We start from the raw sequence: 144,179 nt of genomic DNA on the forward strand, positions 1-144,179 counted from the left end.
TGTTGGTCATTTTATTTAGATAATCTATCTTAGACATCACCACCACACCACCACCCTTATCTGGTTTCATGACTCTGTATTTGTCAGTACTTGTCAACTCTTTTAAACAAAATATTTCAGCTGTTGTTAAATTATCTTCCATTAAAGTTGATTTTATAAGAACTCTTCGAATTTGTGTCTCACATAGCATTTTAAATAAATGAATCATAGGGTTCTGAGGGGGATTTAGGTTATATCTATGATATATTTATTATATTTATTATTACTATGATTATACAAATGACTTCAATTATCAATTTATTTATTTATTGATTTTAACTATTAGATGAATTTTTTTTTTAAGTTCATTACCTTTGTACAGAATTAAAATGTAAATTTAAATTCACATTCTGAATTAGTTTTAGGTTGAATTAAGTATAATAAGTGTACCCCCATACACTGCTAATTTGAGATGAACAGCTTGATTATTATTATTTTTACTGCTTGTTTAATTGTTTTATTAGAGGCATTGTGTAATTAGCTAAAAAGTAATTAGTTTACTTGATTAACAAGCATATTTAATTGAATTGTATCTGAGTGTAGCCTTCAGTACTCTGAGGATGCCCATAATCTAGATGGGTGAAAGCGCTTAGTACTTATGTGTTCTGCTCCGTTTATTTTATTACTATTTTGTTTTTTGATTGTGGAATTTTTTTAATAAACATAGTCCTGCATGGCAACTGTACAGCCTTTTTGTTTTACCAGTTGCTGTTACTTTTCATTTTTGGTATAACTAAGAATAAGTTGCCAATTATTTTGATATGAAAGGGAAGGTAGTGTACATGATTTGTAGGCCATTTTGGGACATACACAATACAGTTTAGAGCTTTGTTAATCTGTGTGACACAATGGTTCATCCTAAAGTCTAACCAATAGTCCATAGCTATCTGTCACTTGTTTTATTCACTGCGGATGAAGCTAATCTGCACTGCTGAGATGCCCAAGGCTGCAGCACTGGTATGCTTTGGTACATGGCAACTCCATCGGGACATTGGCACATATACTTATATTGTTGTGTACTAGGCAGCACAGTCATGTATGGAGGAAGTAAACATTTTGTAGTTATTAGGCTGAATACTAGAGTGCACTGCATTTTTAATGTGTACTGCCTCTGGTAGAAAGTTTCTGTGTCATGACAGGTCATATAAATGTGCATGACTACTGACACAACATGCTATTTTATGTAGCTTTATGTTGTTTCCAATCTAAATCAGCAAATTCTATCTCTCATCAATATAAACTGTGGTATAAATTCAGAGTAGGGCTGACACATCCAACATGTAGACTTCAAAACGGACAAGTTACAGTGGGAAGTGTATATCATCTTCTAGTCTGTATGTGATGTTCAGGAGTAGAAACAGGCACTGGAAAGATGTCAGATGACCTTGATGCATGAGACAATGACACTAAATGATATTAAATTCAACTTGGGATAAATGTTGGGTGCCGTTGACCAGTGGAAGGAGATAATTAGTAGGAAATCTGGCACTTTGAGAAGGGATACCAGCTCTAAGCAAACATCCTCATAACTATCAACTGCACAGATTTTCACAGAAAGTCTAACATTTCTGCCTCATATTTTGGTTCTATTACTCGTAAATTTTGAGGTTTAAAGTCATGATGCATATTTAAGTTTCAGACTACATATCCTTCAGAAAACGCATGCTGATGTGAAAGCTGTTATTCTAACAACTGTCTAGGTTTACTTTAGCAATATTTAAAATCTGTCCCTCATTTTTGGGTCTTTGCCCCCCCCCCCCTACACCACTCTTTTTGGCTTTGTCCAGATTTCTTGTACTTAGAGGATGAGTGGTAGGTACATCCTCCATATGATGATTTCTACTTTTGCAGAGGAATCAGTGAGGAAGCTGATGCAGTGGCCACAATGTTTGCGAGCACAACTACCACCATTTCTAGCTCTGTAAATTCTATTGTAAACTCACATGACCACATAACAGGACAACCACCAGGGATTTGGACATGACTAGAAATGATAGATATGTTGTCATTATTTGCATCCAGACAGTACTTTCCTTGCAAAGTTCATGGTTGTCACTGCTAGTATATCTGCCTGCCAACAATGGTATCGCAGACATCCAAACATCCAACAACCCTTTCACACTGATACTGGTGGTTTCATTTATGGTTGTGAACCATTTAGTACAACTAGACTTCATATCATGGATGGTTCAACTACAATTGACCAATCAAAGCTGCACTTAGATACAACAAATCTACCAAACATTCACTCAAAGTAAAAAAAAAAAAAATATATATATATATATATATATATATATATATATATTTTTTTTTTTTTTTTTCTTGTGCAGAAAAGGATGCACATATTCCCCTATATGAGGGACTCTGTACTCTGTGACCCTGTGTGTGTGTGTGTGTGTGTGTGTGTGTGTGTGTGTGTGTGTGTGTGTGTGTGTGTGTGTGTGTGTGTGTGTGTGTGTGTGCGTGTGTGTGATTATACATAGACATAGTCACTCAGCTATTACCCAGCTACAGACATAATGAAAATCCCACAAGCTTTGGCACTACAACTGCTCTACCTTTGATTCCCAGTACAGAACAGCAATTTTTCAGATGCAGTTCTAAGAAGTTTACTAGGTAAGTTGAAACATTGTCTAGGTTAATCTCAATATATTGTAAGGAAGCCATTGTGACTCTATTACCTGCAGCTGTTTGTGTCCACATGCCAGTCTTAGCTACTGTCACACTCTTTGCACAATGCTACAGACTTTGTGCATCAAACATCCATCTAGCACTGCTGGCACAACTGTACCATGACAACTCTGAGCAGTAACATTTGGCTTTCTTCCACAGCACTCAACAAATGAGGGTTAAATCTCAAAATAATCAATGACAACTGGTGACACATATTAGTACTATTAACTTGGGATATTGACAATATAAGGTAATGTGAAGTAATGTACTTATTCTGAAGTAAAAAAGGTGTATAACTCTATATTTATTGCCATTATTAAATGTAACCCACCACTGTTTTCTCCAAAAGCCTCCAGTTTCATTTAGGATTAAAGGGACAGAGATAACATTTCAGTTAAAATAAGGGACAGATGAGAGGTATGCCTTTTTCACATGCACATTTGGCATACGCTTACTGTGTAATACTTGCATAATTACATTGGACCTATTCCATGCTGCATTCAGATGTACTATTTATATATATTTTATATCATTTTTACACTCTATCTTTACTAATATAGTATTTCACTATAAGTTCCCTATACATACTATCTTGTTTACCACTGTATTTTTATTGTATTTCATGTATTTCATACTGTTTGTAATGCTGTTTGATTTGTATAATTTTATTTTATGTTTCTATGTACTATGTTTGCAGAATCTCTCCATGGGCCTTCACTGAAAATGGGCAATCTTGCCCAGTTGGACTTATCCTGGTGAACAAATGCAAAATAAATAAGTAAATAAATAAATATTTTCAGTCCCACATGTGCTTGTTTCTTTATTCTGTAAGCTGGCACAAAATACCTGTGACACTTGTGGCCTGCCACTTATATCTACCTGGAGGTAAAAGGATTACTTGAATATATGCCCACAGAACAGACACTGCTGCCACTTGTCTTTGACAGCTCACGTAGCTTGCATCTTCTAACATGAATGCCACTGTCAGTGATATTTTATACATCTTGTGCATTCTCAGCCTGTACTATCAAGGGGATACATTTTCCTGCATCACACATTTGTTACACTGTACATCCCAGGTACAGTATGTACAAACTGTGCTTTGTGCTGTGATTTCTATCAGACACATAATCTGAATCAGATGGCTGACTGTACACATCTGATTAACATTGGGAATTACTTCTGCTACAGTATATGATGTGATTCAGTAAAATGTATCCCTTTTCATAGCAAAACTCACTGATTGCATAACAAAGAGTGGGAGTAGTGTCTAGGTTGTGTTTACTGTGTTTCCACCTTTTCTTCAAAACACTTCCTTGAATTTTATCTTGCTAATTTATGATACTCTATGCATTTTTCAGTTTCTGTTCCATATGGAAACTTCCTTAGTCACAAGGCTAACATGAAGGAGCATTTGTTTTCAGTATCTGTACAATATGTGCTCTTATTTTGGATGAAGTTGATTCACAGAGTAGAAGACAAACTGGGTTTCTATGAAATATTAACTAATAAAGTTATCAAATGATTATGAATTTTCCTGAAGATTAGTTTAAAAGAAGCAAGTCCAAGTGCAACTAGTCCTGGGCAAAACTGCAATCCACATTGTAGCTTGCTACAGATTCCCCATCATGCCCCAGGATTTCCACTCCTCTTTTCTTGATATACTGGAAAATATTAGGGTTCAACCAAACACCCTAATAATGGGTGATTTCAACTACCCCACCATTAACTGGGAAAACGACTTGTACCAACTCCTTCACACACCGCTTTCTGGAATTCATAAATTCCAATGCCCAGGATCAACTTATCCATACCCGCACCAAGGGCAGCAATATCCTAGACCTAGTCATTACCAACATGAGTGAGCTGTGTTCCATACCTGAAGTCAACTCCTCGTTGATCAGATCCGACCATAAGCTAATCACCCTATATATCCACATCCTGCCCTCACCCCACATTAAGGAAACCATGGTAAAAAATTTCTCCAAAGCCAACTTCATGCTTCTTAAGACAGAAGTGGTGAACTTCATGACACCCATGCAAATGGACAATACAGTTACGACTGCTGAAGCCTACACAAATGCACTCTGTAAGCACTTACACAAGTCCATGGATCGTGCTTTCCCAAAAAGAACCAAGATGCTATCCTCCAAAAAAAGGAAGCCAATCTGGTGGTCCCCTGCCATAAACAAACTCTACAACAGAAGAAAGAAACTGTTGCAAAAGAGAGTAAAATCCATGAGTGAAGGATCTCCCTGGTCAGACTCAGTAAGAAGCTGAGATCCCTTATAAGATCCTCCAAAGCTAGCTATGAAAACAAAATAGTCACTGATTCTAGGGACAAACAAAAAGCATTCTATAGCTATGTCAAGAATCTCAATGGCAACACCCAGATCTGCTCTGAGTTACAGCACAATGGCACAAAAATTGCAGAACCAACTGATATTGCCAACATCCTGGCAGACAGGTTCAATGCTAAGTTTACCCTCCTCTCATACAGGAAGAGTGCAGAGTCCCTGTAATCACAACTATACGGGTCAAAATTCTACTGTAAAGCCAAAAACCCAGCATCTGTGGGACCAGACAACATCCCAGTCTGCATTTTACATGAACTTCAGAATGAACTGGCTTCCCACCTAAGCACCATGTTCAGTCATAGCCTCATGTCAGGCTTTGTGCCCACTGAATGGCGCACAGCAACAGTTATTCCACTCCACAAAAGGGGAGCCATCACTGATCCCAGGAACTATCGCCCTATTAGCCTGACGAACCTGGTCTGTAAGGCCATGGAATGTGTCATCATGGAACTCATAAATAAAGACATTGGTAACCTCCAAACTCTGGACCCCACCCAGTCCGGGTGTGTGAAAGGCAGATCATGCCTCCTGAACCTGATTGACTTGTTTGAGACAGTCACAAAAGCTGTAGACTAGGGTAAGGTGGTTCACACAGCCTATCTTGACCTCACCATCCCCCATTCTGGAATTATAGCTAAACTCACTAAACTAGGTATAAATCCCTACATCACAAGATGGGTTGCCAACTGGCTCACTGACAGAACCCACACTGTAAAAGTTGCCGACTCCAAATCTGACTTCAAACCAGTGACAAGTGGAGTACCACAGGATTCAATCCTGGGACCTCTCCTGTTTGGTATCTACTTCTCTGAAGTACAGGCTAACACAGAAGCCCTTTGGCTAATGAAGTTCACAGATGACTGCAAACTAGGAGCCATAGTTGAGTCCCCAAATGATTTGAACATCCTACAGAAGGGCCTCACTGAGACAGATGCCTGGTGTCAGAGCCATGTCCTCAAGCTCAATGCCAAAAAGTACTTTGTCATCCCCTTTGGTAAAAACTCTGTACCCATGAACTACCACATAGGTGGTAGTCTAGTTAACGCTGAATGTGTGATAAGAAACTTTGGGACCCAGGTGGACACTGATCTCTCCTTTGATAATCACATCACCACAGTAGTCAGGAAATCCTTCTATGTGGAACACCTCATCACAAAAGGTTTCTCATCCAGGAAAAAAAGAGGTAATTGTTCCCCTCTACTCGACACTCATTAGACCCATTATAGAGTACAAAGCGTCTTTTGGAATGTACCTCACAAGACATCTCCAGCAGTGGGAAAGGCCACAGAAGTACCTCACAAAGAGGATTACTGGCCACAAACAGATGCCCTACACTGACTGTCTCAAAAATCTCCAGCTTTACTCCATAGCATATTGCCTACTCTGAAGTGATCTCTGCTTAACATATAAAGTTATGTCAAACCCAGAGCTGTTGGACATGCTACACCTAAAGAAATCCCAATCCCTCCGAGCTACATGCTCTAGGGACCTAAACCTTGTCACCACAATAAACAGGACATGCTGGAGGGATAGATTCCTGTTCCAGAGACTTCCCATACTCTGGGACAAGCTACCCATCTATGTCAAGCAAAGTTCCTCATTAACACTCATTAAGAAGAATCTTGATGAGTGGATGGGAAATAGGAAGTACACCCCGGGGATCACTTCTGTGGCTCTGCTCAACAGGGGCACAGGAAAATAACTTTCTTGGGTGGCATAAGCCAGGAAACCTTGTTGGCTAGACTTACTTAGGCCCTTGGGCCGATAGCCTAGGACCTACCTATGAACCTATGAACCTATAAGTCTTGAACAATTAAGTGTTCTGGTGAAGTTTGAAACAATATGTACACTGAGGTGATGGATTCCACTGCAAATTGTTAAAATAGACTGAATTCATCAGACACAAATATATATATAAATATATCAGTTTACTATCAAAATGTCACAGTGTAAAATATATACATAACATCTAAGAGAAGAGTGAAAGGGAAAATATATGTAAAGTCACAATGTCAAATCTGATGAAGTGAAAATATACGTAAGGTCACAATGTCGAATCTGCTGAACAAATTCATTAGATTCGACATTGTTGCCAAACAAACCACTTGATGTCCATATAGGAGCTCAGGTAAGTAAAACTCCAACCCCTCACATCATGTCTTTGCAGGGGGGGCAAGCCACACTGCAACATCCCCCCTGATAACTATTCCAACTCTGAGATCGCACTACAGTGAGGAAAAGGTTGACTGTCCCAAACTGCAATGTACCACAGTCTCTATGCAGTACTTTGAGTTCAAAGCGAATGCACAGTTCATTTGCTGATATGAATTTTGAACATGGAATGTTCAGCAACATGGAAAATGAAACATTCTTCTTTCGTATTTCCATCTGCAGAGCATCTTCATTTGGCATTTTGATAGTAAACCAAATATATCAATATAAATGTGTATATATATATATATATATATATATATATATATATATATATATATATATATATATATATATATATATATATATATACTAGACACACTCGCACGCACACACACACACACACACACACACACACACACACACACACACACACACACACACACACACACACATATATTCACATGCATGAATATTACAGTGATTTGATTTGCATAATTTCTACTGACTATGTGATTCAGTGAATGTTCAAATGTATAATGTTTCATTTAATTAAAATTATTCAGTATATTTTTACTTGTGTTTTTCTTGTATGAATGTGAAGATTGTATACACAATTAAAGGAGTAAAGGGGCATAACACCTCACATAAAAAATTGTCTTGCATTATGTTTGCTTTGGTTAGGAAGCAGGAATGGGCACATGGTTTGTGTATTATAAAAAAGTATCTGGTTAGACACTTTAGCAACCATTATCAGGATGCATAAAATAATTAGTGTGAAATCCAGCTTTAAAGATTTCAAAACCTAGATTTATTTAAAAGGACAAAATAAAATATGCTTTTCTTCAGCTTAAGGGAATACATAAATCAGCATACACATAGCTTATGAGCAATTCTTCCAGGAAGCAGACAGTTCAAGGAACTTTCACACTTGGCTAGAAATACCTTCCATTTAACATGATTCCTTCTCAGTTAACTGCAGTGCCTTTTACCCCCCCCCCCCCGCCACTTCTATCTCTCTCAGAAAGCTCTCATTTCACAAGCAGCAATGACCATTTTATATGCTGGATTTAGTTAGCTGCACCATGTTTTCCATGGAGCCTTCACTGCCTGCTTAAGTTTAAATCCTATAATTTCCCTCACAGAAGTGCTTCTCTTGAAAGTAACTCCAGATTTAGTGTAAAACCCTTCTGTATATGCCCCAGACACAAGCAATATATTACACAACCTCCCAGTATATAACTATGGGTTAATTAAGGGTTCTGCCTTCAGAAAAAGGGTTTTAGGTCCAGGAAAACCATTTATGTTAAGGTAGCTTTTGCCTGGATGATGGAGAAACCTACAAATGAAAGGGTTGATGGGACAATGTCCATTGAGACAGTTTAGATTTGCTGTCCCACTGCCTGTACAACATTTATAGCATGGAGTTGTCTGCAATCATTACAAGTTTTCTGCCCAAAGATAATATTACAATGTATTGCCGTCCCACTTCATCATTAAACATTCTCTTTCAGTTGCTAACAAATCCCATTCAGTGTTACTGAGTATACTGTTAATGTTGCAAAAGGGTGTTCACCCCCTTCGCCATATACACACACACACAGACACATATATGCTTATATATCTATATATAGTTATCTGTATATATGTATATATATATATATAGAGAGAGAGAGAGAGAGAGAGAATGAGAGAGAAAAAAAAATATATATATATATATATATATATATATATATATATATATATATATAGTCTGTCAATAAACAACAGGTAGCACTATCATCTTTAGTGCTTTAGTGCAAGTCTATGGGTTCTAGTCTCACATGGGGCAGCTTGACTGTTGACACGGCGGCGTGTAGCATAAGGGGGATACTGTACTCCTGAATGTGTTATCCTTCAAATGAGACATTAAATTGAGGTCCTATCTACTTGATGATAGTTCAGGTGGCTGTAAAAGATCCCATGGAACTTATTGAAAAGAGTAGGGGTCCTTTATTTATATACAAAAACAACCCTCTTTTTTATAAAAAAATTACATATTTACAAGTATACAAATATATAGATATACAAATCTGTTTACACATGTTCATAATTTCCTTTATAATCATAACAAAATTTTAACCCTATTAGACCTCCACTCCTTTTTTCCATAGCCACCATCTGAATTTACTTAATATTGCTGCTAAAGTCCATTTACTATTAAACATAATTTAATTTATATTTTCATTCCATACAACCCATATAACATAAATAACTTTTTTGCTATTCTTTTAACATATTCTTTACTTCTATTCTTATAATGTACCTATTCAAGCATACCCATATTTATTTTATCCACTTCTTTTATATATTAAAAATATTCTTCAAATAGTTTTCCCCATAATCTTTTTATTCTTTTACATTTCCAAAACACATGTTCTGTAGTTTCTTCTTTTTGACAGTGTAAACATATTCTATCACTTTTTTATATGGCATATTTTCTTTTTACTAGCAAATTATGCTTGTGTATCTTTACATCCTACTTTCTGATTATACCATTTGTTTCTTATTTTTATAGCATTATTTTTCTCAGGTTAGGTTTTCCCATGGTTTTACATAGTAATATTTTATTATATTTGTATACCATGCTTTTCTATCTTTCTCTACATCTTCAATGTTTATTTTCAACAAAAATATTTTTTCTGAGTAATATTTTATTTCTACATTTGTACACTCATTTTCTCTTGTTTACCATACCCCAACATTTATCATACTTATATTTATACAATTTTATTACTAATATCTCATCTTTTTTTATTTATCCACGTTAACACTATGTACAAATTTAATGAAGAAGCATATCCATCCATTCATCTATTATTCCCATGACAATCAGTGACCTTCAGCACTCTAATTTTCCATAGTGGTTACAGTTTTTACGAGTTCAGGTTGCTATCCAGGCACCCAACCCTCCTCCAATGTATGCACAAAAAGTCTGGCAAACGACACTCATACCTATGGTAAATTTAGAGTGTCCAATCCACCTACTGCATGTCTTTGGAATGTGGGAGGAAACCAGAGCACCTGGAGGAAACTTATGCCAGTACAGGGAGGACATGCAGACTCCACACAGAAGGAACCCCAGTTGAGAATCAAGCCAGTGAACCTCTTCCTGCAAGGTGACAATGCTAACTGCTGCACCACTGTATCACTGCGCCACTTGGAGAAGCATATAACACTGGGTTAATTAACTCTTAACCTCCTTTATTTTCATAGAAAGGTCCTCTTTTTACTCGGTTTAATCTAGAACCCCATATAAATGAAAAAAAAAATATCTGTAATAATTCCATTTCAAATATTGTTGGCAACATAAATACACCTGTAAGTATGCTATTATTACCATCAGTACTGAATGTATCAAATAAGCCTTTTTTCTGAGTGATAATTTATATGTTTTCCAGAAAAGACAGATTTGTTTTATTTTTTTCTACTTTTTTACTGTTGGATTCTACTTACATCTTTATTCCCCAATATTATACCGAACACAGAAACTTCATTCATTGTAAAATATATACCCTCTATCTCTAATACATCAACTAAACCTTTATTTTCTCTTTATCTAAAGCCACCCTTATCACCCGTAGACATTGATTTGTGCAAAGTTTTACTTCTTTTATCTAAACTTATTTTTTTGCAGTTATTATACTGTCATCTGCATATGTTAACAATGCTGGAATTCTTAACTCTTCAGATATTATATACCCTGCTTATTTAATTTTCTAATTTATTTCACATACTATTACATTCATAGCTAATGCAAAGAGTATACAGTTCATTGGACTTCCCTGTCTTACAAAACTCTTCATATGTACTTATTGGCTTAACCAGCCATTTTTAAGTATTTTTACTTTATTATTATTATATGCTGACATACATGATTTCCTAACTTATTCACGTATATTATATTATTTTATTATTACCAATAAGATTTCATGTCCAGTGGTGTTAAATGCCTTATTAAGGTCTCTTATCATGATTTTTGCATATTCTTTTCTATTCATAATATCATCTACAATTTATCTATCATTATTAATTTTTGACAACCCATCCCCTTTATACTATATATACTGTCTTCCATAATATTTTCCATTTTATTTTCAAATCTCATTTGTATTATTTTCATAAAGATCATATAATCCTTATTATTCAATACTATTGGTCTCAAGTGTTTTTAATTGTCTTCTGTCTTCCTTCTTCCGTATCAACATACTTATTTCACTACATAATTATTTACACATAAAACCTTCATTTAACTATTTTTTCATAACATTTAAAAATATTTTTGCCAATCTCTTCAATTTTTATACATTTCATATCCTATTCTGTCTAGTCCTGTAGTAGTCTTTATGTACTTGTCCTAACATTTTATCTAGTTATTTTAATGAAATCTCCTTTTAGCTCCTTATTCTCATTTTCTGTTAACTTTTTTACTTTCTATGTTTTTATTCACTAACTTCTTTTTTCTTTAAACTTTTCCTGAACATACTGTGCTACATTATTTTTAATCTGTTCCTGACTTCTTTCTGTATCTCCTTTGACCTTTTTATTTCTTTCATATACTACCATCTTCCTTTACTAATCTGCTTAAGTAGCTCAATACTTCTTATCTTTTTCCTTTCTAAAAATATATCTTTGCTTATATATAACAATTCAAATTTTTCTTGATTACTTTCATATAATTCTTTTTGTCAAAGTACTTTCTAACCTGTTATAAATCTTCAAATGTGTCATTATATGTTCTTTTATATTTTCTCTCTCTACTTTTCTCACAACATATTGCCCCTGTAAAAAACATATTTTATATTTTCCCTTAAATATCAAACAACATTCAGACCAACTTTTATAAAATGCTCTCATAGTAATATGAACCTTCTGTCTCTATATTACTAATGTCGTTCCTTTTTCATTCTGTGCTTTCTCGTGTATCCATTTTATTCCTTTGCCTATTTTTATATGTTCCTTGTTTTTCTTTATCTCTAACCATATTGCAAGATGATCAAAAAATCCTGTTTCAGCTTCCTCCCCTTTTCCTATAACTAAACTTTCTAGTACTGTACAATAACCTGTTTCAGTTCTTTATATACCCCTTTTGTCAGTCCATGTATTTTTGTGCCAACGTTTTAACTTACCATATCTTATAACTTCTAACATGTTTCTTATATCATTTCCTTTCTTTTTACACTTACATTTTAAATCACATCTAAAATTGTCTGTTATTATAATATTGATATTTAGCATGAGCTAGTCTAAAATCTGATGAAATAAGCTTTCCCTTTCTTTACAATTAGTATAAGCATATAATGTTATAATTACATATACTTGTTCTTTCCATTCTAAATCTGTTTTGGTTAATTTTCCCATTTTGCTAAAGTTACATTTAATATCTTTACTATATTTCTACAGGATGCAGCTATTCCAGAATATCACTCATTTCCCAAACTCCAGATTATCTTTCCTCCGCATAGTTTCTCTGTTTGTAATCTTTCTTCATTTTTTTTTTAATATCGTGTCTTCTAATATAATTACATTTGCATCACATGTATTATACCACTCCAAAATCCCTATTCTTCTTACTGTATTCTTAATACTATTTTTTACAGAAGGTATTCTAATTTTTTTTCATTTTCCTTAGATTCATGGTTTCATAAGTTCATAGCTAGTTACTAGACTAGTTTCCATAAAAGGCTACTCTAAGTCAAGCCAATTTCCCTTCCAAAGGTAAGAATCAAACACTGTACCTTATATCTGTGAGTCAAACATCTTAACCATATTACCAACCCCCAGTCATTAGCTGTATATGTTTTTTAACCCATTTCCTTTCATTTTGTTTTGTACTTACACCTTTAAATTTGCTTCTGTTGTCTTTTACCCTTTTACCAATAGAATTATTTTTCTTTTACTACCTCCCAATTTATGCATTCATCACTTACTTCAGAAAGTTGTTCTATGTCCTCTTTATTATTTTTTCTCATCTATTGTTGCTTCTATTTCTACTACTTCTAAACTTTCTTCTCTTTGTTTACTTCCTTCTATTTTTTCTTTATCCTTAATCTTATTTTCATTTTTGCAATTCAACCATAAATGTCCATTTTTTTACATTATAAAATTTTTACACTATAACATTTCAAGTCACATTTTTATACTATGTCTCATTCACCACAACTATTTTTTTCACAATTATTTATCAAATTTTCTTCTTTTGCAAAAAAAAAAAAACATGCTTTCTGTTGTATGTAATATTTTATGACATCCCTATTCCCCACAGCATTTGTCAGGCTTGGTATAAGTATATTTTTTTCTCTTTTAATTTGTAACACAATATTATAATCCCACCCATGAGTCCATAAATCCCTTTTGTCATAAACGTTTGCAATGCCCAGTACTTTTGTACATACATTTTTCAAATGTATTTTCAAAGTCTCTCTCCCTGTGTTCAAAATTGTATATGAATTTTCTTTTTGTTTCCCTGTTAAATGCTTGTATCACATAGAAACTCAATAGGTTACAGTCTTTTATCATATACTCCAAGAAACTTTTAATTGAAAAAACAGTCTCAACTATAATATCATAAAAAAATCTCTTTGTTAATAGGAATAAATGCTTTTACCATATGTGCTTTTACACCCAAAGGAGCTATTAAATTTCCCACACTTCATACTTGCCCATTTATTTATCTTCTTTACTTTGCATTCTTACTGTGTACTTTGTTCTTCCTTTTTTTCTGCCTTCTTTCTGCTACTCCACTTTTGCCTTCTTTTACTTTCTCTGCATATGTTTTCTTTTCCATCTCACCAATATTTTTCAGGATTATCTCTGCATTCTAATTTTATATTTTCTCCAAAATGTCCCCCCAGGAAACAACTCTTTCATTTTCTGACTCAGCCAACACTTCCTTAAATAAATCATCCCACAACCCTCCTGACTGGAGGTTTGTAATTATACATCCATTATTTGCTGACTCATCTCCATTAAACAGATTTATTATTTATTTTATTTATTTTACATTTGTTGACTGGGATAGCCTGACTGGATACATGTCCATTTTCAGGGGAGGCCCGGGGAGAAAAGCTCCACACAATAATGTGATATATACAATACAACAGACAGCCAGTTTATAGAATACAAGAGTCACACTATTTATACATATTTTTAAATCAGAAAATAACACTGTACAAGTGTAGGACAGAAGACAGAAGAAATAATTAAAAAATTCTTACTGTTAAGAGTTAGGTAGGAAAGAGCAGGTCATGAGGTAAAATGTAAGTGGTGGCAGGAAGATGTGAGGGGAAGAGGGGGTTTGATAGGAAAATAGGGAGGGAAGAAGAGATAAATAGTAAGCTGATAAAGGGATGGTGAGAGAGGTGTGAAGAGACAAAGATGAGTACTAGGTTAAGGGGGAGGTTACAGGGGCAAGTAGTTAGGTGGGTAAGGTAGTGTTTAAGAGAGGTTTTGAAATTAGGAGTCTGGGATAGGCTTCTTAGAGTCAAGGGAAGCCTGTTCCAGAGGATGGCTGGAGAGTAGCTATATAAGTTTTGTCCTACACTTTTCTTAGGTTTGTAAATTTGTAAAAGATGTTGATCAGAGCTCCTTAAACATCAATTGGGAGTGTAATAGGAGACTAGTGAAGAGAGACTAGGACAGGAAAGTGGTTTGTTAAGAATGATGTGAATGGTAAGAAGTTGGATATATTTGAGATGGTTTGGTAAGTCAAGCCAGTGTAGTGACTTGAGGGCAAGACAGTGTTAAGATTTGTAAGACAAGTTTGCAGCAAATCTAGCCACTTTGTTGTAGGTAGATTCAAGTTTAGAGAGAAGTGTAGACTGAAGATTAGTAAAGATTTGTGTGCTATAAAAGATATTAGGGAGGAGATAGGCATTGACAAGGGTTATTCTAGTTTCAGGAGTAAGACATTTTTTATTTCTATAAAGAAGACCAAGCCTTTGATTGGTTCTCTTTATAAAGTAATGTATCTGAAGGGCAAATTTGAGTTGGTCATCAATAATTACTCCAAAGAGCTAAGTATGGGTTTCTGGAGCTATTATAGTGTTGTTGAGTGAAGAGATGGTGAAGGAGGATTTAAGAGAGAGATGAGATTTTGGGATAAAAAGTAATAACTTTGCTTTTCTGGGGTTAAGTATAAGAAGTTGAGTTAGCCAAGTTTTGGTAAGGTTAAAAGATGTTTGTGTGAGGGTTTGTAGATCAGTAGGATTGTCAGCTATAGAAATAATAGTAGAGTCATCTGCGTACTGTATGAGAGATGACTGGGGACAAGATTTGTGAAGATCATTAGTAAAGATATTAAAAAGAGGGGTCCAAGGATGGAGCCCTGAGGAACACCTGTGTTAATAGGGAGAAAAGGAGAGAGAACAGAGAGTCATTTGACAGATTGCTACTGGTCTGAGAGGTAGCTGCTAAACTGAGAAATAGTTGTTGGGGAAAGGTTAAGTTGAGAAAGTTTTGAAAGAAGGATAGAATAAGAAACTGTGTCGAAAGCTTTGGACAGATCTAGGAATAGACAAGAAATGAGTTTATTATTGTCTCTGGCTTGGGAGATAGTATTGGTGAAAGAGATAAGTGCAGTGGAGGTGCTATGTTGAGGACGAAAGCCATGTTGGGTAGGGGTGATCAGATTGTATTGTAGTAGGTGGGCCAAGATTTGTTTGTGTATACAATGTTCAAGGACTTTGGAGGGGGGAGAAAGTATAGCAAATGGTCGAAAGTTTGAGAGTTCTAAAGAGATGCCACCCTTTTGTATAGGAATAGTATAATTTTTTTTCCAAAGGGTTGGAACAGTTGATTCAGTGATAGAATGGTAAATTAGGATGTAAACTGGGTATGCTATGGATAGTGCAGTATGTTTTACGAAGATATATGGAAGGTTGTCTGCTGATGAGGAACAGGGTTTTAGCTTGAGGAGGAGTTTTCTAGTGTAGCTAGTAGGGGCTGTTTTTAGGGAGAGGAGGTAGTTAACCTAAGGTGTTGTTCTTGTAGTGTGTGGGGGGTGGGGTAGGGACGAATTTTGCATAAGTTGACTTATAGTGTTGATAAAATATGAGTTAAAGGAGGAGGCAGTTTTGCGGGGTGAGTTATTGGGACAAGAGTTGGGTGGTGATGGGTTACCTGGGTGGAGAATTTGGTTAACAGTGCTCCAGAACTTTTTAGGGTTACTGGATTGTGATGATTGAGGCTGGTGATAGAAATTCTTTGTATCTTGATTAATCTGCTTTCTAGTGAGATTACGGAGTTCCCTGTAGGTTTGGAAATGGCTTGGAGATTTAGTTTTGGACCAGAGTTTCCATGCAGAGTCTCTTTTCTGCATGACAGTATGAGTTGTGTGTGATAGCCAGGGAGAGTTATGGGATTTGACTCTGACAGTACATAAAGGGGCAAGAGAGCATGTTAAGAAAAGTGGAGTTAAAGAAAGAGATAGCATCATCTAGGGGTAATGTAAAGAGTGAGGTCCAGTTAATTTGAGAGAGGATGTGATTCAATGTGTCAGGGTTAAAAGTAGATAATTTTCAGATTTATTTGTATTTGTGAGGTTTGTGGATATGGGGGAGATTCTGATGGTTTGCATGGGGCAGTGATCACTGATGGAGTCAGGTAACGTATCAGTATAAGAGTAGAGGTTGGGACTGGTAACAAGGATCCAGTCAATGATAGAGCTATAGTTGAGGATTTGTTAAGAAATGTAGGAGAGGAGATGAGATGGATGAAACCATATAGGTTTATGCTAGCAGAAGGTGAGTTACTGGTAAGGGTAAGCCAATTGATGTTAACATCATGCAATATAATGGTTTCATTGGGGATATGGTCAGATAACCAGTTAAGAATCTGTTCAAGTATGGGTATATTGTCACCAGATGGTATATAGATGGCAGCAACTGTTATGGTCTTGTGGGGATTAAGTTTAAATTTGGCTATTAGAAGCTCAGCAGGGAAGAAGGAGGGAGGTGGGTTAGAAAGGGGAGTTAGGGTGAGAAAGTTGGAATACAGAATAGCAACACCACCTCCTTTCTTATGGGTTCTGTCTATATGAAGAATGTTGTATCCAGGGGGAGGAATTTTTTGTCAGAAATATGAGGTTTAAGCCAGGTCTCTGAGAGAGTGACTATGTTGGGAGAGTACTGAATTATCAAAGTGTGAAATTCTGTAATTTTGCTCAGGATACTGTGGATATTGATAGAGAGGAAAGAGAGATGGTTAGGAAGATACTTGCCAATATTTGCAGGAGTGTGTGAGGTTTTGGAAGGAGCAGTCTGCTTAGCTTGAAGGCCAAGGTTTGGTGAATGTCACCAGAGAGTACGAGAGTGTAAGATGAGTGAGAGAGATAGGATATAAGTGAGTATGGGTTGATTAATTTCAGTTTTACATGGTTAGTTGTGGGAGTTGTGGGAGGTAGTTTAATTTTAGGTAAGTGGAATTCAGATAAGGAAAAGAGTGAGAGTGATATAGTGAAGAAGTGGTGTGTATTTGATTGAGTAGTGTAGTAAGAGGAAGTAGGGGAATTAGGATGGAGAGTGAGATGTATGGGGAAAGAAGTAAAAGAAGAACAGTGAAAAGAGGGAAAATAAGGGGAGGAGAGAGAGGGAGAGGACAGAAGAGGTCATAATAGTGTGAAAAGTAGTAAGGTGTGAGTAGAAGTAATAGGGTTACAAAGATGGAGTGAAGAGAGGAGTGTAAGTTAGGGAGAGAAAGTGAAGGTGGAGGTAGTACAAGTGGAAGTGATAATGTAAGTATAAGAGGTTGGAGAGGTGGAAGGAGGGAGAGGGTAAAGAGAAGTTAGAATTATAAGAAGAAAACAGTGTATGAGGGGTAAGGGTAATGCTGAGTAGGAGGAGTGTGTTTAGACTGGATAAAGATCAGGAAGAAATGCAATGTTAGTATATTGTAAGGGATGGGTTCTAGTGGGAGGAGTATGTCTCAACTGGAGAAACAGAGCAGGAAGTGATAGAGGGAGGATAAGTGGGTGTGGTGTGTAGCTATAAAGGATATTGATATGGGGTGGGTGGGAATGGGGACAGGGTAGGGGAGTGAAGTGAGCTCGAGCATAGCGAGGGCAAACAGAGTGGAGTAGGCCCAAATACAGCAGAGAGCCAGATTAAAAAAAACAATGTGTAATGAAGCAGAAAGAGCAGGGTGAGCTGTCGTAATGTTCTAAAGAGGAGAGTAAAAAGGTTCAGTGAGAGAGCAGGCTAACAGAGTACAGCAGGGCAGGTATAAAGGGTAAGACTAGGTGTGTAGGACAGAGGAGACTGACTGAGAGTCTGAAAGGTTGAGGGGAGGAGATAGTGGGGATAACAAGGAAAAATCAGAGAAATAATAAGTGCAGAGTAGACAAGTAAGGTCAGTGAGGAGGATAAGTAAAGTGATGAGAAACTGTGAGAGAGGCTAGTTGAGTTTCAGGAATATCAGGGATGGGGGGAGGCTGAGGTTTGGTTCAGGGGTGTGCAGGTAGCCTGACAAACACCAAAAATAAATACAGTAGAAAATAATTATCTACTGCACATACTCCACTGAGGTGGAAGAGTGTAGAGTTGAGTCATGTAAACCTTCAAGTTGAACCTCTTTTCGAGTGGGAGATGGGGAGTGATAACTTGCTTTACCAATAATGAGCAGGAAAAGCTTCCAACCTAAAAAAGAGAGAGGCAAGATAGGCAAAAATAAGTATATGGGGAATAAAAATGGAAAAGAGGAGAAGGGGAAAATAGTCAGGAATGGAGGTAGAGGTAGGTCAGGAGAACAGGGTGGAAGAAGAGTGGGTTAGTCAGAAACTAGATGGAGATAGAGATTAGTAGGAAGAAATGGGGAAAAGCAAGATTGGACAGAGTTTAGCTGGAGTAAGTAGACAATGCACAGTATTCTTTAAATGCAGTACAGATAAACTACAAAATCCATTTTAAAAATTGCTACTATCAAATATAGAACATTTCCAACCACAGCAAGTATAGGGAAAATACCATACAGGAAATATAGCCACTGCTGTGAGATGCAAACTTACAAGGAAAGTACAATACATGCAGCTAGCTTAAATAAGAGATAAGGTGTCTGTCATAAAAGGATGAGAAATCCACAATACAGCTTTGTATAGAAATGCAGACTCTATCTTGGTTGTTATAAAGTTGGCATTCATATGATAGAAGAAAAATACAAGCTTTAGGGACTGTTTAAAATGTTAGTCAGTAAAAAGTTGCATGATAAAATAATAATATATGTATTAAAAGAGCAGCTGCAGAAAATGAGAATGTGGTAATCACTTTATAATAATTGACTCACACTCAGCCAAAAGTTTAAAGCTTATGAAAGAAGCACCGTACCATCAAAGTTGAATTAGAAACACTAACACATTGGTCCGATAACTGCTATATGCAAACAAATGCTACTGCTAATGTAGAAGCCAATATCAGCTAAAAGGCAGTAGGCAAGTGTAAAAAGCTCATTGAGCAAGAATCGCAATCCAGGCAATGTATTTACACTAACATTCAGTAAACATTCCGTTAATGCATGATTGCAGAAAGACTAGCAATGCTACAAGAGTGATAATGCCTCTAACAGCCAGACACTCACAGTCTTCAAATAACCAGATAAGTACACATCTAGGTGCAAAGCAGTAGGACACAGGTGGCAGGTGAGTTAAATGCAGGAAAATAGCAGGCACTGGAATAAATGAACAGTTTAATAAAGCATATTGACCAATAATCACAATCCAGGCAATGTATTTACACTACCATTTGGTAAACATTCAGTTAATGCCATGAATTGCATAAAGACTAGCAATGCTACATGAGTGAATAATGCCTCGAATGGGCAAACACTCCTAGGCTTCAAATAACCAGATGAGTACACATCTAGGTGCAAAGCAGTAGGACAAAGGTGTCAAGTGAGTTAAATGGAAGAAAATAGCAGGCATTAGAATAAATGAAAAGTTTAATGACAAGTTAAAGTGGCAAACCTTCGTTAGGATAAAACCTAACAAAAGCCGCTAACTACTGATTTATAAAGCAGGTTGTCGTCCAAGTCTGATCATCAGTAACACAGTACATTACAGTTTACAGATAAAAAAATCATGTATAACAATCCCTATCTACAGACTATAACAGCACTTTATTGAATCGTTTGTGGCTGTTGTACACCACCGGGAACCAAACCAGACCTCGAGGAAGGCTAGTAGTGGTGAAAGATGGCACAGGATGCCACAGTAAGGGATTTGTATCCCACAAGGAATTATGGGTAAGGATGGATAGTGTAAAGCATGAATTACATTGTGAATGAGTACCACAAGGAAAGGATGTACGACTGTTAGGCCTGAATACAGCAGAGAGCCAGATTAGAAAAACAATGTATAATGAAGCAGAAAGAGCAGGGTGAGCTGTCATAATGTTCTAAAGAGGAGAGTAAAAAGGTTCAGTGAGAGAGAGCAGGCTAGCAAAGTACAGCGGGGTAGGTATAAAGGGTAAGACTAGGTGTGTAGGACAGAGGAGACGGATTGAAAGGTTGAGGGGATAAGATAATGGGGATAGCAAGGAAAAAATCAGAGAAATAATAAGTGCAGAGTAGAAAAGTAAGGTCAGTGAGGAGGATAATTAAAGTGATGTGAAACTGTGAGGGAGGCTAGTTGAGTTTCAGGAGTATCAGGGATGGGGGGAGGCTGAGGTCTGGTTCAGGGGTGTGCAGGTAGCCTTACAAACACCAAAAATAAATACAGCAGAAAATAATTATCTACTGCACATACTCCACTGAGGTGGAAGAGTGTAGAGTTGAGTCCTGTAAACTCAAGTTGAACTTCATTTCGAGTGGGAGATGGGGAGTGATAACTTGCTTTACCGATAATGAGCAGGAAGGGCTTCCAACTCCACTGAGGTGGAAGAGTGCAGAGTTGAGTCCTGTAAACCTTTAAGTTCAACTTCTTTTCAAGTGGGAGATGAGGAGTGATAACTTGCTTTACCAATAATGAGGAGGAAAGGCTTCCAACTGTTATTAGAAAAAAAAAATCCTGTATAACAATCCCTATCTACAGACTATAACAGCACTTTATTGAATCATTTGTGGCTGTTGCACACCACCAGGAACCACACCAGACCACGAGGAGGGATAGTAGAAACATTTATTGAAACACTCATCAGAATCCTACACACATTCTCCTGTTTAGATATTTGCTTTCTCCTCCATTTCTTTCACTACTCTATCATCTCTCTCTCTAACTCTCTCTCTCCATCTGCCTATCTATTTTGCCAGTCTGCCTCTGCACCAGGAATAAAAACAGTCCCACTCGCAACAATGTCAAGTAGCTTTTTTAAATCTGTATATATATCATACAATTCATATTTTTACTTATTTACAATATTTACATATATTAACATCATTCAATACATTGATATTTCCATTTTAAGTATTCCCTCCACTATTTTACCCACAACCAAAACCACTTTTTTCCAGTATTTTTGTCACTGTCATTTTCCATTGCATCTGATTTCATTAAGTCTTTCATTCTATATAGTTCATGTATGTTACATAGAATATGATTCTGTCCATTTTCTTAGCCTCATTCTGGGATCTTGTCCTATGAAACCCATACTCATCTCTATGTTTAACATTTTAAAATTTAAATAACTTTTAATCAAATCATGTTTACATACTTCCTTCCCAGTTTTTGAATTCTTTCACATTAAAAAAAAATGTAGTTTCCAATTCTTTACATTTATTACATATTCAATCCTGTTTTGTCTTGTATTGCATATTTGCCCACACTAGTAATGTTCCTATGGGCAACCTCCACAAAAAATTATTGCATTATTCATATATATATATATATATATATATATATATATATATATATATATATATATATATATAATTTCGGTATCTTATCAGTATTGCTTTCTTCTTACCTATTTGTAATTCTTTCCATGGATCCACTGAATAAAAGTATATCATAATGTTAACATGCCATTCTTTTCTGTTCTTTTCTATCACATTCTTTTTTAATTTCCAGATTACAATTTTACTGTAAAATGCTTTCATTTCTTCATTAATAACACATTTACTTCTTATTTTTAATGTCTATTTCTTACAAAATGTATGTATATTTTCAATACATTATTGTTTCTGACAAATCTTTATTATTTTTCATTATTTCTTTTAGCATTTTACACATAATTAAAGAGTCTGCATGCACAATAGGATTTATCAGCCCCAGTTCCCTTGTTCATCTTTCATATACAAAATTCCTCTCCTGAGTTCAATCTTGACCCCCAAATAAATGAAAAAAAATAGTCTACATGATTTCTTTTTCATATTTCATTGGTATCATATAAATATTGGCAACATAAGCCATTGTACCTGATATTATGGCATTTATTAAATATACTCTGTTTTTGTATGAAAACCTATATGTTTTCCAGAATGTAATCATGTCTCTGATTGCTTTAATAACATTATCCAAATGTTCATGTCTGTATTCTGTCCTTCCAAATACTATTCCTAAACTATCTATACTCTTTTGATTATATTCCACACTTGCTATAATACATTCATACCTAAATCCCTTGTTTTTCTCTTTATTTATGCTTAAACCAATTTTTTTCAACCATGAACTCAATTTTTCATTATTTTCCATCTAGATATTATTTTTTGCTATTACTACAATATCATCAGTGTACGTATACATTATTGGTAACTATATATTCTCTATCATTCTATATCCTTCCTTACTTGACATTTTATTTATTTCCATTACCACTGTATTCATAATTATAGCAAAAATCATTGTGCTTGCAGGATATCCTTGCTTTATACCACCCTTTATTTTCAAATTTTCCCCAACTCAACTGTTTATGTTCAGTTTCACATAATTCTTTTCATATACTGATTTAATTACTTGTAATATTTTTCACTTATGTTATATGCTTGTAAAATTTCCAATAATGCTTTATACTGAATATTATCATATGCCTTACTGATATCACGTATCATTATTTTTGTTTAGTTGTTTTTAATAATAATGCCATAAATTACTTCCCTTATTATCAAAAATGGGTCTTGACTCCCCTTTTCTTTTCTCACAAACAAATTCTGATCATATCATCTTTCTATTTTACATTGTAGTCTTTTAGTAACTATGCTTATAAAAATTTTATAGTCTGTGTTATTCAGTGTAATTGTTCTCCACCTTTTATTTTATCTTTATCTCCTTCCTTTAATATAAATTTTATCACACCTGTTCAAATTTCTTTATATTTAATACTCTTTCTAGCCACTTATTCATTTCTTTTAGAAGCACCATTTTTTGCAAGTCATACATTTCTTTATGTATACTATATTCATTTCCATCAAAACCTATAGCTGAAGTAATGTTAATATATTTCATGATCTCATTCAACTCGTGTGTATATATATATATATATATATATATATATATATATATATATATATATGTGTGTGTGTGTGTGTGTGTGTGTGTTTCTGTCTAAATATTCATTATTTTCCTTATTTAATTTGCCATTATAAATATATTCTATGTTAATTTCTTTTTTACTGTATAAATATTTAATACATATTCTTTAATTATGTCATATGTTTCTCCTTTTTTAACTTATGTCCTTTCTTTATTTTTAATTCTCTTATTATCTTTCCTTCTTTTACTATCTTGCATAAGTATGGTGCTAATTTTTTTTTTCTTATAAGCAATATTTTTGCTTATATAACAATTTATTAACCTTATCCTGATTTCTTCTATATAATTCTTTTTCTTTTTCATAAAATGACTTTTTCTTCTTTATCATGTCTTAAAATATTTCTTGACTAAATATTTTGTATTCTATTTTTTCTTTTTTTCTTTTCTTTTCTATACATTCTAACAATACTTTTTTTTATTTCATTTTGAATTGAATCCACCATATTGTCTAATTTTTGTAATAATCTCTCATACTTATATGTCATTGCCATACTTCTGTAATTTCTCTTCTTTCTCCTGAATCTCTTTTTCATTTACTTTTTTTTATACCTCTTCCTATTTTAATATATTCCTCATTTTCATTAAATCCTATCCAAATGCCACATGATCAGATAACCCATTATAGTTAATTACTTTTTGCATAATTGTGGGCCTTCTGATATGAAAAAATAATTTCTGTCTTAATTTCATTTTTTTTTGTAAGCCCAATGTTTATTCTTCCATATTTTATTTTTTGACTTTTCATAATTTCTGTAACCATTTCAACATCACAACTATTTTTTTTTCTCAAATTACAATTAAAGTCATCTCTCATTATCATGTCCACATTAACACAGACATAATTAGGTATGATTTTAAACATTGTTTCTCTTTCTTTTTTGTCACATGTGCATATAAAACAATTAGTCTATATACATATTTTTCCATCTTATATCCACTACTATTATTCGGCCCAGTTATATTACTGTAATATCTAATAGTTTTATATTTTCTTGACAAAGTATATATATATATATATATATATATATATATATATATATATATATATGTATGTATATATATATATATATATATATATATATATATATATGTGTGTATGTATATATATATATATATATATATATATATGTATGTATATATATATATATATATATATATATATATATATATATATATATATATATATATATATATATATATATATATATATATATATATATATATATATATATATATATATATATATATATATATATATATATATATATATATATATATATTTATTCACTTTATAATCCCAGAATACTGAAATATCGAATTTCAGTATCTCGAGACTATAAGCCAAAACTTACAAACCTGAAACCGCAAAACTGTGAAATTCAAAACTGTGACTGTCAAAAAAAAAATCTACACCACACAAACACAAATACACCTACCTACATACATGATCCAAAAATCTGGCATACTTAATTTCTTTTCTATAACTTTTAAACTATTAGATATTAAAAAAATAGTATATTTCTGTCCTAATTGCATTCCTTTTCTAGGTCCAGGGGTTATTCTCCCATACAATTTAACTTTTCAATTCTCATAAATTCTTTAACCATTTTAACATCACATACAATTAAAATCATCCACCACTATAATGTCCATATTTATACAGACATATTCAAGAATAGTTTCAAACATAATTTCTCATTTCTGTCTTTTTTGTTATGTATGCATATAACACTATAATTCTGTACACATATTTTTTTCTATCTCAAATCTCAAGTTATTACCATAATTCGTTCTCGTTCTACTATGGTTACAGATAGTATTTTAATGCTTTCCTGACATAATATATATATGCCCAAGCATGTTTCTTTCCCCATATTCTAAACTGTCCCACCATTCCATAGTTTTTCAGTTTGTGTTCTTTCTTCCTCTGTTAAGAATCTGACATCTTCTAAAACAATAATATGTGGGTCTACTGCAGCACACCATTGCAATATACCAATTCTCCTCTTAAGATTTTTCATACTGTTCACATTTAAAGCTAATTTCAGCTTTTAAGAACAGTTAATACAATGACATTTTTATCCCTTCCCTTTCTTATTTTCTCTAAGCATTATATTTTAAAATGTTCTTTTCCTTTCTTTAACTCTTTCTCCTATTGAATTATTTTTATTTCTTACTATGCACCAGTTAACTTCTTCCTCACTTGTCTCCTCAGTTTCTTTTTCCTTGTTACTTTCTTCAATTTTATGTACAGCTTCATTATTAGTCACATCTGTTTGTATGTTTTCTTGTATAGCACATTCTCTTTCTCTTCTATAACTTTATTTTCATTTTCATTTTCTTGCACATTTATTCTGTATTCTAGGCATGGATGGCCAGTATCACCAAATTTTTTCTGCACTTTAAATCACATTTTTTTGCATTATGCCCTGTTTTACCACATATATAACATCTTTTTATCATATCCAGTGATTAAATGTTCATGCCTCCACAGAAATAAAAAGTCCTTGTTTGACCCCTGTATTTCACAAAACTCCTATTACCATGAACATTAATAATACTAGGTACATGCATAACATTATAATTTTCCATTTTCAGTATTACCCCACATTCTCATCCCCACAGTCCACTTTCGTCATATATTTTTGTAGTGTCCATTACTTCACTGTATACAGTTAACAAATGTTCTTTCAGTTCTCTTGCTTCAACTTCAGTTCTAAACTGGATCATTATTTATTTTTTGTTTGTCTGTAAAAAGCTTGCACCACATATTCTGACCATGGATAAATATTTTTCTTTTGCTCATATGCACTCATTTTCCATGGCCTGTCCAGTCTCAAATATCAAGTCACAAAAAGTCTCTTTATTAATTAAAATAAATGCTCTTACCCTTTTGCTTTGACACCCAGAGGTTCTAGGAATGAATCCCAAACCTCATTCCTGTCCAAACTTTCTTCTTTTTTACTGTCCACATGTACTATATACTTCTTCTTTGTTTCTTTCATTTCTTCTTTCTTCTTTGTTTTTTCTCCAACAGTTTGTGCATAAGTTTTTATCTCTGGAACTTTTTCTGGCACAGTCTCTTATTCTCCTTTTTCTTCCTCTATTTTCCATGATGTCACTCCATGAAATTACTGCTCCATTTTCTGGCTCACTTTGGTTTACCATTTCATCCAAATAATCATTCCACAACCCCCCCCCCCCCCCCGATGGGAGGGTTGTAATTATGCATTGTTGAGCTGTAACTGTCTCTCCTTCAAACAATCTCCACTGAAAGTTTTCCTCTGAATCCATCTCTGTTTCAGCTACAATCTCCTTTTCCTTCAATATCACTTTTTTTTTCTGCACCTACTTTATCACAATAAAAACTTCTGGTAGAGATTCTACTATTTCAGCTACATTTTCAGCAACTTTCACTCCAGTTTCAGCAAAAACTAAATGAACCTTCTTTTCTCCCTGTTCCTCCTGGTGCCTCCATGCCTGAACAGGAAACAGGAAGTCAGGTTGTGTAACACACAAACTCTGCCATGGCCAAATTTCCCCTAGTAGTATAAATATCACCTTAGGTCTCCCCTGAAAAGAGACTACTAGCCTAGCAGAAATATCCCTGTGTGTGTGTGTGTCTGTGTGTGTGTGTGTTTATATATAAAGAGAGAGATAGATAATAGACAGGTTAAGTATATATAGATATATACACACATATACGTATAGATATATGTATGTATATATATATATATATATATATATATATATATGTGTGTGTGTGTGTGTGTGTGTGTGTGTGTCTGTGTGTGTGTGTGTATGTGTATATATATCTATATATATTTATTTCTCTCTTTCTGTATATATATATATATATATATATATATATATATATATATATATATATGGTTTACCATTGAAGGTCGAATGTGACACCATCGAATGATGGTATCATCAACCCCTTTCCACGAAACCGACAATGTCAAATTCCGACATTGTCGAAATACAAATCAGCATAAACCACGGAATGGGCTTTAACATGGTTCAAGATGGGGGTGACATTTGTATTTCGACAATGTCAGGTTCGACATTGTCACCATTCAACCTCCTGACATCAACTAAAGTGGGTTCAACCAAACTGACCAAGACCTTCTAAGTGCAAACCATACACATGCACACACACACACACACACACACACACACACACACACACACACACACACACACACACACACACACACACACACATACACATGTATATATGCATATAAACACTGACACAAACTTTAAAATTAATTAGATTTATTCAGCTCACAATTGAATCAAGATAAAATGTAGTCAGAAAAGGAACAAGGCAGCATAGGATCATAGGATCAAAGGACTTTACTAGGTTATTGGTCCAGAGACCCTTACAAGCCTAGCCAAGAATTTAGGCCATGTTCCGACAAGTCAGCACCTGATGTCCCTGTTCAGCAGGGACACAGGTGGAAGTCCATATTTATACAGACATATTCAAGAATAGTTTCAAACATAATTTCTCATTTCTGTCTTTTTTGTTATGTATGCATATAACACTATAATTCTGTACACATATTTTTTTCTATCTCAAATCTCAAGTTATTACCATAATTCGTTCTCGTTCTACTATGGTTACAGATAGTATTTTAATGCTTTCCTGACATAATATATATATGCCCAAGCATGTTTCTTTCCCCATATTCTAAACTGTCCCACCATTCCATAGTTTTTCAGTTTGTGTTCTTTCTTCCTCTGTTAAGAATCTGACATCTTCTAAAACAATAATATGTGGGTCTACTGCAGCACACCATTGCAATATACCAATTCTCCTCTTAAGATTTTTCATACTGTTCACATTTAAAGCTAATTTCAGCTTTTAAGAACAGTTAATACAATGACATTTTTATCCCTTCCCTTTCTTATTTTCTCTAAGCATTATATTTTAAAATGTTCTTTTCCTTTCTTTAACTCTTTCTCCTATTGAATTATTTTTATTTCTTACTATGCACCAGTTAACTTCTTCCTCACTTGTCTCCTCAGTTTCTTTTTCCTTGTTACTTTCTTCAATTTTATGTACAGCTTCATTATTAGTCACATCTGTTTGTATGTTTTCTTGTATAGCACATTCTCTTTCTCTTCTATAACTTTATTTTCATTTTCATTTTCTTGCACATTTATTCTGTATTCTAGGCATGGATGGCCAGTATCACCAAATTTTTCTGCACTTTAAATCACATTTTTTGCATTATGCCCTGTTTTACCACATATATAACATCTTTTTATCATATCCAGTGATTAAATGTTCATGCCTCCACAGAAATAAAAAGTCCTTGTTTGACCCCTGTATTTCACAAAACTCCTATTACCATGAACATTAATAATACTAGGTACATGCATAACATTATAATTTTCCATTTTCAGTATTACCCCACATTCTCATCCCCACAGTCCACAGTCCACTTTCGTCATATATTTTTGTAGTGTCCATTACTTCACTGTATACAGTTAACAAATGTTCTTTCAGTTCTCTTGCTTCAACTTCAGTTCTAAACTGGATCATTATTTATTTTTTGTTTGTCTGTAAAAAGCTTGCACCACATATTCTGACCATGGATAAATATTTTTCTTTTGCTCATATGCACTCATTTTCCATGGCCTGTCCAGTCTCAAATATCAAGTCACAAAAAGTCTCTTTATTAATTAAAATAAATGCTCTTACCCTTTTGCTTTGACACCCAGAGGTTCTAGGAATGAATCCCAAACCTCATTCCTGTCCAAACTTTCTTCTTTTTTACTGTCCACATGTACTATATACTTCTTCTTTGTTTCTTTCATTTCTTCTTTCTTCTTTGTTTTTTCTCCAACAGTTTGTGCATAAGTTTTTATCTCTGGAACTTTTTCTGGCACAGTCTCTTATTCTCCTTTTTCTTCCTCTATTTTCCATGATGTCACTCCATGAAATTACTGCTCCATTTTCTGGCTCACTTTGGTTTACCATTTCATCCAAATAATCATTCCACAACCCCCCCCCCCCGATGGGAGGGTTGTAATTATGCATTGTTGAGCTGTAACTGTCTCTCCTTCAAACAATCTCCACTGAAAGTTTTCCTCTGAATCCATCTCTGTTTCAGCTACAATCTCCTTTTCCTTCAATATCACTTTTTTTTTCTGCACCTACTTTATCACAATAAAAACTTCTGGTAGAGATTCTACTATTTCAGCTACATTTTCAGTAACTTTCACTCCAGTTTCAGCAAAAACTAAATGAACCTTCTTTTCTCCCTGTTCCTCCTGGTGCCTCCATGCCTGAACAGGAAACAGGAAGTCAGGTTGTGTAACACACAAACTCTGCCATGGCCAAATTTCCCCTAGTAGTATAAATATCACCTTAGGTCTCCCCTGAAAAGAGACTACTAGCCTAGCAGAAATATCCCTGTGTGTGTGTGTGTCTGTGTGTGTGTGTGTTTATATATAAAGAGAGAGAGATAGATAATAGACAGGTTAAGTATATATAGATATATACACACATATACGTATAGATATATGTATGTATATATATATATATATATATATATATATATATATATATATGTGTGTGTGTGTGTGTGTGTGTGTGTCTGTGTGTGTGTGTGTATGTGTATATATATCTATATATATTTATTTCTCTCTTTCTGTATATATATATATATATATATATATATATATATATATATATATATATGGTTTACCATTGGAAGGTCGAATGTGACACCATCGAATGATGGTATCATCAACCCCTTTCCACGAAACCGACAATGTCAAATTCCGACATTGTCAAAATACAAATCAGCATAAACCACGGAATGGGCTTTAACATGGTTCAAGATGGGGGTGACATTTGTATTTCGACAATGTCAGGTTCGACATTGTCACCATTCAACCTCCTGACATCAACTAAAGTGGGTTCAACCAAACTGACCAAGACCTTCTAAGTGCAAACCATACACATGCACACACACACACACACACACACACACACACACACACACACACACACACGCACACACACACACACACACACACACATACACATGTATATATGCATATAAACACTGACACAAACTTTAAAATTAATTAGATTTATTCAGCTCACAATTGAATCAAGATAAAATGTAGTCAGAAAAGGAACAAGGCAGCATAGGATCATAGGATCAAAGGACTTTACTAGGTTATTGGTCCAGAGACCCTTACAAGCCTAGCCAAGAATTTAGGCCATGTTCCGACAAGTCAGCACCTGATGTCCCTGTTCAGCAGGGACACAGGTGGAATCTGAGTGGTGTATATTCTGTTCCCCATCCAGTTATCCAGGTTGCACTTAAAATGGTTAATGAGGTACTCAGCTTGACATGGAAAGGGAGTCTATTCCACAGAAGGGGGATTCTCTGGGACACAAATTTGTCCCACAAGCAAGTCCTACTGATGTCACAGACCAAGGTGAGGTCAAGCATGTGGGTTATTCGAGTGGAGCTTGACTTGCAGATATGCAGCATTCCCATCAAGGCGGGGTCTGACATTGCCTTGTATGCCAGACAGAGGTCACCTCTGAGGAGTCTGTATGAGACTAAGTAGAGTGACAGGGCTTTTAGCCTATCTGTGTAGAGCAGATGTTTGAGACTTTGGATTCTTCTGGTGAGGATCCTCTGTGGTCTCTCCAGCTGCTGCATGTGCTTTGTGAAGTACATGCTGAAAGGGGGATTGAACTCAATAATGGCTGTTATAAGAGAATACAGGGATGCTTGACCTTCTTGTCTCTTGATGAGATACCCTTACTAACGAAGTGGGCCATGTAAAAAGCTTTGCATACAACAGAGGCAATATGGTAGTCAAACGTCAGTTTGCTATCAACCTATGTGCCCAAGTCCCTCATGATTGATTGCGTGTGTATCTCTCACAATGGAGTCTCCTATGACTAATATGTTGGGTTTATGTTTAGTCCTTAGTGGCTGTGAGACCCAGATATGTGGACTATGTGTGGTGTATGGTGTGGTGGGCAGTGGAGTTTGCATGTGTTTTTGCCTCAGAGGTCTCTTTTGTTTGGGTATGTTTTTGTTTAGGACTTAGACATATATGCGTAAGAGTTATGTAGGTGTGGGTGGTGTTAGCAGTGTGGTGTTTGTGTTGACAACCTTCTCAGTGCCAGATATACTGGTTTGTGAGGAAGAGGCCTTAGACTCTAGACTATTAATGTAACTGTGGTAGTAGTAGAGAGTTGTTCATGTACATGAGGCAGTTACTACTCTGTCTCAGGATGCCCAAACTAGCTCAAACGTGGGGTTTAAATGCCAGAAAAAAAATAGAAGTTTCTAGTAACACAGAAATTTAGCCTCTTTGCCTGGAAATGTGCTAAAGATGAGGAACTACACTGTTGGGATACAGCTGTATCAAAGGGAAAAATTGTTGAAATTAGTGGTCTGGCTGTAGCACAAAATTGGGCAGCAGTTTGTGGTGCTGGGCAATGAGCAAACAAGCAGAAACCTACTCAAGGGTTGGGGATTAAATACCAGAAAGTTAAAACCTAAAATAACTTTTACAAAAGCTCAGAAAAAATGATGAGGTGCATACTTCAAACTCTAGCCCAGTGAATCTTTACCAGCCAGGGACCAATCAGCACAATCCTCTACTAGAGTGCAGAAGGGCCCTTTCTAATCCAAGATTGCCAGGAAAATGTGCTCAGAACAAACAACCACTACAAAGAAACAACCAGGTCCAGAAACAGCAACCCTGAGTCTGGACCATGCTACAGCTACTAGCTACACCATTTTAGCAGAAAACACTACAGAAATGTTTACCACAGCAGAAAAACAGCAGTGAGACACTAAATAAAAGTTTTAAACAAAAAAAGAGCAAGGAGAATCTAGAGAATTTTTTTTAACTACAAACAAATCAGTTGTATGATATACTTCCTGGGAGGAAAATCAGAACAAACAAACAGATGCTTAACAAATGAAGAAAATTCCCAGTTAATACCTTTCAAATACTAAAATTGGCTAAAAAAGCTTTATAAACAGTCAAAACAGTAACTAAAGTGATTTAACAGGCAGACAGTTGCAGTACAACAGTGCAGTTTGTTTATAGTAATAAAATACAGTAAAGAAGTTGGCAGCAAACAATAAAAAGTGCAATAAATGGTAAGAATAAGCAATAAATAGAAAAATAAGCAAAGACAACAGGCACCTTATGTTTTTTTAGGAAGCTCAGAAGCCTCTAGTCATCTGAAATCTCAGCAGAGATTTGTGGCTTTGCCCCTCTTCCATTTAGCTCAGTATAAACAAGCAGAAAACCACTCAAGGGTATTGGGTTAAATACCAGAAGATTAGAACCTAAAACAACTTTTAAAAAGCTCAAAAGAACCAATGAGGTGCTTACTCCAAGCCATGGACCAGTCAACCCTTACCAGCCAGGGATCAATCAGCACAACTGTCTCACTTGACTGTAGAAGGGCCCTTTCTAATTCAAGATGGCCTGGACAATGTGCTCAGAACAAACAGCCACTGTAAACAATCAAACAGGCCTAGAAACAGCAACCCTGAGTCTGGACTATGCTACAGCTACTAGCTACACTATTTTAGGCAGAATACACTATGAAAATATTTACCACAGCAGAAAAACAGCAGTGAGACACTAACTAAGAGTTTTAAACAAAAAAGGTCAAAGAGACACTAGAGAATGCTTTGAACTACAAACAAATCAGGTGTATGATACACTTCTTGGCAGGAAAATCAGAACAAATAAACAGATTTTAAAAGGCTTTACAAACAGTAAAAAACAGTTACTACAGTGACTTACTTGATAGGCTCAGTAAGGCAAACAGTTGCAGTACAACAGTGCAGTTTGTTTATAGTAATAAAATACAGTAAAGAATTTGGCAGCAGACAATAAAAGGTGTAATAAATGGTAAGAATAAGCAATAAATAGAAAAAATAAAGAAGAAAACATGCAACTTATGTTTTTTTAGGAAGCTCAGAAGCCTCTAGTCATCTGAAATCTCAGCACAGAGTTGTAGCTGTGCCCCCTCCTCCATTGAGCTCAGTGTGAACAAGCATAGTATTGCGTCATTATATAAAATAATGGCTCTAGTAGGTACTGCTCATTATTTGCTATAATTTACAAGCATACATGTCTGTTAAACATCCTGTGTTGTTAAGCCTCAAACTATAGAAACCTTACAGTAACATCAAATCATTCTACTCTCTTGACTCTTAGGCCTTACCAGCCACTGTCAATAAATATAGGTTTGGATTTTCTCTCTGAGATACTTAGTCTCATAAAATGCATTAAGTGATGTTAAGGGACACATTTTTCCATGTCAAGACTGGTAGGTAGGTATAGCTTTGTGGTTAGCATTTTTGCAGAAGTTCTGTTATCTTACCCTATTAGGAGAGACTGTGTTGCAGTTTTTACATTAATGTTGTCCTAACTTAGTGAAGACAGACAGACAGACTACAGTTTAACTTTTTTGTTCAGCAGCAAAACACTATTTAACATTTACACCTGAAATCCTTTCTGAAGGGATGGCACAATCTGTGACTGAAGAACCAGTAAAGCACTACAGATTGTTCAACCAGGCAGAGGGGCCCATTTCATTATGGAGTCAGAGTGTCACATGTCTAAACAAGCTATAAATTAATTTGAACAATATATATATTGTTCACTCTTAATCACACTCTGTACTCTCCTTTTGTGCCTTATTCTGGTTTGCACTGGTCACTTTATCTAATCCTATGTCTTCATACATTTATCCACCCTTCAAATGGTATACCTCAATTGTTGTTCAATTACTACTCTTGGCAAAAGATCGTATTTATTTATGTATGCATGTATATATATATATATATATATATATATATATATATATATATATATATGGATATATGTATGCATGCATGTAACTGTCTAATTATCAGATACATGGGATTGTCATCAGACTCCTTTCAGACACTGAACAGCACAAATAGAAGAGTACAATAAATCAGTTACAAAAGTGCACACCTTGTTTACATAACATAGTAGATGGCATTGGAATAGTTTTACATAATTTACAACAAAAGTTTGAAAATAATCATATAAATTAAAGTGATTAGATTTATTATTTTCTGGGGGAAAGTGTGTGTGTGTGTGTGTGTGTGTGTGTGTGTGTGTGTGTGTGTGTGTGTGTGTGTGTGTGTGATGTACCTCTCAACTGTCCAGAATTTTGCAGAATGTCCACACATTTGCCTCTTATGTTTGGTATGGCCCTCAGAAAATGTGTGGTTTTCTGGCAAATTATTGAGAATTGATGTAACTAAATAACAAACATCTGAATTTTAACATTCAGGAAGAATGCATTGTAATGCAAAACATTTTAGTATACCAACTTTTTAAGAGCAATATTTAAAAACTGTCCCTCTTTTAGATCCTTTGTTCCCTCGTTACTTTTGGATATGTCCAAATTTGTTGTGTGTGTGTGTGTGTGTGTGTGTGTGTGTGTGTGTGTGTGTGTGTGTGTGTGTGTGTGTGTGTGTAAAACAAGCAAAGGGGTAAAAGTTCACACAGACAAACTGTTCAGTAAAGACTGCAAGAAAGACCCAGACAAGTTAATGTTTGATGTGTAATACCTTAAACCTCCTGTTGTATATGGCACTGGGATATATGGAAATGACTCCTTAAAGCCATAACAGCCTTTCAGCCACATGACTTCTGAATGCCCATGACTTTTTACATTTTAGGTCTTTATGGGTTCATTCAGACCAATAAAACCAATGCCACTAGCTGTAGACATGGATCTTTTGCCCTTGTTTTAGCTTATCATAAGAAGATTACTTGACTATACTTTAAAAAATCCGAGCTTAAAAAATAACTTGTGTCACCTGAAATAAGTTTCTGTAAGACAATGCCAAATGCTCTGCACCTGTACATCTACAATTTTCATTTCTGCTTCCAGTCTAATGAAGTTACAAAGCCTTACAGAATTTCTATCAGCTGAAATAAGACATGCAATGCTGAAAGATTTACATATCTTTTTGTATATGTGTTCTTAGTTTATACATCCTTTAAAAGCACTACTCAGTAAGGTCACAGCTGTAGTTCAGTGTTTTCACTTTGTAGTTATCATGGCTGCTGCTAACAGAGACAATAAACTAATCATTTCCAGTTGTGGTCAAAATCCCTGCTTCCCTGAGTTTCTTATACCTTTATTTACATTTGCTAGAGGTAGTCAATCTCCTTCTCTACCATACTTCCCATATGAATTTTTATTTTAATTGAACATTCTTGGATATTATTATTAATTGCCCTGGTATATCTGTTTAGTTTAAGTTATCCTTGTCTTTAGCTGAAAAAACCCAGACATAATTAAATATATAAATAAATAAATATGTTTACTATTACCTGCTACTCCTTCTTAGGGGCAAATCTAACAGGTCTACTGAGCAACTGCAGATTGACCAATGCTTAAGTGGGTCAGTGGCCTGATTCCCTTTTCTTCCACCCCTATTTCCCAGCCACCCCCAAGAATCTTCAGATTTAACCTTTATGTAGCACACCCTCAAATCTCATTATTGGCAACCACTTAAAGTCACACAACACATTCAAATAAACATATGCCCTTAGCTCAGACATTCTACTAAATGTTGCACTCTACTCAGGACACACAAACTCAAGTCAATTCACATCCTCACACCTCTAAATACTACCCATTAACCCACTGCAAGTCCACCATACTGAGTCCGACCCATCCCATATTCATACAACAAACACATTAGAGGCTCCTACATGGTTCACATAAAATATTTCAAGCCTGTAACACAACAACATTCTCTCCATTAAGCTTACTCCTCACAAAAACATTCCCACTCAACACATCCACTCTCTCTTCATTCATGATGTATTCACTAGTACCCACTACCCACTGTCTTCTACCTCCTAATCCTTACTCATCTAACTTCTTGTCTCTTATGCACTCTGTCACACCTTTCAATCCCCTCATCCTGTACCTCTCTAACAAAGCCATTAAACTCCCACATGACCTTGACAGACATAGTTTCCACTTTATTCCCTCTCAAAACTGGAGACTTTCTAACCATAACATAAACCTTCTAAATACCATATCCAACAAGCTCACCTGAAATGAAAAGCCAAATTAAAATGGCAGACAATCCATCACTTACAGCACAGTAGTGACATACATCCTAACCCTGGCCTCTCACTCATCTCACCCTACTACCTCTATTCATCCCATCTCTCCCATACAATACTCCACAAACTGTTTGCTACTTATCATCTATATTAACAATAGAAGCATCTATAACAAGCTACCAGAATTCCATACATGGTTTGGATTGCATTCATATGACATTTCAGTAATGACAGAGACATGGTAAAAAATTAAACAAAAGATAATGAGATGCTCCTACCAGATTACAACATCCCCGGGGCAGAAAGAAAATATAAGAGAGCTGGTGAAATTGCAATACTCTATAAAACCACCATACAGCTCACCCTATTACCTCTAACACCCCTCCCTAATTTGACAAAACTGAAATCCTCAAATCTATTCTCAAACTAAATCAGCACAAATCTGTATGCATATTAGGAGCTTATATCCCACTAGGAATCAATCTCAGCACAGCAGAGGATCTCTGCTACTGGGTAGCATCCAACATCCCCCACAAAAAAAATTATTGAATTCAATACTGACTATCTCTCTCTCTCTCTTTCTACTATCAGCCACTCCCCATACCATAAAGCTGTATGGCCTAACACAAGTGGTCACCACATTCACTTGCTTCAACAATAAAACTAACAAGTGTACTACAATAGACTGGATAAACACTTCTATGCCAGGTAAAATCACTACTTTGTGACCCTCACAGTCTCTTTAAGTAAATACCTACCTACCTATATTTGGCATAAGAAAGTAAACACAAGTCCAGAAACAATACCACTTTAGTGTGACTCATAACCTCTCAAATTTTAGCACATTTGCTCATACCTAAAATAATATAACTGGAATAGGCTAAAGCACCTACCACTGGATGACACAGTTTCTCACCTCAATAATATATTCTTAAAAATCCTAAATGAACTGGCCCCACTTAGAAAAAAAATGACTTAAGACAGTCAAATGACTGTACATATCTAGCCAACCAAAAGCTTGCTCTCTTCTGAGAAAGACCTTCTACATATTTAAAACCGAATAACTCTGCAGGCTGTTCCTCCTAATATCATCAAGGGTCATGAATCTGGAACTTCATCCCCTAGCAGTAAAATAGGACTGCTTGCTATAGTCATTCAAACTACATCTAAGTCTCACTAACTCAACTCCTGGCTATGTAGACATGCTGCACCAGATTAGCACATCATTCCTCTTCATCTTCATCCTTGTCAGGTCCCCCCATATCGTCCTCCTGCCTGTACTGTGACTCACCCTCATACCCCCTTTGGCTATATGCCCTCAACAACCTTTATCTTCTATTTCTCAACTCCAGCTCTCTCTGTAGTATACATCTTAGAATACATATTGCTTTCTGTTGAAAATAGCAAAAATATGCTAGCCTGTATACTTTATCAAATTTGAAATGCAATTCATCCTCTTTCAAAAAATTATGCTAAGGCAATTTTACATTATTGCCTTTCAAATGGTAATGTCACTCTGTTATTTATGCATTAGAGACTTTCTCCCCGAGCCTCTCGTAAAAATGGGTCCTTTATCCTGCTGCACTTTCCCAATACAAAAGCAATAAAAATAATAAATTTAAAAAAATCTTGTCTGATGTCCATAAACAATTAGGGTGGCTGCAAAATATTCCAAATAGCATCCAAACCAAGTGGTAAAATAAACAAACCATTCCATTAAAACTTCAAGAAAGATTGAGCTAAGCTAGAATCTTCACTTTATAGTATCTTAAACATCATGTAGCAGATGCCCATATATATATATATATATATATATATATATATATACATACATATATATATATATGTATATATATATATATATATATATATATATATGTGTGTGTGTGTGTATATATATATATATATATATATATATATATATATATATATATATAAAATATTAACTTAATGAGTGAATGAATAGTGCAGTGTTAGTGGATCAGTTAGTTAATTGATTTACATTTGTGATTGGTCAGTGATTCTTATTTAATGAAGCAGTTTTTGTAATGTAATGTATTCTGATGAAGGCTATGCTGTGCATAGCTGAAAGCACTTAATAACCTTGTTTAATGAAATGAAACAACCCATTTTGGATTACAGCCTGGTTACATCTGTTTAACAAGTTAGTTTTTTTTTGGGTGTATTAGATTTTAGTTACGTTCTCTTACACCCTATCTCTGGGCTGGCTAGATATGGAGACGCAGAAAGAACAGAACGGGAAGACTCAAGGGCAAGTCAATGATGTGACAAGCCCTGAGGAGAATTCTGAGTTGAGTACCTTGAAACGCGAGGTCTCCCAACTAAAGGGTGAACTACAGCAGCTGGTGAGTGCTTTCTCCAGCTTTACAAGTAGTTTAAAATCAACCGCTAAGGATTCTATACATTTAGAATCCAATGAGGGGCCACGTGGATTGATGGCAGTCGAATCGACCAATGGTGAGGCAGGATTCCATAATGTAAGCGGAACTGACGTGGATTACATACAAGAAAAAGAAGGCGAACGATATGGAGCCATACCGAAGAGAAGACACCTTTCCAACAGAATTGACTGTTCTCAAAATCAACAACAGATGCAGGAAAGCATTCCATTTACAAGGAATGAAAGTGCAACGTTGAATCCAGGAACTGTTAATTCAAATATTCATAATGTCTCGGGTAAACTGGGAATGAGTCAAGTAGATTTTGGGGGACATAACGACTCCAGAAGAGCTATGCAGCCCTTTAACAGTTCGTTTAGACTTTCTGAGAAGAGACTGGGAACCAGTGGGCAATTGCTTGACAGTATTGAGAACACAAACTTCACGGACAATCATGGTAATAATGTGAATGGTTTTTCTAGTAACGGACAAAGGGATCCTTCATTGAGAAGGGTTCAAAATGTTTCAAGGAAGGAACATTACATCTCACTTATTAATAGGAGATATGAGTTTTCAGAAGCTGGGCAAGCTGGTGTGGAACACCATAAGGCTTTGTAGTTAAATGGTGAAAAAACTAAAAGTTTTGCTTCCCTGAAAGCCATGATATATTTTTTTGAAAAAAGACTGTTTAAATTAAAATCTTGTGAAGTTGATATTGCTTATTTGAACAAATGTTTAAGGTTACAGATTATTCCACAGGGGTTGCGTATATACAAGTTTCCTTTTGCGATTAAATACAATGAGTCAATTTTGGATGAATTTTTATACTATTTTTGAAGAAGCTGGTATGAATATTGTTAGAAAAACTGTATTTTTTGAGCAACAAAGAGACAGCATTTTTAAAGAGGTAGAACAACTTGACCAGAATATTTCAAATGATTTGTTATTTCCACAGTTCATAGAATTGCATTTTGAAGTGTTTGATAGGGTTGATAGAAGAATTAACAACCTATTTTCTAAGAAAAAAAAGAAAATTAGAGAGAGATAGTCAACAATATAAAGAAAAGAGGGTTTACCCAACAGAAAACATAATACATTCAGCAAATTCTCACTATAAAAGTAACAAAAATGTGACAACTAGAGAAATACAGGGATATGAGGAAGAATACACACAGGGAAGAGACAATGGAAGCACTTGGGATCAGGATTTTCCAGTATTCCACCACTCAGGAAGAACAGCACAGAGACAGATGAAAGTAGGGGGGCATTACCAGTACTGACATATAATCTTGAGAAACAACAAAGAATAGAGAATGGTTCAATATCAACAGTGGATGGACAGCCAATAGTCAATACATTGGATGGTTTCACTATCTATAATTATACAGAGCACATTATCATGGAAACCCATTTCAAACTTTTCTCTAAAGGTATTAAATGTGTGCCTCAAACTAGAGCTAATATGGTGGACAACATTACAGAATTAAAGTTGTATACAAGGAAATTGAACTATGACATTTTATTTTCAGATGATATATAAAATGTAATGAACAACAGGGATATTCCTCACAAGGGGAGTGTATTTAATCCACCCCTTCACCCATTAATAGATACCTTTGAAAAAATAGTATTGGAAGAAATATACGAGGCCCAAGAGAGAAATAAAACAAAGAAAATAAACTGGAATTTAAGTAAAGAAAAATTTAACTTGCTAATGGATTTGAGAAAAGATGAAACCATCAGGATAATGACTCCTGATAAGGGAGGGTGTGTGGTTTTGTTTAGGTCAACAGATTATTCAGATGAAATGCAAAACTTATTGTTTGATGAAGAAACATATGTTTTAGTTTCTCCCAATCAGATTAACATCTCTTATACATGAATTAATTCCTATTTAGAGGAGTATTTAATAAACAATAGAATAAAACACGAATTATATGATTTCCTGTATGTAAGGGACCTAAAAATCCCTCTTTTTTTGGAATCCCTAAAATACATAAAAATATTGACAAACCACCTTTCAGACTCATTGTAGCAGCAAATAATTCTAAAACTTATCCATTAGAAGTATTGGTTGATTTTTGGGTGAAACATGTAGTCAATGAGAGTGAACACTTGGTCAAAGACTCCTGGGAATTTCTAGGTAATATAAAAAAAGTAAAATAGCAAGAAAACTTGATACTTCTTACTATAGACGTGAAAGATTTATTCACGGTGATACCCACGAAGGAAGGTTTGGAATTTTTCGAAGAAGTTTTATTTAATTTTTCCAAGTTAGACCATAACTCTCCAAAGCCAAGAACACAGCATCCATGGGACCAGACAACATCCCAGGCTGCGTTCTTAATGAACTACAGAATGAACTGGCACCCCACCTAAGTACCATGTTCAATCATAGCCTCACCTCAGGCTTTTTGCCTGCTGAATGGCACACAGCAACGGTAATCCCACTCCACAAGGGGGGAGCCACCACGGACCCCGGGAACTACCGCCCCATTAGCCTGATGAGCCTGGTCTGCAAGGCCATGGAACGTATCATCATGGAACTTATAAAGAAAGACATTGGTAATCTCCAAACTCTGGACCCCACCCAGTTTGGGTTTGTAAAAGGCAGATCATGTCTCCTAAACCTGATAGACTTATTTGAAGCAGTCACCAAAGCCGTACACAAGGGTAAGGTGATTCAAACAGCCTATCTAGATCTTGCCAAGGCTTTCGACACCATGCCCCACTCTGGAATTATAGATAAACTCACTAAACTAGGTATAAATCCCTATGTCACAAGATGGGTTGCCAACTGGCTCACTAACAGAAACCACACTGTGAAAGTAGCAGACTCCAAATCCAACTTCAGACCAGTGACAAGTGGAGTACCACAGGGTTCAGTACTGGGTCCTCTCCTGTTTGGTATCTACTTTTCTGAAGTACAGGCTAACACAGAAGTTCTTTGGCTAAAGAAGTTCACAGATGACTGCAAACTAGGAGTCATAATCGAAACTCCTAACGATGTGGACAACCTACAAAAGGGCCTCACTGAGACAGATGCCTGGTGTCAAAGATATGGCCTGAAGCTCAATGCCAAAAAGTGCATTGTCATCCCCTTTGGTAAAAACTCTCTACCCATGAACTACAACATAGGCGGTAGTATACTTAACACCGAAAGTGTGATAAGAGACCTTGGGACACAGGTGGACAGTAGACTCTCCTTTGATAATCACATCGCCACAGTAGTCAGAAAATCCTTCTACGTGGCACACCTCATCACAAAATGTTTCTCATCCAGAAAAAAGAGGTCATTGTTCCCCTCTACTCATCACTCATTAGACCCATTCTAGAGTACAATGCCCCTTTTGGTATGTACCTCACAAGACATTTACAACAACTGGAAAGGCCGCAGAAATACCTCACAAAGAGGATTACCAGCCTCAAACAGATGCCATACGCAGACCGTCTCAAAAAACTCCAGCTTTACTCCATCGCATATCACTTACTCAGAGGTGATCTCTGCCTAACATACAAAGCTATGTCAAACCCAGAGCTGTTGGACATGCTCCACTTAAAAAAATCCCAATCCCTCCGAGCTACACGCTCTAGGGACCTAAACCTTGTCACCACAATAAACAGAACATGCCGGAGGGATAGATTCCTGTCCCAAAGACTTCCCATACTCTGGAATAAACTACCTATCTATATCAAACAAAGCTCCTCATTAGCACTCTTCAAAAACAATCTTGATGATCGGATGGGAAATAGGAACTTCACCCCAGGGATCACCTCTGTGGCTCTGCTCGACAGTGGCACAGGAAAATAATTTTTTTGGGTGGCAAAAGCCAGGGTACCTTTTTGGCTGGGCACGTATAGGTCCCAGGGCCGATAGCCTAGTACCTACCTATGAACTTATGAACCTATAAGATTATTTTAATTTGTGAAATTATGGGTTTAATTTTAGATAACAACTTTTGCAGGAGAATACTATCAGCAGATATGAGGTCTAGCAATGGGGGCAGTATGTGCCCTCCCTTGTACGCAAATATAGTACTCTTGGGATGGGAATCTAATTACATATTTAATGGCCCTTACTGGGATAAAATACAACTATATGCCAGATTTTTGGATGACATATTTGTTTTATGGAAGGGTACGGAAGATGAAATTGCCGAATTTATGATGTATTTTAGTGGAACAACTGATTTCTTTGAGTTTACTTTCAACCATGACTTTACCAGTATCAATTATTTGGAAGTACAAATTATTAAGGACGTGGATGGTTTTAGATCATGTATATACAGGAAAGCAACATTCTGTAACACTTATTTACACTTTGGGAGCAACCACCCTCCAGCACAAAAAAGAAGTATAGTGAAGGGACAGGCAGTGAGGGTTGCAAGAATGACCTCCCACTATAATGATTTAGAAGATGAATTAAGTAAAATACAGAAAATGTTTGAAGAGAGAGGATATCCCAAACAGTTAGTCAAGGAAATTATTTCAGAAGTACATAATAAGTGGGATACAGACTACCTCCCATGATTAGGGGTAGGACTACAAAAAAAATAATTTGGAAATTAGTAAGGAAAATGATAAATATAAAAGAGCATGTGTACTGGAATATAACTCTTCCACTAAGGAATTCAGGGAGATAAAAAATAATTGGACCATTTTTAAAACTAACCAAGAAATATACAAAAAGTTGGGAGAGGGTCCTAAATTTGTGAATAAAACAGGGTATAAAATCAAGAGACTCCTAGAACATAAGTTAGGACCTAGAATAGTAAGAAGTATGGGTACAAGACCCTGTTGAATGTGTAAACAATGTTGTTTCATACACAAAGAGAACTCAGTAGTCTTAGACAATAGGATTAATATCAGAGTAGTATTTGTAAAAGGGAACTGCATGAGCAAAGGGGTTGTGTACTTGGCTGTGTGCAACTCCTGTGCAGCATTCTGTTTGGGAAAGACAGAGTGAGCACTCAAGAACAGGTTGTATGAACACATTAATGACATCAAAAATAGAAAAACAACAAGTGCATTATATAAACATTCTGAAGTATGTCACTCCTATATTAAATTTACATTTGGAATTGTAGAGCAGGTGAAATCAAATCCTGGGGGGGGGGACTGGAAGAATTTGTTAAAGAAAAAAGAAACACAATGGCAATTTAGAACAGCAGCAATGTTTCCCCCTGGTTTAAATAAAAGCATTTCCATTGGCCCAGTTTTGCAGGAGAGGGCAAACAAAAAATAAATAATATACTGAAAACAAGTGATGAAATCTGAATGTACATATTAGATTTTTTTTAAATATGTTTGAGTGAATATATGTTTTAAGTTGAAAGTGTGGAAAATAGACTAATAATATTAACTTTATGAGGGAATGAATAGTGCAGTGTTAGTAGATCAGTTAGTTAATTGATTTACGTTTGTGGTTGGTCAGTGATTCTTATTTAATGAAGCAGTTTTTGTAATGTAATGTATTCTGATGAAGCTTACGCTGTGCATAGCCGAAAGCACTTAATAACCTTGTTTAATGAAATAAAACAACCCATTTTGGATTACAGCCTGGTTACACCTGTTTAACAAGTCAATTCCTGACTGTGTAGACATGCTGCACCAGATTAGCACATCATTCCTCTTCATCCTCATCCTTGTCAGGTCCCCCCATATTGTCCTCCTACCTGTACTGTGACTCACCCTCATACCACCTTTTGCTATATGCCCTCAACAACCATTATCTTCTATTTGTCAACTCCGGCTCTCTCTATAGTATACATCTTAGAAGACATATTGCTTTCCGTTGAAAATAGCAAAAATATGCCAAACTGTATACTTTATCAAATTTGAAATGCAATTCATCCTCTTTCAAAAAATGATGCTAAGGCAATTTTACATTATTGCCTTTCAAATGGTAATGTCACTCTGTTATTTATGCATTAGAGACTTTCTCCCCGAGCCTCTCGTAAAAATGGGTCCTTTATCCTGCTGCACTTTCCCAATAAAAAAGCAATAAAAATAATAAATTAAAAAAAATCTTGCTTGATGTCCATAAACAATTAGGATGGCTGCAAAACATCCCAAATAGCATCCAAACCAAGTGGTAAAATAGACAAACCATTCCATTAAAACTTCAAGAAAGATTGAGCTAAGCTAGAATCTTCACTTTATAGTATCTTAAACATCATGTAGCGATGCCTATATATATATATATATATATATATATATATATATATATATACATATATAGATATGGATGTATAGATGCTGTGCATGTCTATTTTATATATATATATATATATATATATATAGAGAGAGAGAGAGAGAGTTAGATATGTATGTATATACGTGTATATACTGTACATATATATATATATATATATATATATATATATATATATATATATAGTTATATAGATTGATATAGATAGGTAGATTTAGATATATCAATGAATGTCTGTGTGTGTGTGTAAAATACATGGTAAGAAATTACCCATTTTCCATAAACACTTGCACTTGTGTGTGTGTGTGTGTGTGTGTGTGTGTGTGTGTATATATATATATATATATATATATATATATATATATATATATATATATATATATATATATATATATATATATATATATATACCATAAAAGCTCATCCACACTCTGCTACACTTTGCTGTGAAGGAAAGGTTAGTTTGCTTTTATTTTTTGTATTTTGTATTACTTTATTGCCTTTTTATATTTTGAATACTGTGGTTTGTTTTCTTTACCTTGTGTTTTACTTGCATTCTGCTTTAACTGCATATTAAAACTTCAAAAGAGACCACAGCTCTGTCTCTTCTGAGTCGGGCAGAATTTTTTCCCCACTCAGTTACAGTTGTCCTGTTAAATACCACTGTCTTTCTAGTTGCCTGCCTCTTATGTTAATTTGACCATATATCTCATTTCCTCTCTGCTTTCACTGGCTTGTGTGAGTAATCACAAAATTATCAGTTTGTGAAATCACTCCCCTTCAACTATTTAAATTTATTGGCCATCCTACTGTATTCTATAGTACCAGAATACAAAAGTGACCACCCCTTTCAATCCATCTCGCTGTTTTAAAAATTGTAACTCTCCACTAAACCTTAACTTTTTAAACAGGTAAAACTTAAGTTACCTACTTTCACATCTAACTTCTCTAGTGCACACTGCAGTGTGCATTTTTTTTCATCTTACCTTTAAGCATCCCTGTGACTAGCACTTGCTCTAATACCTGCTGAAAAGCATCAGGAAGCCTTAAACTGATACAAGCATTCAACTCTCCTTGTTAATAAGGAAAAATTAATTGTTGGCACTAAACAGCCTATAATTGCAAAGTACCTTGCTAAGGTAAGAGAAAACAGCTTCTGTACTTTACAAAAACAAAAAAGAAAAAGTACAAAACCAGGCATGTCCAAGAGTCAGCTTCCTGTGATTTCTCCTGTCCACCTGGTGAATCTGTGCATACTGGTGCAATGCAGCAATTGCCTCATGTACACAGACAACCCTCTCCTCCTACTACCCAACAAAACATAAATCCACATATGTGGAGGCCCTTAACTGTAACCTGCACAACCAATGTGTCACATAGTTCACAACACCAGTGTGCCACCCAGCAACAGCCCCTAAGGCAAGACAATGTACCTAACACTTTAGTCACAGGTGACTCTATAGTCCGGCACACTGATGTCCCTCTCACCAGGTTGAATAAGGAGAAAATTACAGTCAGCTGCCTGTCGGGTGCCAGGATCCGTCACATAACGCATGCACTCAAGTCACTCCACAACAAGTACAAATATGACTCTGTCATTGTCCATGTTGGAGTGAATGACTTGAGACGTACCGCCCTGGACTACATGAAAAGAGACATGGAAGAGCTCTCGGATAATGTGGCCCAGGCAGGTATGACCCTAGCCCTGAGTAGCATTCTGCCTTCGCCCAGAATGATACCACAATATAACGATAAAATGATTGACTTCAACAATTGGCTAAGCTTATGGTGTCATTCAAAGGGGATCCAGTATCTGTCTGCCTGGGATGACATGACTGACAGACCACGATGCTTTGCCAGAGATGGTCTACACCTGTCGCCCCTGGGATTCAGGTTACTGGCTAAGGCTCTTGCCACCCCTATAGTGCCTTTTTTAGGCAAAGTTCAAAGGACAAAACCACCACCGTAACAGGTACAAGCATGCAAAATCTGAAGGTAATGCTACTCAATGCTAGAAGTCTAAACCTCAAAATGCACTCTCTCAAGGCACTCCTAAAAATTTAGAACATCGATATCTGTGCAGTAACTGAGACCTGGTTCAAGGCTCCAGAGAGCACCCCTGCAATACCAGGCTACAACTCTTACCACACTTTTCGGCCACCAAACCAGGACCGAAACACTAAAGGTGGAGGAGTGTCAATATTCACCAAGGATATTCACATCACCAGGCTAGTTGGCCAACACAATGTGTCTGAAATTCTCCAAGTGCAACTAACACTAGGTAAGTCTGCAATCCAAATTGTAGCTTGCTACAGATCCCCCACCATACCCCAAGATTCTCACTACACCTTTCTAAACATACTGGAAAATATTAAGATAGAAGCAAACACCCTAATACTGGGTGATTTTAACTACCCTGCCATTAACTGGGAAAACCACTCATGTCCCAACACCTTTGCGCAACGGTTCTTGGAATTCATAAATTCCAACGCCCTGGATCAACAAATCCATAGTCCCACCAGGGGCTCCAATATCCTAGACCTGGTCATTACCAACATGGGAAATCAATGCTCCATACCTATGGTCACCCCCTCGTTAGTCAGGTCTGACCATAAGCTAATCACCCTTAACATCCACATCCCACCCCCACCCCCCAGTAAAGAAACCACCATAAAAAATTTCTCCAAAGCCAACTTCATGCTACTCAAGTCAGAAGTGACAAACTTCATGACACCCATGCAGATGGGAACTGAAAGTTCAACTGCTGAATCCTACACTAAGGCACTGTATGAGCACATCCACTCATGCATGAATCGTGCCATCCCAAATAGAATCAAAATGCTCTCATCCAAAAAAAGGAAGCCAATCTGGTGGTCCACTGCCATAAACAAACTTTACAACAAAAGGAAGAAACTTTTGCAGAAAAGAGGAAAATCCCAGGATGCAAAAAACTCCCTTACTAGCCTCAGTAAGAAACTGAGATGCCTCATAAAATCCTCCAAAGCTAGTTACGAAAATAAAATTGCCAAAGATTCCAAAGACAACCACAAAGCATTCTATAACTATGTCAAGAATCCAAATGGCAATGCTCAGATCTGCTCTGAGCTAAAACAGAATGGAATTAAATATACTGATCCGAAGAATATTGCCAATATCCTGGCAGATCGATTCAGTGCCAACTTCACCCCCCTCTCACCCCCTAAATGGCCCATCTCAATACCGGAAGATTGCCAAATTCCAGTAATAACGGCCACACAGGTACAAAACGCACTCTCTAAAGCCAAGAATACAGCATCCATGGGACCAGATGACATCCCGGGCTGTGTACTACATGAACTACAATATGAACTGGCACCTCACCTAAGTGTCATGTTTAATCATAGCCTCACCTCAGGTTTCGTGCCCACTGAGTGGCGCAGAGCTACAGTTATCCCAATCCACAAGGGGGGATCCACCTTGGATCCCGGAAACTACCGTCCCATCAGTCTGACAAGCCTTATCTGCAAGGCCATGGAGCGTATTATCATGGAACTTATAAACAAAGACATTGGCAACCTTCCAACACTGGACCCCACCCAGTTTGGGTTTGTGAAGGGCCGATCTTGTCTCCTGAACCTGATTGACTTCTTTGAATCAGTCTCCAGAGCCATGGACAAGGGTAAGGTGGTCCACACAGCCTATCTAGACCTTGCCAATGCCTTTGACACCATCCCCCACTCTGGAATCACAGATAAACTAACTAAGTTGGGCATTAATTCCTATGTCACCCAATGGGTTGCTAAATGGCTTACTGATAGAACCCACACTGTAAAAGTAGCCGACTCCAAATCCAGCTCCAGACAAGTGACAAGTGGAGTACCTCAGGGTTCAGTCCTGGGGCCGCTCTTGTTTGGCATCTACTTCTCTGAAGTACAGGTCAACACTAAGGGACTCTGGCTAACAAAGTTTGCAGATGACTGCAAACTGGGAGCCATTATTGAATCCCCAAATGATGTGGATACTCTACAAAAGGGCCTTACAGAAACAGATGCTTGGTGCCAGAGCCATGGGCTCAAGCTCAATGCCAAGAAATGTATTGTCATCCCCTTTGGGAAAAACATGTATCCATGAATTACCATATAGGTGGCAGTACACTAAACACAGAAAGTGTGATAAGAGACTTAGGGACACAGGTGGACAGTGGTCTCATCTTCGATAACCACATCGCCACAACAGTCAGGAAATCCTTCTATGTGGCACACCTCATCATGAAGGGCTTTTCATCCAGAAAAAAGGAGGTCATTGTCCCACTGTACTCATCCCTCATTAGACCCATTATAGAATACAATGCCCCATTTGGTATGTACCTCTCAAGCATCTGCAACAACTGGAAAGGCCTCAGAAATACCTCACTAAAAGAATCACAGGCCTAAAGCAGATGCCCTACGCTGACCGCCTTAAAAACCTCCAGCTATACTCTGTCGCATATCGTCTACTCAGAGACGATCTCTGCTTAACATACAAGTCCATGTCAAACCCAGAGCTGTTGGACATGCTACACTTAAAGAAATCCCAATCCCTCAGAGCTACACACTCCAGAGATCTAAACCTTGTCATCACAATAAACAAAACATGCTGGAGGGATAGGTTCCTGACCCAGAGACTCCCCAGACTCTGGAATAGATTGCCCATACATGTCAAGCAGAGTGCCTCTTTGGACCTCTTCAAGAGGAACCTTGACGATTGGATGGGAGAAAGGAAATTCACCCCAGGGATCACATCAGTCGCCCTGCTAGACAGGGGTCCAGGAAAGTAAATAATGTGGGAAGAAATAGCCAGGGAATTGTTATGGCTAGGCTTGTATAGGCCCTAGGGCTGATAGCCTAGTACCAACCTATGAACCTATGAACCTATGAACCTCTGAAGCTGAAACGCAAACAAACACCAATCACAACCAAAGTATCCCACATAGCTCACAATACCAGTGTGCCACCCAGCAACAGCCCCTAATGCAAGACAATGTACATAACACTTTAGTCATAGGTGACTCTATAGTCCAGCACACTGATGTCCCACTCACCAGGTTGAACAAGGAGAAAATTACAGTCAGCTGCCTGTCGGGTGCCAGGATCTGCCACATAACTCATGCACTCAAGTCACTCCACAACAAGTACAAATATGCCTCTGTCATTGTCCATGTTGGAGTGAATGACTTGAGACATACCTCCTTGGACTACATGAAAAGAGACATGGAAGAGCTCTCAGATCATGTGGCCCAGGCAGGTATGACCCTAGCCCCAAGTAGCATCCTGCCTTCACCCAGAATGATACCACAATATAAGGACAAAATGATTGACTTCAGCAATTGGCTAAGCTTCTGGTGTCATTCAAAGGGGATCCAGTATCTGTCTGCCTGGGAAGACATGATCGACAAACCACAATGCTTTGCCAGAGATGGTCTGCAACTTTTGCCCCTGTACCTACTAACCAACAAATCCCAAGACCAGAAACACTCAAAAAGAAAGGTCAGGGAATTGTTTGGAAACTAGGAATCACTTTATTGCCAATTGTAACAGCAGTTAAGCACTTTTGTCTTCACCATAAAGACTTCTTCAGACCTGGGCTGAAGAAAGATGTGCCTTCACCAAATGGTGATCTAGGAAATGTTACCAACTGGTGCCTTCCCCAATCCAATGTGCAGACAAAAAAGATGTATAATAAATAAGGAACTTATATATATCTAAATACCAGTGTTTGACTGTATTGGACCCCCCCCCCACATATGCAAAGAGCTACTGTGTAACTTCTTGATATGCTTGTTATGCTTCCATTCTAACACAGGCACTACTGAGTGACGTTTAAGCAGCCTAGATTACAATCATGGATGGTTAAATGATTTCTGATACTACTGCAATCTTGTAAGCCAAGGACTGACAGACAACTATTCTACAGTACTAATCAGGCCTCCTTGTAGCAATAGCACCATTCACTGAATGCTGTTTAATCAACTGTGATTGCAGTTGCAGCTGCTTAAGTTTATACATTAACTCCTTTAAGGGACTGATCAGTAGGTCTTCTTCAGTGCTGAACATACCCCCAAATAGCTTTTACTTAGAGCAGCTGCCACACCCCCTTGCCCCACTCTTGTTATTGCTCTGGTACTAAAGCCTGAAAAAGGACATCATTTTTAATACTGTTTTTAATAATTATTGGCAAGGTTTCCCTCTGCTTAACTTACCTACAGTGGATTGAAGCTGGTGTCCCCCCTCTTTGAAAAATTGGCCACTGGGAATCCAGCAAGGCTCCAAACCATCAGGACTGCTTTGCAAGGTTTCCTTCTGCTTAACTTACCTGCAGTGGCTTAAAGGCAATGTCTCCCCCTCTTTGAACAATTGGCCACTGGGAATCTAGCAAGGCTCCAAAGCATCTGGACTGCCTTGCAAGATTTCCTTTTGTGCAACGTACATCTTTGATCATCGAAGTAAGCCTTCACTGTATTGTGATTCATTCAGCTAACTAGGTTTGTAGCGAGCACACCTACTTGATGGACCTATTATTTTTTGTTAATTCCCCTCTTCTTTTCATCTCCCACATTGAAATAGCTCATAGCTTACATAGTTCTACTTCTTCATGTCTCTTTTTTTACACAATATTAGTCTGTAATCAGCTGCACTGAACGTCCATGCACTGGCCTCTTCTCTTACCTTATTTTCCTCTCTCTCCTCCTGTTCTTTTAGCTCAGATTTTACTATGTTTTTTCTTGTCTTGTAACTTCTATAGTTCTCACCATAATTAATGCTTGTACATTCCTTCCAACTGATTGTTTTTTTCTGAAACAGTCTGCCTCTCTCAGCTTGGTTCTCCCCACTCCATTCGCCCTCGCTATGCCTGGGCTCACACCACTCCCTTACCCTATCCCCATTCACAGCCACCCCTGCATCAATTACATTTATTCTTAACAACACTCCTCCCCCTCACTTCTCAACCAATTACACACTATTATTGAATATATTCTTTTTCAAAAACTCTTATTCTTAGCCCAAATCCTCCATCTTCTTACTATTCATCCAATCACACACAACCGCCATTCAGTCTCCACTTGATGTCTTACCATCTCTGACTTCAACTAACTTAATACACCCCTAAGTAGGAACCTCCTACTACTTCCACTTTTCTCAACTTCAGCTTCACTACTGTCTTAAGTACATACCCTTTGTACTAGCTTATTCCAATACTTTTGCCATTAGGTTATTTCACAGTCAAACTAAATCCAATACCCATCATGTCCCTCACCTCTTAGCAACTCTCCTATCTTTCACTATAAGTTTCTATCCATAAATGAACTTTACTACTATCCAGCCAGCATTAAAATTTAAAAGCAACTACCACTACATCCACAGAAATTTCACTATTAGCGAGCTACTCTGACATAAACCATAGCCTACATGCACTAAATAAATTCCTATTGACCAAAAGAAAAATCCTACCCTTACAAAACAATACCATCAACCTCTATTTGTTAAACTACCAAACCAACTTACAAAGAAAACAACTACCTACTATTTAGAAAAGCACATATTCTGTATAAAGAACTAGCCATCCAAGCAAATAAAATGACAAACAGAACTTTAATAAATAGAAGTTAAGCATTTTCATCTCTGCCACAAACTTGGGACTTCATCAGAACAATTTCATACCCAGAATCACTTGCTTAAATACTTAAACATTACTTAATCAATTAAAATGAATCTTGTTGTTACCTTCATATTTTCTTAAAGGCCAAAGTACCCCATTTACCTTTACACACAGAAACATATTGTTTTACAATATCAAATACAAACTTAGATTTACATAAAAAATGTATATAAATACATATTATATAAAATGTATTATGTAGCAAGTTATACAAGATAAGAATTCCAAATAAATAATGCAGCTAAAAAATGCAGTTAAATAATTAAAAAAATCAAAGCCTTCTTCTTTAAAACCAGGTAAGATAGAAACCAAGTCATTAATACCAGGCGGTAAGTGGGATTTTAACTTAATTATCCAGTAAAATTCCTAAATTCAAAAAAAAAATTTCCCACCACCCTCTTCTTGAATTCAAAGGTACCAGTTATAAAATACCAAATCTAAACTTGGCAAAACCTGGACATTTTAAAGAATGCTTGAATAGAGAGTTATTGATGTTCTTTTTTGAAATTGCATACACATGTTTGTAAATCCTAGTTTTAAGTCTCCTTTCTGTTTTCCATACATAACTACCACATTGGTCAAAACAGCAATATAAACCAGTCCTTTACTATTACAGTTCCCTTTAGTCATTTTAACTGTGCAACCTACATCTTTTAAAACCATAGTATCCTTGTGCAAAATGTATGGACATTGTCTACAAGTCCCACATTTTATTGTGCCCTTAATACTTAAAGTGTGGGGCATCTTGATGTTCTCAAATAAATATTTAATGTTCTTTCCGGTTTTATATACAAAATGAGGTTCAACACCTAAGCTCTTCAATGCATTGGGATTACTTTTAAAAACTAACCAATTTCTCAAAATAATGTTTCTAATCTCCCTCTCCTCTTGACCAGAAGGAATAGCCATGTTGTTGGTATGACCGGGGGCATCTGTTGCTGTTTGTGCACGAGTCCCAATACTCAATATCACCTAATAATGGTTTAAATTTCATTCCTCATCCCTCTAATATTTCTACTTTTATGTTACTAAGCAAATCAATAGGATAGCCCCTATTTAAAAACATGTTAGTAATGCTCTCCATCTACAAATTCAAGGTTGTGAGTTCTGAACACATTCTCACCACTCTAACCAATTGCCCTTTAAAAATATTCCTTTTGGTGTGCTTAGGACGAAAGCTCTTAAAATCTAAGATTGGTTTATATTGCTGTTTGTGACCAATGTGGTAGTTGATATGTAGGGAAAACAAAAAGGAGACTTAAAACTAGGATTTATGAGCATGTGTATGCAATTTCTAAAAAGAACATCAATAACTCTCCATTCAAGCATTCTTTACAATGTCTGGGTTTTACCAAGTTTAGATTTGGTATTTTAGAATTGGTACCTTTGAATTCAAGAGGAGGGTAGGGGGAACTTTTTCATGAACTTAGGGAATTTTACTGTCTAATTAAGTTAAAATCCTACTTACCACCAGATATTAATGACTTGGTTTCTATCTCACCTGTTTTAAAAAGGAGGGCTTTGAATTTTTTAATTACTTAACTGCATTTTTTAGCAGCATTATTTAGTTGGAATTCTTATATTGCATAACTTGGTACATAATATGTGTTTATATATTTTTGTATGTATATCTAAGTTTGCATTTGATATTGTGCAAAAGAATATTTTTCTGTATGTAAAGGTAAATGGGGTACTTTGGCCTTTAAGAAAATATAAAGGTAACAACAAGATTCATTTTAACTGCCATCTTAAACTGCTTTACTTAATAGCTGATTAAGTCATTTTTAAGTATTTAAGCTAGTGATTCTGGGTATGACATTGTTCTCATGAAGTCCCAAGTTTGTGGTAGGGACAAAAGTACTTAACTTGTATTTATTAAAGTTTTGTTTGTTATTTTATTTGCTTGGATGCCCTTTTTATAGAGAATATGTGCTTTTCTAGGAGTATAGAGCTTATGGTGTGAAACTACCAAAGAGCCAATTTTGTTCATTTTTGTTTATTGTTGGCACTTTTCCAACATTAATTTGTTATTTACTACTATTTACCCAAACTACCATTCAAAATTACCCCAGTGTGGAGACATTCATCCTAACCCTGGCCCCACCTCCTCCCCTCCTCACTCCCCTAACTCCTCCTAGTCTCTAAATTTAACTACACTGAACCTTCAAAGCATCAGATACAAAAGCCCAGAATTTCACACTTGGATACCTCACAAGCCAGATATAATAGCAGCCACCAAAACATAGTTAAAACCCTACATTAAAGACACCAAATTCCTCCCCCCAAGCTATGCCTGCCTAAGATCAGATAGACCCCATAAAAGAGGTGGATGTGTAGCTATAGTCTACCCTAACAACTTTACTTTTGTTGCATACTCTAAATCAATTCCAAAATTTTCTGCAGCTGAAATGACCATTTCTTTCTTGAAAATTAACAACCACAAAAATCTCTGCATTATTGCCCTTTACATCCCCCCAGGCAATAACATTCCTCTACTAGAAGAAATTATTGCCTGGATATCAAATAATATAGAAAATGAAATAATCATCCTGGGTGACATTAACATCAGTTGGCTTGACTTCTCCCACCATACTCCTTCCTTGAACATTAACTTTACCCAATTAATTTACAATATAACCAGATCAAACAATACCTATGACAATGGCTGCATTCTGGACTGGATCCTAGTCTCTGATCCAAATAATATCAATTTTGCTGGCACACTATCCAACAGTATTAGTGACCATCACCCCACCTATATAATACATAAAGCTACTCCAGCACCAAGTAATCACCAATACAAGTTAACAAGAAACTTATCTCACTTTAACTAAGCCATCTTGAATGAAACTTTATCAAAACTCAGCTGGGAAGCCCTAAAAACCCTTTCCCTCAATGAAGCTGTTGAGTTATTCAAATGAACATTTCTCCATATCTTAAACAATCTGGCTCCAATCCAACAGAAAAGAGTAAAAACTAAACATGCCACCTGGCTGACCAGACCCACTAAGTAATTCATGACTGCTAGGGACAAAGTTTGGAAACTATGGCCCAAAAATAAAACCCTTCTGACCTACTACAATTCAAACATCTATGCAAACAGGTAAAATGTCTAGTTAATAAAGATAAAAAAGCACAATATCTACATGTGCAAAGTAAGCATAGGTACAACTCCAGACTATTCTGGGACTCCATTAATTCCCTACTAAACCCAGGCCCCAAAATAATCCTGGTCTGAATCCAGATAAAACACCTACTGAGTTAGCCATGCTCTTTAATGAGTATTTCATAAAAACTATATCCAGTCTTACTGCTAGTTTCCCACTTAATCAACTTAAATACTACACCCACATCTCCATGGCAATCCTGTCAAAACACCAACTCTCCCTCTCCACTAAGCTTTTCTTTTTCCCCTATACCTACCAATGAAATAAAAAAAAATCCCTCCTTAAACTAAAACCCTGTACCAATGACCCTGACAACCTACCCCCAAATTCCTACAAATGGCAACAAGCTCAATCACCTACCCTATAGGCATGCTTTTTAAGAGATCTTTCAAAGAGTCCTGTGTACCTAACATCTGGAAAAAGGCATATATTCTCCCTTTGCATAAAGGTGGAAACAACATAGATTTTTCCAACTTTCGACCTATTGCAATCCTTTCACCAATCTCTAAAATTCTGGAAAAATGCATCCATATTCAACTTTTTAACCATCTACTTGACAATCAAATCCTATCTCCAACTCAGGCCAGGCCATAGTTCCACAACTGCTCTCATCTCCTTCCTGGATACAGTTAACCGGGATAGAGATGCTGGTAAAATCTTCACTATTGCTATATCTCTTTGGCCTTTGATGTGGCTTCTCACCCTCTTTTCCTCTGGAAAACTATCTGATTTAGACTTCTCACCCCCCCCCCCCAAACATAACCTGGTTCACAAACTAACTCACAAACAAGCAACAATCAACTAAATGACAGCATTGTCTCTCTCCAGTCCTTAATACAACCTCTGGTGTCCCCCAGGGATCCATATGAGGGCCCCTTCATTTTAGCATCTTTATCAGTGACTTTCATAACACCCATACTCAAGTCCATAATCCAATATGCAGATGACTCAACCATTATCTGCAGTAATAATTCATCTGAGCTGCAACAATTTACCCAAAGTGACCTCACAACCACCAAATCCTGGATGCCCAATAACCATCTTGCCCTAAACCCCAACAAAACTAAACTTGTTCTTTTCATCACTATCAAAAGTACTACTCTAAATAAAAATGAATTCTCCATTCTGGCCCCAAATAAATCCACCATAGAGGTTGTCCCCCCACACAAAACTACTATGCATAATCATAGATGAAAACCTAACATTCAACCTGCATATAGTATTAAAAAAACACACCAAAAACTTGGCATGCTCTATAGACACAAACATTTCCTTAAACACTCCACCAAAAAAAAAAACCTTGCATCTCCCTTTCTACTTCCCTTTCTATTATATGGTGCCCCTCTTCTTGCCAACATTCAGTCCTCTTTGAAATAAAAACTGGATACATGCTACAATAAAATTGCTAAATTCATAACCAATGCAAAATACTCTTCCCACCACTGTTCCTCACTACACCTTCTAGACTGGCTTGAACTTCCTGTCTGCCTGTCATTCCTACAATTAATCACAGCACACAAAATCATATTCAAACCATCAGACTGCGATGCCCTTACCAATCTACTTACCCACTATTTCCCAAACAGACATCTCAGATCTGCAAACCAGCTTCTCTTGAAAGTGGAGAAACCAATCTTATCTGCTGGCCAGATGCTATACTGTTTTACTATTGTCAAACTGTGGAACACTCTACCACCATCAATCAGGGCCATTAGCAATCCAATTACTTTCAAAAAGCTCTGAAACAATATTTTTCCTACTTATGGCTATGTTCATGCACCAGTACTACACCTCTTAAAAACTGACTCCATCTTCCTCCACTCTTTTCAGCTTTAACTACTTCTCTGTCTGTCACTACTTTCTACCTGCAACTTACTATCATAATTGTTTAGTTTCACTACGACTTCCTTAAGCCATCCTTTATAGAATGCCTACTGAACACAATATTGAAGTAACAAGATTAGATATCTGAACTTATATCCTAATTATATGCATATTTATGTTGAGTACTAAGCTACTGCCATGCTAATTTATTTTTTTAGCTAATACATAGCCCTATGATTAATTGCCATATGTGTTACTCCTGTAATCCTATATAGTACTGTAAATGCTCCATTGTATCTAAATGCTACAAGTAATTGTGTGCTTCTGTCACTGTACTGCTGTATTTTACTAGTGTTATTGTGGAGCTTTTCTCCCCCGGCCTCGACTGAAAATGGACTCATCTCAGCCCAGTGAACCTTCCCTGTAAACAAATGCAAATTCTTCTTCTTCTTTCAGCTTTTCCCAGTTAGGGGTTGCCACAGCAAATCATCTCTCAGCTCATGATTGGCAGTGGAGTTTTACGGTGCCGAGTTGCCAGCCCGACACCCAACCTTACACAGAAGGCACACACACACACCCACAATCAATCTAATCAATCTAGAGTACCCAATCCACCTACTGCATGTCTTTGGGATGTGGGAGGAAACCGGAGCACCTGGAGGAAACCCACGTGACCACAGGGAGGACATGCAGACTCCACACAGAAGGAACCCCTGCCGTGAATCAAACCGGAGAACCTCTTGCTGTGAGGCGGCAATGTTAACCGCTGCACCACTGTGGCCGCCCTGTAAACAAATACAAATAAAGAAAATAAATAAATAAATAATGTGCATCTTACAGAAAGCTGTATTTTACATAGTCAAATATATGGGTGTAGAATAGCCTTTCTAAATAGTTTAATGATGAAGCAAAGGTTGGCTATGGTTTAAAGTCTTGTGGGGATATGGATAGGGCAACATTACCTTAAGGAATAATAACAGTGTCTTTAAATGGAGAAGGTACAATTTCTGAAGAGAGGAAAGAATTAAAGAGATAGACTAAGGCTGTCATATTAGTGTAGCAGCCATTTTTTATGAAAATAGGAAGAACTGTACGAAATTTAGCTCTAGTCATTTCCTCTAGCATCTTTGGCAGTTTTGGAACTTTCTGGACATATTTCTCAGACACTAAGCTTGGGATGAGTTTGGCTTTGGCTTTGGTGAGGGAATTTGATAGGTCACTAGTGTTAATGTCAGCATGATGTCAAGGACAGCAATTTGGCATTATTTCTTGATTATACACAGACACATAGCTTGTTGTTGTGATGTGAACTTGAACACCAACTACATTTGTGTTTTGTTAATCATTTTACTGCTAATGTATGTATAATATATTCTTCAATTTCTTTTCTGAATACAGATTCTGTCATCACTCCCACATCAAATTTAAGCTACAAATGAACTATCTGTTGGGTTGTTCTGAACTGTGAAAACATTATCCACGGACTTATTTGAAGTTCAACTTGGACCTTCAAATATAATGAGCACATTCCAAATAACCCGTTTAAACTCTGTCTATAACTTTCAAGTTGCACTTTATGATTTTACATACTCTAAGGGTTGCTAGTTCTAAATACCTACCTTTTTGTTTTTAACTCAGTATGCTTTCTTAAGTTTTCCAGTGTAACACATAGTAATAACTAGCAAATAATGAGAGATGTCAGTATATTACTTTTTTGTACAGCTGTCCCCCTTTGGTTTGTAATGTAAATAGCACAGAAAGACTTGAATTAAAATAAAAGAAAAAAAGTGCACTTGTCCAGTCACATGTCAGTTAAACAGCACACAGCTATATAAGCTTCATAAACACAACTTCTTCTTTTGGCTTTTTCATGATTAGGGGTCGCCACAGCGGATCACCTGTCTGCTCATGATTGGCAGAGGAGTTTTTACAATGTCAAATTGCCAGCCTGGCGCCCAACCATCTACAGAAGCCACACACACACACATGCACGCACACCTAGGGCCAATTTGGAGTGTCCAATCCACCTACAGCATGTCTTTGGGATGTGGGAGGAAACTGGAGCACCCAGAGGTAACCTACGCGACCACAGGGAGGACATGCAGACTCCACACAGAAGGTACCCCAGCCGAGGATAAAACCAGAGAACCTCTTGCTGTGAGGTGACAATGCTAACCGCTGTACCACCATGGCTGCCCAAGCTTCATAAACACAACACTGCTTAGAAAAGAATAAGAAGCTTAATAACAGGTTTATTTTATAATAGGAATAATGCCCTGGCAAAGCAGGAGTTAAGGTAGAGACATACTTTCAGGTGGTATGAGTGTTTCTTCATGAAGGTATCACCCTTGGGACCAAGGCTGACCATTGAGGAGTATATCCCACCATATATCCCACAACTCCAGGGTATTTTCCTAGAGTAACAAGTAAAGACAGTAGGACAGGTACATCTTATGTTGTAGTTTTGCATTGAAGTAGTCCAGCAGTTACGATACAGCAAAAGGAAGGCATAGTACAGTAAAATCTAAGGTTACAAATACCTAAATATACAAGACTTGACATGATCATAATTCTTTCTACTACATGGAGCTTTAGCTGATCCACATACTATCAGTTACAGAAAATAAAAAAATTAAGTAAATAAATAAAATCTTTAGGAGCAGAAAGTGTTTTACTGGTTATCAAAGCCTTTGAGACAGCATGTAGAAATTAAGTTTTCTGAAGAACGAGCTTTAATGCTGTTAGATACTTCATTCTGACACACTGTTTCTATATATGTGGAAGAGTGCTATTCTAACAGCTTATAAAAGCTGTTTTATCTTCTGCCACTGTTATTTGCTAGCTAGCAATGTCCCTAACATGAGACCTGATATGAACAGCGCTTAGGGGTGCTTAAGAAACTTTTGTTAAGCATCCCATTAAGTACTGTTAAGATCAGGTCTGGCACTAGAGAAGCACTTAATTTTATCTTTTTCCCAATATTTGAGTGCAATCTCAGTGTTTCCTGCACTGTAACATTGTTAAGTACCTTTCTAACAAAGGAAAGGTGCATAACAAAGCTGTATCGAGCACTTCCCAGCACTGCTAAGCTCTAGTGTCATGCTAGAGCTCAATAGTAGCTTGGCCAGCCACCGCATAACAGATGCAAGAAGCAAAGACTCAGAAGCAAAGTGAGAAGTCAATGGTGTAGTTCTTAAGATTTGCAGAATATAATTAAAATAATATTATCACTAATTAATTCTTGATTTCAAATTAGGCTGTAAATATTTAATTTGTGTTTTTTTCTTTTTTAACAGCAATATTAAATCAGTCATGGGATTTGGACTCAATAGAATAGCTGAATGTGATGCTAAACAATGGCAAATTATTGATAATTGAACGTAATCACCACCTGTCTGCCATAAGGCTACATTTTCAGTATTAAATAAATGTATAATTATAAAGTGGTTGAAACAGCAATCAGTGCTGAAATAATAAATTATCATGTATGGGGATTACACAGTATGTTGCATTGAAAAAAGTTTTAATAAAGTATTTACATTCCTCAAAAAATAATGGAGGCAAGAGGCTAAGACAACTTTAAAAGTTGTTCGACGCATACACACAAAGGTATGACAAAGCAAAGTGCCTAACAGCTTTTAAAGCCATTCCTTTATCAGAAGCACACATGGCTTATGCTTGTTGTTGTTTGGGTGAAATTGTTAAATATTTTGCAGCTGAAAAAGTTGTAAAGCATGTTACACACCTATATATTTTTTCTGTCACTTGTAATATTTGGAGCACATAAAGTTCCATGCACTAACAAGAACTGTGCTCACGTGTCTCCTGTCATAACCAAATTATTATATGATCTTGGCAATGGATGCTGATATTCATCCCTTGAACTTTATTTCACTCTGATTTCAAAGTGAATTTATTGACATCCATGCCTCAAATGCAAATACGTTGGTCGTAATAAGAGACCTAATCATAATTCCCTATATTGCCCCATTTTCCTTTCCAGTTGCTACCCGCAAACATTTGAATTTTTTTTAATTTATTTTTGTATAGATAGTGGGTTGTCAGTTCTTCAGGAATGTTCCTTCTTGCATAGCACAAACTTTAATGTGATCATCACTTTTGGCAATTAATGTTCTTGAATGTGCTGTGCATTTGGTTTGGCTGTGCGTCTTATGCATTCAAGTTTACTGTACTATATGTGTGCAGACTGAGCTTTTCTTCACTGTGCCTCTCCTTTAAATGGGCTTTGCTCCTTGGGGTATTCCTGGACTAAAAATACTAAATGAAGAAGTTGTGTGGACCAATTAACTTAGAAAAATGGGGTCTCCTGGAAGGAAATAAATTATCCATCATGGGGTTACAGTATGACAGTTACCATACCGTGCCTAAATAATATTGCAGCATGGTTCAAATTTCTTGCTCCATACCTGCAGTAATCACCTTCCAGTGGCCATTTATGTATAAATGTTTACACTTCTACTCTATACCTAAGAAGAGGTAACAAAAATGCTATGAGTCATTTAAAATTGTCAATGCAGCATGGGAAATGAATGCCTTGAGGAGGGCCAGAAAAAAGTATTGTTTTTTAATAAATATATGTCATAAAAGGACAGCCATATTCATAGGTGACTAACATGTAACAAATTAATGTCAACAGACAGAATCCTGTGGTTATTAGTATTCATCCAATGTATTACATAGTTATGCACACAGCATCTTTCATCCAATGTATTACATAGTTATGCACACAGCATCTTTCATCCAATGTATTACATAGGTATATGCACAGCATACTTCAATGTATTACATAGGTATACTCACCGCATCTTTCATCAAATGTATTACATAGATATATGCACAGCATCCTTCATCCAATGTATTACATAGGTATACTCACATCATCCTTCATCTAATGTATTACATAGATATATGCACAGCATCCTTCATCCAATGTATTACATAAATATATGCACAGCATCCTTCATCCAATGTATTACATAGGTATATGCACAGCATCCTTCACCAATGTATTACATAGGTATACACACAGCATCCTTCATTCAATGTATTACACAGGTATACATACAGCATCCTTCATTCAATGTATTACACAGGTATACATACAGCATCCTTCATCCAATGTATTACATAGGTATACCATCCTTCATCCAATGTATTACATAGGTATATGCACAACATCCTTCATCCAATGTATTACATAGGTATATGCACAGCATCCTTCACCAATGTATTACATAGGTATACACACAGCATCCTTCATTCAATGTATTACACAGGTATACATACAGCATCCTTCATCCAATGTATTACATAGGTATACCATCCTTCATCCAATGTATTACATAGGGATATGCACAACATCCTTCATCCAATGTATTACATAGGTATATGCACAGCATTCTTCATCCAATGTGTTACATAGGAATATGCACAATATCCTTCATCCAATGTATTACATAGGTGTATGCACAACATCCTTCATCCAATGTATTACATAGGTCTATACACAGCATCCTTTATACAGTGTATTACATAGGAATATGCACAGCATCCTTCATCCAATGTATTACATAGGTCTACGCACAGCATCTTTCATCCAATGTATTACATAGGTATATGCATAGTGTACTTCATCCAGTGTATTACATAGGTATATGCAGAGCATCCTAGTGTCACTATGGGGGATAAGATGGCTTGAATTGAATTCTAAAATAGGGTACACAGCACAGGGGTGTGGTGACCGTCCATTCAAAGTATGCACATCATTCGAAGTTGTGCAGTATCTAGATGTATGTCTCAGACTTTGTCCACATTGTCATACAGTATTTAAAAGGTACATAACAGCAGCCTTTTCTTCCTGTAATACCACAGCTATGAGCACTTGCAACAGTACAACAAAGGTGCATGGTGGATCAGATATTCTTCCTTGTCAATTAGGGAGTTCAGGCACTGCAGTAATTTATTAGTTTATGAATGGGAGCTCCCATACCTCTCAAAACCAGAATTACAAACAGTGCTCCAGAGAATGATATGGCCTGGACATTATGCATTATTGTGGTCTGCAATTAGCAAACATTCTTAGGAGCAGCCACATAATCACCTATTCATGCATATGAGGCCCATATCATATTATTCAGTGAGTAGACTCTGGCAGCACAAGCTTGGTTCTGTAGCTCAGGATAAACACACACACACACACACACACACACACACACACACACACACACACACACACACACACACACACACACACACACAAACACACACATACAACCAGAAATGTTTGTTTTATGTATGTGTATGTTCTGTACGTGCATGTCTGTATGTCCCTTCCTAGATACTGTTTATGTGCTATGTAAATTTTGCTTTCTTTGGGTAGACTACACACCCTAGTATATTTGGGAGTGAGTGGCAGACCATAGAAGTACTACATCACAGGTACCTTGCCAGATTCCAGTAAGAGCAGTCAGGCATCTGCTAACACTGGTCTCTTTTATCTGCATATTTACTGGATGCATCTAATGCATGTAACTTGCACAGATAGTTTTACATAGGTTCATAGGTTCTTAGGTAGGTACTAGGCTGTTAGCCCTGGGGCCTAAATAAGCCTAGCCAAAAATGTACCATGGCTTTCGCCACCCAAGAAAATTATTTTCCTGTGTCCCTGTCAAGCAGAGCCACAGAAGTGATCCCTGGGGTGAATTTCCTATTTCCCATCCAATCATCAAGATTTTTCTTGAAGAGTGCTAATGAGGACCTCTGTTTGACATAGATAGATAGTCTGTTCCAGAGTATGGGAAGTCTCTGGGACAGGAATCTATCCCTCCAGCATGTTCTGTTTATTGTGGTGACAAGGTTTAGGTCCCTAGAGCGTGTAGCTCGGAGGGATTGGGATTTCTTTAAGTGGAGCATGTCCAACAGCTCTGGGTTTGACATAGCTTTGTATGTTAGGCAGAGATCGCCTCTGAGTATGTGATATGCGATGGAGTAAAGCTGTCGTTTTGTGAGACGGTCTGCGTAGGGCATCTGTTTGAGACCAGTAATCCTCTTTGTGAGGTATTTCTGTGGCCTTTTCATTTGTTGTAGATGTCTTGTGAGGTACATACCAAAAGGGGTGTTGTACTCTATAATGGGTCTAATGAGTGATGAGTAGAGGGGAATAATAACCTCTTTTTTTTCTGGATGAGAAACCTTTTGTGATGAGGTGAGCCACGTAGAAGGATTTCCTGACCACTGTGGCAATGTGATTATCAAAGGAGAGACTACTGTCCACCTGTGTCCCAAGGTCTCTTATCACATTTTCGGCATTAAGTAGACTACTAGCTATGTGGTAGTTCATGGGTACAGAGTTTTTACCAAAGGGGTTGACAATATACTTTTTGGCATTGAGCTTCAGGCCATGGTTTTGACACCAGGCATCTGTCTCAGTGAGGCCCTTTTGTAGTATGTCCACATCATTAGGAGTTTTGTTTATGGCTCCTAGTTTGCAGTCATCTGCAAACTTTGTTAGCCAAGGACCTTCTGTGTTAGCCTGTACTTCAGAGAAGTAGATACCAAACAGGAGAGGACCCAGAACTGAACCTTGTGGTACTCCACTTGTCACTGGTCTGAAGTCAGATTTGAAGTCTGCTACTTTCACAGTGTGGGTTCTGTCTGTGAGCCAGTTGACAACCCATCTTGTGACATAGGGATTTATACCTAGTTTAGTGAGCTTATCTATAATTCCAGAGTGGGGGATGGTGTTTAAAGCCTTGGCGAGATCTCGATAAGCTGTGTGAACCACCTTACCCTCATCTATGGCTTTGGTGACTGCTTCAAAGAAGTCAATCAGGTTTAGGAGACATGATCTGTCTTTTACAAATCTGAACTGGGTAGGGTCCAGAGTTTAGAGATTACCAATGTCTTTGTTTATGAGTTCCATGATGATATGTTCCATGGCCTTGCAGACCAGGCTCGTCAGGCTAATGGGATGGTAGTTCCCGGGGTCTGTCATGGCTCCCCCTTTGTGGAGTGGGATAACCGTCATGGTACTTCAGTGGGCACAAAGCCTGAGGTGAGGCTATGATTGAATATGGTACTTAGGTAGGGTGCCAGTTCATTTTGTAGTTCATGTAGAACGCAGCCTGGGATATTGTCAGGTCCCATGGATGTTGTGTTCTTGGCTTTGGAGAGTGTGTTTTTTACCTGTGCAGCCATGATTACAGGAACTTTGCATTCTTCCAGCATAGAGATGGGCCCTCTAGGGGGTGAGAGGGGGTAAAGTCAGCGCTGCACATGTCCACCCATCCTTTGTATTTCTGCACACTAGGCCAGCATATTGTTGGGTACAATGTCTGCAAATCTTGAAGCAAGTCAAACTATGCTTAATATGTAAAATGTGTTTCTTCTGAGAGGTAGTGATCTCGGAACTGATTGCACTAAGTAGGAATGTTTTAAACTGGTGAACATGCCACATCTAAAACAAAAAAATAGTTTACTTTGCTTTGCCACTTACTGTTTACAAGAATGGCAGTGCTTTTATTGTAGTATGTGTAACTAAGGTCATTAATTAAATATCACAAGTATCTGTTCCATATCTTTATAGTTTACATGCATTTCCCCTTATTTACATATTGGTATTTATCCCTGAAGTTTAGTCTAGTGACTTGGCCTGTCATTACAGCATTTTGAATGTCTGTTCCCTAGCAACCAGTACAATATGCCAGCTACTCTGGCTTTTTCTGCCTTCTCTCAACCCTAGTTTGCATTAGCATCAATTCATCTGTGTTTACTTTCAACTGTGCTTTCCTTTTATTACATTTTATAGTTGGTTATAACTTTGGTTTGCACTCTCAAAATCCAGTCTGTAATTTCTTTCTGTTTCTGCCTGTGTTACAGAAACCTATTTCCAAGCACAGCTTTCCCGTAACAAATTGTCTTGTAATAAAAGAAGATTATAGAACCATTTTAGGAACATCATATTCCTTGAATATAGTACAGTTCAAGGGCGAATGATAAAATAAACTGTCTGGTTCTGTTTTGTAATGTATTGTTTCAAAACCCAGAATGTCCATATTTACATATTAATTATTGATACACTTGCCTGTATATACCTGTACATGAAAAAATAAGCAAGATCTTATGTTTGCTGAGTTTATTTCAATAGCGAAATCTGTATGCAAAAAAGAAATGCAAACTATTTATCAGAGATCATCAAATGTAACACACAAAAGACTAGCTTGGCAAAAACTGGAAAGATTGTTAGATAAATATTGATTACCTTTCTTGGATAAAACCAATGTTTATCATGGAGGTTTGTATATAGTGCAAATAGTTATGTTTTATATTGTTTATTTCTAATACTTTATGTCCATGTTTATTAACAAAATTAATAAAAACGTTTCTGGGAAAAAAAAAGTACAAAGTATAGTGCATTTCTTGAGGACTGCTTTGATACTTGTATCGGTCAATACTTGTCATTTATTTTTTCAAATACAAATGCATTTTTGTATCCCCAAAACATGGTGTAGTTTTTTTTGCATGAAGCTAAGCACTTCTGTAAAAGAGTTCTTGGCCTAAACTTTGAAAACCAGAAATCTTTAATTATTTTTTTAAACAGAACAATTAATTTTGTAAATCACATCCACTATGAATTTTTACGAAAGCAGACAAGCAGTTTATAGGCTAGTCTGTCTGGACAATGTAATATACATGTTCACTCACGGTCACGCTCACACCTTCAATCACAGGCATTAACTTCTGCACTGCAACTTCTAACCATACATCTCAACCTGCAGACATTGAAATGCTCGACAATGGCTCTTAAGAAGTAGATATACCTGACCAAAAATATTGTCAAATAATTAGCTTTCCATTTGCATACCTAATGGCACAACTTACAACTTTTCCCACTTTGAGTGGGATCGTGGAATACCACCACTCGTTAAAAAAAACAGAGGCAAAATTACATAAGTTATAAACAGAATAATCATGTATTATTTACATTAAACTCTGTTTATGACTGACAAGCAGGAAAGTAAAAAAAAACTCACTAATTTTCCTAACTTGCACAGCTATGAACAAACACACAGACACAAACACACAGAAAAAACTGCAAGAAAAATAAAAAATGCAAAAAGAACTCAAAAGAAAAAACAGTGCTGTCTAAGGGACACTGCTGAACAGATGTCTATGTTAGCAGCAGCCTGAGTTTGATTGCCATACCAGAGTTATAGAAGACTAGCTGTGTGGAAGCAGACCAGGTGTTTGATGGCAAGAAGCCTACTCTAGGGAGGTGAGCATTGGTCCAGACACTGCACTAAAGGCTCCTGGCCGATACCAGCAGCACTGAATTTTGCATCTACGAGGTGTGTGAAGGAAGCCAAAGCAGTGAGCCAGTTCATACTATAGACTCTGTCACTGACACATGGTACAGGAGATAAAGATATTCTGAAAATATTGGCCTGCTTGCCTGTAATGTAACAGGCTCATTGGCTTCATCTTGTGCCCCATATATAGCAGCTTTGAGAAATACATGCCATAACGCTAATTACTCAGAAAAGGAACAGACATCCAACATGTTGTGGTAGAACTCACTGGGATAAAAAGGTAAGGAGTAGACATAGGGACATAGTAAGTCCAGATATCTAAGGGATGGAAAAGAGAATAAATAAAAGGGACAAGGAAGGCAGAAACAAGAACAGACTCAGCAGAATTGCTTATAAAAGAATGTAAGGTCATACAACAGAGAAATGGCTTACATAGAAACTACCAAATACTTATGTATGGAGACAATGTTAAAGGTTTAAAATGAAGTACTATAAATAGGAGTCTGCATGGATGCAGCAAGAGTCAGAACAAAAATGTGAAGCACTATTTACAGGAATAAGGGTGGAATATGTATAAAACACATTAGGAAGTACAACTCTCCAAGATGCCACTGCATGTAGTTGTACAGAAATCTGTTAGCAAATTCAATAGACTTTTGGTCAGAGATAATCATCTCAGGTCTACAGCTAAAGTTCAGAATCAAGTCCAAGTAAAGCCCTACCAGCCTGATATCTGAAAGCAAGAGTAGACTTAAAGGGATATTTCAACAGGAGGAAAGGTTACCAACATGTTAAGAAGACTGGGGTTCAGGATCATAACCAAATATGTTTCAGAGAAGACAGTGTTTGAGTTAAAAATTTTTTTTAAAAAAAGTTTGACAAAAATGTATTAGTGAGAGTCAGAAACCATGAAAAACAATGCTCTCAGGACTGGATCATTAGATGGGGGTGTCGCTTATAAACACGTTCAGAAATTGCAATGTTCAAATGTGAGCTTGAGTTCAGGAATGACCACAGATCAGACAGTAAAAAACCCATAATGACTGGCTGTTGGTTCAGGCACAACACCTGATGAGACAGCCTGCCCAGCATCCAAAAACTGTAATCAGATTCAGAGAAGTCATGGATTGAAAGATTAGCAATAGTGTTCAGTTAGATTGAATTCTGATTTGAGTGTGGAATGGGGTTTTGTTATTCAGGAAGTGTCTCTACTGCATTGACAACAAGCAATGAGCCAGTACAAAATAAATAAATGATGCATGCTTTCAGGTGCTTTGTTTTTTTTTTTTTGTTTTTTTGTTTTTTTGCCATGAACCAATATCCTAGAAAAATTCAGACAAATCTAAGAGCTAATAATGGCCTTTTCTTCCCCATTATTCGAAACAATGCAAGATACTTAAATATCCATAAATCATATACTTGTGTCAGAAGTAATTCAAGATGTAGACTGCATACCACATGTAGACAATAAATGCAAAGAAAATGTACTCACGCACTTCCTTGGGAGACATGGCTAAACTAAATATGAAACTTTTAGTGTTTTTAATTGTGTGCAGCATTTCCACCTGTCCAGTATTATCTGGACTACCTGCAAATCAGAATGTTGGTCCAGTAGTCCAGAAAGCAGTGTACAACCTCCAGTTTCTGTTTATGTGCACAAACAGAATGACAGATTTTCTAAATATGCAGTCATGGAATAACTTTTCAATCAAAGGACTTGTTAAAACAAGGGGAAAAGGGCAAAGGAAGTGTTCCACTCTGAGATGACGTAGATGACATTGGCATTTATGTCATAAAATGGGCGGGATAGTGGGTTGGGTGGACAGAGAATGGGAGGAGAAAGTAAGGTTTGCTGGAAATGCAAGGGGTGTGGCTTTAATCTGGTTTTCGCCACGTAGAAAGGTTGCAACCCTAATTGTGTGGAGGAAAAGATGATTATTAGACCTTAGTTTTGGGTGCATTTCTTTTGGATAATTAGTCAGTGTTCTCAGTACAATACAGGTGACCACAATAGCTATCACTTAAGTAGCATATTACCCAGTGACATCAGTGATAACAACCTGGTTTTCATCACTGTGGAAAAAACAGAATGTACACCCAGTTTTAGAGAAAGTTGAACAAAATACCATCTCATATTATCAAGGTGGAACTAAACTTAAACTGGTCCAGTATTTCAAAAGGGCTTTATATATATCACAGACAAATTTAAACCAGTTAGATGCACAAGTCAAAAATATATCCTTTCCATGGGTCACCACCACTACAGAAACAAAATAATGAAGGCCAGTGACCCAGCATAGAAGTCTTACAAAAAAAAAATGGAAGCAACCAATACATGTTACAATACACAGAACTAAGAAATAAATGCCAAAAGAAACTGAAACTAGCAAAATAAAATTACTTCATGCAAGTGAAATGAAATGACTGGTTCTATTATATACTGTTGTAATTCTGCCTTTGCAAGACTGCTGTGCATTTGGGTGGAGTGAGATGGAGTGAGTGCAAGCACTGAGCTTTGGCTAATGTTTATGGTAGAGCAATACAATAATGTAACTGTTGTCTTTTTTCTAGGTGCAAAACAGATACTTTGGATAACCAATAGGGATGGTGGGCTATGTCAATGTGAGAATAAAATGACTGGCTCTGCCATTTAGTGTTGTAATTCTGGCTTTGCAAGACTAATGAATATGGGGGGGGGGGGGCTTGGCATACATACTATGACTACTGTCTCTGTACAGTAAAATGAAACTAGTACCAATCTATTATTATTCTAAACCTAGAAGAATCAAAGCAGAAACTGTAGTGAGGAATGAAATAACTTGTCCTGTTGTTTAGTTCTTTTATTTCTGACTTTGCAGGACTAATACATATTTGGGAGAAACAAGATGGAATGTAAGGTGTGACAGTATGTGCATCAAAAATACATTAACAAATGCATTGTTATTATTATTTTAATCCTGGCATGGCCAAGCCAAATACTTTATGGACATGGGGGCTGTTAATGAAATGAAAACTGTATTTGAAGCTATACTTAAAATGTAAACAACAGTGGCACTTAATCATTTCTGTAATATGTTTACTTCAGAGTTACAACCACCACAACACCAGAATGAGTGAGCAGACTGTTACAGTGACCTATATAAAATCTGTGAATATTAGAGAATTACTTTTGATGAGACGTTAAGAATCAAGAGGACCCACACCTGATCTCAAGATGGAGTTTCAAGGTAAAAGTAGGTAGATGTACATCAAGAACATACACACATTGCTTCAGCAGCTCAGTCTATGACACCTAGATCTGTGGGTGCGGAGAAACAACTAGTTTGTACTGCTTCCCATGTTTATGTTTCAGTGGAGAGGATGGCTGGACATCAAAGGGTATGAATGACCCGAAGAGAATGGCAGAAAAGTCTAGAAAACATGAACAGTCTGCTAAACATTTTGACAACTAAATGAGTCTAGCAATGTTGGGAACTGGATATTAGTTCTCATTTAAGTACTGGATATCAGTTATCAGTGGATCGACACAACAGGAAAGTAGAAAAAAACAGCATGTTCTATCACTTATAATTTACTGCATCAAGCTGTGTGCTGTAGAAGTAGCTAGAAGTAGCTTTGAGAGGCTATGTTGAATCTGAAGACTCAATGGAGTGTTCAAAGGTCGATAGAAGGTTACTAGTGTAACAACCCTAGAGCCCTTACAAGCCTAGCCATATTTATCCTGAGGTGACCAATTGTGGGTGGTTAGGTGAATGAAGTTCACAAAGGTAAGGGTCTATGTTAGTTAATAATGACTTCCTCTGTCCAGGAGAGACATGGGCACTACTGCAGGAGTGAATTTGTAGTCACCCATCCATTGATCTAGGTTGTGTTTGAAGAGGGTCAGGGAGGGGCTCTATTTCACATGTGGCAGTCTCTGGGAGATGTATCTATCTCTCCAGTATGACTTGTTCATTTCAGATGCTATGCTAAGATCCCTGGAGTGAGTGACCCACATGTAGTGTGATTTACGAATGTGTAGTATTTCCATCAGGGCCGGGTCAGAGACTGCCCTGTAAGCCAGGCACAGGTCATCCCTTAGCAACCTATAGGAGACAGAATGCAGAGACAGGGATTTCAGCCTTTCCGTGTAAGACTTGTTTTGTGTACCCTGTAATTTTGCTGTTGAAAAACCTCCATGGTCTCTTAAGTCGTTACAGTTGTCTGATGAGGTACATGCAAAAGGGATTACTGTATGCAATTATTGGTCTGACGAAGGCCAAGTATAATGGAATTATAACATCCTTAGATCCAGATGTGATGCCTTTACTTATAAGATGTGCCATATGTTAAATTGAAGTATCAGCAGATATACAGACTAACTGTACAACTGTATATTTGTATGCTGAAGAGTTTACTGAAACAAGCTGACCATGCACTACCGTGAGATTTATTACATTTTCTTTATAACATAGATCACTGTCAGATGCACTGCACTTCCTCAGTTGACTCGGATCACAAAATGTCCACCAAAAAGTCTTTTACAGCCACTTTTATAGTTTCAAAACTTTATACTTGATGAAAACATTATTTTCCTGTATTGAAGCCTACTTTGTCTGCATTCTTATCTCATCCAATGAAAAACAGTTTCTTCAGCAGGCCAAAATATTCTTTCATTGATAGGATAGTCTGTGACTTTTTCTGCTGTGATAGCCATTTCCCTTTTCACTTAAATATCTGTGTACATTCAACTGTTTAGGATACTTTAACCAGTCTCTATTGTTAATGTCATTTGTTACAAAATGCGTTCAGAACTATAATACTTTTTGTTCCACACAATCACATTCTATTAAGCTAATCACACTTGTTTACCGCATATTTATTTTCTGTACTTACAGATGTTGTAGTCTAAAAATATCACACTGTTACTATGATTACAAAACCTCTGTTACTGTGAAGGAAAAACAGTTCTGCCAAATTGTATGTGTGTGTGTGTGTGTACACACACACACACACACACATATATATATATATATATATATATATATATATATATATATACATATATATACATATATATATATTTTTTTCTATCAAATACATATTATTACTATGAGGAAAAACAGTTTATTACTTTATATAATTCTGTCACCACATAGAAGGGTTTCCTTACTACTGTAGATACTTGGTGGTCAAAGTTCAGGTTTCTATCAACTGAGTACCCAGATCATGTACCACTGAGTCCACACTTAGAGGATGCTGTGTATAATGTAATTAGCAGGGATGTCAGCTTTCCCAAAGGGAATAATAACGCATTGTTTTGCATTCAGTTTTAATCCATGGTTTTGGCACCAGCCATTTGTCTGTGTTAACCCTGTCTGCAGTATATTAACATCGCTGGAGGACTCAGTGATCACTCGCAGTTTGTAATCATCAATGAACTTTCTCAGCCACAGGTCCTCCAAGTTTGCCTGGACTTCTGAGAAATAAATTCGGAACAGTAAGTGGTCCAGCACAGAACCCTGTGGTACACCAATGATGACTCTTTTGCTACAAGTGAAGCCACCAACTTTTAACAGTATGCCCTGTCAGCGAGCCAATTGGCTACCCATCTGGTAATGTAGGGGTTAATTTCCAATTGGGATAGTTTCTCTATAATACTTGAGTGAGGGATTGTGTCAAATGCCTTGGCTAGGCCAAATAAGCAGTATGCACTGTCCTTCCTTCGTTCAGGGCCTTGGTGATTTTTTTCAAAGAAGTCAACCATGTTAAACAGGCATAATCTACCTTTAACTAATCTGAACTGGGTTGGGGCTAGAGTTTGAAGATTACCTATGTCCTTGTTAATAAGGTCCATAATGATTTTTTTCCATAGCCCTGTAGATGAGGCCATCCAAGCTTATGGGCCTATAATTCAAAGCTTGGTTGATGGTCCTCCTTTGTGCAGAGGGATTGCTAATGCTGTCTTCCATTCCAATGAAACATAGTGAGTATACAGGCTGTGCTTAAACAGTGATCCAACTGCTTTGGTGAACTGGCTGTTGTCTTATTTGGATTTAGTTGCTTATCCTGTGGAGCTGAAGAGCTTTTGTTGTGAGTGATCCAAGTAGGTCTACTAGGTCATGTTTTAAGTTGTTTAAAAGTCAGCTTGGGATGTTGTCTGGTCCTACTGATGCTGTGTTTTTGGCCTTGGAAAGCACCAAGATGACCTCTTGGGATAATAGGCTGAGGAATGGTGGCAGGTATACTTTGGGGGATGAGTGGATGGGACAGAGGTTGAAGTTTGCTCCAAATCTGTCAGCTATCAGGTTGGCTATTGCCACCAGCTGAGTAGGGGTGGAGCCATCCATAACCCATCCAGAGCATAGCTGGGTATTCTCTTTTAGATTTCTGATGTAGTTAAAGAATGCCTTGTGATTATCCTTAGCTGGGGAGGTTACTTTTGCTGCATAATTAGCTTTGGGGGACTTGATAAGATCTTTAATTTTTTGTTAAAGCTAGAAAGGGATTTCTTCCTGTGCTGAGACAGTTCCCCGTTTTCTTGGACATTAGTTTCTTTCTTTTGTTGTATAGCCTGTTTATACTTGGGGTCCACCACAGTGACTTGTTTTTTTTTTTTGGCAAGACCTCATTTTAATCTGGTCAGTTACAGCTGATTCTATACAACTACTTAAGTGTTTATACAGGGCATTGGTATACACCTCTGCATAGGAGTCAATATTATCAACATTTGAGGGGGTTTGAAACTTCTTATAACATCATAATAGGAAGTACTTTGTCTTTAAAAAATTCTTAAGTGTTTTTGAGCTTGAGGTATCTGGTCTTATAATTATATAAAACAAAACTGATTTATGGTCTGGTCTGATCTTACCAAGGAGGGACTCACGCGGAGGGGGCAATGCCCTACCATGTTAGTGAGTACTATGCCCAGGGCATCTCAGTCTCTTGTGGATGTGCTGACAAGCTGTTCCAGACCATTTGCATTGTCAAAGTCCAAGAACCTCTGATCCAGCATGTCTGTGGTCATGTATGTTTCCCAGCCAATGGTAGGATAATTAAAACCACCCATGAGTAAGGTGTTGGTTTGTATGGCAAGTGACTCCAGTAAGTATAGTTATGCAGTATGCTTTTACTGTTTCATGGTGGTGGAACTATAGCTAGCTATTATGTAAAAGGGGGCTTTGCCTCTAGTTAATTGGACATGGACTAGTTCAAGAAAGTCATTCTGTTTGACCAGTCTGAAGATGTACTTATCCTTAATAAAGAAGGATATAACTCCTATTCCTTTGGTTCTTTCATACTTAGTTTGTGGTTTGAATGTATGGCAGGTATTGTAGCCGTGCATGGCCAGGGTGCATTCTGCACCATTGAACCTTGTCTCAGTGACTGCACAAATGTCAGCATCTTCCAAAGTGAGGAGTACTTCAAGGAATGCAGTTTCTTTTTTAGACTCCTAGCATAGCAGCACCTTGCTTTTTTCTAGAGAGGATTTTGTTATAGGTTCATAGGTAGGTACTAGGCTATCTGCCCGAGGGCATTTATAAGCCTAGCCAGAGTGAGTCAGCTTTTGCTGCCCCATTGATTAACTAACTGATCCTCTGTCAAGAAGAGCCAATGAAGTGATCCCGGGGGGGGGGGGTGTATTTTCTGGTACCCATCCACTTGTCAAGGTTTCTCTTGAAGAGTGTCAGTGAGGGGCTCTGCCTGATGTAACTTGGAATTTTGTTCCAAAGCATGGGGAGTCTCTGTGACAGGAATCTATCCCTCCAGCATGTTCTATTTATTGTTATGGTGAGGTTTAGCTCACTAGAGCAAGTGGCTCGCAGTGACTTGGATTTCTTTAGGTGGAGCATGTCCATCAATTCTGAGTTGGACATGGCTTTGTAAGTCAGGCAGAGATCACCTCTGAGTAAGCAATATGTTACTGATTACAGCTGATGTTTTTTCAGTCGGGCTGCATAAGACATATGTTTGAGGCCAGTAATCCTCTTGGTTGGAAGTGTCTTGTGTCCCAAATTGGGCATTGTACTCTATGATGGGTCTGATGAGTGATGAGTAGAGGGGCACTATAACCTCTTTATTTCTAGATGCAAACCCTTTAGTAATTAGATGGGTCACATAGAAGGATTTCCTAACTATTTTAGCAATATGATTGTCAAAGGAGAGATTACTATCTACCTGGGTCCCCAGATCTCTTATTACCTCTTCTGTGTTAAGGGGGCTGACACCTATGTGGTAATTCGTGAGTATTTTGTTTTTCCCAAACAGGATGACTATGCATTTTTTGGCATTTAGCTTGAGGCCATGACTTTGACACCAGGTGTCTGTCTCAGTAAGGCCCGTTTGGAGGATATCCGTGTCAGCCGGAGAGTCAATTATGGCTCCCAGTTTGCAGTCATCGTTGAACTTGGTTAGCCATAGTCCTCCTGTGTTTGCCTGTACTTCTGAGAAGTATATGCCGAACAGTAGGGGTCCCAGGACCGAGCCTTGTGGGATACCACTTGTGACTGGTTTAGAGTAGAGTCAGACCTGGAGCCCACTATTCTTACCATGTGAGTTCTGTCTGTAAGCTAGTTGGCAACCCATCTTGTAACATAGGGGTTTATGTTCAGGCTGGTGAGTTTTTCTGTAATACCTGAGTGGGGAATGGTGTCGAAAGCCTTGGAAAACATCAATTATGTTGGGAGGTTGGGTATTTTGACACTGTTTAAAAAAGGCACAATAGAGAAAAGCCTTTGGCAGTATCTGAAAGCCTAGAAGAGACATGTGCAGACCATCTATGGCAAATCATCATGGCCTGTTGACAGAAATTAAATCCCCCATGGACTGACACCAGAAGTTAAGCTAATTGTTAAAGTCAATCATTTTTTGTTTGCATTATGCCATTATCCTTGGAAAAGGTAGAACTGTGCTTAAGACTTATACCTGCTTGTGACACATAATCTGAAAGTTCAGTCATGCCTCTCTTCATATAGTCTAGCGAGGTATGCCTCAAGTCATTCACCTCCACATGGACTATGATGAAGTTATACCGGTACTTGTGACTGAGTGACATGAGTGCTTGAGTGACTTTACAGATCCTTGCACCTTACAGGAACCTAACAGTAACCCATTCCTTATGCAGCCTGGTGAGGGGAACATTTGTGTGTCTCACAATGGAGTCACCTATGACCAGTAAATTAGGTGTTGTGGTGTTACGCCCTATGGGCTTATTTGTTGAGACACCGGTGTGTCTGAGCTATTGTGTTGTGGTTGATTTTTGCATTGTTATGTGTATAAATTGTTTCTTTTTGGGAGGCCTCTAATCTTTTGGTAATTTACTATTGTGTACCTCCACATATATGGGTTTATGTGTCATATCCTTATTTAGTGTGGGAAGTGTGTGTGTGTTGACAACCTGTTTGTCATTCGATTTGTCCATATGTGAAAGTCTTGCCTCCAGTTTCATAGTGTAACTACATCTCCCACATAAAGTATTTGTTTCAGGAATAAGTGGTTGTCAGTATACATGAGACAATTGCTACATTGCTTTAGGATGCCCATGTCTATCAGGCTGGCCAGAGAGATGATGGTAAACTGCCCATCCATGATAGCAAGCTCTTACTGTCTGTTTTGTTAGGGGAGGGAAAGGGTTAGTTTAACACGACTGAGCTGGTAGTGTCAAGACTACAAAAGGGACCTATACTTTGTGTAGCTTAAGGCTCATCAATAACGCAACTCTGCTCAGTGTCCAACTGAGTTGATCCTAGAGCAGCAGAGAAGTTTGGAAATATTTCACTGACAGCTGTTTTTGGAAAAAATGAGCTTTTAGGTTTTTGCATCTATACAGGGAACTGATAAATGCAGCTGAGTGAAGAGCAGTATCATGCAAATGCAAGGCTTAAATACAAGCAAAGCAAAACAAATTTTAAGTTAACTACCAATCAGGATAGTACACAATAATTCTTTTACCCACAGTCCTCAACTTAGACAGGTTAGATGAGCACACTTCTGCCACGACAGTACAGAAAAAACACCATCTTAATGTAAAATAGCTGGTTTGGAGACCAAGTGTAACAATACCACACAGACTACCTACAACAGCCCTATAACTAACAGATACAATGTAACACAATTCAATTAACTACGTAAAGCAGCAGCAGAGAGTGCAGTTTTTTTTAAAACTGATGAAGTACAGTCACAGTATATAAAAGAAGTACAAAAAATAGTCCTTTTGTGTATTTCCCAGCTCAGCTAGACCAGGTAAACACCTACTGCCACTATAAGAATAATCCCAGTCCCCCTAATGTTACTTAAATGTAACCATAGACTTTACTTGCAGGATTGATCAGAAGCTGGGCAAACATATAAAAACTTCAACTATTTTAAAGGAACATCAAAAACAGTTTAGAATGAACTCATGGACTGCATGCTAACAATATGTAGAGAAGAAATGAAAAAAGAGATTTGTATTCAAAATTTGTAGCAGTAATTGCAGATGAAACCACTAATGTTGCAGAGATGTGGCAAATTGCCATTGTGTTCCATTATGTTGTCAATGGCCAGGTGCAGGAACATTTATGGAGATATTTTATAAAACTTGAAGAGACTGCACAGCGTAATGCTGGTGTGATAAGTGAACAGTTGAAGGACGTACTGGGAGACCAGCATGAAAAAGTGGTTGCTTAGAGTTATGATGCTGCATTAGTTATGAGTGGAGTTCAGCATGGGGTCCAGGCCATTATAATAAATGAATTTAAATCTGCTTATTATGTACACTGCTATCCCCACCAACTTAATCTGGTGATGCAAACAGCCACACTTCAAAATATTGAAACAAGGACATTTTTTAAGTCTTGTGAATTCCAGCTTTTTTCTCACATTCATTTCAAAGGCAAGCTGCTGTGGGCAATATAGTCGCACAATGCATGCCACGAATGTCTGGAACACTGGAATTTTAAAATCTGTACTGAAAATCTGGACTTGCTTTGTGTAAGTGTCCTACATCTGCTGAAGCAAGTGTACAGGAAGCAAATGGGATAATGCGAGCACTTGAAGATGATACTTATGGCTGACTATTTTCCATTGTATAATGTCCCAAGCTGACATTATGTACAAGCAACTTCAGTGTTGTACCACAGATGCAACCACAGCTGAAAAGAATATACACATATTTTTGAATGCAATTGAGAGTGTGCAGATGATATGGCATTACAGGTAGACTCTGAGCTAGAATTTCAGCAAATGATAGGACAATGGAATGCAAAACTGAAGGCACATGGGATGAAATTAAGCACAGATAAGATGGTGGTAATGGCAGCTAATTGGGGAATCAGAAGAAACTGAGAACTGAGATAGAAGGGAAGATAGTGGAACAGGTAAACAGCTTCACGTATCTGGGAGGGGTGGTTGAGGAGAAGGTAAATCTGAATGAAGAGGTCAAAGCTAGAATCAGAGGCGCTACAGCCAACTGGCATAGAGTTTCAGGTGCAGTCTATGACAGAAGAATGCCAAAGAAGCTGAAAAGTGAGGTGTACAAGACAGTTGTGCAATCAATACTACTGCATGGTACAAAAATCTGGGTAGTAAAGGCAGAACAGTTGAAGAAGCTAGAGGTGATGGAAATGAAGTGCCTGAGAAGGGTGGTAGAATGCACACTGTGGGACAGATGAAGAAATGAGGACATAAGAGCAGAAGCTAAAGTAGCTCCAATTGCAGAAAAGATCAAAGAGAACAGATTACAGTGGTTTGGGCATGTGCAGAAAAGCAGAAGACAATCTAGTGAGGAAGATTTGGGAGAGGCAGGAAGAAGGTAAGAGGAAGCGAGGACATCCAGCAAAGAGGTGGATGGATTGCGTGAAAGAAGATCTGTGACAGTCAGGCATGAGTGTTGAAGAAGGTAGGTGTGGCACTGAATTGAGAGAGTTGGCGACAGTTAACATGATACCTCAACCTCATGTAGGAAATTAAAAAAAGCGGGCTGCTGCTGCTGCTGATGATGATGATGAGAGTGTCAGATCAGATATTAACAGCACTGAAGAACAGTACCCACAGTCAGAGAAAATCCTGACAAGATATAGATAAGGACCATCAAGATCCCAACTATTGTATCAGACATTTTCTGTTGCTGTAAATGAAGTGTATGATGTCAAAGTTCCAGGAAACATCACGATTTGAAAAAAAATGGGAATCTTCAGGATTCTCAACTGCTACTGCCTGGAAACTTTTCAGCATACATAAAATAGTTTCCAGAAAATTTCTTCACAGCAACAATAGAAAACAATCCATTCCTTTTGAGGGGACAACTTGGAATGGAACTTGGAGTGGTGTATCACTGTGAAGACTTTGCAGCAAGTGGAAGTGCTGTCAAGGTGTTAAAATTCTTAGTGGACAATTCATTAACCAGTGTGTTTTCAGAGACTTTTAATGTACTGTTGATTATAAACACCACACCAATGTCAATTGTCGAGGCAGAAAGGAGTTTCTCAACACTGAAAAGAATTAAAATGTGTCTTTGTAGTACTATGGGGCAGGAAAGAATGAATGCATTCACTATAATTTCCATAGAAAGACAGTTACCTCAAAGTACGAAAACTTCAACCAAAGATTTATTGATTTGTTTACACAAAATAAAGAAAAATGAATGGACTTTATCTACAAGTAAGAAATCTGAGAAATACCCTGGAGAAACAGAACATATGCACTTATTTGGTACCAGGGTCACATGAATAGTGTATTTGCTTGGAAAACTTGAAATGGTCCCTTTTGTGTATCCAGAAAAAGGAAACAAAAATCAAATCCGGTATAGCCTGATGTGTTCCAGACCACATCACAGCTTCTCTTCAGGTGCAAAAACAGAGTAAGAAGTACTGTTTGCAGCATACTGCATTGGTAAGTCTACAAACTAACATATATACATGCACAATGTGCTCTGCCTTCCAGCTGTGGTAACTGTAATAGCAAATTGTACTGGCGTTGAGATCAGCTCACTTTTTCTCAGAATCACTAGCATATTAGATATTGGAGTGACCTTGAATTGTGAATAATAAATTAAAATAGTACAGTGAGATCTCCAAATGTCCTTAGTTTTCATTTGGCATTGTATAAAGTATAAATTACTTTATACAGTACAGTGTATGTTTACTACACCATGTGTAGTCATAATAGTTTCATGCATTCAAGACCAACCACTTTTTTATTGTTTAGAGATGTTTAGTTTTTTTGTGTGTTATAGCAAAAACTAAACACCTCATTAGATCTGAAATGTACTTTAGTGTAGCATTGGTTGACTGACTATTCAGCATATTCAATAGTGACTGAGCACTTATTTTATGTAAAATGATAAACAAGGTCAGTGTTGATCCCACTGTTACATAGCTCCCCCCTTTCTAGTTGGCCCCACCCTATTCAGCTGTCTCCTGCAGCCCCCTTTGAATTGAAGTCTCCAGCCACCACTGGTATCTTTTATATGTTCTAAAATGGAAAAAAAACATACACGTTTCAAAGTTTTCATTAGTGTGATAAAAGCCATACTCACATTTTCAAGGTAAAAGTAGTAAACAGATGCAAATGGAAGGCTAGGTTATAACTTTTTTCATGCTATCTTGACATGGTTTATGGGCTCACTTTCAACAAGCTTATTTCCAACTATGTTCCATGCAAGTACATGTTCCATAAAGTACAGGATACATACATTTCTTTCATGGTGGTATTAGAAGAAACATTTACCACCAGCTTGCTAAGCTTTAATGAAATCTAACAAAAGTGAAGATGTTCTTCGTATGAGAAAGGAATGTGTGAAAACACTGCAGCAGTTTTAAGTTCGACGTTTTATAAAACAATCATTAAAGAAATATATATCTACCACAATATTCACCCATATCCATCCTTAGCTCTCTGGAAAAACTTATTCATATCTAAATAACCAATATTTTAAAGTAACACAATAAAATCATTGACTCACAGCATGCTTTCTGCAGGGATCACAGCATCCACATAGCATTGGTTGACTTATTAAACTTTACTGCATGAAGCCAACAAGTGTAAAGTTGCACCTTCCCTGTACATAAAATTCTCTAAAGATGTTTATGTTTCTGATCATAGCCTTTTACTTAACACAATTCTATAGATAGGATGGTCTGATTATGTGGTTGTGGGATTCACCTCCTACGTATAGTATAGAGTACATTCTGTAACCAGGATTCAGTGTACATCCCACCTTTTTATTTCTCCTATCACAATCTTACAAGACTATGCTCATGGGGACACTACTGTTGTCCTCCATTACCACAGAAATGGTTTGACACACCAACAATCTAAAACTGGTGAAGTACACCAATGATTCCACAATTTTATTTCGTGAACCTGACATTACTACCATGGTCTCCCATATGCAATATGCTTTACTGTCCTGCTCAGACAGCTCAAGGTTCTTTCCAAATGAAAAGAAAATAAGGCAAATTATATTTAAAGCAATAATTATGCATTATCCTGTACAACAACCATAAGCAGCAGTACCAGTACCGAAGACATGAAGCACTTCAAATACTTAGATGTAACTACAGACAACACACTCATTTCTAGATCCTACAAAAAAGTATAGTACACAACATGCACAAAAATGTGGAATGAATTACCGAATTAGACATGGACTGACTCATAAATCCCAAACTATCCTGTCTAATTATCTGCCATTACCCAAAATTTCTACGACTTCTCCTTTATTGCTAACCTTAAAAAACTGTACAATGTAAACTCAAACCAGCTATTAAAAAAATCACTGACCTCACAGTTCACCCCAGAGTGAATGCCAATGCCTGCAACATCCTCAACAAAATGTATTTGATGACTTTCCCAGAAACGTTGACTTTCTTTTTATTGTGCTTGCACTCATAAATACCAGCTGTTGGCTCCATTCTCATGAGATACAAGCCAGGCACAATTGCTGTGCCCCATGGTAAAGACCTCTTACATGTACCCAAAACCTACTAATAAAGACATTGTACATGTACGCAAAACCCAATCACAAGGACCTTTTACATGTACCCAAAACCTACTAATAAAGACCTTGTACATGTACCCAAAACCTACTCACAAGGACCTTTTATATGCAACACAATCCTACTAATAAAGACCTTGTACATGCACCCAAAACCTACTCACAAGGATGTTTTACATGTACCCAAAACCTACTAATAAAGACCTTGTACATGTGCCTAAAACCTACTCACAAGGACCTTTTACATGTACCCAGAACTTACTAATAAAGACGTTGTACATGTACCCAAAACCTACTCACAAGGACCTTTTACATGTACCAAAAACCTACTAATAAAGACCTTGTACATGTACCCAAAACCTACTCACAAGGACCTTTTACATGTACCAAAAACCTACTCATAAATGCCTTGTACATGTACCCAAAACCTACTCACAAAGACCGTTTACATGTACTAAAAACCTAGTGATAAAGTCCTTGTAAATGTACCCAAAACCTACTCAAAAGGAACTTTTACATGTACCAAAGACCTACTGATAAAGACCTTGTACATGTACCCAAAACCTACTCACAAGGATCTTTTACATGTACCAAAAAAATACTGATAAAGACCTTTTACATGTACACAAAAACTATAATAAAGACCTTGTACATGTATCCAAAACCTACTGACAAGGACCATTTACATGTACCCATAACCTACTAATAAAGACATTGTACATGTACCCAAAACCTACTGATAAAGACCTTGTACATATACCCAAATCCTACTCACAAGGACCTTTTATATGTACCCAAAACCTACTCACAAGGACCTTTTACATGTACCCAAAACCTACTAATAAAGACCTTGTACATGTACCCAAAACCTATTCACAAGAACCTTTTACATGTACCCAAAACCTACTAATAAAGATCATGTACATGTACCCAAAACCAACTCACAAGGACCTTTTACATGTACCCAAAACCTCCTAATAAAGACCTTGTACATGTACCCATAACCTACTCACAAGGACATTTTATATGTATCAAAAACCAACTGATAAAGACCTTGTGCATGTATCCAAAACCTACTCACAATGACCTTTTTCATGTACCAAAAACCTACTGATAAAGACATTGTACATGTACCAAGAACCTACTCAAAAAGACCTTTTACAAATACTAAAAATCTACTAATAAAGACCTTGTACATGTACCAAAAACCTACTGATAAAGACCTTGTACATGTACCCAAAACCTACTCACAAAGACCTTTCATATGTACCAAAAACCTACTGATAAAGACCTTGTACATGTACCTAAAACCTACTCACAAGGACCTTTTACATGTAGCAAAAACCTACTAATAAAGACCTTGTACATGTACCCAAAACCTACTCAAAAAGACCTTTTAATTGTACCAAAAACCTACTGATAATGACCTTGGACATGTACCCAAAAGCTACTTACAAGGACCTTTTACATGTACCCAAAACCTACTAAGACCTTGTACATGTACCCAAAACCTACTAATAAAGACCTTGTTCATGTACCCAAAACCTGCTAATAAAGACCTTGTACATGTACCCAAAACCTACTCACAAGGACCTTTTACATGTACCCAAAATCTACTGATAAAAACCTCTTACATGCACACAAAACCTACTAATAAAGACCGTGTACATGCACCCAAAACCTACTGATAAAGACCTTGTACATGTACCCAAAATACTAATAAAGACCTTGTACATGTACCCAAAACCTACTCACAAGGACCTTTTACATGTACACAAAACCTACTAATAAAGACCTTGTACATGTACCCAAAACCTACTCACAAGGACCTTTTACATGTACCCAAAACCTACTGATAAAGACCTTGTACATGTACCCAAAATACTAATAAAGACCTTGTACATGTACCCAGAACCTACTCACAAGGACCTTTTACATGTACTCAAAACCTACTAATAAAGTTATTGTACATGTACCCAAAACCTGCTCACAAGGAACTTTTACATGTACCTAACATCTACTAATAAAGACCTTGTACATGTACCCAAAACCTACTAATGAAGACCTTGTACATGTACCCACAACCTACTGATAAAGACCTTGCACATGTACACAAAACCTACTGATAGAGACTTCTTACATGTACTCAACACCTGATGGTAATGACCTCTTATATGTAGCCAAAACCAACTGATTAACACCTCTTACATGTAGCCATAACATAGTGATAAACCCCACTTACATGTATCCAAAACCTACTAATAAAGACTTCTTACATGTACCCCAGACTTACTGATAAAGTCCTCGTACATGTACGCAAAACCTGCTGAGAAATACCTCTTACATGTACTCAATACCTACTGATAAGGATATCTTATGTGTATGCAAAACCTACAGGTAAAGACCTCTTATGTGTAGCCAAAACCCACTGATAAAGACCTCTTACCTGTACCAAAAATCTAATGATAAAGATCCCTTACATGTAGCCAAAGCCTACTCTTAAAGACCTCTTACATGTACACAGAAGCCAACTGATAAAGACCTCTTGCATTTACCCAAAATGTAGTGATAAAGACCTCTTACATATACCCTACCCAACACCTACTGACAAAGACCTCATACATGTATGCAAAACCTACTGATAAGCACTCCTTACATGTATCCAAAACCTACTGATAAAGACCTTTTACATGTACTCAAAACCTACTGATAAAGACCTCCTATGTGTACCCAAAACCTACTGATAAAGACCTCTTGCATATACCCCAAACCTACTGATAAAGACCTCTTACATATATGCAAAAACCTTCTGATAATGACCTCTTATATGTACCCTGTTGATTCATATGTCCATTCCTAAAAGTAGCCTAATAAACTTATCAATTATACTATTACTCAAAATAGTGCCCCCGCCTCTCACCAACCCATATTTCTATGAGTTACTATTCCATCCTCACTTGTTCAACTCTTCTCTGTGACATGAGATGACAACTCATCAGCTATTTATGCACATCTTTAACAAAATATTTGGATAAGGAAACAAATTTTGTAGTTAGTATGTAGACTTACTTAAATCTTTAAGAAGAATTATGGCTAGGGATGTCAGTTTTATAGGTAGTATATAGACTGCAATTTTACATTCCTATTTTGTTATGTCTTACTTTAATCTCTCATATGCCCGAATGAGTTTGTTTTACCCAATGTAGTTTGATTAATTTCTCTTGCATTTGTATCTATGTCTTTTAAGTGAATACATTTCTTGCATATTTACTACCACTGGTGTCCTCGAAAAAGTAGCTTCAGACCATCAGGGCTAACCACTTAACAGAATAAAAATAAATAAGAAATAAGAAATAAACTAATCCTTTTATATTTGATTTGCAAACAGCTTTGGGAAGATCATATCTACTCTCTAGTGCAAGTTTCCTAGTAGATTAATATGGAATGGAATTATAATTTAGTCACTTAACATGTTAAATTGCACATACGTTTGATGAAATGCTATTTCTTTCCAGTGATCCTGGTCACTCCAGGTCACTGAGGTCTATAAATGAAAGCCCCTCTTTTTGAAAGATAAATGATAATTTTAAACATTGAAGCCATGTAGTTACTCCTTGTCTGCAAATAAATCTGAAGACTGAGAAAAGAAAATGTGAACAAAATAGTGTCAGATCATATCTCCATTACAATTTCTTATACTAAAACAAGAACCTACTAATCAACACTTTGGTGTCAGTCTTTGGATTTCAGATGCAAATAACACAATAAACGGTTGTGCTGAGCTGAATACATTTCTCACAGTAACAGTAAGACATATGTTGAACTGTATAAAAAAAAAACAGCTTAAATGCAGACACAGGCTCATCCTGCAAACAAATAGCGGAATGCCCCAAATAATTTGTTTGTTCATCTTCTAAAATTATATAATCTATTTTATATATATCTTATACTGACTTTCCTATCCAGTGTTTCTCAGAATTGATTGCCTGGCTAAATATTCTGGGCTGACAAGGCACTTAAGTATCAAGGAGTGGCCAACACAATACTTCTGAGACCATTGGTAAGTTCTTCATGCCTTGTTAATTTATTCTGGCATCACTAATGAAACAGCAAATTTGAAAAAGTGAGTCTAATACAAGCTTCAGTGGCCAATTATTTCATGTAGTTACTCTGTACCCCACAGCAAGCGCAGTGTCTATTCTTATAATAATATTGTGATTGATCAAAGGTTTAAAACAGCAACCATTAAATAAGTGAACAAACTCAAAACTCAACAACTGCACAATTCAATGACTACCCATAATACTGAATACTCATAACATTGCCTACTTGATAAACACATGGCTTTAAACTAAATGCAGTAAACCAGCAACAGAAACACCAAAACATGTTTTTGGGGGAGCAAGCCCACCTTATCCCCCTCTACCTCCTTCTATTTATATTCCATCTATCCATCTATTCATCCTCAACCCCTTTTTCCCATATACCAATTGCAAAATCCCACAAAATCAGAAAGATGGCCTATTCCCAATTTCTGCTGCTCTGCAATCTTTCCCAACTCATTTCCATTGCCAGCATTCATTTGGTACTAGCATAAATTACATAAGAACAAGAAATGACAGCACTACCCATAGAAAATGAAAGCTGATAACCCCATCTCCTACACACACAAACATGCATGCACATGCACGCAAACACACAAACAAAATAAACACTACCCTTCCATACATTGCGCAAAGGAGCATTCACACACCTGTGTATTCACTGTTTTTCACAATCCTAACTGGTTGACCAAATGTACAGTTGACCACAATACTTACACCTGTTCCTTTAGCAGCCAACCAGCCTACTGGTACAAATGAAAAGCCCAGATGGCATGCATCATATCTAGAAGGAAACCTGTGTCAGATATGTCCAGAAAAAAAGCAATTCTAATCAAGAAAGAGAGATGCTGAACTCTACACTTTAAAGACTGAGCATAAAGTAATGGCACAACTCTTTAAATTAACATTTCCAACTACATATTAGTCAAATTGTATATAATTAGCAGCATACAAACTATAAGAAAAAAATGTGTTCAGAATATAATATCTTATTTACTGGAAAATACAAAAAGAGTTTATTTAAAATATTTCTGGTTTTCAAAGTATCAAAAGAAGGAGACCCACTCAGTGCAGTTTATCCGTCTGGCACTTTTACAAGGATAATTCATAATTTTTGATTCTGTGCTTAGAAAAGATTATCTACCCTCAACTTGGGCCCCTAGTTACAAGTTTGCGCATAGCTTTTTCACTTGTAAAATGTTTGCATATGGAACATCTGCTTTAACATCCAATCAGAAGTAGTTGCAGTGAATTAATATAGTTTAAGTAAGCAATAATGCCTGACAGGGTATGTGTTAAGTTCCTTACATCTACACTCTTCAACTGATACTTTTTTTAAGTACTATATTATTTTTTTTATGTATTTTTGATGTAAAATAGCTCCTCCGCCTAATGTTTCAGACTATCTGTAATATATGTTAATGGTGCTGGAGGAAGAATTGTACATCAAAAATATATAAAAAATAATATAGTACTTAATAAATAAATAAGTAAGTAAAATACAACAATTTTATAGCTAGCCCATTCTCCCTGTCTCTCGCTCTCATATACAATCTCTTCTCTTTCTTCAGCAGGCATTATTTGTACATTAATGCCCTGCTGGAGAACATTCATTCTCCAATAATGGTCTCCCTGTTTCTCGCTCTCATATACAATCTCTTCTCTTTCTTCAGCAGGCATTATTTGTACATTAATGCCCTGCTGGAGAACATTCATTCTCCAATAATGGTCTCCCTGTTTCTCGCTCTCATATGCAATCTCTTCTCTTTCTTCAGCAGGCATTATTTGTACATTAATGCCCTGCTGGAGAACATTCATTCTCCAATAATGGTGCTGATGTACTGTAAGCCCATTCTGTAATCTACATTAAGAATAGCATGAAGCACTGGGGCAGCTGTGATGCTGTCTTGGTGATGTGTGTGTGTGCGTGTGTGTGTGTGTGTGTGTGTGTGTGTGTGTGTGTGTGTGTGTGTGTGTGTGTGTGTGTGTGAGTGTTTTCCTAGTTTGCAAAGCATTTTCTTGTAAAATAATAGTGTTTGATTCTCTCAATAGATATTGGTTTCTACGTAAGTTTTTCTTCAACATTATTAGTGTTTTTTTTCTTTAAATTGTACATACTGCCTTTAAGTACCTACAAAGTCTGCCCCAAATAAGACTGTGATTGAAGGATATAATTCATCACATTGTACACACTCACACTGTATAACTGAGTTTGTGGTTGAAAAAGATCTTGGACAATCCCACTATCCTAGTAAACAAACAAATAAAATGCCGCAGTTCAAACACTGTCTTCTTATGATCATAGTACACTTCCTCATTATTGCAACTAAATTGCATAAGCACTCCCTGTATTGTACCCTTTGTATCATGTGTGCACTCAATTTTGAACTTCTTCAGCACCATTTGTAGTTCTCCATCTCATCTACTACTGCTGCTCCTATGAAGGTACTCCCTGCACTAAACAGCAGTGCTCACAATACTGACCTGCATGGCATGTCACGCATCACCTGCCTTTTCTTACAGCTGAGACTGTCTTTCTTCACAGATAACCCACTATCTCAAAATGAATCCTGCCTTTTCTCATCCAAAGCATTTTCTTTCATACTTCACTGTTCTTGTTCTTGCATAAAACTTGCAATAATATATTTTTCTTAACTGCTGAATTTGTCTTTTGTGATGTATACTATCAAAAGTCTTGTTGACACCCTAAAAGACCAGCTCTGTAATGTCTTTTACATCAGCCTCTGTATCAGTCATAATACTACCTTTATTTAGTCTGTGAATTATTCAGTTAATGTCAAAAAATGAAGCTAATGCTGCTGCACTCATGAAAACAGGAAGCTGTGTGGGAGGCTGCATTATTTTATAGTCAGGATAGTGTTTCAGTAATGCAGAATAAATATTCTTATAGAGAGCTCCTTCCCATCCTCCCTTTTTTATTTCATCAGTCATAATACAAACTTCTGTCCAGCATTAGGCTGCTGGTTTCAAATCTGATTTCCCTTCTGCAAGGGCTGCTTTATAGAGAGGAGACATCATTCCTTCCATTGACTATACTTTTTCCATCATTTACATGCAGCAAAATTCACCTTTACAGTTTCATGGAGTTGATGCAAACACAAAAATAGAACATATACTTTTATAACACAATGACATTCTAATAACGAAATGATTTAAGTCAGCTTTTTAATTCATCCAGGCATATGCACAGACTGAAGTCCTGTCCTGCTCAAACATGTAATGATTTCCAGCATAATATTACTTATTTCTTGCTTGTTATTGGTCCTGCCTAAGTCATCAATGCACCTGGTTGTCTAACTGTTACTGTAAGAAGAACCACGCTAAAATGGTTTACTTGAGTTTGCCAAAAACTAGACAAAGGGAATAACTGTCACTCCCATAGTCACTATGGGTGTTCCACAGTATCCACTGCTTGCCTGTCTTATACTTTGTGAATGATATGAAAACATGAACATAACCAGATATATACCACATAAGCCAAAGCAAACACTTTTTATAAATACATTATTTATTTATTTTATTTAATAAAATGTACTATTTGTTTAAGAACTGGCATATTTATAATGGTTTCTGTGTATATACTTAAGTAGATGATTTTTTTTTCATCAGAATGTTTTATTGGCTTTTTTTTCACTTAAGTCTACACATTCTGGGACTGGAGGCTAATTTCATGGAAGATTGGGTCTACATTTCAGAATTTTAGAATGTTGAGTACAGGTCCAAAAGTCCTGTCTATGCCCATTATGGAAACAATGAGGTGCTGCAAGGTTAGCACAATATTCTGATGACTTGCTCTGTTCATGCTCTTCTGTGTCTGCCATACAGACACTACATCAGCATGGATGAAATCCTACTCAGTCCTACTTGTCAAATCCAAGTCTTTATCTTCATGTTTCTCAAAACAATATGTACACATTTTAGATAAAAAAGATCCCTTCTCCTGTTGCAAAGTTGCTCATTACCACCATGGAATATATACCTGTTTCACTCTTGCCCATTATATCAATTTAATATAATACTTGTTTCTGACTTTATCTTTGCCTTCATGGCAGATATCCCTGTTCCAAACCTTAAACTGTTACTTCTCAGTGCTAGGATCCTAATGTACCCATCTGTGCTGTTACCAAGACTTGGTGTAAAGCCTCAGAAAAGACTCCAGCAGTGGAATCATACCTCTCAAACTCTTAGTGCAAAAAATCTGGACAAAGCCTGACAAAATGGGGAACAAAGGCCCAACAAATAGGGACATATTTTAAGTATTGCTCTTACAAACTTAGAAAGTTGCTACAGTAATATGGTTTGTTTTAACATACATTTTCTTAATTATCTGAAGTCTGAAACTCAAATGTATGTCATTATTTAGTGATGTCATTCCTCAAGTCATCCCAGTAATTTGTCAGAAAACACAAATATTTGAGGAACTGATTAAAAATATGAGACAAAAATCTGGACTTTCTGTGAAAATCTGTACAGTTGAGAGGTATGAGTGGAAGGCTACAGTGCCTTCTACACATTTAGAATGAAAGTAGCAGAGATAGGGGTTAAAGATGGAGGTGTCTCAATCTACTTTAGCAGCAAATACAGCTCTAGGTTGTTTAAACAGGATGATGTCCTGGAGTTAATCTACATACAAGTCTCCATAGACAAGGTTCCCTACCATGTCCTGGCATTCTACAGGTCAGCCTCTATGAACCACAAAGCTCACAACTCTTACCTAGACTTACTACAGGCACACACCATCCAGCCAAATACCCTATTAACTAGACTCTGTAAACTGAGAAATGTACATTGCCTTTAACTCATAGGCACAGTGTTTCCTGGACTTTATCAACACGAACAACCTGGATCAGATAGTGCTCATACCAACCAGGGGTTAAAACATATTGCACCTAGTACTCACCAACATGAGAGAGCACTGCACCCCCCCACTCCCACTCCTTGTCACATCCCCATTGGTGAAGTCAGACCACAAAGCTGTGCCCGTCAAAATAAATATCAACCCAGAAAACCCAACTAAACCCATAAGAGTTAGGAACTGTACTAAAGCAAACTACATACTATAAACTGACAGTTCGTCAAAATCCATGGCTCCCCCCAAATCCCAAGAATACAATTACCTATGTGGAAATAATTGCAGAATTAATTACAGAAACCCTGTACAAACATGTAAATGGATGCATTGAAGCTGTTATATCTATAATAAATAAGCCCAGATCTAACACCAAAAGCAAACCACACTGGTATAATCCTTACCTTAACATGTTAAATGGCAAAAGAAAAAAAAAAGTCATGCCAAAAATCAGAAAGTGCAGCTCTCATAGATGCAAGGGCTTTCTGATTCAACTAAACAAGAAACTAAGAGGTCTAATAAAGTCCAACAAGGACAGTTAAGAGGTCAGGATAGCCTCCCAGGCTAAGGACAATCCAAGGCTTTCTTTAGCTACGTCAAGAACCATAACGGTATTACTCAGCTGTGTGCAGAACTATTGGTAAATGGCACAACCTTCACTGGCCAGGGTGGCATAACAAATCTACTGGCTGATAAATTTAGGTCTAACTTTATCCCCCAGTCCCCCCATTCCAGCTGTGAATTCCCTTCAAGCATATCCCCTCAAACTATCAAAGATAGCAGGTCCTGGAGGTGCTTGTTAAGACCAAAAACACTGATTCAGTGGGTCCTGATAATATTCCCGCTTGTCTCCTATATAGCTTAAAACATGACCTAACAAGACCACTTGAGGTGCTCCTCACCTACTGCCTCAAAACAGGTTATGTGTCACGTGAATGGAGGACTGCAGCATTTATCCATCTGACCCAGGACCTATAGACCCATCAGTCTGACAAGTCTAATGTGAAAAGCCATGGAAGGAATTATCATGGAGGTTATCAACAAGGACATTAGCAATCTACAGACAATGGACCCATCCCAGTTTGACTTTCTTAAGAGAAGGTCATTCATACTTAATCTGGTAGAATTCTTTGAGATGGTCACCATGGCTATAGAGAAGGGGAAATGGTGCATACTGCCTACCTTGACCTCACTAAGGTATTCAATACAATACCTCACTCATCACAAACTCTCAGAACTAGGCATAAATCCCTGTATAATTCACTGGATAGCTAGCTCACAGATAGGATCCAAGAAGTCAGGATCAGTGAGACCACCTCCACCAAGAGAATGGTCACCAGAGATATACCTCAGGGCTCTGTGTTGGGCCCTTTCCTGTTTGTCATCTACTGCTAAAGGCACCTGGCTCATGAAGTTCATGGATGACAGTAAATTGGCAGCTATCACAGATTCCCCCATGACACCAACATCCTATGAGAGGGTATATAACACAGACAAATGATGATGCAAAAGCCAGTGATTAAAACTCAATGCAAAGGAATGCATTATAGTACCATTTGGGAAAGTGTGCATCCAAGCTAATTACTTCATTGATAAAACACCCCTAAGAGATGAGCTGATAATTAGGGATCTGGGAACATATGTAGACAATAAACTGGTGTTCAACCAACACATAGCCAAGATGGTAAGAAAATCATTCCATGTCACCGAACTCATAAACCAGAGTATAGCATCCAGGTTGAAGGAAGTAATAGCAACACTCTATTCAGCCTTTATCAGACCCATCATTGAGTACAATGTCCCCTTTTGCATGTACTTAACACTTGCATCAGCTGGAATAGCCTCAAAGATTCCTCACCAGGAGAATCCAAGGTATGAATAACCTGTCCTACACATATCAAGTTATGGTCCTATCTCTCTATCACAAATTTGCCCCCAGTCTGGCCCCCATGTCACTGATGGGCAGAGGATGACATTAAGTAAACTAATCCCCAATTATCATACCACCCATAACCCTTAGCTACCTCTTTACTAACATACCCCACCATATAGGTGACCAAGGAACAGTGGGACAAAACTGGGTTGGGTTGCATGGCTACGCTTGTAAAGACCCTGACGGTCATTAGCCTAGTATGAACATATGAATCTCTGTGGAATATTTAACCTATTCAACCTGTGAATTCTAGAAAGCTTCTACAGAACTATTTAGACAACAGACTTCCATATTAAATGTGTCATTATACAAATTAATTTGACACATGGCATGATATACAGGACCAAATCTCTTATGACGTCTGTACAAGTGTAGTTAGAGGCTCTCCTTTTGGTTGCCAACTCTGTTTAGGCTTCCTATACACTAGCTAGCCTTCTCCAACTACCCCCCCCCCCCCCCCCACACACACACACACACACACACACACACACACACAGATATGGACTAGTCAATAGCTGGACTGCATGATTTCTTGCTGTTTCCCCTTCCTCTTCTCATCAATGTGATGCCTTTATTAAGCTTACCTGGCTAGAATTTCCTAATCATCTGAAGCACAACTAACAATGCTTCACAGCTAATGTACTCCAAGAATGTCAATCACTATTTAAGACACTTCTAGACCTCTACATTTTACTTTTTTGTAAAACAGTCTATCTACTAAAAGACAATGAGACTTGGCATCGAAGTCTGAAAAGCTAATCGATGGAATGCACTGCTCTTAACATACAAAAATATGCCTTCAAACAATGTTTCAGCTTGAACATAAAATTTAAAGTAGACAGCCAAAGATATTGTAAGTGAAACGTTATTTGACTTTCATAAGTCTCTCTCTCTCTCTACTTTTCTGATTTATATAACTATACTGTTGCACTTCCATCCCATCTGTTATCAGCCCCACCCTCAACACATATTCTTCATCTACTTAATTACTCAGGCACATCTTCACTATTCATTCACTTCTTATACTTTTTATAACCTCCTCTATTCTCATCATTTCCAAAATCTTTGTTTTCTAGCAAGTTCTTTTCTCAACCAACTGCCTTCGCCTCCTGTTTTGCTGTCATACTCTACCAGCTCCTGACACACTTACTCTCTTCCTGTTTACATAAAGTGTATTGTTAATTACCTTGCTTGGTCTGAACATCTTGTGCCTTCCTATTTGCTCACCTGCTCTCCCCAGGATCCACGCACATCAAGATGCTTTTTTTTACTATCTTTTGTATTCCACATCTGTAGTAACTGCCACTGAACATGCTTTATAAATTTACATTCTGCATGCACTTCCTAATCTCAAAAGGTTCGCAAAGTAAAACAACAAATACATGGTTAACATATTTACTGTTCTTTGAATATACCAGTGCACAAAACGTATCAATTTTAAGTGTCACAACCTTAGATAAGCCAGTCTACTATGTCGTTGCTATAGTTACAAATATACTGCACAGTGCTGTCCATATAAAAAAAAAATACATGATACTCAGCAATGCCTATCAGTCAAGCTGAAAAGTACTCATGACTGAAATGAATATGGTATGCATATGCCTGTCTAACAAATCCCAAGTATCATTATAATACAACTGCAGCAGAGAAATGCCTGAAAAAGTCAATTTTGAAACACAAAGTAAAACATGCCACCTTCTAGTTCTGGAGTGACATCAGTAAGCCATTGAGCCTGGAAAAGCATTTTCCCTTTTTTCCAGATATTAGAGATAAGCAGGCAGAAGAATAACTTAGAAACTTCTTTTAAAAAAAACTGCACCAAAAGTTTCTGACCTTGCACACTCAAAACGGCAAGGCCAAAATCACTATGCAGTTAATATTAACAAGTTCAGTCTAAGGGAATTGAGCATTTAACATTCAGAGATTCTTTAACAAAAGCAAAGGTTATGCTTCAACCATACATCTATATATGAATATCTATTACGATACAAAGAAAAGTGACTTTCGGTCAGGTAGATAGCATAGGTTGATAGGTAGTACACTACAGATGGAAGGCTCTGAGCTGCTTCCTGTATTCATGGTTAAAGGGTTTGATTTATTCCACTTTCGTTTGGCTAGTGAGTGACTGAGCAAGTCATGTAACCAGATATTGGTCCTAGGTTGTTCCTGAAAAGAGTTACTTGACTCTTAAGTAGACTTTCCAAGTTAACAAATGCCTAAAAATGCAGGAAATCAGTTTAAACCTCATTTGAAAGCCAAATGCCAATCAGAGATGATGGGAATGCATTTTTGTATAATAGTTACCTAATTTTTTGTGTGTGCGTGTGTGCATGTGCGTGGGTGTGTGTGCAAAGTAATAGCTAACTTTTGTCTAACTTTTTTGTTGTTTTATTTTCTGATGTTTATTATGACAGATGAATGTCTACCCTTTAGCTGCATAAATTTCCTTTGTGTTTTCTAGCCATGCATCTTAATATCCTGATAAACAGAAGCATTAAATAGATTTAGGTCCACAGTCTTGTTGAAGGGAGGACGCAAAACATCACTCTACAAGAAAGGTAAATCTTTTGATCCAGATCACTACTATAGATAACTTTCCCTTTTTAACAGAATGTCACAGACAATGAAGTGCATCTTCTACCACAGAAAAATAAAAAGTATTAGAGCAATTAGCAACACGACTCTTGAAAGGCCTTGAACAGCTAGCAGTAGAAGAGTGCAGATGTGAGGAACTTAACAATAGACGATTGATGTCTGGTTTAGATCCATCCATGGTTTTTGAAACTTTAAATCACAAGGCCTCATAAACCAGGTCATTGTCCTCGGAATTCATAATAATTATCTTTCAGAAAATACTTAACTGGAAATAGAAATACTCCTTAGAATTTAAGAGTGACAAAGGATAGGTCACTTTTCTTTATTGTCTTTGCTATAATATTGTGGAAACCTCAAAGTAGTGCATTATGAAGGCGATACAGACTCTAAAAATGCAGTCAAAACCTATCAAGTGGCTGGTTTTCTGTGCTAGAAAATAACCTATCATGTTCTATAGCAATGACTCCTTTGTATTTGCTATGTATCACTAAAAACAATGGTGAGTATTTCTAAAAGTAAATTAAGTGTGCCCTGCTCGATGGCATTGAAGAAAGGAGCTCTGCCTGTGATGCAGATGATCTGAGTTATACTAAAGGCTCAGGCACAGGAGGAGCTGAGCAGGGGCTGGGACTGAGAGGCTTACATCAGCTTCCTCATTCTACCATGATGGCCTGAGCATCAGCTGAAAGCTGGAAAAGTCTCATTTTGTTTGAGAGATGAAAGTGCTCAGGTGTTGGAACAACAGTGCCTTCATTGTGAATTTTTGTTTACATTTTTATTTTTTTCTTGAGATACCCAGTGGAGGCCAGAACCTGTACACCTAGCTATAGGTAGGCTCATGTTCAGTAGTAATGGGGGACATGATCACAGGTGGGGATACCTGTGGCATTGTTCTCATTCCGCACATTTAGACTTGCCCTTTCCTTTTCATTGCAAAATCCCCACACTTGGCTGCATATATCATGCCTGCCTCATACCTCTTACCATCTTGAAGGGGAGAAGTCAGTCTCATATGAAATGCTATTAAATGCCATTCTCACCCTGGAGAGGTAGAGTCCACCAATGTCTATGGTTATGGTGGGATGTTATCATACACCCTTGTCCCTCTGAAGAGAAGGGGAGGAGAAAACAGAATATCTGAGCTATTGATGGGAAAGTGGGTAGACGGCAGTAGCAAAGGGGTCATGGGGGCCAAAAAGTAAGAAAAGGAAATGTGACTTTAGGCAGCACTTCCCCTAATCTCATCAAGACCAAAGAATTGCAATGTTTAAAAGTTTAATCAACTTCTAGGGCGTCTTTACAATGTTAGATACTAGACTATCCCTTATAGCAGTACAAAACTCATATGTTTTCCACTATTTTCTAGGTTATCCTTTGATTGTATACTCTGTGCTACTGTTCTGTAGTAACCAATCACATGGACTCATGGATAACTGGAAAACAGTTGTCATATATTTGCAAATTTTATCTGTCACTCTGTACAGAGAACTCATCATTGTTAGCCACCGCCTCTTAACTTGTCATCTTCTAAGCATAAATTAGATTATCTACTTGAATTATGCCTGCTAGGTTTTGCAATCAAACGTTCTGTCTCTTATCTTTGGTAGACATTAGTATAAGTGTTCAAGAAACATCATATGCATAGATCACCTCCTATCAAAAATAAACAGAAACAACATAGAACCCATTGTTCAGAAATGCTTTAAGTAATACTAGGAACTACATGCCTCCCATAGCACTATCCTCCCAGTCTATATAAATTCAAGAAAATGCTCCCCTTCTGTTTCACAGAGTGGGAAATGTACTTGCAGTAAAGGTATCATAATTCTGCAACTGGTTTAGAAGTTGCTCCTCCCCAAGTCTCACAATGTCTGATATTATTATAGAACAATACCTGAAGTAAAAGCTTATACAACTTTACCTGTGGAACCCAACGTACTTGTATTACCTCTATTCAATATGTTTCTGTAAACACAACCATTGTATGTTAACAATATAAATAGCCAGAAACTGCTTTACTGTAATTATACAAACTCACATCTAGAACTTAAAGTACTTGTATCACCTCTACTCAAAACGTTTATCAAAATGTAAGTAGCCAGAAGATATCTGAAATGTTAACTTTTACAGTGTGCAATATAGTTAAATTTGTTATAAATAATTGTTTACATTTTCTTTTACATTTTGTAAAGAGTCAATACAGATAAGTCACACAAATTAGTGAATTTCCCAAAGGAAATATGCCAGCCCCGGAAAGAGGAAATAGCTTGCAGTTTTCGTGGTACATAATTTCTCAAACATGCAGTTTATTTATTTGCATTTTTGTGTTGATTATTTAAGAATTTCATAAACATTTTAACTGCAGTCAGATATTTGCACAGCGCACTATATTCAGTGGCCACAGAGTTTATTATCTTTTGGCATAAAGGAGAAAGTTTCAGAATATGTCAGAAGATGCAGATTTCACTGGAGTGATTTGATTGCAGAACTTTATATCCTTTGCTATATGTAGGTAGTTCATTGCATTGATGTTTAGTGGAACAATTACAGTGAATTACATTGAATTTGACATGAGGAATGTTGAAATGTGTCATGTCTGAGCAATTAAGTGTTCATTCTGTACATCTGTATCTTGTTGTCATGCAAATTGGAGACTATAATTTGTAGAACAATAGTTGCTGTATTCAACAGAGATTTTGCTTTCCCTACTTACTTCTGATTTAACTTTATGGTACTATTATGACTACAGCAATTTATGGATTCAATACTGTTTCATTTTGGGAGTGCTTACCCTCTTATTCCCGAAATGCAGTTTCCCAGAAAGAACTGCCAAATATTTATTTTGTTCGGAAAGCCACACTATACTTTTATTATCTTCATATCTGCTGTGATTTAAATTAAATGATACATGTTAAAACTGTTTCATGTATCTGTGTTTATTTTGTAGAATACATGTCATTATCATGCCAGTTAAGGTACTGTTATTTTTCTTGAATCCTTGTCTTATCTGTCCAAAACCCTTTGGGGTCATCATTTAGGCCTTCATTTGGAATACCTATAATGTAGTCAGCATATTGTAAGTTTCAATCATAGTCTACATTATAGTGAATTTATGAAATACTAACCTATGCCACACAACATGTAATACTTACAATTATAGCACCATTAATTCATTCTCAGATTACCTGTTTATTACAGTTCAGCATTGTGGGACAGCTGGACTCTATTCTAATAATCAATGAGTATGAGGTAGAGGGGAATAATTCTGAATGCGCCTTACAGGATGAGCAGACAAACACAAGCGCACACACACACACACACACACACACACACACACACACACACACACGCAGACAAACACACACACACACACACACACACACACACACACACACACACAGGCAAACGCACGCACGCACACACACACACACACACACACACACACACACACACACACACACACACACACACACACACACACACACACTCATTCACTCTCCATACATGTTTACATGTGGAGATTTACTATGATTTTCTTCTATAAAATTTATAGGACGCTACTCAGCCTGTTCACATAAAAAGAATGCAATTTAGATTCAAGTGGTAAGACTGTCTAGCCTGATTTCTGATGATGTCATGTTTGATGGAGGCTGATTAGTTTAACTATGATATATTTTGTGAAGGGCATGACTATGATTTTATTACAAAGGTTTTTGAAGAAGTTAAAGGTAATAGGAAAATTCTACATACACCTATTGTATCTACCATGGGATAAGAAGTATACTTAAGCCATTTTTTTAATTTATACATAATTTTTCATTTACTTCTTCCATCCATGCTTTATTTTTAACAATTAATACAATATCATCCGCATAATTATACATTGGCAGTTGTACTTCCTTCATCATTTTGTATCCACCGCTAATTGACATTTTATTAATTTCCTTCAATATACATATGCCCGTGCATGTTTCTTTCCCCATGTTCCAAACTCCTGCACCATTCCAACGTTTTTCAGTTTATGTCCTTTCGTCCTCTGTTAATAATCTGATATCTTCTAAAACAGTACTATGTGCATCTACTGCAGCACACCATTGTAATATACATATTCTCCTCTTAAGATTTTTCACACTGTTCACATTTAATGCTAATAGTTTCAGCTTTTAAGAACAGTTAGTATAAAAAATGTTTATCCCTTTCCTTTCTTATTTGCTTCAAGCATTATATTTTTGAATTTTCTTTTCATTTCTTTAACTCCTTTCCCTATCACATTCTTTTTTATTTCTTACTGTGTGCCAGTCAGCGTCTTACTTATTAGTCTCCTCTGTTTCCTTGTCACTTTCTTTAACTTCATGTATAACCTCTTTATCAGTCGTATCTTTTCATACATTTTCTTGTATAACATATTCTTCTATCTCTCTATCCTGTATAACTTCATATTCATTTTCTTGCACATCCATTTTACATACTCACTATAAATGACCAGTATTGTCACATTTGTTTTTGCACTTTAAATCACATTTTTACCCTGTTTTACCACATAAATAATATTTTTTATCACTTTAATTGATTAAATGATCATTTTTTTCCACAAAAATAACAAGTCTTTGGTTGACCCCTGTATTTCACAAAGCCCCTATTACCATGAACATTAATAATACTAGGTACATGCATAACATTATAATTTTCCATTTTCAGTATAGCTCCACATTCCTATCCCCCAGTCCATAGTCCTCTATCATCATATATTTTTGTAGTGTCCATTACTTCTTTACATATAGTAAACAAATGATGTTATGTGATCCTATCTCGCCTACATTCTGACTGATGGGTTCGGAGCCGATCCCTCGGCTCCGACTCGGCACGCTTATGCCAAAGAGCGAAGTCTCTTATTGGCTGAGCTTACTATATCCCAGGATGCACCACTACCAGTCCCCCAGATCTCGTTTGCCGCTAACAAGTCAAGACGTGGTCTCGAGCTGGCTGAGCTAAGTAGTGATTATTTTCACTAACTTTCTGTCAGGAATCTCTTTATTCTTCAACAAAAAGCTGTTTTAACAGCTATTCTTGTGTTTAGAGTGCGTTTGGAGAAATTTACTTAGTAAATTCCTGTGTTGTGAGTGTTGACTAGGAGTACCTCTTGTGTGGAAAGGCCTTTCCCGGTCTTTTTTGTTGGTTGTTAGGTGACTTCTTTTCTGTTTAGGATTTCGGATCCTTCTATTGCTGATAGTTTCTCTTCTTTTAAAAGAAGGAAGAAGCAGAGAAAATTTGTTTCTAATTACAGTGTTTGTACTGTGTTTTGACTTTGATTCACCAGAATGTCTCAAGTTCCTAGGCCTTCAGGCTTTAAAAAGTGCACCAAGTGAACTTTAAAATGTCTATCACAGATGATCACTCTCTCTGTGTTTATTGTTTAGGTGCAAAACATTTGCAGGAGTCCTGCAGCGTGTGTCACGCTTTTTCCTCGAGGGTCCTCCAAGAGAGGAAAAATAAGCTCATATTAAAAGGCATTATAAAACCCTCCTTTGAAGAAGCTTTAGCATCCTCTCCCTCTCCTGCTAAAAAGAAAAGGGCGTCGGCTCCGACCAGTCCGTCGGATCCGACCGCCAAAAGACATAGGCAGGCCTCTCCTTCGGCTCCAAGGTCTTCGGAGCCGAGGTCGGAACGGTCTGCCTCGATGCCACCAGTCTCGACTCCTCTGGCTTCGGAGCCGATGGCTGGGGCATCGAGAGGCGGGTCATCTTCATCGGCTCCACTGGTTTCAGAGCCGATGAAGGTTGTCCACTCAGACACTTCCTCCTCGGCGCCGAAGCCCTCCTCGGCACCGATGGAAACTAGTTTGGGTATTCCTTCGGCGCCGATAGTCATCGAGTCGCCTTGGAGCCGGTCCACTAGCCCCTTGGGGCCGTTGGAGAGGCCATCTCGAACCCGTTCAGTATCCTCTAGGTCATCGAGGATGTCAGATTCGGACATAGACAGGGTGCTCCAAAGACTGTTCCAGTCCCCAGTCTTTCAAAAATTGGTTTCGGCTCCGACCCAGTTGGCTTCGGAGCCGACAGTCCATGCCCATGCCATTGCCATTCCTCCTCCGACCGCTTCGGTTCCGTCGGAGCAGGTGCTGTCGGAGCCGGTAGAGGTCTTAGAGTCGGCTCCGACCCTTACTCCAACCCTGGCCTTCAGGTTCGAGTTTGGTACACGGACTTCTTCGGCTGGACCTGGGGGTGATGTTTCGGGACCTATGCTGTCGGTTCCGAGCCTCCCTCTCAGTGCTTTGGCTGCGGGACTTCCGTCTGCTGTCATGGCTCCGGGGACCGGACACTCCCAGGATTCTGGGGGTCTGGCTTTCAGAGCTATGAGGAGTGCCTTGGCCAAGTCTTCTTCGGCCATCTCTCCGGCTTTACCGGCACCTTCCCTGGGCGTGGAGACTGGGTCTTTGGCAGTTCCCCTGTCCTTAGGCAGCGGAGCCCCTGGGCCTGAGTTTACCCCCACTGGGGGTTCCCCTCCTCCTGAGGGTTCTTCGGAGTTGTCTTCAGAGGAGCCCCCAAGGAAGAGATCGTGCAAGAGGAAGCACGTGGACTCCCCTGAGTCTATTACATCGGACACTGATCTTGATGATGCGGAGGGGTCCCCGAAGTCGTCCTCGGATGATGTCTCATTTGCAGACATCTTAGAGATCCTCAAACAACGAGGCGGCTGGATATCCAAACCCCCCTCTGCTGATGGGTCAGTGCTTCTCAAGGCCTTTGGGGCTCAGCCCTCCGCCTCCTGGGTGTCTCCGCCCTTCGACGAGCTCCTGGATTTAGTTTGTCGGAGGGCGTGGGAACATCCAGATACCGTGGAACCAGTCCCTTCTCGTCCTAACAAATTTTTGTCTGCCCCACCCGAGAAGGAGTTCCTGACTAAAGGCGTGGCTGTAGATGCCATGGTGGTGGCATCTGCTACACAACAGGACGTGGCAGAGGCTTCAACGTCCGTCCATCCTCCTAATAAGGAGTCTAGGAGCATGGACCGGTACGGGAAGCATACCCTGACTTCAGCGGCCTTTACTTTAAGGTCCCTGAATTATTTGGCACATTTTACCAGGCTTCAGAGGGATCTGGTCAAGGAGCTGTCAGATTCCCTCTCGGGTAACCTACCTGAGCAGCTAGCCCAGTCGGTTAGCTCTCAGTTGGCTATCCTTGCTTCAATTTCTAACTCGTCCATGAGGCTCATTTCATATGCGGCCGAAGGGGCGGGTAGAGCGGCAGGCACAGGCGTGGCTCTACGGAGACAAGCCTGGCTCCGTTTGTGTCATTTTGCGGAGGCCTTCAAGTCTTCCTTCGCCGACGCTCCCTTTGATGGGTCCTCTCTGTTTGGACCTAAGGTTAAAGACACTCTTACCCGCTGTGAGCAAGAAGGAAAAACTTTATCTGCCGTAGGTGCACGTTATTCCACTCCCTTTCGGCCTTATCCCAAGGCTAAAGGAGGAGGGAAGATGTGGTTCCGCCAATCACGTAAGTTTTTCCATCAACAGCAGGAAGATTCCCCTTCCAGAGGCAGAGGACAGGGAAATTTTTCTGGGAGACGCCGTCCCAGAGGCGGCAGAGGGCCCCGCTATTCTGGAGACCGCAAGTCCTTTCGTGGCTCTTCAGCCTCCCACACTTCATGAGGGATTGCCCGGCTGTGCTGCTCCGGAGCCAGTCGGGTGCCGTTTTGCCAAGCACCTAAAAGCCTGGGAGTCAATCACTCAGGACAGATGGGTGCTTCGGATTATTGCCGGAGGTTACACCATTCCCTTCACACACTCACCCCTACCGTCCAAAAAAATCCCGGACCCACCACCCAGTCAAAGGGAAATTGCAGCCGCAGAAGCATTAAAGCTGCTAGAAAAAGGAGTCATCCAACTGGTCCCCACAGACCAGATCGGATCCGGAAATTACTCAAGGTTCTTTTTAGTGCCAAAAAAGACAGGGGACCTGAGACCAATATTGGATCTCAGCAGACTAAACCAATCCGTCACGAAATCCAAATTTCGAATGGTCACGTTACAATCCATTCTCCCATTATTGGAGAAGGATGTTTGGATGTGCTCCATAGATCTCAAGGACGCCTATTATCACATACCGATACATCGGGCGTCCAGGAAGTATCTGCGCTTCAGCCTGGGAGTCAGTCATTTCCAATTTTGTGCTCTGCCCTTTGGTCTCACCACAGCCCCCAGGGTGTTCACCAAGTGTTTGGCAGTAGTAACTGCTCACCTGAGGAGTCTTGGATTCCAAGTGTTTCCCTATCTGGATGACTGGCTCCTGACTGCCACCACCAGTCATCTACTAATGGACAACCTCAAAGCCACCTTTTCCCTGGGTGCTACCCTGGGAATTACATTCAATTGGTCAAAGTCTGTCTTGCTGCCCTCTCAGCACATAAGGTTCATAGGAGCAGAGATAGACTCAAAATTGATGCGCGTTTTTCTTCCTACCGAAAGGATCCAAACTTTACAAGGCCAAGTTCAAGCCCTGCTTTCAAGATCCAAAGCCCCAGCCAGGATGGTCCTGCAACTTTTAGGTTCAATGTCTGCCACGGCTCTACTAGTTCCTCTGGCAAGATTGCACATGAGGATTCTTCAGTGGCTATTATCGACTCAATAATCCTTTCAGAATCTTCCCCTCAATCACCCCATTATGATTACAGAAACGTGCAAATGGGACCTCCGCTGGTGGCTTCACCCGTCCAATCTGAATCAGGGAAGACCTTTTGTTACCCCCCCTCCGGTGGCCACCCTGACGACGGATGCCTCCCAGACAGGGTGGGGGGGCATTGTCTGGGCAGGTTAGTTCAGGGTTCCTGGCTTCCAGACGAAACCTTTCTCCACATCAATGTGTTGGAGATGAGGGCTGTACTTCTGTCCCTACAGGCTCTCCACAAGTTTCTCCCTCAAGGCATTATCGCTATCCACACAGACAACATGTCGGTGGTCTGGTATCTAAACAAACAAGGAGGGACCAGATCTTACCCCCTTTGCAGAGAGGCCATGAGGGTGTGGGAATGGGCTGTAGCTACCAACCGCTTCTTGGTAGCGACCCACATTCCGGGGAAATCCAATATATTGGCAGACAGATTAAGCAGGACAATTCTCTCTCCTCACGAGTGGTCCCTGAACAAAACAGTAGCAGCTCAGGTTTTCAGAAGATGGGGGACGCCGTGCTGCGACCTGTTTGCAACACCACAAAACACAAAGTGCAAAAGGTTCTTCTCCTTGACTCCACATCAGGGGGAGGCAGCTACGGATGCTCTAGCACAACCTTGGCCAACAGGGCTACTTTATGCTTTTCCTCCGGTTCCACTTCTCCCCAAAGTCATTCAGAAAGCTTCTCAATTGGGGTCCACAATGATACTAATTGCTCCGTACTGGCCTCGTCAGGTATGGTTCCCCTACCTGAAGAAACATGCGGTGGACGATCCTTGGGTTTTGGATATAACCCCGGATCTGCTAATTCATCAGTCGGGACGACAACACCAGTCCCTTCGCACGTTGAAGTTGACAGCTTGGCTCCTCCACTTCCGACTTTAGTCAGAAATCACACCTTAGACCCGGAAGTTATTCACATTTTATCTTCGGCCCACAAACCCACCACTAAGAAATTGTACCTCAGTAAGTGGAAGAGGTTTGCTATCTGGGCTCAACTCAGGGGCTTAGACCCTATCACTGCCCCGATCCCAGAGGTTTTGAAATTTTTAACATCCTTGTTTAATTAAGGATCTTCAGTATCTACTATTAAAGTCCAACTGGCAGCTATCTCTAAATTTCACGAATCCATGGATCCACCGTTGATGAGCAGCAGATTATGCAAAACTTTCATTAAAGGTGCGGGGCTGTTAAGACCCCCAGTTTTTCATCCTGCGCCTCCGTGGGATCTTGATTTGGTGCTTCGTGCATTAACATCTTCCCCTTTCGAACCGGCTGCTACATGTAAGTTAAAATATCTGTCTTGGAAAACTGCCTTCTTAGTTGCAATTACCTCTGCAAGAAGAGTTTCAGAGCTTCAAGCCCTATCTATCAAACCACCGTGCTTGATTTTTCACAAGGATAGAGTATCACTTAGGCCTAACCCATCTTTTGTCCCAAAGGTCTGTTCCAATCTCTGTCTCCAACAATCTCTAGAGCTACCAGTTTTCTTTCCAAAATTCTCCAATGAAGCAGAATACACTCTCCATAAATTGGATGTTCACAGGCAATTGCGCTTCTATCTAGACAGGACTCAGCAAATTCGTAAATCAGACCAGTTGTTTGTGTCCTTCTCAGAAAATAAATTGGGTAAAACCATCACAAAAGCTACTATCTCCAAATGGATTAGAGATTGTATAACTCAGGCTTATTCCTCTTCAAATAAGCAACTTACAACATCTATCAAAGCCCACTCTACCAGAGCTATGGCTACTTCTATAGCCTTTCATTCCAAGCTCGCTATTTCTGAGATTTGTGCTGCGGCTACTTGGTCCAATCCGCACACTTTCATTTCCCACTATAAATTGGATGTGGCATCTAAAGGGCGAGCATCATTTGGTTCCACGGTACTCAGGAGTGTTTTCCAGTGAGCCACCCAGGATTCAGGTGCTAGGGACGCTGTCCCATCAGTCAGAATGTAGGCGAGATAGGATCACATAACATCTTTTAGTTATGTACTCACCATAACTTCAGATGTTTGGGATCCATCTCGCCTACATTCCTAATACCCACCCTCCTTCCCCCGGCCTTGGAGATCAGAAGAGATTGAACGGTTTTGAGTTCTACTGTTTTATCTTGTTTCTTCTGACGATGTTATATAAGCAGTGCTTGCATGTGTGCATGTATGCGGACAAACTAGATCTGGGGGACTGGTAGTGGTGCATCCTGGGATATAGTAAGCTCAGCCAATAAGAGACTTCGCTCTTTGGCATAAGCGTGCCGAGTCGGAGCCGAGGGATCGGCTCCGAACCCATCAGTCAGAATGTAGGCGAGATGGATCCCAAACATCTGAAGTTATGGTGAGTACATAACTAAAAGTTATTTCAGTTCTTTTGCTTCAACTTCAGTTCTAAACTGGATCATTATTTTTTTCCTCCTGTAAAAAGCTTGCACCACATATTCTGACCATAGATAAATATTTTAGTTTTGTTCATATGCACCTAAACATTTTTTCATGGCCTGCCCATTCTCAAATATGAAGTCAGAAAAAGTCTCTATTAATTAAAATAAATGTTCTTGCCTCTTTTGCTTTGATACTCAGAGGTGCTATGACAGAGTCCCAAATCTCATATCTGTACAAACTTTCTTCTTTTTTATTGTGCACATGTACTGTATACTTTTTTTTGTTTCTTGTATTTCTTCTTTCTTTATTGTTCCTTCTCCAACAGTTTGTGCATAAGTTTTTATCTCTGGAACTTTTTCCGGCACAGTCTCTTCTTCTTTTTCTTCTTCTGCTTTTTCTATGATGTCACTCCACAAAATTGCTACTCCACTGTCTGGCTTACTTTGGTTTGCCATCTCTTCCAAATAATCATCCCACAACCCCCCCCCCTCCCCTCTGAGTGGTTGGTTGTAATTATGCATTTTTCACAGGTAATGGTCTCTCCTTCAAAGAATTTCCTCTGAATCCTTTCTTCTGAATCCATCTCTGTTTCAGCTACAATCTCCTTTTCCTTCACAATCTCCTTTTTCTCCAGTATCACTGTTTTTTCTGTACCCACATCATCAGAAAAAAATTTTGGTAGTGATTGTACCATTTCAACTACATTTTCAGCAGCTTTCCTTTCTAGTTTCAGCACAAGCTGAATCAATCATGTTTTCTATCAGTTTCTCCAGGCCACCTGTGTGCCTGGAACAAGAACAGGGAGTCTGTTATGTCACACACAAATGTTTCCCCCTACTGTAGGAGACGTTCCCTGATGCCCTAACTAAATTTTCCCTGGTAGTATAAATACCTCCCCAGGTCACCCCCTTGAAAAGAGGCTGCTAGTCTAGCGGGGCTAACTCAGTCAACAAAGGATAAATAATATAAATGCTGGATACCACAAAAGAGGTAACAACTAATTTCTTTAAAGAAAAGCCATAACATGCAGCATGAAAATCTAAGCCCTCAAAACTTCTCATGAGGACAGTCAATTTCTAGACCACTGGTGCGCAATTTGACTTTGACCCTGGATCAGTAGAGGAGCCACATATATTACCCTGGGTCTCATCTACTCTAGAGCTGAACTTGTACTTTCCTTTAGTAGATAAGTCAGCTGGCTGGTCCAGAGACCCATGCCGATAATGAAGCTGGCCAAAGGCAGCAGGAAAAATCATGCAAGCAGCAAATATTGCAACTATAGCATAATGTACAAGGTAGAAAATGTTTATAAAAACAAAGTGAATTGCTTCATAATGAAAATTTCATTGCAGACATGCCACGTAATACTGAGATGTAAAGATAGACAGACAGATAGATAGGAATTGATCATTTGGACCACGATACTGTAAAACAGGTATGTAATCATTAAACTATTCTGTAAATTTAATAGTTAAAACTTTTTATTTTATTGGCAACAGCAAAGTTAATGGAGGGTATGCTATATAATAGTTGAAATGGAAAAATATTTCTAAATTCTCAGATCTAAAAGTAATACTAGGTGATTTATATACATATTTATAAGTACCCTTGCTTGTATGGATTTATATACATATTTACATTGTGTTGTATTTTTTCATATATTGAACTTATCTACAGAAGGTTAAGAATGACCGAGTTAACTATGAAGACCATTGTTATAAGTAGTACATGCAACTCCATTCAGTGTACGATAGACTCATTACAGGAGATCTTATTTGGCCATATATGTTCTACAAAAATGAAATATTTAGGGCTGTATTAGGCATTCAGTTCACAGAGTGTAAAATAACCAGACCAGGTGGCTAAAATATTATTAGCTAAAGTAAAACCAAGTATAAGATAATAATTTAAAAGGTGGTCTCCAGGTATACAATTCAAACAAAAGGAATCATGTAAAAAAATGTTGATTATTGAGTGCTTTTGTCCTGTGTAAGGACTTCATCAGTATAAAACCATCCCATCCTTCCAGTTCCTTTTAAATACAATCTTAGCTTGTCAAGAGCAATTAAGAATGATACGTCACATGAATGAATCAATAAAATCTTAAAGAACTATGCCTAAAATTAGCACAGCAATAAGTTAATACAAATATACACTAAAACTTTTCCTTTAAAATAAATCACTTATACCTGAACAGCTGTTTAATAAATATGCATATGTAATAAAAAAGCCAGTTTTCAAAGAAACAACATATTCATGTCCATTATTTAACATGTATCCTAAATCCTACAATTTCATGGTATTAAGCTTAAGTAATGGTTAAAAGGAGAGATATTCATTAAGTCCTGGAAAATTAAGGACATTCAGCCTAAGTTGCCACAAAAGCTCTTTAACACAAAAGTCTAGTTTGCCATCCCTCCCCCCCAACATTGAAGGTTTCTTTACAAGAATCCCAAAGTGAAAACTGTCAAACTGCATACAACTTACGGAGTGGTTGTACAGTGCATTGTTGTCACTTTTATTCCCTAAATCATAATTATGCACATAAATTCTTTTACACAAACTTCTTTTTGTTTTCCCCAGATAAAATGCAGGGCAGTCTGAGCACTTTGCTAAAGAAACAACTCCCTTAGTTTGACAGCTTCCCTTGTAAAAATGTACCATGGTACCTGCGCCATTCTCAAGATTCAAAGTTTCTACCTCAAGAACATATTAACATTGTTTGCCAAACCCACACTTTGACATCTGTACAAACTGCCTATCAAAATTCTAGTCTGTCTCAATCATATTTTTGACATTACATGCAGTTTTATATATAAATAATGGTTTTCTTCCCATCAGATTGGAAATGTTCTGTTCTGCCCTAAAAATGTTCCAATTATTATTCACTATAAGTATTACATTTTTACTGCATTTCTTGCATTCTAAAACTATAGCACATTCAAATGTATTCAAGGGGGAATCTAAACCCGGAAATTGTGGCTTATCCTTATTTGGAAGTCCCTCACCTAATAGGGGTATAAAATTTTCTTCCCCATTCAAATAAAACCTCCCCCACAATATCATGAACTAATTTGTCTGTGTAACCCCTAGAAATAAACATTCTGGAAGCAATGTCCAGCTCACAAACCAAATTATCTTTACTAGAGGTCATCCTTTCCAGCCTAATACATTGACCTTTAACTAAACTTTTTTTCTGAAAAGAGGTTGGCAACTTGAAAAGTGCAGATATTTGTTACTAAAGGTAGGTTTCCTAAAAATCTTGAACTTAAAAACATCATCAGCCAGGATAATCAAGGTATGCAAATAGTTTATACTGGTCCTGTCAAAGTATGATGTAAACTTTAAGAATTCTGTGGTATTGTTCAAATATACCATAAAATCATCATTCAATTTTATAGGTCCCTCCCAAAGAATATATCTCATCCAGGAACCTAATGTGCAGATTAATGTACTTGAAAATTTCACTTTTGAACACATACATTTTCCAGTCTAACAACACCAAATTGGCATACACCAGGTTGCAAGGAATACTCATAGCTACCCCTTTTATTTGTTTAAATAACTCCCCTTCAAAAAATATTAAATTTTGTTAAGTACCAGAGTGGTCAACTCCACTATAAAATTTAATTTATCATTGGACAAAACTTTATATTCATTTAAACTGTTTTGAAACATTTCTAATCCTGCTTCTTTCAGGATAACCAAAAACAAATCTATAGCACCAATTGTTAATAATACCATATTATTTTTCAATAAATTGTTTTTAATCAACCTAGAAAATCCCATGAATCCTTGACAAAGTGTGGAATTGTATTGTAAATTGATGTAAGCCACCTATCCACTAATATTGCTAGTGGGGAGGTTTTCAAACCATGGGCTAGGACTACCAGTCTAAATGGGGGAGAAATGGTATTTTTGTGGATTTCGGGGACCCCAAAAATAGTTGAGATGATGTTTTTTGTGATTTTCAAAAAACTGTAATTCTCCCCATCAGTCCTACCAGTAATGATATAGTCTTCTAATAAAAGGTCATGTCAATGGTATGCTATATTGATCTCATCTTAAGACATTGATATATATATATATATATATATATATATATATATATATATATATATATATATATATATATATATATATATATACTTACATTGTGTAAAATGCTCAACATAGCACTGGTATAACACATGGAGTTGAATAAAACTGTCCTCCCTCCTTGTAAGGCATCATGATGCATATCGATCTATCCTACTGTAAATCATGAAGTAAACTCCTTTCTTTCTTAGTTAAATTATTACAATAATTATGTTTTTTCCTTTCCTTTTCTAATAAGTAAATGCCATTCATAGCAGCTTTCTCAAAGACACTAACAAGGCAGTGTATTTGGGGGTTAAAAATGCTTTTCATTTTAACCTGAAAATTCTCACTGATTTTGTTTTCTGTCACACTCCTGTCGCCCCTTTTTCATGGAAAATTATTTCAAAATTTAATTTTCTTGTAAAAAGTTTAAGTTCAGCTAGGCAGTTGGCAACATCAAACTTTCATGACGGGACAAATTTCAAACCCTTCTGAAACAGGTTAAAAATGTTCTTTCAAGATAGGTAAAAGAGTGTAATAAAAAGTATTGTAACCCTTGTAGTTAAATATGGCAACTTGTTTAACTGTGATTAATGCCTCATCTTGTCCCCTCCCACCATAGTATTTCTACCTGTTTTAATACATGAAGACATTTTTGTCATTTGGGGCCAAGTTCCTCTCCTATTTTCATCTGCTCACTAGCCATTCTGATCTCTGAAGTATGAGAAAATCCCCCTGGTATGAGGTGTTCAGTGCACCAGCAGCTTCTTCTTTTATCCTATCCAAAATTGGATGAAATGTCTCTCTCCCACATAATTAAAACTTTTAAAGTCTGTTAGAAGCTGCCCTTTGTTTCATTTGTACTTTATTAGCTGCTTTCCCCTAACATTGAGATTCACTGTTTTCTTATGATACTGTTCTATATCCCTCAAACGTTTTTTTTCTGTTTTTATTAAAAAACAAATTACACTTTTTATCCACCTTATACAAAACTTTATGATAAGGACTTTTGTATTGATCAAAAATCAAATCTACATTTAAGCTCTCAACTTCTTTTAATAAAGATGTAACACTTTTTTAATTAACAATTCTATTAATTCCAGACTATGACAATCAAACATTTCAGTAAATTCAGTATAAACAGGTACATCATAAGTCCCTAAAGGGAGCTTGTAAACTGTCAGTCCTTGTGGCACAATTTTGTGCCTTAAACATTCCCACAAATAACCATTGCAAAGTCTTTGCTTTAACAAACTTTTTTCAAAATCAAATATCATGTCTTTCAAATTTTGATTTTTAAAATGTAGAGTTTCCACTGGGTCTGTGGGGTGGTTAACATTAAATCAAAATTAAATGTTTTCTCTACTATACCTTTAAAATTGTAGGCTGCCTCAGCCTGAAAATTAACAGAACCTGAAGTCTCAGCTCCATTCAAACTGCAAGGAGACTGGTCCATTCTTTGTTTTTCTTTAGCTTGTTAATTGTTCTTAACAAGTTAAAACTGTATTTAAAAGGAACTGTAAGAATCTGTGGTGTTATTCTGATGATGGCCTTGCACAGGATGAAAACACTGAATAAACAACATTTTCTACATAATTCCTAGAATGTGATATAATACAAGAAACAATAAATTGATTATAATTATTAACAAATTTCTTTATAATATCAAATAAATTGTTTTTTTCTGGAAATGTTGGAAAGGGCATAGACTAAACTTCTAGTTATTATAAGATCCTAAAGGCTGTTGAAAACTTCAAGATATAGACTGACGAGCTCTTCCCTAGACAGGCCTGTAAGCTGAAGCATGTTGAAATGGGGTTCTACTGGGCCCTTCTGAGGCCCTGGGTACATAATAGTATTGTACCACTGCAAGTTATTTAGCGTTCAGGAGTCTTTTTATACAAACAATTGAGTTAAATTCTGTTGAATACTGAAGAATATAGATAATAATAGTAGCATAACTTTAGTGGAAGGAGAAGACAGTGGTTTGCATGAGGCAATTCCAACATTAATGTGATTGATAGTAATGTTCGTTTGTCAGTAATATGTTGTTGGTTACTTCTAGCTTAAATGAAGAGGTGGTGTTGCTTTCAGTTGGACACAATGAGGAAACCACAAATTCTTATTGTCCTTTTTTTTCCTCAAGCTTTGTACTGTTGACAGGGAAAACAAAAAAAAAAACATATTTGATTTTATGGAACAGCAGATTTTTAAAAACACACAGTAAAAGTCTGTATTCATCAGTAAAATGCTAATCATATGACAAAGGTCCTTCTGCTATCAGTGTAAAGTTATCAATGAGGTTAAACCATTTTCCTACATATTTAAGAGTAGACACTGAAATAATGTGATTATCTGCAGGGTCACTTGCAGTTAGTGCAAAGATTTATCTAATACATGGCAACTGCAGACAACATTGTTGAATCATATTCATATTAAATAGGTAAATATTGGTACACTAGTGAAGCATGTCACGAATGTCAAATTTTAGCTTTGATTGCATGGGCATAGATTTGCCAGTGTTAAGTATATAGTTCCCGTAAATAATTTGATCTGGTTTGTTACTGTCAAGGTTTATGGAAAATAATATGGCATTTAGAACAGCATGGACATGTAGAAATTTGAAGATGGCATAGCCAGATTTAAAGTAGGCATATGGAAAAATATATCAGTAATGTGCATATCATGGGATAAGGTCCAGCTCCCCTGCAATACTGAATGGGATAAGAAGGCATCTATGAGTGAATTTGTGATGCACTAATAAGAGTCTCAGAACTTTAAACACATAAATTTGATTGTCTAACAAAAGAGCAATTATTGAAAGCCTTAAAATACCATTTAAAGTATGTTTACAGTGAAACTTCATACCTCCAATACACTAACCCCAATCTCCTTTTAATAATATTATATACTAACTCCAACATTGCTGAATTTTGATGTAATGTAAATATCCTGAAGTACAGCAATCTAACCTTGGTATACATTTAATACTGTCTGTACCACAGTGATCACTGTTGTCAAACTACCTCCTATAGGTCTTACACAACCATGAGGTGCCAAATTAAATGGATGAGTGTTAGGAGACAGATAGTAAAATACTGTAGAGATACATCTGCAGACTCCATGACAAGCAGTTATTCAAAATGATAGGAATGGTCCTTACTGCTAAAGGCTGTTGGATAGCTACACTTCAAATTTATTTTTACAAATGTCTGCCAGAATGTCCTCTGAAACAAATACTCACAATGAAAAAAGACTTTTTTAAATATTGTAATCCTTGTTTCCCTTAAAAATCCACTGCCGACACAGTAAAGTGAAAATGGGTAAAATTCTATGCTGATTTTCTCATATAAGCCCATAACACTTTAGTAAATTTGCTATGTCCCTATGGCTTCTAATGTAACATCATTGATGCCTAACCTAGGACCTTCAGACAATCCCTGGGATTCATTAAGTGCTACCACCATTGGTAGGCCCTGACATGGGTATTTTTCCACTGACAATAGCGCTTTCTGATCCATAGAAATCTCTACCGCAGTGATCCTAGGCAGTCTGTTAAAACACTGTGGTGGGCTGTCTCCATGGCCTACCACAATGCTAATGAGGCATTCTAGGGAGTAGAAAGTGATATTTAGCCATGTGCATTTCCAAAGAAATGACTACAGTAAGGTTGTTATGCATTTGAGTAATTCACAGAATTAGTGAAATGAAAAAGAATTTTCATGATTTTGAAAAAAAATACTCACCAGCAATTATTGCTTTGCAGTAGATGCATTTGTCTTTGGATGAACACTAGACATTGCAGACCACAAACTATAAAATTGTAGCTTCCTCTTGCTTCCATGAGCTAGGAGGAAAAGAACAGCACTTTTTTCTGCTTGACCAAAGATTCCGAGATGCCTTAGAGAGGTATGTAACAGTAAGAGTTTTTTTTTTTTTTTTTTTTGCAAGCCGATACTGTACAATTCCCTCTCTCTCTCTCTCTCTATATATATATATATATATATATCCCAGAGCAGGTAGGAGAGCAGGAACCAAAACATATCATGAGGGTATTGCCCTTCAGCAAAAAACTTATGTTCTAATGGCAGAATACTAGTTACTATCTAGGATACAGGATGTGGACTCAGGTCCATGACTAGTCTGCCTATTTCTGGTGAATAGGCTCCTAAGGATGTTTTTAAATTACTGTGAGATAACAGATGTGTATGAAACACTGTTTCTGAAGAAAGAAATACAGGATTTTACATTCTACCTAATTAGGTTTAGAACTTGATCAAGCTTGAGCAGGTTTTATGTAACTTTGGAACACGCATATCTAGTTAGGTCTCAGCATTTGGGGTTAATTATGTGGTCTGCCTATGACCTTCTTATAAATTAAATTGTTTCCCCCAAGGTGTTAAAATGAAGATGCTGTGGAGTTTCTTAAGTGTTTGTCTTTTCAGCTTTTCCCAGTTAGGGGTCGCCACAGTGGAACTCTGGTCCGCTAATGATTGGCAGTTGATTTTTTTATGGTGCCGAGTTGCCAGCCCAACGCCCAACCTTCAGCGAAGGCACGCCCATTCACACATGTCTTTCGGAGGCCACTCGACCGAGGGGAGGACATGCAGTATCCACACAGAAGGCACTCCAGCTTAGAATCGAACAGGAGAACCTCTTGCTGTGAGGTAACAATGCTACTGCTGTACCATCACAGATATTGTGGAGTTTCTTAAGTGTGTCTTTTGAAAAATGAAGAAATGAAAAGTGCATGCTGGAATTTTTCGGGGTCATGTATGAGGCAAGAAACAACAATTACTAGTACTGCGTGGAGGAGATTTAAATGTCAGTTTAGGGAGCTTTTTCTCTGGAAAGGCATCAGTTAATATATAGAGGGAGAAGGAGGAGTAAGCTATGTAACCAAGTAAATGAATATCAGCGAAGACAGGTGTGCCAGAATGACAGAGCATGAGGATTATAGGGAGGTAAGGAATAAAGTTCACCAATATTATCAGAAGAAATTAAGAGTTCAATGCAATATACATAGAACATTTTTTTAGGTAATACTCAAAATGTTTCGATCAGTGCCGCTGTGAGTAAGGCAGGATATGATCCAGAAATATATACCAATGGTGTCAAATGAGGAAATAGGTCAACACACTAGGAATCCCAAGGAAATCCTGCAGGCATTTTTGAAATATTATGCTATTTCATATAAATCAGACTGACATATTAGCTGGTGATGGGGAAGTGGAAGTGGAAAGATTTTTGAGATCGTTGGAGCTTTCTAAGTTGCAGATAGTAGAATCAAACATATTGATGGCACCTACAATACAAGGGAAACTGAGAGAAACTCTTTCTCACAATCAGTCTGCTAGTATCCTTGTAGAAGTATGGTACCTGGAACAAAAAAAGATATTAGCCTAATTGGGGGGGGGGGGGCATGTTGAATGCTACAATGTTGGAAAATAGATACCTCTGTCCTGGAATCAGGCAGCAATATCTGTAATATGAAGAGATGGGAAGGACCCAGAGTTGCCATCTTTTTACAGAATAATTTCAGGTTTAAATCATGACTATAAACTGTATGTGGCCATGCTGGTAAGGAGAGTAGCACTAGGGGTCTCCATCTTGTTAAATGGGGTTAGACAGTGATTGTCAGGGGATAGCAAATGCACAATAATATAATGAGAACATTGTTGATGATGTAACAGAGTCATAAGAGTGCCTCTCCAGAGTTCGGATGCAGAAAAAGCATTCAGTACTGTAGAATGGTCCTTTTCATTTTCGTTTTGAAAGCTTTGAGCATTCCTAATGAGTTTAGAATGCTGTTTGAAGTCCTCTATTCTGGCACAGAAGTGAGAATAAATATTACATCAAGGCTATCCAACAGTTTTAGTTTGGTGAGACAGGCTGTCCCCTTTCCCCATTACTGTTTTTCTGGTATTTAGAGTCACTAGCTAGATATATACAGCAGTAAAGTGTTACAGGATAAATTTTTGAGGAGCAGCAAATTAAAATAGCGCTTTTCATGGATTATGTTCTTATTTCATTGACAGAATCAGAAGGAAATATTGAGGAGCAGTTTACTATATTGATCAAATGAAACTAGGGCCCAAGTAATAAAGATAAATTATGAGCTGACAGAATGTTTTAAAGAAAATGTTCTGATTCAGGGAAAAGGAAACAAGGTGAAGTATTTGAGGTCATGGTTTGCATGGACATTGGATACCTCATTAGATTAATCTACCATGAGATAAATTTAAAAATTGAAGGTGTACCTAGTAAATTAAACACTGTATCATTAGAATTGGATCAGAGAGATTTGACAGTGGGGATGCTTGGTTTACCCCAGTTATTGTATATGTTTTAGGTGTTACCAGTCCAAATGCTTAAGAAATCCAATATTGTTTGACTATTGCTTTCAGCTGAGAATATAATTCCCTAGGGATAGTTGGGAAAATGCTGCTACCCAACAAATATGGAATTCTAGGGATACATGATGTTGAGTTTTATAGGCATAATTTCTAAAATGGTGTTTGTGGCTATACTCTTTGAAAAGTGATACTTACTGGAAGAAGATTTCCTTAGTTTTGAATGTTCCCATTCTATGGATAATATTGATTTCCTAGATGTAAAGATCATTAAGAGCCTCCGTGGCTTTGATACTGAACTTTTTAGGAAAACTTGTTGGAGGAACAATTTGTTACATCGTGGGAGCATGCACCCTAAACATATACACAGGAACATCATTAAGAATCAAACGATAAGGGTTTCCAGATTGACATCAGAACAAACAGCTTACCACAAACATAAAGCAAGTTTAGCGAGGGACTTCATATCTAGGGGTTATGACAAGAAACAAGTATTTGAGGCCATTTCTGAAGGTGATCTCAGCAGATCAGCTGAGGGAGCTTCATTGATCAATAGATCCCGCACTCAATCTGATCAACCAAGGATTAGAAATATGGCTAGTACCAACAGGATTGTTATTCCATACACCAATAGGAACAATCATGTTCTAGATATTTTCAACAAACATTGGAACCTTTTAATGATAGATGAGAAGATCAGTTCTCTAGTTGATGTGAGACCCAGAGTGGCATATAGGAACATGCTCTCACTCAATAGGTTACTCTGCTATAATAGGACACGCCCCAATGTTCAGATGAGCCACAAAACAGGCACATTTGCCTGTCATACTTGCAATCAATGCAGATACATTGCCAATACTGATAGTTATACACACCCTGAGACTAGGAGGACATATATATTTAGACATTATGCTAACTGCAAATCTGTCAACTTAGTATATTTAGCAGAGTGTCAATCTTGTCGGACCTTTTATGTGGGGATGACGACCAGATCATTACGTGAACGAGTCAGGGAGCACGTTTATGCAATAGCGAAAGGTAATGTTTTGAATGCATTGGCGAAACACATAGTGGACCAAGGTAACACACATAGTTTTAGGTTTCAGGTCCTTGAGATGGTCAGCACTAATGGTAGATTAGGCAATGTTAAAAACAGGATCGAAGAGAAGGAAGGCAAATGGATTATGAAGCTACAAGCCCATAGATTTGGGCTTAATGACAGGCTTACTATTAAGCCATTTTTAGCTCCCAGACCTCTCAAACATTGAGTTTTACATAACTTGATGGTTTGCATGTATTGTTGAGTTTTTGGATGCATGTTTCTTTAAGATTATTATGATGTCATCACATGCAAGTATTCAAAATGAAGTGCTTGATAACTGTTTTTATGTCTGATGAAGCGTTGTATAACAACGCGAAAGCGCTCACATTTTACTGCAGTTTGTTTGTCTCTCTTTTTAACAATAAATGTGGATATTCGTTTAACAAGGAGGCTTCGTTGAAGTTTTATTGGAGTTTGTCTTACAGTCCATGGTGCACTCATCATTTTTTTACTGATATTGCTTGCTTGATGAGAGTGCTGTACCTGGCGGCATTGTTTCTTTTTTGTCATATTAGCAAAGAAGGTGATTGTGACAAACTGGAAATCTACAAAGAAGCACGCAATTAAGCATATTAAGAACATAATAGATCAATTAATAGAGAGTGAGGGGAAGTAATTATGAGGCAGACTCACTACATAATCTCGAAATTTTGAAATATCGAATTTCAAAATCTCGAGACTATGTAGCCAAAACCCTAAATACCAAAAAAAAACAGAAGCACGAAATTCAAAATCCCAATGTTCTGAGATACTGAAGTAGTGCTTCTGGTGTTGCGGTTTGTTGATGGATAGGTGGAAGTTCAGGTAAGTATCTATGTGTAAGTGTGTTGGTTAGGGGCTTTAGTGTGTGTCAGTGTGTGTTGTGACTGTGATGTGTGTGTGTGTGTGTGTGTGTGTGTGTGTGTGTGTGTGTGTGTGTGTGTGTGTGTGTGTGTGTGTGTGTGTGTTTGAGGGACTGTATAATGTGTGGGTGTCAGTTTCCCTTGTGTGTCTGTTTGTGCAATCTTGGAGTTAGTATATTTAAGTAGGGGAGGTGTAAGATGATATGTTTGATTGTGGGGGAAGTAGTGTGTATGTGAGTGCTGTATGTGTGTTGTACATTCAGTATTTTGAATTTCGCGCTTCTGGTCTTTTGGTATTTAGGGGTTTCGGCTACATAGTTTCGAGATTTTGAAATTTGATATTTCAAAATTTTGAGATTATGTAGTGAACCTATATATGTGTGTGTATATATATATATATATATATATATATATATATATATATATATTTATGTTTGTGTGGGTCTGTGTAGATATATGTCTAATACTTGAATGGCCATATCATCCAATTTCATTTTCGTGAGATGAAAATCATGAAAACTAAATACCTGAAAGTTTGACTTTTCCCAGGGCAAGTAAACACTTGCCCATACTTCAATGAAACACACATCAGAGTAAATAAAACCCACCTAGATGAGGGACTACACCCCTACACAACAACTATATATATATATATATATATATATATATATATATATATATATATATATATATATATATATATATACCAACTCTATTGATCAAACTACAGTGTAGTAAAGGGCATGTTTGGCAAGTGTTTACCTGCTCTGGGAAAAGCTTGCCATATGGGTATTTTGGTTTTGCGATTCCCATCTTGCAAAAAAGAAATTCGATGATATAGCCATTTGAGTATTATAAGGGGATCTATATATATATATATATATATATATATATATATATATATATATATATATATATATATATATATATATATATATATATATATATATATATATATATATATATATAGGTTTACTATCATAATTTAGAAGTTTAAGAAAACACGTATTTAAAACTGAAAGGCAAGGTTTTATTCCTGCATACTAAATAGGTGAAAATGTCAAATCTGATGAACGAATTCAGTAGATTCGACATTTTTGTTGAATATCGAATGTGAAGTCTGTATAAATGCAAAGGTAAGTGCAAGTCCTTCACTGCAATTCACATCTTTGCAGGGGGCAAGCCCCCACACCCCCCTGCAAACTATATATTCTAACTCTGAGATTGCACTACAGTGAGGAAAGGGCTACATTTCTCAGTCCACATTGTAACACAATCTCTCGGCATAACATCAAGTACTTATCAATGAATGCACAGTTGCATTCCCTGATATGTACTCACACTCTCACAATGTTCGGCAACACGGAAATCGAGGAACTGCTGCTCGGCATTTCCATGTTTTCCGAACCTAAATTCTAAATGTTGATAGTAAACTATATATATATATATATATATATATATATATATATATATATATATATATATATATATATATATATATATATATCTATATATAGGCTCCCTGCAAAAGACAGTTTGGCCGACAACTGTATATTTGACTGTTTATGATTGAATAAGCAGCTGGTCAACAGGTGCCAGAGACTGGACAATTTCCAGGGTTGGAGAATATGCCCTTACCCACTGTATGTGCAGTCCTGGAGTTACTGTACAATGCAGAGGTAAGCTCATCTCAGGAACAAAACTTTAGTATTATACTGCCTAGGAGTATTAAAACTGATCTTATATTTTGAATGTGCAAAGACTGTTTCTCAGAGCATCCATAGTGGTGTGGCAATGATGCCCTATGGTCTATTGGTGGATAGCGACCTCAGAATTGTAACTAACATAACTCTGATTTACTTTATTAAAACCTGTTGTTTCTGTCAGTTTAAAAATTGTGTTCTATTATTAAAATGTGTCCCTTCCGTTAGTTGAATTAAGTGCATTATTCTCTTAATACTATGCTCTGTGTCTCTTTTATCCCATAATGTTACTGCATTATTGTTTGTTTACTGTCATTCTTGTTTAGGAAATGAATAATTTTTACAAGAAATATCAGAAGGAATCAACTTTATAATGCATGCATAGAAAGACTTAATTCATTAATTCTATTCAGTTTAAAACATTATGAACTACAACAAAATGACAAAAATGACTGAGGTAAAGTATTTACAATATTCATGAAAATTAAATAGCATCTGCCCTTGTCTATGAATAATCCATAAGTACTTCTAAAAGATTCTATATTTCTGTTCAGAATTTGTGGCTAGGCTGGATGAAAATGACTTTATCCTCCATAATTATTAGAGACCCAACATGAAATATTCACATTACAAAATAATGAAAAATGTGACAATGAGCGCTACTTCAAGAACTCATATAGTCAATGCTGAAACTGTTAAATCCCATTATTAAAATTATTGTTTCTGTTAGCTAAACAAGTTTTTTTTCCAGATAAATAGGGTGTCTAAGTTTAATTTAAATTATACTGTATACCTCCCAATATAGCTCTGTTAAATGAGGTAATACAACATCTCTGACACACAAAGGACAACATTTCAAAGATACTTACATAACATCGTTTGATTGGATACGTTATACTGTATAATATATTTTGCTCAGCAGTTACTAGCCTGCTAGATATATAGTTTAGGTAACCTCATCTCAGGTGTAGAACTCAGGAATTCATGTTGCCTGGAATTATTTAGACTGACATCTAATGAAGTAGCAATCTGTGTGCTTTTATACTTATTAAACAGTGGGGAGAATTCAGAAATATTGCAGCGAGTGGTAAACCTATTTACCACCTCACAGTAACCATTTCTGAGACAGAGACAGCCCTACCTCATTGCTGTACCACAAAATGGTGCAGTACCTCACTTTCCTATCTCTGTGGCATACTGCAAATACTAATGAGTCATCCCACAGGAGCAACATATGCTAATTAGTGTTTGTGTGTGTGTGTGTGTGTGTGTGTGTGTGTGTGTGTGTGTGTGTGTGTGTGTGTGTGTGTGTGTGTGTGCGTGTGTGCGTGTGTGTGTGCAGCTGCATGTGTGAATGTATGCAGAAGGGTGAGTGGCCTCGGGAGCATGTGTGTGACTGTGTGCATGACTGGATGATCACAATAAAATGTTAGTCAAGGGATAGGTAGGGTAGGTGTGAGTGTGCTTGTGCTGGGGGGGGGGGCAAATGGGTGAATGTGTCTGTGACTGTGGTCAGGTGAGGTGTGTGTGTGTGTGTGTGTGTGTGTGTGTGTGTGTGTGTGTGTGTGTGTGTGTGTGTGTGTGTGTGTGTGTGTGTGTGTGTGTTTGGGGTGAATATGTCTGTGACTGTGGTCAGTTGAGGTGTGTGTGTGTGTGTGTCTGTGTGTGTGTGTGTGTGTGTGTGTGTGGGGGGTATATGGGTGAATCTATCCGTGACTATGGTCTGGTGAGGAAGGTGTGTGTGTGTGTGTGTGTGTGTGTGTGTGTGTGTGTGTGTGTGTGTGTGTGTGTGTGTGCGCGCATACATGGGGGGGGTGAATGGGTTATCGTGTCTGTGACTGAGGTGAGGTGAGGTAGACTAAGGAGCAAATTCTGCAATATTAAGAGGTTGGGCATACTAGGAACCAAGGATCCTCTTTATACCATGCCGTAAATGCACTTTAAAAAGTTCAAGCCCTTTAATGCTGGTATTCACTGACATCTTCTTACCAGAGCTTTATCCCTTTGCACTACCACTAGGTACTAGAAGTAATTAATCATCCATATTACCTTACGTCTAGGGTAAAAAGACAAAAAACAAATTAAAGTAAAAAACGGCCAGAGTTTCAAATCCTATAGCCTTAGCATATGGCCAGCTCCTTAGAAGAGTGTTAGACTATGCACCATCGATAGACACAAGGACTACACTTAACATATTACCATAAGCCTTAAAAAAGTTAAAGTACAGGGGAGGGTCAAACATCGCACCCTCGCCAAGCAAAGCAGATTGACAATGCTGAATTTAATGATTTTATATACTAAAAGAAATATGAAACTCTAATATATGGAATTATTAACTGACTGCAGTAGTCTGTGAGTTACAAGGAACATGTATGTATAAGTGGCAACATTAGACCCAGTCTGTATGATAAGGGACAGTTTTAAACTAATATTTGGACTCACTTAAAAAAGTTAATAGAGAAACAGGTCTAGCATCTTGATGTACTTTACAACAGTAAGTAGAATCAGACTCTAGATATCTGCCATTATTGACTGACTCTGAGGATCCATTATTTACTAGGGCTGAGACAAAAATAGGCAAGTTCTGTCACCTCAAGGACAGGTAAGCGATATGTCAGTGTGTATATGTGTGCATGTGTTTTGTGTATCTGTGTGTGCATGAGTGAATGTGGGTTGGTGCCTGTGCCACTGTGATGTATGGGCCACTAACATTTACCATAGGAAAGTGCTGATTTGCATTTATACTAGGAATGGGTGATTCAGGGACAGTTCATTCCTCATTGCAGTTAACATGTCTCTTAATCACATTTACCAAGACTGCAGAAACAGTCCCTTTTGGCCCCAGTTTTTTTAAGGAAACTAGTATTACAAGACTTTGGTAATATAAATGCTGAGATTATGGTATTTTTGGTACTACAGTAATTACACACCTAGTACATTATAATTATATAAGTCATATAGTTGTCACGGTGTATTTGAAATTATGATGTAGTTATTGCAATATAATTGGCCAGCTGAGGACAGTGCTTCTCCTTAATAATTATGTGATTCTTTGATTCTGCAGGTTGTATACATAAAAAATATCTTGCCCAGCAACAGCTTAACATGAATACATTAAAACAAATTAAAAAAACACACTCCGAAAGGTTAAACAAACTAATAAAATTTATCTTGGGGAGTATTGTTTAAGGACATAGAGCAATAAAAAATACAAAGCCATTTATTATATTAAACGTTCACCCCTGTTCATCCTCCATAGGGAGAAATGAACCCCTTGGACTCAAAAGGGTTCTACAACTCGGGGAAAGAGACAGCCATCCTAGAGCAGTGACCAGCCCTGTCATGAAAAAAAATGCAGCTCAAGTCCAGATCAAGGAAGAACTATTTAGATTCAGGACATCAGAAACATATTCATCTAAATATCCAGGCTCATCCTAATGGCATTCACCAAAAATCTACTCATTCACTTGAACTTCTTCCATTGGTCATACATAGCAAAAGTGTTAGCTGATAAGCCATTTGTGTCTGATGTGACATGTGACTATTCAAATAGCAAATGATGAGAGGTCACAGGAGTAAAAAATGCAATAAGTACTAGCAGTATTATGCATGAACACATGGGCTGGGATTCAGAAATGACCCTACCACAAGCCCTTACTGTTGTGGTCAAAAAAGGATTCAGGTGCATGCCTTGTTGCAATGAGGAAAGCCTCATTATCAGCTAATTTGCATAACTCTGACTTTTGAAGTGATACTGATGGTGCAAATCAACACTTTCCTGCTGTAATTACTGCTGGTGACTCATGCATATTGTTGGCTCAGGCACCCATTCACTCCCGCCCCACACACACACACACACACACACACACACACACACACACACACACACACACACACACTCACTCACCTGAGACCGCTAGTCATACTTCTGCAGACATGCATAAATTCTGCCGCACACATACATGCACTGCTACACCCCTACCACCACTATCTCTTTGCAGAAATTCACCTAATCTTACCTTTTATGCTGCTTTCCCATTGATTATGATGGGAAAATATAACTTCATGGCCATGCTAACACAGAGGGCTGCATAATCCCTTATTGTAGGCATTTCAAGGGAGATCACATAGCTAATTAGCATAGGCCACTCCCAGTAATACCTAACTAGCATTTAGCATGGCTGAGGAGACAGCCAACCACAGAGATCTACAGACCATGTGGAATCACTTTAGTAGGCCTGCCTCCAAATCAGAAAGACCCACTGCCAGCAGTCACAGTCTGTATTAGGGATTACCATAGGTAGCATCCATTTCTGAGTCCCACCCATACACTTTACTCATTACAGTATATTCAACATTTAAAAAAAATTAAAACACTACTATTAGGAAAAGAAAACTGAATGTAATGTAACTTGTTTGTAAAAGTAGTAAGACAACCCTCTCATTTAAACTGCATTATACATAGTTGATGCAAAAGTGTTTGATGTGTCTATTTTGTTCTAGTTAACAATTTTGGCTATCTCTTTAATTGAGAGTACTTGCACTTTTGCTAATAGAACCCAGCAAAGTATCATCCTACAAAATAATGCAAGATACATTTGCTTTAGCTTTTTTAGTTATTTTTTTAGTTATGCTACTTTAAAAGTAAACTTCATTATTTACTACTAGCACAAGACAGAGTTCTGTCATTAACATCACTTTTTTAATTGGATGAGTTTTTTTCCATGCTTAATATGTAGCTTTTTGTGTCCATTAGCTTAAATACTATTAGTGTGTGTTACACAATCATACCTATATAAGCAAGACATTATAATGCCTTTTTGTGATGTATTCTAAGTTCTATAACAAGTATACATAATACTCTGATTATACCCTGAAAATAATAATAATGTGTAAGTTTATAATATGGAAGTTCATACCCAAGAACCTTGCTGTAACACGCTTCTTATGTAGTAAGTAGACCTTGCACTGTCATACACACAGCAGTCAAAAGGAAAGTGAACCATTAACAAATTAACCATTTTGGAATCTACTAAATATCACGTTGATCTTTTTATTATTTTTAATGGGTGGAATCTTCTGACAGATAAGTCTTAAATATGAATAGCATACACAGAGATAGTATACTGAGAGTGGCCATGTGTCTACAGCACTGCAGAATTTCACACAGTTTTTGAAACTTTAACGCACTGCATTCTGATGCACACATGGTAGCAAAAACGCATATATATTACAAACTGCTATGACACAGCCAGTTGTTCTCCAAAGTAGATATCAGGAAATTTACCTCTTGAGCTTATCTCTCAGAGGTGAACTTCTCGGTATCCATTTCTCCAGCACATAAAATGGATCAGAGGCCTTATAGTCTCCTCACACACACACACACACACACACACACACACACACACACACACACACACACACACACACACATATTAGGATCTATATTAGTTGGTATAAAAGACAGTTTGTGGACAGATTTTCTAATTCTGCTTGTAATGAGGGGCCTTTAACCCTGCTGTGGAGCTTTACTCCCAAACCACATATAATAAACCCTAAGGTTGTGCCAACTTGGGGAAAAGGATAAAAACTGCAGGTCAATAAATTTCCATCAGTTGTGATTTATACATATATGTGTGCGTGATATGTATGTGTGTGTGTGTGTGTGTGTGTGTGTGTGTGTGTGTGTGTGTGTGTGTGTGTGTGTGTGTATATATATATATATATATCTCAAATGCCTTTTCATCCTTAGGAATTCATCAAATGGCAATGTAGCAAATGCTGATTTGTGAGAATAACAATAATGCTAAATAGGATTAATGTCAGTAAAAGACATTGAGGCTTGTTGGTCTAGGGCATGATTCTCCCTTAGGGTGTAAGAGATTATGGGTTCAAATCCTGGGCAAGCCCTGAATTTTAGGTTGGGAAGTTGGCATAAAGGTTAAAGTGCTTATCTTAAAGACACAAGGTGCAGCATTTGATTTTCACATGGGATAACTGGCTAGGCTTAAAATGGTCCACAAGGCCAGTTAGCCTAATACTAATCTATGAAATTATAAGGGGTATTGTGGTTCTGACAATGTTTTTCTTTTAAATTTCCCTTTTCTTTTGAGGTGGCTTGACCATGGAGTTGGTATATTTATCTTTGGAAGTGGGGGATAAAGCAGGGACTTATCCCTCTGCAAAAAATTATGTTATGCGGTTCGTTTCTTTTAAATTTTTAGTTACTGTTTGGTTTTATTTACATTTGTATGTGTATGGGAGTGTATGTGTTGCTCTTTGGTGTTTTAGATGCTCATTCTTAACGGGTAGAATCATCTATATATATCATGCATATGGGCTAGTGTCCACCTTTGAGAACTAAGCTATCCATTAGGGAACAAAGCTACTCAGTGAGAAGCAGCCAAGATCCATATCTTACCATAGCTAGGTAGCATTATAAATTTGCAACGGCTTTCTCCAAACAGGCCCAGCACCATGGAACAACCTACCAGCTGAGATTAGATCCAATAAAACTCTGGGTGTATTCAAAAAAATCACACAAAGACTTCCTTTTCAAATAAGCTGGGTGCAAATGTTTCCCTGGCACTGGTTAAACAAAGACAATCACCAAAGTTAACCAATGTAAACAATGTAAATTATAACCAAATGTAGAATTGTACAACATGCTCATTCTGAACTGATGCATATTTTGTAAAAATATACTCAGATATTCTAAAGTGTACTAATATTAGAAGATATATATAAATATGTATGTATATATATATATATATATATATATATATATATATATATATATATATATATATATATGGGTCTCATGTGCTTTATCAAATTTATGTTTCTCCCAACTTCAAATAAGTGAGATCACTTTGTCAAACGTGCACTATTTCAAAACTTGACTGAATTGCTACCTACCTCAGTGGGTGTCCCAAATGTCAGAGGGCCTCTGAAGAAACTCCAGAAAATATTTACATGGGGCCTCATTTGACACTGATTGAAAGATATGTAGTGAGAGGCAATTAATCAAGATTTGGGGGAATATTGTTCTCTTTTATCCAGGGAATCATGATATACATATGTGGGCCACAACAATGCTAATGCATGCAACCTGCTTAAGCTGAAAACAGAAATTTTGGAAGGAACTGTGTAAATCAAATACTGAACAAAAAGGAAAAGTTGAACAAGAACAGAGCTTTAAGCATCTCCCTGCTCTACCAAAGCAGAGGCCCAGCTAGAAACAGAAGTGAGACCCTAGCAGTAAGCCAAATAAAGTAACTACTGAAGAAAAAAAACGGATGTAACAGGTACAGTGGAAGAAAATAATTTTTGTTTGTTGCCTTTTTAGACTATAAATAAGATGAAGGGGAAATCCTTTACTGGTAGCTATAGAAGAAGATGCAAAGGCTCCACCTCATATCAGAATATTGCTGAAAAAATACACTTATTTGTCTGACATCTAGAAGAGCCATACTAGTTCCGAGAAGTTGACTGGAAAGTGGCCAAGGCATTTGACACAATACTTCACTTAGTCACTGTTGACAAACTCAAGAGGTTAGGGATAAACCCTTATGTCACCTGTTCTAGAGCCAGCTGGCTCACAGACAGGACTCAGGAAGTTAGAAGTGGGGAGTCCACCTCTACCACCAGTCACCAAAAAAGTCCCTCAGGGATGGGTCTGGGAACCACTTTCTTTTGATATCTACTTCTCGAAAGACAAGGCCAATATCAAGGGCTTCTGGTTGGCCAAATTTGCAGATGATTGCAAATTAGGACCTGTCATACAATCTCCCACCAACATTGATTTCCAAGAAAGGCTGACACAGGCAAATAACTAGTATCAGTAACTAGTATCAGAGCCATGAATTGAAACTAAATTCCAAGAAAATCATACTAGTATCTTTTGGGAAGTCAGCCAACTCTGGTAACTATCATATTCATAAAACACACCCCTAAGATTTGACCAAGTAGTCAGGAACTTAGGGACATATGCATATAGTAATCTACCTTTTGACCAACAGGTGTCTATATTAATATAGACAGTAAATCATTCTATGTTATACAACTTAAAAACATTCAGCATTCATCAGACCTATTTTTGAGTACAATGCCCCCTTTGGTATGCACCTAACTAGGCACATCCAACAATATAAACATCCACAGAGGTCCCTTACAAAAAGAATACAGGGCATAAGTAATATGTCCTGTGCAGGTCACCTCAAAGCCCTATCTCTGTATTCTGTTTTCTACAAGCTGTTGAGGGGAGATCTATGCCTGGCATACAATGCATTGTCAGACCTCACTCTAGTAGACCTATTGCACATCTAGAAAACAAGCAGCATCAGAATTATCCATTCTAAAAACTAAAATCTTGCTTGTGATATAAATAGGTCCTGCCGGAGAGACAGGCTTGTATCCCAGAGACTACACTTTCTCTGGAACAGGTTCCCCAATTCATGTGACACAGAGTTCCCTCCAACCCAATTCAAGTGCAACCTGGACAATTGGACAGGAAATAGGAAAGCCAACCCTGGTTTGGCACCTATGTCTCTAATAGACAAAGGCATCCTGTAAATGACTCATCTCCCAAGCCCCTTTTCATTTACCAAAGTTAGCAGAACTTTTGAGAGATCTTGCTAGGCTTAAAAGATTCTCACTGGTTGTTAGCCTAGTGCATATCTATGAACCAATAACACAATTAAAGAAAAGGTACAGAAAATGCTTAAACCTGAGGTCATAGAAGAAGCCGATATTGAGTAGGTTAGCTAATAGTACCAGTCCCTAATCATGAGAGGGGCTAAAAGATTTTCCAGTGATTTCAGAAAAATAAATAGCATGTCTAAGTTTGTTTAGTATCTCATATCCTTTGCTGTGAGTTCAGAAAACTAAATACTGTATCTACATTTGATGTAATTCATATTCCATGCACAAAGTGGATGAAGTAATTGAAATAATATTAACATTAATGAACATGTGATTTGAGGATTGGGAGAGATGAAATGTGGGGAGGGGGCAATAGTTACATTTGGATAGAAGGGGTGGGCTGTATTCTCATGAAGTCTGTTATTACTTCAAATGGAAGTACTCCTCTGGACCTAAAATGTAGTGCCTTTTTTATTAGTCATTTTTATTAATATATAGTACCAGGGATAGTTTTTTGTTTGTTGTCAATTGCCATGGAAAAAGTAGATGCAGATGACTCCTGAACTTTGGACGTACGGTCGAATCTTGAAAAAAAAATGTGACAGTAGTCTGGAAGGCAACCTTCCAGTCTGAAATCAGGAAGGTATCCCTAAGACTTGAGAGGAATAGTAGGAATATTTAGAGTTACATTTCTTATGTTAAGAAGAAATTAACTGAGTTATCCAACCTACCTGTATGACAAGGAATAAAAATTGATTTTGTTGCAAATGCTGATGCTTTTACTAACCAGAACTCATGAGAAGCCATGTATCAGAAATGCTGAACATATATTTTTTAAAAGCCACTGAGTTTTGCAAATAAAATGCAAGTAGAAATACAACTTAAATGAGCACTTATTCAAACAGACTTTACAACTGTATTTATTCTTCTATTACACTGCTCCCAAGAAACTTGACAGGTTTTATAGGGTGCCTGAGGATTGTTTTATATATATATATATATATATATATATATATATATATATATATATATATATATATATATATATATATATAAATGTCCTGCTACTGATCCCTCTGTGGTGTCTGCAGCCTCCAGTAAAGCCATCTCAATTGCTTCCTTTGCCCAAGTTATTGTCTTCTGACAAGGAACACAGAGACATGGAAAGGCTGGGTAAGAAGCTTTACACTTCTGCTAAACTAACTTTTAGGGCTATTAAGTATCAGACCCAAAATAGGTATGTGTTGGCTCTTCATTCTCAGCCCTATCTACTTATTTCTGATTTTTATGACCCGAGGGTAAAACTTCTGTTCTTTTCTTGCTATGGACTTCCTCTCAAGTCATTTGTCATGCTATTAAATGTAGTTATGATGTGGCAGATGCCTCTTCTAGTGCTGCTGTTTTTGGTTCAGTGATGAGGAGGCCTTACAGGAGCTTAAACATGTGTTTGTTTCTCCTGTGCCTAGATTTCAGAGAAACTACCCCACTAACCCTGCCTTTGTTTGTAAGCAATTGCACACTTCTACTAAAGGTAAGACAAGTGGCAAACAGGCTCCTCCTGCTAAGGCTCCTCAGTTTTCTGGGACTCCAAGGTCTTCCTTTCCAGAAAAAACAGGTACTCTATGACTATCAGTCCCTTCCCAGTCACATTCATCTTTCTCTTCACCTTTCTCTTTCTCTTGCTGTTTGGCTTCAGATTAATCAGGATTGTTGGGCTCTATAAAGCTTTCATCAGGGATACTTCATGGTGTGGAAATCCTGTCCACATTTTATGGGCATTCCTCAGCCTTCTCAGGAACAACTTCCCTTCTTCCTAGATGTTCTTCAAAATATCTTGACTTAGGGTACTATTCAAGAGGTGCCTGTGTCCAAAGGGGGAAAGGGTTCTACTCCAAACTGTTTCTAGTGCCTAGAAAAGAGGGCACTTGAAGACCTATTCTAGACCACTCTCATCTAAATATTTTTAAATGTGCCTTCCTTTCAGATGTTGTCCCTCTAGACTCTGTTTCCTTCGTTGCTCTCTCAGGCCTATATGGTGACTCTTGATCTCAAGGATGCTTGTCTCCATATTCTGATCCATCTTCTTTTCAGGAGGTTTTTGTATTTCTCTGTTGCTTCCTGGCATTTTCAGTTCTCTGCTTTGCCCTTTGACCTTCATACTGCCCCCAAGGGTGTTCACCAAATGCGTTGCTCCTGTGACTGCTTTTTGCAGGCTATAAGGGGTACACATTTTTCCTTACTTGTACGACCTGTTGAATCAGACATCCTCGCCAAAGACCCTTTTAAAAAATCTTCATTTTGCCATTTCCCTTCTTCAGAGTCTGGGGTTCACTATAAAATTCAAAAAGTCTTCTCTGACTCCTTCTCAGTATCATGTTTTTCATGGGTTGCAGGATTCAGATGGTGCAGGGTTGGCTTCCCTGCCCCCTCCAAAGGCCTTTACTCTCTTTTCTTTCTTTCACACTCTTCTTCCCCTGGCTTCCATTACTGCCAGAGAGTTTCTGAAAGCTCTGTATTTCATAGCATCCACCATTCCAATGCTCCCTCTGGCCAAACTTCACATGAGAAAGTTTCAGTGACTTCTGGAGTCAGTGTGGCTTCAACATACACATCCTCTAGATATTGTAGTTCCTCTTCCTCCTTGTCTCAGACAGAAACTTCACTGGTGGAATCAGAAGTTGTCTCTGAATCCAGGGATCCCTTTTCATCCCCCTCTTCCCTCTTCACGTAGTTTATATCCCTTCCAGTCAGAACATTGTGGCAGACACTCTGACCCAGTCTTTAACTCAGTCCCATGAAAGGATCCTCCAAAGGGATGTGTTTCTGGACATTATCCACCAGTGGGGTACTCCTCAAGTGGATGTTTTTGCATCCCCTCTGAACAGACAAATGTGAAATTGTTCAATCTCGCCGTTTGTTCTTACACACAGGTTCGGAGCTGATCCTCGGCTCCGAGTCGGCCGCATCACCAGCTCCGCATCTTCGAGAAAGCTCGAGGCACAGTAATATCCCATGATCCTCAGGTGCTAACCCTCAGATCTAGTTTGCCGCTAGCAGCAGATCGCATCGAGAGGCTCGGGCCAGTAGAATTTTTACTATATATTTCTTGTTATATACTTCTAATTTTATTTTTTATATAGTTGTTGCTTAAGACTATTGTTACCTTAAAATTCTTAGTAAAGGCCTTAGGCCGTTTTTCTGTAAGAATTTACAAAAAAAAAAAAAAGATAATAGTTTTTTGCCTTTAACTTTTTCTATTTTTCATATATATATATATATATATATATATATATATATATATATATATATATATATATATATATATATATATATATATATCATAGTGTGCTGTGTGTGTGTTTTACAGTTTAGATATATATATTACATTTAAATTGTATTATAGGGATTTTTTCTTAAGAGTGCTGTGTTTTTTCTTGGATTTTTCCCTTTCTGTTAAAAATGTCAGGAAAGACCAAAAGTGGTTTTAAAAGGTGTCAGTGCGGAGAGAAGATGTCCATTACTGACAACCACTCATCCTGCGTCTACTGTCTTGGCCCTCTCCACTTGCAGGAAGACTGTTCCATCTGTCATTCCTTTAGTGGGAGGGTCATGCTGGAAAGATGTAGGAAGTTGGTTGATGGAGGGTTGCTTAAACCCGAGTTTCAGGAGGCCCTGGACAAGGCTGAACAGGTTTCGAAGTCTTCAAAGGTGTCGAAGTCTTCAAGAGTGTTGGAGCCCAAGTCATCAGCTCCGAGCACCTCTTTTCAGATTCGGACACTGGCTCCTATGACTTCGGTGCCGGGTGTCGAGACTTTATCTCTGCACGAGGCTCAGGTCTTGGAGCTGGTACCACCGTCTGCTATCCTTCGCTCAGTGATGGCTTCGATCCCTTCGACCCGTTCTTCGAGGCCACTTTCCAACTCCGATGTGGACCGAGTGGTACAGAAGCTTATGGAGAACTCGGCTTTGTCCAAATTAATCGAGGTTTCATCCCAGCTGGTTTCGAAACTCAAAGCTATTCCAGTTCCCTCAACACTTCCTCCTCCAAGACCCATCGAGTCATCTGTGTTAGGAGTCGAAGAACCGATGATTGTAGAGACCTTGGTGCCGAAGCCTCCAGTAGTGCTATCGACTCCTTTGACCTCGACTCCTTCGGAACCAGCCGGAGAGTCTCGGAGCCGAAGATCTTTCCTGGGTTCTGGGGGGGATAGTCGAACCGAGATATCGGTTCCGACTCTTCCCCTCGGTGCCTCGGCTCAGATCAGTTCAGATCCATCCTCAGTGTCGGAGCCCGTGGTTCAGATTCCGGAGAAACGACCTCCTTCTTTGGATCGGGTCGGATCTTTGGGTCGGGGCACCGGTGCCTTTGACATCATGAGGAAGGTCTTGTCTGATCAGACACATACTTCATCGGTATCTTTATCTCCTTCCCCAAAAGGTCCGCGTTCTGCTTCTGTGCCTTTGGTACCTACCAAGCATTGAGACCCAATGCCTCAGAAGTCCCCACAGGGCGACTCTGGTTCCTCGGATGCATCCCCAGAAGCTCCCGCTGAGGATGTTCCGAGGAAACGACTGTGCAAGAGGAGGCACATAGATTCCCCTCAGGAATCTCTCACATCTGATACTGATTTAGATGAAACAGAAGGGTCCCCACGGTCCACCTCTGAGGATGTCTCATTTGCAGACATTTTGGAAATCCTGAAGCAAAGAGGGGACTGACAAACCCTTACCCCTTCTGTGGATGAATCGGTCTTACTGAAGGCATTTGGGACTCAACCTTCTACCTCCTGGGTGACTCCACCCTTTGACGATCTCATGGATCTAATAGCTCGGAGGGCTTGGGAAACACCTGATACAGTGGAACCAGTCCCTCGTAAACCAAACAAATACATGACGGCTCCCCAAGATAAATCCTATCTTACAAAAGGAGTTCCTGTAGATACTATGGTGGTGGCGGCGGCCACTAAGAAAGAGATGTCTGAATCATCTTCCTCTGTCCATCCTCCTAATAAGGATTCTAGGACAATGGACAGATATGGGAAGTGCATATTTAGTTCGGCGACTTTTTCCATCCGATCGCTCAACTACCTTACGCATTTCACGTGTTTACAGAGAGATCTCATTAAGGAACTAGGAGATACTCTCCAGGGACACACAGATGCTGCTGTCGCCAAGAAAGTGACAGCGCAACTTAACACCCTAAATTCCATAGTCAACTTGTCCATGAGGCTGATTAAATATGCAGCCAAAGGGTCGAGTAGAGCGGCAGCTTCAGCGATCGCCCTGAGAAGACAATCCTGGTTGCGCTTATGCTCCTTTGTGGAAGCCTTTAAGTCTTCCTTTGCCAACGCTCCCTTCAATGGTGCCTCCTTGTTTGGGCCCAAAGTAAAGGAGACTCTCACGAGGTGTGAACAAGAAGGGAAGACCCTGTCTGCCATAGGGGTCCGTTTTTCCGTTCCATCTAGACCCTACCCTAAAGGGCAACGAGGAGGAAAAATGTGGTTCCGAAAGACTCGGGGATCTTTTCAGCACACCCAAAGTGACGCCCCCTCCAGAGGCAGAGGAGGGGGAAGAAATGGAAGACGCCGCCCAGCCGGCAGAGGGGGTCCGCAAAATCAGGGTGACAGAGAGACCTTCTCTGGAAAGCCCTTCCAGCACTCCTGAGTGCAGGCCCGGCTGTCCTACTCTGGAGGCAGTCGGGGGTCGCTTGGCTTTATACCCAGAGGCCTGGCTAAATCTTACATCAGATTACTGGGTAAAAAGCATAGTTACCAGAGGCTACAACATCCCCTTCATAAAAATGCCACCCAACTCCAAAAAACTCCCAGACGTTCCACCCAGTCTGTGAGACCAAGCAACCATAGAGATAGGAAGGTTGCTCGAAAACAGAGTCATCCAACCAGTCCCAGTGGACCAAATAGGATCCGGAACTTACTCAAGGTTCTTTTTAGTTCCAAAGAAAATAGGGGACTGGAGGCCAATTTTAGACCTCAGCAAGTTAAATACCTTTGTGAAAAAGGAAAAGTTCCGGATGGTCACGCTTCAGTCAATCCTCCCTTTGCAAAAGGGCAACTGGATGTGCTCTTTAGATCTGAAAGACACATACTACCATATCAAGATGGCCAGGGCATCCAGAGATCACTTGCGCTTCCGGCTGGGAGCCAATCATTTCCAGTTTCGCGCTCTGCCCTTTGGTCTCACCTCAGCCCCCAGGGTGTTCACCAAATTCATGGCAGTAGTAGCGTCTCACTTGAGATGAAACGGATTCAGGGTGTTTCCTTATCTAGACAACTGGCTCCTATCCGCCACCACCGAGTATCGTCTTCTACAAGCCAGGGACTACACCATCAGTCTTTGCTCTTCACTAGGCATAACGGTAAATTTTGGAAAATCTGTCTTATCGCCGTCACAGCATATCTTATTTATAGGAGCACAGCTAGACAGTTCCCTGGCTCAGGTTACTCTCCCCCCACCAAGAGTATCAGACCTCAGGCATCAAATTTCACTCCTTCTTCACAACAAGAGAGTCCCTACACGACAAATATTAAGAGTGCTAGGCTTGATGGCAGCCTCCCTTCTTGTAGTTCCTTTAGGCAGGATGCACATGAGGATTCTTCAATGGATGCTATTCACCCAGTGGTCGTATCTACAACTTCCACTGTCTCACAAAATCTTGATCACGAATTCTTGCAAGAAGGATCTCTTGTGGTGGATACACAGTCAAAAGCTAACACTAGGACGACCGTTTGTCTTACCCAGTCCGGTAGCAACTCTAACCACGGCCGCTTCCCTGATAGGGTGGGGGGGATTCTTTCAGGGACAAACAGTCCAAGGTCAATGGTCCATCTTGGAGTACAATCTGCACATCAATGTTCTAGAGCTGAGGGCAGTGTTTCTAGCGTTGCAACACTTTCACAAGTCCTTACCTTGGGGAACAGTGACAGTTCAGACAGACAACATGTCAGTGGTCTGGTACATAAACAAGCAAGGGGGAACCAGATCTTACCCATTATGCAGAGAGGCCCTCAGAATTTGGCAATGGGCAAAGTCCACTGGATGCTTTCTGATAGCAACGCACATCCCTGGGACTTCCAACGTAATCGCGGACAGGTTGAGCAGAGCCATCCTGTTCCCTCACGAGTGGTCGCTCAAACCTCAAGTGGCGGAAGAGATCTTCCGCAGATGGGGCCAGCCTTGCTGCGACCTGTTTGCATCCCCATTGAATGCCAAATGCAGAAGCTACTTTGCCCTGTTACCCCCTCCAGGGGGTGTCCCCAGGGACGCACTGGTATACGATTGGCTCCCGGGTCTCCTTTATGCTTTTCCTCCTGTTCCACTAATTCCCAGGTTTTTGCAGAAAGCCAAATGTCTGGACAGGACCATAATACTGATAGCCCCATTCTGGCCTCGACAAATCTAGTTTCCCTTCCTTCAATCTCATCAACTGGAGGAACCATGGATACTGGACCTGGAGCCAGACCTGTTGACGCATTCGTCGGGAGTTCCTCACACCTTCCTCAAGTCCCTCAAACTGACAGCTTGGCTGCTCCGCTTCCCATCTTAGCCAGGTCGGAGTTACTATCCCCTGCAGTACAACAAATTATTGTATCTTCTCACAAACCATCTACAAGGAAATTGTACAACAGCAAATGGAACCGTTTTGCACACTGGGCCTCCAAACAAGGTATAGATCCATTTGGGGCTCCAGTACACAAGATACTAGATTTCCTTACCACACTTTTTCAAGAAGGAGCATCAACATCCACTATAAGGGTTCAACTGGCCGCTATATCCAATTTTCATATTGGCCGTGAAGATGGTTCTCTTATGTCCCACAGGCTTTGTAAAGCCTTCATGAAAGGTACCTTTCACCTCCGTCCACCCTTTCATAATCCAATAGCCCCTTGCAATCTTAATCTCATGCTGTCACAACTCATGTTTCCCCCATTTGAACCAGCAGTCTCAACTCCGTTAAAATTTCTTTCGTGGAAAACACTTTTTCTGGTTGCCATCACTTCCGCCAGGAGAGTTTCAGAGTTACAGGCTCTATCTATCTGACCCCCGTACATGATTTTTCATCCAGATAGAGTAACCTTGTGCACCAATCCGTCCTTCCTTCTGAAGGTTTGTTCGATTCAGAACATCAATCAATCTATCGAACTACCTACTTTCTTTAAAAATCATTCCAATAAGCTAGAATACACATTGCACAAGTTGGACGTTCACAGACAACTAAGATTTTACTTACATAGGACAAAAGAGTACAGAAAGTCAGATCAACTATTTGTCTCATATGCTGACCAAAGAAAAGGACAGGCAGTAACGAAGGTTACCTTATCCAAATGGCTCTCAGATTGCATAAATTTGGTATATACTGAATCGAAACAGCAACTCCCTTTCAAACCCAGAGCTCATTTTACAAGGGCGATTGCTACCTCTTCAGCCCATACCGCTCGTTTGCCTTTAGATACCATTTGTGCAGCAGCAACTTGTGCAAAACCACATACATTTATCGCCCACTATAAGCTAGACAAAAGCTCCAGGGACAGGGTGACGTTTGGTTCCACTGTACTCAGGAATGTTCTCCCTTGAGCCACCCGGGAAAAAGGAGCTAGGGACGCTACCCGTGTGTAAGAACAAACGGCGAGATTGAACAATTTCACATTAAGAAGTTATGTCTTACCATAACGATCCATGTGAATTGTTCATCTCGCCTTTGTTCTTACATTCCCCCCCTCCATCCCCCATCCTGCGGTCTGGGAGAACAGTTTTCAACTAGATTCCTTTTCAGCCTTTTCTAGACATGGTTGGCATGTTATTGTGCATTAGTAATGGCATCTTTTCTCCTCTACTTGACAGTAGGGTTCCAGACACTGTGTAGTATCTGTTTATAAGTGTTCTAGACACAGTTCTAAAAGGGATTCTTCTGGTATAGCAAACTAGATCTGAGGGTTAGCACCTGAGGATCATGGGATATTACTGTGCCTCGAGCTTTCTCGAAGATGCGGAGCTGGTGATGCGGCCAACTCGGAGCTGAGGATCAGCTCCGAACCCGTGTGTAAGAACAAAGGCGAGATGAACAATTCACATGGATCGTTATGGTAAGACATAACTTCTTATTTCCTCTGTTTTGTGCCAGAGTCCCAAGTCCTCTGGTGTGGAAGCTGGACGCCCTCTAATTTTCTTGGAAGGGAATGTTATTTATGCATTCCCTCCTCTTCCTCTCACTCCAAAAGTCCTGTTCAAAATTCAACAGGATACTCCCACAATCTTGTTGGTGACTCCCTTTTGGATGTAGGAAGTGGTTCCCTCTTCTTCTGCATTTAGCCAGGGGCAATCATCACAACTTTCTTCACAGGGTAGATCTACTCTCATAAGACAAGGGCTCTCATCCATCCCCACCTGTCCATGCTACAACTGACACTGTGGGTGATAGGATTTTGATTCCTCATAGACACCTTTTTTTCTGAGGATGTGCTACAAGTCCTGCAGTAGGCCAGGAAACCTAATACTAGGAAATCCTACATAACTAAATGGAAGAGGTTTTCTATTTGGTCTCTCTCTCTCTCTCTCTTTTGTAACCTGGACTCACTTACTGTGGATGTTCCTTTGGTTCTCTCTTATTTGTGCGAGTTGCTCAATGCTGCTTTGGCCTATTCTTCTGTTAAGGTCCATGTATCAGCGATCTCTGATTGCCTCCCTTTTTCTCCTCCTTTAGCTTATGGATTCAGGTTCCTATTGAATTGTTGACAGCTTAGGTTGTCGAATGCTTAAATATCGACACCTAAGCATCGAAAGCTTACAATAGTGAACAGCCACATCATCAAATTCTTTCCTCGGCAAAGAATTTGCATGGCCGTTATCGGGGATTTGTCCTTTCTCCAATGTAGAGTGATCTCAGAGTTGGCATATTTAGTTGGGGGGGGTGCAGTGCCTGACATCGGGAGGTGTGTGGGGGGTGAAGCCCCCCTCTATATTTGGGTGTGTTTGTTTATTTTGTTTATGGACGGCCACCCAAATTCTTTCCTGAGGAAAGAATTTGATGATGTGGCTTTTCGCTATTGTTAGCTTTCGATGCTTAGGTGTCGATGTTTTAGGATTTGACAACCTAAGCTGTTGATGTTATGATATAGATGCATAGATTCGAAGTAAAAAAATTCTTAAGGGTGTTCTTAATATTAGAACTACTGGGAAGCCTGTTCCTCCTCCCTGGGATCTTAATTTTGTTTTGGAGAAGTTGACTCGGGTTCCTTTTGAGCCTACTACTTCAGCTTCCTTGCAACATCGTTCCTGGAAGACTATTCTTTTGCCACCTCTTACATCTGCCAGACAGGTGTCTGAGTTACAGGCCCTTATGGCTTGTCCTCCTTTTTTGATCTTTCATGAGGACAGAGTATTCTTGCATACTAACCCTTTTTTTATGCCTAAGGTGATTAATGAGCTATCACTTGATCAGTCTATTAAGCTGCCTACTTTTTTCCCCAATCCACAAACTGACAGTGAGGGGGTGCTGTATACTTTTGATGTGCATAGGCAACTCCGGGTTTATTTGGATAAGACTAAGGTTATTAGAAAATCTGATCAGTTATTTGTTTCTTTTCATCCTAGATCTTTGGGACTTGCTGTATCCAAACAACTTCTTCTTGAATTTCTAAGGCTATTTCTTTTTGTTACACTTTTCATAGCAAGAGTCTTCCCTCTTTGGTCACGGCTCATTCTGCTAGAGTTGTGGCTTCTTCTAGTGCTTTTTAAAGGACTTAGATAATAATTTTAGCTTTGAAGCAGCTACCTGTACATTTGCGCATACCTTTATCAAGCACTACAAGTTTGATGGTATCTCTGTATCTAGGGCTGGTTTTGCTAGTGCTGTTCTTCATGGCTTTTTAGGGGACTCTTCTGCTCCTTCCCCCTCCCTGGTTTCCTCTTGAGCTCTGGCACTCTCCCATATGTTAAGAATACTGCAGCAGTGAATTTAATGACATAGTACAGTGGTGTAAAATCTTATCATAACAGTAAATGTCCTTGCCTTCACTGTTGCAGTATTCACTTCCTCCTAATCCTTTGCCTTCCTGAATGTACAGATTAGCAATTGGGTTCCTTGGACTGGTGTTCCTACTGAGGCAATCCGTTCTCACTGTGGTAGGCCTGAACATCACCTTTATGCCCTATGGTATGCAAGGAGCATTTGAGTAGCATTTGATGTACCTCTAAAGCATCAGGAATTGTTGGTAGACTGGCCAGATGTTTGGCTTTTACCACAGGGAATCCCCATATGCTAGGAATACTGTAGCAGTATAGGCAAGGACATCTACTGTCATGGTAAGATTTTACACAACTGTATTATCACAATGTGGAGGTGAAAGGGTAAAATCTCCAATCCCTGCTATTCTGCAATCCTATACACACAAAAAGCTGGTAATATTCAATAACGGAATTTCAGTCAGATATACAGCCTTTTCTCTGTTCAACAATGTGAATTGTTGATCAAGTAAAAGTAAACAACACACACACATGCACACACACACACACACACACACACACACACACACACACACACACACACACACACACACACACAGATATAAAATCGCCTTTCCTATCTGAAGTTTTAAGAAACTACATGCATGTATAAATTCATCTGCCAGAATTCACAACAATAAAAACTTTTTTTCTTTAATGAGGCAGATAAATCATGATATGTCAACAGAATTAATACTTGGAGCAGTGAAGATAAGCCCTGTATTTAATACTTAGATCAAAGTGCTGAAATGTTTCTTTCATAGACGAGTAAGTCAGTGATTTTTATCATAAACTGCACTGCTTAACTGAAGTTTTAATATCATCTAGATATCTAAATATTGTATAAAGATATTATTCAAACTAAGCACAATTTTCCAATTACCGAATGTACTCATGACAGACTTCTAGCTTTCTGGTTAGGCACATTCCATTTATGTCACTAGCACCAGAATTAATAAACCAGGTTACACCAGAACAAAAATGGCCTAATTTGTATTGCAGCAAAATTTATGAAGTGTGCCATGTTATCAGAGTTTCCATATCTCTTCCCTTCCAGTCACATATTTCTGTTATGTAGAGCAAGTTATAAGCCATGTTTGCCAGAAAGCCAACATTTTTTCTTCTAGAGAATTAAGTGCATACCAAGCATTTCTGCAGTAGGATGAGATCATCATAATGTGGATTGAGACCTTTTTCCTGTGGTTACTTGTATTCTACTTTTAATTGCATATTAAAACTTGAAAATAGACCATAGCTCTGTCTCTTGTGAGTCAAGCAGAATTTTTTCTCACCCCCCCCCCCCCCCCAATCCAGTTACTTTTTCTTGTGAGTCAGGCAGAGATTAATAGAGGTCAATAGAACAGATCAGTTAAGGTTAATCATCTGTGAACTGAAGGGGTGGAGCTAAGAACTAAACCTTCTATTTAAGGGGTAAAATAAAACATTTCAGAGCTTTACTAGAAAGGCTCACCCAGACTCTGCTACACTTTGTTGTGAGAGAAAGGTTAGTTTGCTTTTTATTTGGTATATTACTTTATTGGTAGCATTGTTGCCTCACAGCAAGAGGTTCTCCCGTTCGATTCTCGGCTGGAGTGCGGGGAGTGCCTTCTGTGTGGAGTCTGCATGTCCTCCCCATGGTTGGGTGGGCATTAGAAAGACATACATAAATGGGTGTGCCTTCATTGAAGGTTGAACATCAAACTGGCACCTCGGCGTTCATCAAAATCTACTGCCAATCATTAATGGACCAGAGTTCCACTGTGGCAACCCATAACCAGGAAAAGCCGAAAGACAACAACAACTTTATTACCTTTTTCTATTTTGAATACTGTGATTTGTTTTATTTACCTTGTGTTTTACTTGTATTCTGCTTTTAACTGCATACTGAAACTTGAAAAGAGACCACAGCTCTGTCTCTTGTGAGTCAAGCAGAATTTTTTCTCACCTCTCCCACCCGGTTGTTGTTGTTGTTAAACACCACTGTTTTTCTAGTTGCCTTCCCCTTATGTTAATTTGACCATATATCTCATTTCCTCTCTGTTTATACTGGCTTGTGTGAGTAAGCACAAAATTATCATTTTGTGAAACCACTCCCCTTCAACTATTTAAATGTATTGGCCATACTACTGTATTCCATAGTACCAGAATACAAAAGTGACCACCCCCTTTCAATCTATCTTGCTGTTTTAAAAATAGTGACTCTCCATTAAAACTTAACTTTTTAGACAGGTAAAACTTAAGTTACATACTTTCACATCTAACTCCTCTAGTGCACACTGCAATGTTTAGGATAAACCATTTTTTTTTCATCTTAGCTTTAAGCATCCCTGTGACTAGCACTTGCTTTAAAACATGCTGGAAAGCACTAGGAAGTCTTAAACTCATACAAACACTCAACACTCCTTGTTAATAAGGAGAAATTAATTGTAGGTACTAAACAGCCTGTAATTGCAAAGTACCTA

This window comes from Protopterus annectens, chromosome 3.part1, assembly GCF_019279795.1.
Source record: "Protopterus annectens isolate FY-2018-M chromosome 3.part1, PAN1.0, whole genome shotgun sequence".
Classification (NCBI taxonomy): Eukaryota; Metazoa; Chordata; order Ceratodontiformes; family Protopteridae; genus Protopterus; species Protopterus annectens.